General features: G+C 39.6%; 8 protein-coding genes across 16 annotated transcripts; 5 read left to right on the plus strand and 3 right to left on the minus strand.

Annotated features, from left to right (window-relative positions):
- Positions 1-2079: 2079 nt before the first annotated feature.
- Positions 2080-21241, plus strand: slc4a1a (solute carrier family 4 member 1a (Diego blood group)). Of its 3 annotated transcripts, none has more exons than XM_053614313.1 (21): positions 2085-2279; positions 5601-5693; positions 5796-5851; positions 6897-7000; positions 8144-8190; positions 8302-8467; positions 8851-8986; positions 9169-9235; positions 9634-9676; positions 9786-9970; positions 10276-10480; positions 10691-10885; positions 10974-11122; positions 11584-11778; positions 12561-12773; positions 13018-13107; positions 14686-14852; positions 15985-16226; positions 18950-19119; positions 19501-19674; positions 20467-21241. In XM_053614313.1, the coding sequence occupies exons 2-21, from the start codon at positions 5667-5669 to the stop codon at positions 20542-20544; spliced, it is 2709 nt and encodes a 902-aa protein (XP_053470288.1). In that variant the 5' UTR covers positions 2085-2279; positions 5601-5666; the 3' UTR covers positions 20545-21241. The 3 variants fall into 3 exon arrangements, with proteins under 3 accessions (XP_053470296.1, XP_053470288.1, XP_053470278.1); XM_053614303.1 differs by having other exon boundaries at positions 2088-2279; positions 10688-10885; XM_053614321.1 differs by lacking the exon at positions 12561-12773 and having other exon boundaries at positions 2080-2279; positions 10688-10885.
- Positions 21242-22433: 1192 nt separating this feature from the next.
- Positions 22434-37070, plus strand: ubtf (upstream binding transcription factor). Of its 4 annotated transcripts, none has more exons than XM_053614332.1 (21): positions 22436-23027; positions 26290-26341; positions 26465-26643; positions 27885-27968; positions 28260-28415; positions 28558-28622; positions 28836-28962; positions 29062-29172; positions 29440-29573; positions 29810-29951; positions 30058-30099; positions 30197-30307; positions 31614-31769; positions 32034-32180; positions 32293-32403; positions 32691-32779; positions 32945-33134; positions 33972-34019; positions 34139-34204; positions 34303-34413; positions 34879-37070. In XM_053614332.1, the coding sequence occupies exons 2-21, from the start codon at positions 26305-26307 to the stop codon at positions 34987-34989; spliced, it is 2217 nt and encodes a 738-aa protein (XP_053470307.1). In that variant the 5' UTR covers positions 22436-23027; positions 26290-26304; the 3' UTR covers positions 34990-37070. The 4 variants fall into 4 exon arrangements, with proteins under 4 accessions (XP_053470332.1, XP_053470307.1, XP_053470316.1 ...); XM_053614341.1 differs by lacking the exon at positions 22436-23027 and adding an exon at positions 23361-23549; XM_053614348.1 differs by lacking the exon at positions 22436-23027 and adding an exon at positions 23726-23963.
- Positions 37071-37193: 123 nt separating this feature from the next.
- On the plus strand, positions 37194-51702 carry atxn7l3a (ataxin 7 like 3a). Of its 2 annotated transcripts, XM_053614370.1 has the most exons (13): positions 37194-37407; positions 38485-38599; positions 38704-38836; positions 40033-40204; positions 40984-41081; positions 41195-41217; positions 41447-41492; positions 45332-45369; positions 45474-45542; positions 45849-45892; positions 47554-47625; positions 49023-49159; positions 50505-51702. In XM_053614370.1, the coding sequence occupies exons 2-13, from the start codon at positions 38549-38551 to the stop codon at positions 50798-50800; spliced, it is 1179 nt and encodes a 392-aa protein (XP_053470345.1). In that variant the 5' UTR covers positions 37194-37407; positions 38485-38548; the 3' UTR covers positions 50801-51702. The 2 variants fall into 2 exon arrangements, with proteins under 2 accessions (XP_053470345.1, XP_053470355.1); XM_053614380.1 differs by lacking the exon at positions 47554-47625.
- Positions 51703-51948: 246 nt separating this feature from the next.
- tmub2 (transmembrane and ubiquitin-like domain containing 2) lies at positions 51949-58078 on the minus strand. Its single transcript, XM_053614392.1, has 3 exons — positions 57925-58078; positions 54390-54881; positions 51949-53689 (listed from the first exon to the last, which is right to left on the minus strand). Exons 2-3 carry the CDS (start codon positions 54869-54871, stop codon positions 53296-53298), a joined length of 876 nt encoding a protein of 291 aa, XP_053470367.1. The 5' UTR covers positions 54872-54881; positions 57925-58078; the 3' UTR covers positions 51949-53295.
- Positions 58079-58796: 718 nt separating this feature from the next.
- Positions 58797-71086, minus strand: asb16 (ankyrin repeat and SOCS box containing 16). Of its 3 annotated transcripts, none has more exons than XM_053614447.1 (7): positions 69386-71086; positions 66326-66717; positions 64338-64605; positions 62803-63211; positions 60757-60840; positions 60384-60497; positions 58797-60302 (listed from the first exon to the last, which is right to left on the minus strand). In XM_053614447.1, exons 2-7 carry the CDS (start codon positions 66660-66662, stop codon positions 60117-60119), a joined length of 1398 nt encoding a protein of 465 aa, XP_053470422.1. In that variant the 5' UTR covers positions 66663-66717; positions 69386-71086; the 3' UTR covers positions 58797-60116. The 3 variants fall into 3 exon arrangements, with proteins under 3 accessions (XP_053470422.1, XP_053470406.1, XP_053470415.1); XM_053614431.1 differs by having other exon boundaries at positions 66326-66720; XM_053614440.1 differs by lacking the exon at positions 69386-71086 and adding an exon at positions 67176-68229 and having other exon boundaries at positions 66326-66720.
- On the plus strand, positions 70912-77407 carry si:busm1-163l24.3 (uncharacterized). The gene is made up of 6 exons (XM_053614404.1): positions 70912-70987; positions 71511-71702; positions 73726-73832; positions 73948-76770; positions 76853-77067; positions 77307-77407. The coding sequence occupies exons 2-6, from the start codon at positions 71522-71524 to the stop codon at positions 77386-77388; spliced, it is 3408 nt and encodes a 1135-aa protein (XP_053470379.1). The 5' UTR covers positions 70912-70987; positions 71511-71521; the 3' UTR covers positions 77389-77407.
- Positions 77408-78416: 1009 nt separating this feature from the next.
- On the plus strand, positions 78417-80621 carry si:busm1-163l24.4 (uncharacterized protein LOC368754 homolog). The gene has a single exon (XM_053614459.1). The coding sequence runs from the start codon at positions 78444-78446 to the stop codon at positions 79320-79322; it is 879 nt and encodes a 292-aa protein (XP_053470434.1). The 5' UTR covers positions 78417-78443; the 3' UTR covers positions 79323-80621.
- Positions 80622-80724: 103 nt separating this feature from the next.
- On the minus strand, positions 80725-116125 carry vat1 (vesicle amine transport 1). Its single transcript, XM_053614419.1, has 6 exons — positions 115467-116125; positions 104537-104744; positions 93387-93557; positions 91052-91141; positions 87873-88108; positions 80725-85359 (listed from the first exon to the last, which is right to left on the minus strand). The coding sequence occupies exons 1-6, from the start codon at positions 115908-115910 to the stop codon at positions 85072-85074; spliced, it is 1437 nt and encodes a 478-aa protein (XP_053470394.1). The 5' UTR covers positions 115911-116125; the 3' UTR covers positions 80725-85071.
- Between the last annotated feature and the right edge of the window lie 8571 nt (positions 116126-124696).

Here is a 124696-nt window from a genome sequence, read left to right on the forward strand (position 1 = left end):
AAGTGTTGTCCAAATTTGTACAAGTAAACCTAAGATCAACTGTTAATAACATGCTCAAAGGGTGGCATGGTGGCACAGTGGGTAGAGTTGCCGACTCACAACTCCAGGGTCTCTAGTTTGAGCCTGAGCTCAGGTTACTGTCTATGTAGATGTTTCTGTGTATGTTCTACTTGTACTGTATCTGTGTGGTGTTCCTCCCACATTCTAAAAGCATGTGAGCATGTCAGCAGGTGGAATGGCTATGCTGAATTTCCCCTAGGTGTGACTAGCATTCCATTCAGGTTGTGTCCCCACATCATGACCAATGTTTCTGTTATAAGCTCAGGATCCATTGTGACCAGGATAAAGCAGTAACTGAAGATGAATGAATGAATAAAAGCAGCTGTGGCTCAGGGGGTAGAGCGGGTTGTCCACTAACCGTATAGGGTTGGCGGTTCGATTCCTGGTCCACATGATGCCACATACCAAAGTGTCCTTGGGCAAGACACTGAACCCCAAGTTGCTCTAGATGGAAAGTTAGTGCCTTGCGTGGCAGCTCTGCTACCATTGGCGTGTGTGAACAAGTGAATGAGAGCGCTTTGGATAAAAGCGCTATATAAGTGTAGACCATTTACCATGCAGACTATATGAATAAATTAATCAACATGGAAAAATTCATCATATAATGCGGTATAAATGTCTAACTGTGTGCACTTTGTTAAAACTAAAGGCACTTGTAAACGCAGAATAGCCCAGTCAAAGATTCAATGAAATCCTATTGAGAATATGTGACAAGACAAGACATTTCTGTTCACCAAACAGTTTCCATCTAAGCTGACAGAGGTTAAGCAATTTTGAACAAAAATCACAGTATCTAAATCACAAATCTGAACAAAAATCACAGTATCCAGATGTGTGAAGCTGGTAGAGAATTACTTCAAAAGCCGTACTTGCAGCCGAAGGTGGCTCTACCAAGTATGAATACATGAATAATCAAGATTTTTCAGTATCCATCCACTTTCCACAAAGCTTATCCCAGGGAACTCCGGGCACAAGACTTGGGACACCCTGGATAGGGTGCCAACCCATTGCAGGGTGCAAACAGACACCCTTTCACACACTACAGACAATTTGGAAATGCGAAATTCAGCCTACAGAACATGTCTTTGGACTGGGGGAGGAAACTGGAGTACTCAGTGGAAACCTCAAAGCACAGGGAGAACATGCAAGTTCCACACACAGGTCAAAGGTGGGATTTGAACCCCCAGCCCCAGAGGTGTGAGGCAAATGTGCTAACCATTGAGCCCCCCGACTTTTCAGTATTTTATTTGTAAATACATTTTAAAACATTATGAGCTATTTTGTGTAGATCAGTGACCTAAAATTCTAAGTAAAGCTTCTTCAAATCCAGGTTGTAACTTGTGAAAAATGTGCAAAATGTGAAAAAGACCAACAGGGTTAATAATGTTGCAGGGCATTGGATTTCTTTGGATTGTAAACTGGCCTTGGCCTTCAAAATGTACAATTTACAATGCAACATTTTGTACAACAGAATCATTTTGCTACCTCATACCCATCATGTTTACTTACAGATATCTTTTAGTCACTAATGTCATGATGCCCTGCAAGAAACATGAACCCAAGCAGCTCTTTGGCAGCATCATTACAAATATGAATGACTCAGTGGAAAAAAAAAACTATATATCAAACTGATCAGAGAAGGACCACGAAGGGGAAACCCTCTGAAAAGGGAATCCCCAACCAGTAAACAAGTTGACGTTAAAATACCAGATGCTTTCATGCTGATTACAAGACTCTACTATTATCATTAGTCAGTCTTCACACCTCTCAAACACCAGGGTCTCCTGTTTTACTGCCTCTACCTCTCTATATCTCTACCAAACTTGAATACTTTGACTTGACCACTGTCGATGACAGCTGGGGAGCAATATTATGCTAGCAAGTTTGGGGTATCCCTGCTGTAAACTGGCCTTTATCAATAACACACTCCGTGCAGTGGGTGCTTATCACCCTTCTGCCACACTGGGTGCTCAGCAAGGGGTGGGGGGTGAGGGGGGTGGCAAGACGTCAGTTTGTGCTTCATCCCACTTTACGTGACTCTGCTATGGTGTCAGAATGGGTGTTTCCCTTTGTACCATCACTCTACTTTTTTGATCTGTCTATCTTTCGTACACCCCCTGTGTGCTTACTCCCGTCGTGGAAGACAACGGGTTTCACAGCACAGCTGCGGATCTCCACACTTCAAGGCTTAAAGAACCTCCAGAAACACCTGGATCCAGGTAAGGGTGTGTCCCTCTATATACGACATGTTAACTTCATCTATTGCTATGAATGTGAAATTTGTGTACATTAATGTCTTGAAAATGTCATGCATTAAAAATTTACAGGTCAGCATCCAACACAGTAAGAATTTGCACAAGCCATGTAAAACAATAACTTTGTTTATTTATTAACAAATGCATTTTATTTCTATAAAAACCCATATAGAATTCATACAAATTTTGCATTGGATCAGGCCATGAGATTTAAAAAAAAAAAAAAAAAAAGGGACAGAAATAATGTTAAAATTATTGCAGTCTTACAATAAAAAATTCTTTCTACCACATTAAAGGGTTCTTCCATTTGGAGAAACCCTTAAAGGTCCTATGTAGAACAGGGCTTCATTTCAGAGTAGAACCAATTTAGGAAGCTAAGAACCCTTCGCTATTCAAATAACCCCTGAGGAGCTTGTTTCTTGTTTAAGAGTGCATCATAAACACATGCATTTAACATGAATTTTATTCGCCATGGCCAGACAAGTCATTTGTGCTAGATTTGATTATTTGAGCTAAATATCAGTTTAAGCCTGAACATTTGTACTCAACCCAAAAATGCCAGCAAACCTCAACTTAAAAGAAAATAAATAGAAAAAAAAATCTATTTTAAAGTGCATTAGTATTTCTTTATTAAATAATTAACTAGGTGTATTAATTCAACATTAAACTGATGCAGAATCTCTTTCACATTAAAGGACGTTAACATTTGCACTGGATGCCAGTTTTAACATTTTGGGTGTGCATGGGTGTGCAACATTCTGGCATGTGTATGATAATTCCCATATCTGTGAAGGTTTGTCCTACAGACAAGGCTGACACAGGCCATTCTGATGCTTTAAGTGAAACACAATCGTGCCTCCCGCTCTAAACTTGCAGCATCACAACTAATATGCAACAAGACCCAAATTTTCTTTTTGCTGTGCTATTCTGCGCACAATTTCAACCCTCATTATATAAAGTATGCAAAGTAGCTACTAAATGTACAAAAAAAGAAAACAGGGTTATGATATATTAAATTACATTATACCACAGTGCTGTTGAGTTCTGGTTGGTCAGAAAGTGTTCGTCTTTCTGTAACAGCAGCTCAGATGTAGTGTCAGCTGCACTACAAATCACAGGGTTATATTAATGCACTCATTCTGATATGTCTGATCATTTCGATAATAATAAGACAGATATAAGAACTTGCATGGCAGACATTCTAAATAGGATGAGACTAATAATAATAATAATAATAATAATAATAATAATAATAATAATATGATATGCTCCAAATAATATGAATTATGAATTTAAAAATGTGTTCTTGTTTAACAAAGAAAAACGTTTCATCTTTGATACGGTGAAGTTGTTTGTAAGGATACGTTTACTTAACATTTATGGGAGGAGTCTTCAGTGTTAGCGCTGTGTAACAGTCAGTAAGTTTTCCAACATAGCAGAGTCTTCAGGACAGAGGACTTTCCGGTTTCACATAATAAGCTGATTTTTTTTTTACCATGAAAAGAGAGAAGCTGGCGAGCAGTTGACCGCTTGTAGCTTCTGCTATGTAATGTAAACTATAATGAAATATGCTCAATCATAGTACAGTAAAAATATGTGCAATATTTGTCAAACAAATGAATCAATTAGCAATAGACAATTTTGTTCTAAACTGTCCCATTATGCACCACAGAAAGGGAGGGACTTATAAGATATAATGGATGGAACCAACATGGCTACTAAGGAACTGTAAATTAAAACGAGGGGAAATAAAAGACATGTAACACAGCAAGAGCTGTGATTACTATGATACTATGATAACTATTTCAACGTAATAAACATACTGTGTACTAATCACTCTAGATGATTTTAACTGTACAATTTAACTGTAAGCTACCATAGGCTTATGAAGTGAGGAGTGTGGGCAACGTAATGGTGGTCTGAGCAATGACTGACACATTTGTGAGCCACAGAACACACCCTCAGACAACTCAATAAAATGCCATACTTTGTGATTGAGTTCTAGTAGAATCATTTTTTTTCTTTTTCTGAAGTTTTGCTCAAATGATCTCTTATGAAAAAGGATCACAAGGGTGGTACACTCATTTAAAGTATATAATTAGACCTTACGGAAACGTTGTATATTAAATGTGTCTAATGTACAATACAAATATATAATACTGGTACAGTGTAACTTTGAGAGTACCAATGCAATAAAAAGATGTAGTGCAGTTTAGCATAGAGGTGTCAAATACACAGCCCACAGGCCAGGACCGGCCAGTACAGAGCCAGTCAAGACCAGCTAGAATTAATCTGAATTTAGCATCAACTAAATTTAGAAATCATAATTGACATAAAAAAAAAGAGCTAGTCTCTGCCACTAGGGCACAACATATAGCAATAAACACTAATCATTAGCAAGAAAATGTATGTAATAAGAACTTGTAATATAATGTAATATAATAAAAAATACGGTTTTACAATTCATTCTAAAATATTCTTTAGATTTAAATTGTATTCTAGTCTATTGTGTACAATTGTAATAAAATTGTATTGTATTGAATTTGTTTTAAATGCCTATAAATGAGAGGAATAGTTTTTTTGGACTAAGTGTAATGTGGCCCATTACGTTCTGCTACAGTGAGTAGATTTTTAGGCAAATTGTGTGCACATTGATGACTGGTGACTACTGATAGCAGGGCTTATCAGACAAGAGCACATTCCCTGTAAGATCCCATCTCAGCAGAAACACTTGTCTAACACAGGACTTCTCAGCTCCGGTCCTGATGATTCATTGCTTTTTCTACAGGGTCAAGTTTTAGCATTCTAACACACCTGACACTCCACATTATCAAGCCCTTTCTAGTCTAGTTCAGATGTGTTAGCGGCAGGGCAGGGCAGGGCAGTGGATCCTGTGTAACTGAGGAAACATGGTCTAACAAATAACCCACTTGTATGAGAGTGCATGCAGGAGAGCCTGCACAAGCAGGCGTGACAGAGAGACAGAGACAAAGGCGGGGACATTTTACAGAAAACTGATAAGAATATGTGCTTCGCCTATATAGAACTGACAAGCCTGTGAAACAATATTCTTAAACTTGTTCCATAATATGTCAAATAACACACAAATGGCATATCTTATAGTGTAGTGTTTTATTTATCTGATGTGGAGATGCAGTGCAAAAGAATAAATTGGGCTAGATTGATATTACATAGACCATGCCAGTATGTTATTGAAACAGCATTTGTTTGGGAACTGGATATTACTATTGCTCATATTTTGTGTGTTTATGTCTATATGAATAGGTTCTGTGTAACGTTTTCTGAGTTTGGGGGGAAAAATATACAGAAGGCAGAGCACAGACCCTACTGATGGAAGCTGTTCTAAATTTTGCAGGGGTGAGCAAAGCATCAATACCTAATGCACTACTATATACAATAATAAATGGTTGGTTCTAGCTGTCATAACACATACACCCTGTCTCTCTTCTGTCCTCTCAGGACAATGACATGTCCTTTGAAGACGCTGATTCACCTCCAGCCTCACCACTCAGCATGTGAGTATCACACACATGTACACCCATGGACACACATCGCACAGACACACACACACACACACACACACACACACACACACACACACACACACAGACCTCCCTCTAGAATTTGTGTGTGTTTGTGTGTGTTTGTGTGTGTGTGTGTGTGTGTGTGTGTGTGAAAATAAATAAAACAAATATTGCAGTAAATGTTGCGATTTATTTCAAAATGAATTATACAGTATATGTTTGTTTGCTTAATCATGCATTCACTTATTTTGGTTAAGAAACATCGGCTAAATAAAAGTACTGGAAGTCATATTGGGATATTATTTATCATGAGACTTTTCCCAACAAAGGAACAGGCTGTAACCATGACAAAACTATGATGAATAATCTTATGCAAGCAAAAACATTGATATTCCTATTGCTATTTCTCTTATTATATCTATAACTATTATTGTGTTGTTGTTGTTTTTTAATATCACACAACGTCCGTTTTCAAATATCAAACCCGTGAAGCTGTTTCTTGGAAATGTCCAACTCCACAAATTGAATTAATGTAATTTCATTAAACGAAGACATCTTTAAATCCCATCCCATTAGTAATAATAATATTTGATTTATCACGATGTTCCATTAATCATTAACTGCATACAACACATGCTCGTGCGGCAGAAATGTTCAATAAACCTGCGCCCTCTGCTGGTGAGAAATAGACCTGCCTTCTGATAAAAGAGGCCTCAGTACCTTGAGTGGCTCGTTCATCTTATCTCCTAGAACCAAATTGCATGTGCCCTGCTATCCATTGATGTGTGGTTGCACCAGGATGTGTAAAGTACTCTAAAACTACTCTAAAACTCTGGTCTAGCATGGCCCTAAACTCCCTGATTATAGAGTAAGCATTACTGTTCATGTTTTAGGATGATAAAAAGAGGACAGAGCGCAGCCTGGCCTATCATACGTAAGCTCTGGTGAGACCAAAGAGTGAATCTCGAAGTGTTGTGCAGTGGGACTCAGTCCTGAGTGTCATTTTTCAGTCTGGGCTCTCTGTCGCCCCCTGTAGGACTCTTCCTGAACATACAGGGAGTTATGACTTGGAGCAGAAGAGACAGGAGCAGCAGGAGGGGCAACCTCCTGAGAGCTACATCATCAGCACACACCCAGATGGTAACTACAACTCACATAAACTTCACACACACACACACACACACACACACACACACACACACACACACACAAGTTCTGTGCTTACTACAAGTATCCAGTGGCTTGCATAATTACACACCCTCCTTAAACCTTTCAATATTGTGTAGTGTGTATTTTTGTCTGAAACCTGAAACTGAAACGGACTTGTTTGGGATTATAGGCCATGAATCCACAGAAAACAGACCATAATATTGATGTGGGGTGGCTGGGGGGGATTAATACATTTTGCAAAATTATTTACAAATAAAAAATATGTTAAAAAAAAAAAAAAAAGTTGAGACTGTATAAATATTCACCTCTATTGCTGTGAAACCCCTAAATCTGTCCTGGTGCAGTTACTAATAGAAGTCGTTTAACTGAATTGAATGGAGTCAAGTTGTGTGCAGATACAGCAGAGTGTCACATTATCTCAAAACAAATACACCTTTTCTTGAAGGCCTGAGAGATTGTTAGAGATCATACCTAAACAATAACTTTATGAAGACCAAGGAGCTATCAAAAGAAGTTCTGGGATGATGTTCTATCAATCAGCGTTTGCACCAGAATTAATTTGGGGATTTCACAACAACAGCAGGGGTGAATATCTATGCAATCACAATATTTACAATATGTACAATATTTTTTATTAGTAAATATTTTTGCAAACTGTATTGATTTATTTATTTATTTATTTATTTATTTTTTACCTCACTTCAGTATTAGGGGTTATTATATGTACAGTCTCATATAATCCTAGTTAAGTCCATTTCATTTCTAGTTCATTTCATAACACTTCAAAGTTCAAGTAAGAGTGAATACTTATGCAATGCACTTATGTTGGCTATCTACAGTGTAGAGGAAGGAATATTACAGCATATTATGCAGCTCACAACATAGTAGATTTTGGCTTATATTTAAGCATAGATGTAACCTTGTAGGTAACCAAAGTATATTCTTGAATATATTTAAAATCATTTCATTCTAATACATGAAATTTCCACCACACAATAAAGCCATTCAAATTACTGACAAAGTCTTAATCATTATCTCGCAATAACATCACCTCATCATGTGTCTTAACATTATGTCACGATCACGTCTTATCTCATGTGTCTTGTGATACAGTGGCCTGGAACACCAACACCAACGCCACAACCAGAGGTGATGCTCAGGTAAGCACATTCTCAGTACACATCAACTCATTCCACTCAAACCCCACAACATCACATGCTCCACACCATTGACTGAGGTCCATCATGTGACTCAGTGTCTGTGTGTATCAGTCATATGTGGAGGTGAACGAGCTGTTGGATGGAAAATGGCAGGAGACTGGTCGCTGGGTGGGGTATGAGGAAACGTTCAATCCAACCACTGGGACATGGGGGTCCTCACACATTTCCTGCCTCACCTTCAGAAGCCTTATTCAGCTCCGTAGGGTCATGAGCAAAGGTGAGATTCGAGGATATTTAAGAGGAAATTTGTATGATAAATAGAATGTCACAGGAAATGCTACTATTCATATTTTCCTACTTTGTGTGTGGGTTTTGCCTAAAGCCATGATGTTTTGAAATATCCAAAAAAGAACTCATTGGCAACTACCAAGAACATATGAGTTTTACAAATGTTACTATTTGGTTTCTGGAACATTTGAGAAGCTTGTAAAACATTTTTTAAGAGTGTAAAACTGTCTCCATCAGACCAAATTAGTAATATCCACTGTTAGATCTTTTTGTAGAACCTGTTCTCTCGCAGAATTTAAAATAAACCCACAGTTATATAATTGTTCCCATTGAGAATTTAAATAACACCTTGTTTGGCTTGGATGTCTGCAGCGGCAGTACTATTGGACCTGGAGGAAAATGACTTCACAGTCATTGCTGAGAAGATAGTAGATGAACTTCTTGAAAAGAATGAGATTCAGGCCTCAGATCGGGAGACTTTGCTGAAGGCACTGTTAGAGAAGCGCAGGTAAAACACATATATATGTGCATGAACCAACAAGATGTTAGTGTTGTTAGTCCAGTGTCTAATGAGAGCTTGTCTGGACCATAGGCCAAAGACTTCTTAACATTAGTTTAACTCACTTCCATTGGGGAGGTGGTCACTACCCATGAGAACTAACTTACTTTTACTTTGTTGGTGGTTCACAGTCAGACAGATGCCATACAGGTTACCTCAGCAGGCATTGAGATGCAGACTTTCTCTGTCACCAAACAGGTATTTTCTAACCAATTGTCTATCTGTTATTAGACGTATCCCATGCATACATACACCTAAATACTGGACTTATTGATTTTTTTTAAACAAAAGATCAAAAAGATAAATAATAAAGACAATTTTTCACAGCTTACTTTGCTCATATTTACCAGGAATTTACCAAGAATGCCAATATTAGTGGAGGGCACTATCTATCTATCTATCTATCTATCTATCTGTCTGTCTGTCTAACTATCTATCTATCTCTCTCTCTCTCTCTCTCTCTCTCTCTCTCTCTCTCTATATATATATATATATATATATATATATATATATATATATATATATGTAGACAACATTTTCTTGTAATAACTTATCAGTCTCTTTCACTGATTCTGCTCTCAATTCTTCTCAATCAGAGAGACACATCTGATAATATAGAGGCATCCATTGTGCTATCAGGTGAGGATGAAGGATAATTTACTACACATTTTTAATAAACACAAACACTGGACAACTATCCAAAACATCTTTGCATGTAGAATATCTCTTACTTTATGACTGTGTATAGGTGCGGTGGACTTTCTGCAGAAGCCGGTCGCGGCATTTGTGCGACTGCAAGATTCCGTGGTGATGGACGGGATTATAGAGGCTTCTGTGCCTGTGCGTTTTATATTTGCCCTGGTAGGCCCAACCGAGAGTGGCATAGATTTCCACGAGAGCGGACGAGCCATGGGTACACTCCTGGCTGACTGGGTAAGAGAGGAAGTGGTTAAGAAACATTATTAAACACTAAGTAATGTAAGCGTGAAGCAAACACACTACTAGGAAGTTCTCCCTGGCCTGGTCAAAACATAGGTTTCATCTCAGGTTAGTTATTATGCATTGTAAGTACTGAATAAAACAAAGAACAAAAGAGTTTTGAAGGTTGGGGGCAAAATATAGAATTGAGCAACAATTAGGAAAATCTACGGCTATGATCAAGTTCCCATCTCTTCATATATGAGAATAAGTTTTACTTGGTCTTTACTCTCATCTCCATATCTGTCTCTCATCAAAAGGTCTTCAGCTTGGAGGCCTATCTTGCCGATAATGAAAAAGAGCTGACCAGTGCCATTGCTGACTTCATGGACTGCAGCATTCTGATCCCGCCCACTGAGATCCAGAGCGAGACCATGCTCCAGCCAATCATCCGCTTCCAAAAGAAGATGTTACGTGAACGACTCCGCCCTGCTGACACCCGAATCCAATTTTCAAAACCTAAAGGTTAGGTCTTAGGAACTTTGGTAGATGCTTATCTATTGGGCTGATCTGAGATCAATTTTGCAGTTTCTTTTAGAGTGATTTGTTGGAAGCTATAGAAAAATGGAGCTGATTCAATGTCAACATAAAAAAAAGCATTTTCTTATGGAAGTTTAGCATTATGTTTGTTTATCACTTTAATTAAAAAAAGTCATCCTTTATGTACATTAGCAGAACCTGAGCAGCCACATGATGATCCATTGGCTCGAACTGGATATCCATTTGGTGGAATGGTCAAGGACATCAAGCGCCGTTACCGACATTACCTGAGTGACTTCACCGATAGTTTAAATCTTCAGGTGTTTTCTGCCATAATTTTTATCTATTTTGCTGCCCTTTCTCCTGCTATCACCTTTGGAGGACTTTTGTGTGAGTATCCTATCCTCGTAAACCTTGTTTATTCTGGATATGTACCTTAATTCACGACTGCTTCTCACTTTCTCTCTGCTGTTCTTAGCGGATAAGACAAATAAATGGATGGGAGTGTCAGAGCTGATGATCTCCACTAGTATACAGGGAATCATTTTCTGCCTACTCGCCGCCCAACCTGTGCTGGTCATCGGCTTCAGTGGGCCACTGCTAGTGTTTGAAGAGGCGTTCTTTGAAGTAGGCCTGAGTGAGATATAAAACTTACTTATTGTGTCGTTTATTGTGGAATACGATCTATATATATATATATATATATATATATATATATATATATATATATATATATATATATATATATATATCTTCACTTGCAAAAGACAAATGAAGACTTTTACAGTTAAATGTATTACTTTGTATACATGTATCACATGTCTGTGATAGCACATAGAGTATGTAAGTTGACAATATATTTAGTGATATTCATAGGAAAATGTTTCAATACAGAACTGTAAATCTTTCCAATGTTTTTCCATCTGGGGGAACCCTTAAAAGTGTACAGCAAGTGGTCTATTTATTTTCATGATGTGAAAGGGTGACATTTTTTATAGGTCTGCCTAGATAATCTCTGGATGTGATTCCTAAACCAGATGAAATGAAGTCATTAAATGTTGTCCTGTTTGTGTCTGTCCATCTGTCAGTTCTCGCGTTCGTATAACTTCGACTACATTGTGGGTCGTGTATGGGTTGGAATGTGGCTGATCATCATTGTGTTGATTGTGGTAGCAGCAGAGGCTAGTTTCCTCGTCCGCTTCATCTCTCGTTTTACCCAAGAGATCTTCTCCATCCTCATCTCCATCATTTTCATCTATGAAACTTTTTACAAGCTTTACAAGGTAAACACAAAGATTAAAAGGTATTCTGTGATTTTTAATTCAGAACACTTTTTTAAAAGTATTTTTGCTTTGATAAAAGACCTGCAATGTCTGCATGGTGCATCAAGTTCTGTAAATAGGAGAAAAACATGTGGACCACCAACATCCAACCAATAAGGACATAGAGGAGTCAATATATTGTTAGAAAAAAGGACTAAATCTAGAAACTTTAAGTATTCTTTTATCTTTAAATATTCTATGTATAACCCTATGAGTGGTTCTAGTCATGACCTATTTAGGCAGCCAAACCCTTTAAGAACCTTTATTCAACCGTATTCAGAAATCTTGAAAAAATTAGGTGTGTGCATGCCTTCACTGCAAAAAATGGCATATTAACCTCTTTGTAACTTAAACTCATCCTTCATGTACACACTGAATACTATTTATTTGTGTTGTTGGCATGAGCACTAGCACATTAAAGGGAGGGGCTATAATTGCTTGAACTTGTGGTTTGCAAAAGTTTAAAAGCTTCAACTAACTTCTGCCATCTGCTGATATCTTTATATAATCAACAGATGTTTTAATAGAACTTTAATAGACTTTAATATACTTTAATAGAAATGCTTCAACACCTTTCAAACCTTACATATTTTAAACTAATTTACAATACTAATAGTGAATGGTAGCTCACAGCCAACAATTAGCATGTCATATCCATTTTCATTCTGTTTAGATTGAACATTTCTTTCACTGACTATCAGTTGTCAGCTCTACTCTTTAGTCTTTCCTATTCCTCGGTGTAGATTTTCTGTGAACACCCTCTGAGGATGAGCAACAACACGAATGCCACGGTTGCCAACAACACGAATGCCACTACGGATGCCAAAGACACAAATTGCCATAGTGTCAATGGACACCCCAACACTGCCCTGCTCTCTATGTGCTTGATGTTGGGCTGCTTCTTCATTGCCTACTTCTTCCGTCATTTCAAGAACAGCATCTTCCTCCCAGGCCCTGTACGTGGTGTCATATATAAAATCATTACAGTGATCATTACAGTGAAAAAAACTATGTTTGATGTCCAAATTTTCCAAAGGTTTTTACTCAATTTACACTCATTTTAAGTTAATGTAGTGAGTACACATACCTTCATCCTGTTTAACTTCAAGACAGACCTTCTACAGATGTTGTGTTTGTGTTAGTCAGAGAATGCTAATAAATTTATCATTCCTGTTTCACTGAATCACTGCCTTTCCCCAGATTCGCCGCATGATTGGAGATTTTGGTGTGCCCATTGCCCTCCTACTCATGGTTACGGTAGACATCAGTATTAAGGATGTTTACACACAGGTAAGGAAAACCATAGTTCTTAGAGACATTAATGTAAAATCAGGAAATGTATGTTTATATACTGTACAGTATATTCTAAATATTCCCACTGCGATAGTGGATAGTTTCAGGAATAAACATGTCATGTTCAGACTAATTAATGGAAAATAAGGTTTTTTGAGCCAGACATACAGGACTGTGCAAAAATCCCATTCATTTTAATTCAAAACTTTTGTCTTGAATGTTGATTTTATATCTTATATTTAAACATATTATATATATATATATATATATATATATATATATATATATATATATATATATATATATCTACAGTATCTCACAAAAGTGAGTACACCCCTCACATTTTTGTAAATATTTGATTATATCTTTTCATGTGACAACACTGAAGTAATGACACTTTGCTACAATGTAAAGTAGTGAGTGTATACACACACACACACACACACACACACACACACACAAGCGCATCTCAAAAAAATTTTATATCGTGGAAAAGTTTTTTTTTTCCATAATTTTATTCAAAAAGTGTAACTTTTATATATTCTAGATTCATTACGCACAAAGTGAAATAGTTCAAGCCTTTTTTGTTTTAATCTTGATGATTATGGCTTACAGCTCATGGAAATCAAACATCCAATATCTCAAAATATTAGAATAAATAATTCATAATACAGTTGAAAAGTATGTTAATTCATGCACTCAGTACTTGGTCAGTGCTCCTTTTGCACAAATTACTGCATCAATGCGGTGTGGCATGGAGGCAATCAGCCTGTGGCACTGCTGAGGTGTTCTGGAAGCCCAGGTTGCTTTGACAGATAGATGCTTTGATAGATAGCCCAGATTGCTTTGAGCTCTTCTCAGGTCGACATTGTTGTATTATAAATTCGTTATTCTAATATTTTTGAGATACTGGATTTTTCCAGTATCTCATTTCCAGGAGCTGTAAGCCACAATCATCAAGGCTTGAAATATTTCACTTTATTTGTATTAAATGTAGACTATATGAATTATATTATATATAATTCACTTTTTGAATTAAATTACGGGGAAAAACGAACTTTTCCCATGATATTATAATTTTTTGAGATGCACCTGTATATATAGATTTATTTGGAATATTTTAAAATAAATTGCATTGTATTGCAGTGCATTAGGTATTCGGGTTTGTCTGTGTGTCCATCTATCATGCGTCTGTCAGTGAAATTATATTATCATCGTAACCAGCAGAGGAACTGATTACATTTTGGAATTGATCCAAACAGGGTCAGGGTCACCACAAGGTGTCTGAAATGTCGGAAAGGACTAGACTTGCTGGTGGCAGAGGTATCCCTGTTGATGCCTTTGGTATTGAGTTTCAATTGTCTTTACATGCCCCTAAGACTTTTGCACAGTTCAGAATCTCAGTATTGCATATGACTTTTTTGCAAGTACAATAAATAATCATTACACATCTACATTATTGAACTATAAGGAATTTTCATTTATTTATTTTAATCAAAATAAAATGATAAACAATTGCATCAGTGTGGTTATATCTGTTGTAATATTTGTTTATTTTCTTTCAACCACCTTAAGAAATTGAAGGTCCCGGATGGTCTGGATGTGACCAACCCAGCTGCCAGAGGCTGGTTTATCACACCGATGGGATTACAGAACAGATTCCCCATTTGGCTAATATTTGCCAGTGCCATTCCTGCTTTACTGGTTTTCATTCTCATCTTCCTCGAGTCCCAGATCACGACGTGAGTAGCTTCTTGTATAAAAAATAGTTAGTAGCTCTCGAGTGGCAGAAAAACATTCAACACAGCTATCTGTGGCTAAAAGTTCAACTATAACATAATCAGCCCTCTTCTCTGGATGGGAAGCATGACATTACTCTCTCTCTCTCTCTTTCCACTCTTGATTACCGCTGGAGTAACGCCCAGTATCAGTGAATCAATCTGGAGCGCCCCCCACCCTGCACATATTGGTGTTTTTTTTTTATCCATTTCCAATTCATTTAGTCTTGTTAATTAGATGATTAGTTGAATCAAGTGACAGAGGGCAGAGTTGGAATCATGTACATGATAAATGGAACTTACCTCTTACCTCCAAGTGCTGAATATGTCTCAAAATATGCATTGGCCCTTTGTTCCCTGATTGATGGTGATGCAATAGAATAGAACTAGCTAGTGTGTGGGAAATGTTCGATGGCAGTTGAAACATTTTTTTTTTTTTTTAAAGAAAACATTTAAGGTAGCAGGAAAAAAAATCTCTCTCTCTCTATATATATATATACAGTATCTCACAAAAGTGAGTACACCCCTCACATTTTTGTAAATATTTGATTATATCTTTTCATGTGACAACACTGAAGAAATGATACTTTGCTACAATGTAAAGTAGTGAGTGTACAGCTTGTGTAACAGTGTAAATTTGCTGTCCCCTCAAAATAACTCAACACACAGCCATTAATGTCTACACCGCTGGCAACAAAAGTGAGTACACCCCTAAGTGAAAATGTCCAAATTGGGCCCAATTAGCCATTTTCCCTCCCCGGTGTCATGTGACTTGTTAGTGTTACTGTGTAGGAAATATTTTATATATATATATATATATATATATATATATATATATATATATATATATATAATATGCTTCTCTCTTCCAACTCAATGCTAATTGGCAACAAGATCAACTCGTGGGATAAAACATTGCATGGACCTTAATCATGAACATCAAGTGAACAAAAAGTGTGATTTTATGTACAGTGGTGTTTGTGCACTACAGTTCACATGGATAATAGCATCAAAGTCTATCTTCACCATGTTTTACTTGATAAGTTGCTCTACAACATATTATACTGGAACTGAATGTATCTTCCCAACCTTGCAGGCTGATTGTAAGTAAACCAGAGAGGAAGATGGTGAAGGGCTCTGGTTTCCATTTTGATTTGCTCCTCATTGTGGTGATGGGTGGAATTGCTTCCCTTTTTGGTTTACCCTGGCTTAGTGCTGCAACGGTGCGATCTGTCACCCATGCCAATGCCCTCACCGTCATGTCCAAAGGCCCTAAACCAGAGATCAGTAAGGTGCTGGAGCAGAGGATTAGTGGAATTATCGTGGCTGTTTTAGTAGGTGAGTATTGGATTGATGCTGCACTGTGTGTGTTTTTATTATTATTCTTTCCTAAATACATTATACATTTTTCTTCTACATAAAATCTGTGGGCTAAGGTTAATACTATTGGTGCTAATATCATGCTCATTTACTCATACTCACAAAATGTTTTGATATCAACATCTAATCCATTTGGATTCGATACATCCATATGATATTACGTGAAGTAAGCCTAGTGTATGTTGTCACACTAATGAACAGACAACATTAAATGACAGCAATCTGGACAACGATATATCACTGTTAATGATAGCAATCAAAGCAAAGCAGACTGCAAACTGTGCTCTGTAGAAATACCAAGAAGATATACTACAGCATCTTCTTACAGTATCTAATAAAATGATCTGATATAACATCTTATGTCATTTAAACTGTATCTTTAATACAGAGTGCAAGAGCAATGAATCCGAGTGCACACAGCATTATCAGCAAACGTGGTCATTAATAACAAGTGCAAAGTGTGCTGGGTATTGCGAGCACACAACTGTACTTGCATGAAATAAGCAGTGAAGTGAGCATGCAGAGAAAAAAAATGTACATACGATGATTGATATGGGCAAGCACTTCAGTTCTGCGAGCACTGAGCATTGACACAGAGAAGCTTCCTTTCCCTTTGCTCACCAGTGTCTATACTTTGCTTGAGAGTCATGGTGCAGTAATGTCATCATACTTTAATTTTTAATGTAAAGTTCTTGCAACACTGTTTAAACATCCTTAAAAAAATTCAGTAGGAGGAGTTCATTGCTGGGGGGCATGGTGGCTTAGTGGTTAGCATGTTTGCCTCGCACCTCCAGGGTTGAGGGTTCACTTTCCAGCTCTGCCCTGTGTGCGCATAGTGTGCATGTTCTCCTTGTGCTTTGGGGGTTTCCTCTGGGTACTCCGGTTTCCTCCCCCAGTCCAAAGACAAACACTGTAGGCTGATTGGCATTTCCAAATTGTCCGTCGTGTGTGAATGGGTGTGAATGTGTGCACGATTGTGCCCTGCGATGGGTTGGCACACTGTCCAGGGTGTCCCCTGCCTTGTGCCCTAAGTCCCCTGGGATAGGTTCCAGGCTCCCTGTGTAGGAAAAGCAATACAGAAAATGGATGAATGGATGGATGGATGGATGGAGTTCATTGCTAGCAGCACAACATAAACAGAGTTAAATAAAATGTTCCAGATTTCCAATTGCTTAAAACTATGAAGAGTTCCATGAAAAGGTATTTGCCCCATCCTGATTTCTTCTGTTTTTGTATAACTCAAACTAAATACTTTTAGATCTTCAAATGAAATACAACATAAAACAAAGGCAACCTGAGTAAACATACAATACAATTTTTTTTTCATTGAACCAAAAAAAAGTTATCCAACACCTATCACCCATGTGAAAAACTAATTGCCCCCTTAAACTTAAAATCTAATTGTGCCACCTTTAGCAGCAATAACTGCAACCAAACGCTTCTGATAACTGGAGATCAGTCTTTCAGAGGGTAGTGATGGAATTTTGGCCCACTCTTCTTTACAGAACTGCTTTAGTTCAGCCACATTGGAGGGTTTTCAAGCATGAACTGCCATTTAAGGTGACTGCAACAGCATCTTAATTGGTTCAAGTCAGGACTTTGATGATGCCACTCTAAAACTTTTATTTTGCTTTTTTTGAGCCATTCAGAGGTGGACTTACTCTTATGCTTTGGGTCATTCTCTTGCTGCATAATTCAGTTGCATTTGAGTTTCTTAAGACTGAAGACTTTACAGACTTTGAAACAGTTCCACTTTTGATTCATAAATCTACAGAACATTTTCCTAAAAGGTTTTAGGATCATCAAGGTGTGTTTTGGCAAAATTCAGACTAGCCTTAATGTTCTTCTGGGTTAGCAGTGGTTTTCACCTCTCCACACTTCCATGGAAGCCATTTTTGCCCAGTGTCTTTCTGATAGTGGAGTCATGAACAGTGACCTTTACTGATGCAAGTTAGGCCTGTAGGTCCTTTGATGTTATCCTTGGCTCTTTTGTGACTTCCTGGATGAGTAGTTGCTGTGCTCTTGGAGGAATTTTGGAAGGTTGGCCACTTCTGGGAAGGTTCGGTACTGTACAGAGTTTTTCCATTTGAAGATAATGGCTCTCACTGTGGTTCTTTGGAGTCCCAGAGCCTTTGAAATAGCTTTGTAAACCTTCCCAGACTGATGTATTGCAATCAACTTCTTCCTCATCATTTCTGGAATTTTATTCAACTTTGGCATAGTGTGTCACTTGTATGACATTTTAACCAACTTTATGCTTTGAAAAAGTTCTATTTAAGTGTTGATTTGCTTTACCAGGGTTTGCAGTAATCAGGCCTGATTGTGTCTAGTCCAGCTGAACCCTATTATGCATGCAGTTTCCTAGATTTGGGGGAGCTAGTAACTACAGGGGCAAATACATTTTCACACAGGCCCAGTTGGTATTGGATAATTATTTTTGGTTTCAATAAATAACATTAGCATTTAAAAACATTGCCTTTGTTTTATCTTAGATTTTGTTTTAATTCCTGAAACAATTTAGTATGAGTTGTACACAGAAGAAATCAGGATGGGTGCAAATTCTTTTTCACAGCACTGTTGGTTACTCATTTCATTTTCACTTTTGGTACTGACAAGTACAGAAAAACCATGTGCTCATACTTGTACTGAAAAAATGGTCTGTGTCTGTCTGTTTCTGCCAGGTGTATCAATCTTCATGAAGGAAATCCTGGAGTTGATTCCCATGCCAGCTCTGTTCGGCATCTTTCTCTATATGGGAGTTACCTCTCTAAGTGGTGTTCAGATGTGGGATCGTATACAGCTGTTTTTCGTGCCCAAAAAGTACCACCCGTCTAATCCCTATGCCACTCAAGTATGATAACATCTTTATGCTTTTATTTTGTATTATTTGTGCCTGAAAATAATTGTAAATAATATTACAATGTTATGTTATGCTGAATACTTGACAATAGTGCAAAAGTATTACATCCTCTTATCAACTCATTTGCCACGAGGTATCTATGTTTACTGTCCCAGACAACATGTTCAAGTTTTATTGAAGATGTTGTGTCATTTTCTGGTCAAAGATTAACTCTAGGCTTAGACTAGAAAGGAATTTTCTGTGGAAACCAAATGCTCATTGTTATTATAATGCATTCCACTGTTTGGCACATTATTTCAAGATAGTACAACAAGCCTTTCACTTATTTCATAGTTTTCTAAATCATTTCTCTCCTTGTTGTTTACTGTTCAGGTAAAAACCTGGCGAATGCACCTGTTCACCCTTATCCAGCTGGTGAGTTTGGGTATCCTGTGGGCAGTGAAATCCAGCAGGGCTTCGCTGGCCCTGCCGTTTATCCTCATTCTCACCGTCCCTCTGCGCATTCTCATATCTGGACGCCTCTTTACTACCAAAGAGATGAAATGCGTAAGTGGCTTACTGTCATGTGCAAGTTATAAGGACTGACAGAGACGTTAACATCTACACTTTACATACTTTTAAGTGCAAAGTTTGTATTCCCCAATGGAACATTGAGCAGAGAAAATGTTACTCTGCTGTATATTACAATTCATGTCGAATGTGGAAGAGATTGTAGACTGTTATCAATCCCTCCAGGATTTCATGATTGTGCAGTAGCAGAAATTAACACAAATTCAAACAAACTACGCAATATTCAGAGAAGCTTGCTTGGTTTTTTAAATTTTTTTAAATGAACGCAGATTTTCCGCAGATTTGAGCCAAGATGTGTCATATGACGTCATCACAACATGCATTCAGCCAAAGTCCTCTTCGATTAACTTGTGTTGAACAGAAGTACAGCTAAAATTTACCAACAAGCATCACTGCGAAAGAGCGTGCAAAACAATTTCAATCATTCAAGCATTTTTGTCCGCAACAATCACACAAAAAAACAATCGCACAAAAAAAGATAATAACTCGGCGAAATCCTATATGGAGGAAAGGCATAGTTCTAGACAAGTTATTAGTGTATATTTATCATATTCAAAAAGTAAGATACAGGAAGCCAGATCCATTTGAATGAATGTAATTTAGTTTTTCTATTTTAGTTTTCTATTTCTACTTGATTTATAATTTCCTTCATTTTGTTCTAAGTGTACTGTATTTATAAGAGTCATAGTATTGTCTACATATACAGCTCTCTGTCTCCTGTGCTTATCTGTTTTGTGACTGCAAACATGGTGTTTTATCCTTTCCTAGTTGGATTCAGACGACGCCAAGGTGACATTTGAGGAGGAGCAGGGGGTGGATGTGTATGACGAGTGTCCCTTCTCATAAATGACTTCTTGCATTTCATTGAATCTGTGAGCTTAGGCATCATGCCTTAAACTCTGTCCAGTACCTTAATTAAACCATCACAGGAATTATAGCATGGAACCACAGGAACACGAACCATAGTGTTAAAACCATTACATAGTCAAGCTTTATCAATCTTTTTCTGGTTTGCATTCACATTTTAATCATTTCCCACTATTGAGTAGTTACCAAGTTTTTTTTTTTCTAAGACTGTTTTGCTTTACTTTTTGGATTGTTTGAGGTTATATTGTTTTATTATATATGAAAACTATTAGCTAATAGTGTTTAATAACTTCTTTTTTAAAGCTCTATGCAAAGCTTTGTTCTACGCAGCCAGTGTTTGAGATTAAATACAGTATTATGCCTATAATGTGTTTCTACATTGATAGTAGCTACAATAACTCTCTCTCTCTCTCTCTCTCTCTCTCTCTCTCTCTTTGATTGATATTATTTCAAATATCAAATCTGTAAATTTCTTGTTGCAGTCTAGGAGTTGCTGAATGATTGTTGTCATAGTTTATAAGATCAGGGATATTTTAGAATTTTGAGTGGGTTTGAATAGTGATGAATGTACATTCAGTTTTATTGTGATACTTTATATATATATACACACACACACACACATATTTAATCCTGTGTTGCAATTCATGTAACTATTAAAATTATATTACTACAATAATCTTTTTGACAATTTTGTATTTTATATATACAGACCCGGAGAAAGTATTTAATTTGCAGATATTATCTTTCATTAGCCAAGATATTACAGCAAAATTAGTTATTATGGTAATTTTTAGACAAATATTTGGGGGGGGGGGGGGGAGGGGGTAACTAAAGCACAAATGTGAATTTAGTAAAGAACTAAGTGAGTTAAAAGTAATAATCTGTCATTAAAACAAGCTAAAATAGTACAATTCATGTGATGTTTATTAAAATGAATTAATATTAGATCTAAGTATGAGCATGTTATCTAAAACAAGCTGATAGATCATAGATCATAGATCTCTAGATTCAAGGCTGGGTATTTTTACTAAATCTACTACTGAGCCTACTACTAACATTTAATTATCTGTTGATTATATTATTTATATATGTGCATATAATTAAAACTAAATAACTCCATGAAAAACAAAATAAAGTGGATTTGATATAGAAATATAAAGATTTTATGTCAAGGTGAATACAATTACAACTGACCATAGATGGAGATAAGTGTAAAAGTTTGTACCCTCATGTTTTTATATATACATATATATATGGATGAGGAAGCTGTTCAGAAGATATGAAAGAGCTATTAGAGACAGTTATAAGGTCAAATGATGGATATACAAGCTACTAGAGAATAAGAAAGAGATGCAAACATTGAAATAATATTATTTTGACTATTTGACCGTTTTTGTCATGTTAATAAAGGGACATTTGTGAAACCTACACTAAATGTCTGGTTGGTCTTTTTCATTTGCATGCACACTTTTGCTCTCCATTGTGGAAATTAAATTTAATGTTAAGTCATACAGGAATTAGGATTGTATAACAAGAGAGATGTGGTGCTGCAGCAATGCTTGTGTGTTTTTAACACCGATGTTGTAATGAAGCTGTGTGCTGATTGGCAAATCATTTGTTTTCACCAAATCTGAGAGCACTGATTGGTCAGCGTGCGTGACGCCCACAGACACGCAAGGTGGAGATGAATGATATTTTACAGGCTGAGAGAAAGATGTAGCTGTCAAACAGTCTGTTAAAAAGAAGGCAAGACATGAACTATATATAAAAGTGCACTACTGTTGAAGGCTTTTTGGTGTAGGAACATCCCCTCCTTTTCATAAGGATCACACAGAAACCTCATAAAAATCGACTGTGTTTATTTATTTATTAATGAGGTTATTATAAATGCATTCCAAGTTGATGAAGAAATCAGTTTTTAAAACCATGCACGAGTTGCGGACATTTCGTTTTTATTTGCTTTATTACTCTCCGTTTCGAATCGAAGGCGCGATCATCAGTCGTCTCGTGCAACCGGAGAAGCGAAAATGGTCTCGGCGCTCGAGCTTGCGTGAAAGGAAGGGAAGGAAGGAGCAGACCTCGAAAATGCGGGATGTCTCTCTCTCTCTCTCTTGGAAAAGAGAAATGGTCGGAACGAACGAGAGATCCGGAGCGCGCGCGCTGACTGGAAAAGGGGGAGATATATGGAAGAGAGAGAGAGCGCGCGCGAGAGCGAGAGAGATGGAGGCGGGGGGGGAAAAAAAGTCTCGCGGCTCTGCGGGGACTGGAGGAGCCTCGTGCCCTGGACCGGCGGCGCGCGGCTGGCCAACGTTCAACCCTCCCCTCGTTCCACACAAGCAGTTTCCAACCACGCGCGCGCTGCGACAGGTCGAACTCGCCGCCGCCGCCGCCTGTTTCTTCTTCTTCTTCTTCTTCTTCTCCTGCTCAACAACAACCGCTCGGTTAAAAACTGATCACCTGAGGTAAACTACAGCACCGTTTATATTTAAAATGTTTGTTTGCTTTTTCATTTGTATAGTAGACTAAACATTTCATTTGTTTGATTTTTTGATTTTTTAAACACATTGTTTTGCCTGGTGCAGGGTGGACATTCCGAGGTCGCCTTACCCGAATTTCCCCTCCGCGAGACTTCAACAGCAAAAAATATATACACACACTCAGTTCACTTCATCAGTTTTACAGAAATAGTGTTTTTATTTGTACGATCTGATAATAAAACGATTAACAAGATAGTGATAAATGCGATTGAACTCGACGCGTCCGTTGTTTATCTTCACGCTGAGTGAGGACTCCATGAGGCTTGTCTGTATGCGAGCAGAACCGGCCGCCTCCGGTTAGCCATCAGGGAGCTTCGGTTAAATACCTCACCGCACGGGCTCGTCCTCTCTCGCTCGCTCGCGCGACTTCTCACAACCGAGAAATCCGAGCTCGTGATCATTTGCCTACTCCGTCTACCGACTGCTGGTGTTTCAGTAATAAACCGGGTAAGTTCCTAAACCACGGCTTAACGTTTTCAACGCGTTTTCTCCCCCTCGCCAGAGCGGCTGATTGAGAGCACCGCGAGGTGGAAGAAGCATGGCGGCTCTAGAACAGTCGTCACGCCAGCGAGCTGCTCTCTGTCTCGGCTGTTCGTCTATTTTTTCCTTTCATGTTGCGCGTAAAACGTGTGCGTCGAGCTCTTTAAATAACGCGTTTAGTACGGGGTTTTAAACCACACACTGCTGAAACTCAGACATCGCGCTTCGAGCATAATGAAATTTATTTTTTCCCTTTATTCTTGTCCTGCAAGCCATTAAAAGGACCAGCTCCCAATCTCCGCCATACGGCGACCAACACCTCGCGTTCACCCCAGTAAGCTCGACGGCAACTCAATGTCCCGGTAACGGACGAGTTTTACGGTAAGGTTGTTTCATAAAAAGGGATTCCTGGAATATTAACAGTACGTTTGCTCAACACGGTGGTGTATTTTCGTTGTGTTTTGACGAATTACGGCTCCGCTCTCATTTCGGTAGCGGGGACCCGAAGCTAGCTAGCTAGTCCTAGCCGCCTAGCTCATGTAGGTCAGTGATAGGTCGCTTAGCACTCGACGAATGCTAGCTTGTTTGTCAATTGATACGTTATTAAATATAGAATTTATATCTTATAAAACAAACAGTTACAACTTATTTAAATTCGATTAGGTTAATATTAACGCAATGTATTTGGCTGTAGGTAATTTGTTCATATTTATTTTTAATTTTTTTTCCCCACTTCATCTGTTTCGAGTGGAGCTTAAATTTAGTGTCAAAAGAAGCGTTGATGCTAGTTAATAAAACACGTTTAAACATGTGAAATTAATGCGAATTTCCTATTTCCGACAACAAAAATCTGTAGGTTTAGCAAGATATTTGCTTGATTTAGATCATATTTTGGTTGATTTAGGCTTTGCTTCGTGTCTGTTCAGAGCTCGGGTCGGTTCAGGCGTCGCCATTACCGCTACAGCTTCAGTAATGGCCGCGCCTCGCCCTGGAAAACTGTCGAGTCATTTTGTGACTAAATCAACCTTTCCACAAACAAAACCCACAGCGTGGTGTTTTTCAAACATCGACTCATGGTTCAGAAAATGACAAGTCGTTAATTTCATCGCACATATACTAATTACTTAATATATTTATATATATTTCCCCCCTCTCAGTCAAACAAAAACAGGTCGTGTAAGAGTAGCGCGCGACTCAGAAACCCCCTCCATGGCGGAAGCGGAGCTCCGCGCGCCCCGTTAGCACTGAGGCGGACTCGAGTCTGTGCATGTTATAGTCATGTCTCCTAACTGGCCTCCGTTCCCGCCTCGACCGAGAGCGAAAGAAAGCGGATCCATTCCGTGATCAGCTGGTCGCCTCCAGCTGCCCGTCCTTCCTCCTTCCGCCGTAACGTTACCTCCCAGCATCCGCTCCGAAAAGCGCCATTCCGCGGCGAGAGATCGACCGGTAGGCGAAGCGGTCGACGCAAAATGTCCGCGGACTCGCAGTCTTCCAAAAGTCTTAGCGAGGGGACACAAAATGGAAGATTAGACGGATTTGGCCGTCTGTGTTTCGTATCGAGTGCAGAGTTATTTGAGATTTGAAGCCGTCACAGGCAATGGGCTCTGTCTCCCGATGCAGCGCAAACGGTTAGGGGCGGCGTAATGAACAACTATTATGTGTTGGGCTGGGTTTTAATTCCTCTCCATAGAGTAAGCACTCATTCCTTTAGGGTTTTTATCATGGATTCCGCAACTGCGTCATCTGCATAAAAAAACATTATTATACAAATATATTATTAGAAAGTCCAAGTATAATTAAATGAATTTTTTAAAAATTATTATTCCTTGCACCATGGCAGTTAATTTTTGTAATTTTTTTTTTTTTAGCTATATATATAATTTTAAAGATCTTCTGAACTATATCTCCAACAATTACCAAAATACATTTTATATACAATAATAATAAAAAAAATTATTGAGAATATAAAGGGTCTTTCTGAAGGGTCCAATTTAAACTAGCAATCTAATGATTACTGGTACCACTTGTGCTTTCTACATATGTAGTTTTTAAGTTAGTTTTAAGACTCAAACCCTGGTGCTCCCCCAAACACAACTCCCACCCCCACTGTGGTTCATTCTGGCAGGTGAGGACACTGCTGATATGGACCAAAACAGCTGAACGGCTGAGTGGTCTCGACCCGGTTCCGGGTTCAAGAGACCTTTAGTGCCTTTCACTGACGAAGGGATGTAACCCTGATTCGAACCAGTTGCATGAAGGAAACCAAACACGGTGTATTTTGGGTAGCAGGCAACGTTTTTGGTAGATGTGAGCCGCTAAACTGAGTCAAGCCCAACAAATGTAGCCAAAAGACAGAATTGTAGTGCTGCAGAAAAGGTTATGGAGGTTTATTGTAATAATAATTTTTAAAAAACCATCAAATGAATGGAATATGCGATACACAAAGTTTTAAGCTGATTATTTACATAATTATCTGATCATTTAGTTCTCTGTGTTTGGGTGATTTCTATGATATCTACGTGCCCTTTATAAAGGTTTGTTTCCCAAATTTCCAACCAATGCATGAAAGTGTTTTTATGCATTGTGTTATTCATGCCTTTTACAGTAGATAAAATGTGTTTATGAAATTTTTTTTTTTTTTTTTTAAATTACAAAACTTGTGTAAAGTGCACATTATTTTTCATCATTCACGTTTTTGTGTCTCTAGAAGTGATATTCGAGAATGAATGGAGCCATGGATTCCACCAGTAAAGAGCCAGGTAGGATGTTGTTTCCAGTTTACTGGTTTTTAGTTTGTATGCACATAAAATGTGCAGTCATTTTACGAGTTTACATCTGCAAATAGTAAATTCCCACGTAATTCCAACCTTAAATCTCCACAGTTATAGTTTGGGCCCAGGATGATTTGCTGAAGCTCCTGGACGCCATGAAAGTGAATCTGCCAGAGAAAGACCTGACCAAGTACAAGACGACTGAAGCTCATCTAGACTGGGGGAAGGTTGCTTTTAACACGTACTCGGCTGAGATGTGCAAACAGAAATGGCTTGAGGTCTCAAGAGAGGTGAGGGTCATGACAAAATGACTTTCACTGGTTAACATGGTGTAAAAATCTACATTCTGTTGCAATCAAAATGATTCAACCCCCATTGCAAATCAGGTTTATTGTCAAAATTTACAGACTTTCAGCTGTCTGCATAGAACAAATCAAGCAAACGAAATAGTTCAACACAATGAATGCTTCAGGTGGTTCCCTAAAATCAACTGAAAATGCATTGACCTGATTTGCAATGGGGGTTGAATCATTTTGATTGCAACTGTAATAAAGTCATTTCTGAAAGATATGTAGCTACGTTTTAGGTTACATCTTCTTGTAACTTGTTCAAGTTGTGTATGCATAAGAAGTTATAATGCTAGTCCTAAACTCCTAATGGTTTTTATTAGAGATGCACCGATGTATCAGCTGATAAAGAAATTTTTCCAGTTGGCCGATAGTTTAAAAGCATCTGATGATCGGGGCCGATTATATCCTGTCAATCAAAAGAGGGCGGGTAAACACATGGATTTCGTGCTGTGTGTAAAGATGTCTCTTGTGTGGAATGATGACAAAACTGCAGTTTGTAATCTCTGCACTGCTTAAATTTTATACTGGACACTGCAGTGAAGCAGGAGTTTCGGCGTCGAGTTTAATAAAAAAAAAATTACAAATTGCTCGCGCTGACTTAAAAGGCCAGTACACTGTTGAAAGATTTAAATGAAGATGGATTGACAAAGTATATATTGGACAGAAAAGTATATTGGTAGAGTAGTGTATTTCATATCCAGTTAATGTTAATATATTGAAAAGTTGATAATATATATTACCAGTTTGATGTTCAGTGATGAAGTGGAAATGCTTTTGTTTGTGGAGAGTGAATGTGAGACTAACAGGAGGTTTTTTTAGAATTCAATGTTAATATAAATTAATAACATTCAATAAGTTAAGAAATCTTACTTTATTCTTCAGAATTTAGTTCATGTGTTAATGTTAATTTGAGTAATGTGCTTTCTGTTTGAGACCAGTTACTGTGAAACAACTTGTTGAAATGGAGAGAATAATGTTTTTATTTGCATTTCTTTCAGAATTGTGGAATTAATTATTATTAATTTAAAAGAAGGCATAAAAGGCAGAACTATCGGTATCGGCTGAGAAATTTAGTATCGTGCATCTCTAGTTTTTATTGACTTGCTAATGTTGCAAGCACTTAAGTATAGAGTTGTATTTTGGACTGAAGTTACAACTTTGAGTCGATGCTCCTCTTTCAGATCCGTAAATTTCGCACACTGACAGAGTTAATTGTCGATGCCCAAGAATACATCAAGAATCCTTACAAAGGCAAAAAACTGAAGGTAATTAGATGTTTCCTTTCTTCTACATAATTCGCGAAGGTTTGAGCAACATTATACTATGCTTCAACAGAATATATCGATATTTTTAATTCCGTATGTATTTGTTTGAATGTTTATGTACTTTTAACATCTCCATTTTCCTTCAGTTTTATACACTGGACACTTAGTTGTTAGAAAACATCTCCTTTTTACGGTGCTAACTTTACACGGCACGTTTTTAACCACTTTTAGTACGTGTTAGTTTTTCACAAGACCTATTTAAAATGACTTTTCCTTGTTTTGTCCTTTCAGAAACACCCAGACTTCCCCAAGAAGCCATTGACACCATACTTCCGCTTTTTCATGGAAAAGAGAGCAAAGTATGCTAAACTTCACCCAGAGATGAGCAATCTGGACCTGACAAAGATCCTTTCCAAAAAGTACAAGGAGCTGCCTGAACGTAAAAAGGTAGAAGGACATGATGACATGCATTGATGCCTGATGCAGATTTATTAGGCATCCATTTCTAGAATACAGTTTTAATATGAATAGTTTGTGAGAGACACTGATCGAATTGCCAAGTTGAATTTTGCTTCTTTTCTCTCTGCAGGAGAAATATGTGCATGATTTTATCAAAGAAAAGGAAACTTTTGAGCTTAACATGTTAAAGTTCAAGTAAGTGCAAGTGTCTCATCAGTAAAAATAAACAAAAAAAAAAAAAAAAATATATATATATATATATATATATATATATATATATATATATATATATATATATATATATAAATTAGCAATGTGCATGACATTTTGATTTCCTTATGCTGTCGTCCTGTGTCTGGGTCGTGTTCTTCAGTTTTTAACGTTTTAAGGGGTTTTGTATGGATTTAGGGAGGACCATCCAGACCTGATCGAGAACACAAGCAAAAAAGCGTCCAATGTACCAGAGAAACCTTTGACACCACAGCAGCTGTGGTACAACCATGAGAAAAAAGCTCACCTCAAAATTCACCCTGGGGTAATTCCCGTTGACCCACCCTCTACACCATATTAACAGTTCTGCTAATTAACCCAAACAGCCACCATTCGTTGCATTAATGCGTTTTTTAATGTCCAGGCCACCACCAAAGACATTAAAGAAAGTCTGGGGAAGAAGTGGACACAGCTTCCAGATAAAAAGAGACTGAAGTGGATCACCAAATCTCTAGAGCAGCATAAGCAGTATGAGGTGCGAGCAGCTTGAGTATCTCCTTACTATTTGAATTAATTCAGTTGGGCAGGTGCTTTCTGTCCTGGATACTTTAAATATTGATGATATTTTACCAGCAACGTGTACTGTCTTGTTTATTCTATGTATAAAGATTTGTAATGACTTTTTTTTGTTTGTTTGTTTTAAACTTGCGCTAAATGACATAGAACATCAATAATGAACAGAAGTGACACTTCAGCTAAGTTTGTGACGGATTCTAACCCGTGAACCCTGACATTTGTATAGGAGACAATGCGGGAGTTCATTCAACAACACCCGCAGTTGAACCTGACTGAGAGCAATATTGTGAAGACCACTTTGACTAAAGCAGAAAGACAGCTGAAGGACAAGTTTGACGGGCGACCAGGCAAACCACCATCGTAAGTAAACCAAATGCCATTGAGAATGAGTGATCGTTGTTGTCACTCATGGGCTGCTGCAGATCTTTTTCGATTGTTTTGTCATTTAGCTTGGGAGATTGCAACCTTGCAGTATTATTGTGGGGTGTGTTGATCGCTTTTAAAGGTTACGTTTGTTATCTTTGTCGAAGGTAGGCCCTGTTTCTTCTGTCATATGTTTTGGGAATTTGCCATGGTCTCTCATGCTGTGTCTCTAGGAACGGTTACTCGATGTTCTGTGCTGAGCTTATGTCTGGCATGAAAGATGTTCCAAGCACTGAGCGCATGGTCATGTGCAGCCAGCGCTGGAAACTGCTCAAACAGAGCGAGAAAGATGCCTATCAGAAACGCTGCGAGCAGGTCAGAGAACAACTCACAGACTATAGTACACACATAGTAAGAATGCGTGTACACAAGAGCAAAGTGTGAGTTTCATCTTTCCTGACCTTTTCCTTTTTTATTTCAGAAAAAGAAAGAATATGAAGTTGAGATGAACCGATTCCTGTGTGTAAGTGGATGTGTATTAAAGCAGCCACAGGGTTGTTTTTTTGTTTTTTTACAATTTTGGTAAATTTGTGTGTTTTAATGTTCACTCTGTTCTGCAGAGCATTTCAGAGGAAGAACAGCAGAGAATCCTGGCAGAGCAAAAGATGGTGGGATTTAAAAAGTTCCCAGGCGCTGCCAGCCCCAGTCCCAAAAAGAACTCTAAAGCAAAGGTCAGTGTACTTGCCATTATTGTCCATCCATCCATATTTCCACATCAGTCTCTCTTTGTCCAGCCTTCCATATCCAATTCCATCTTTTTTTTTTTATTTATTATTTTTTTTATTCTTTGTGGTTTTGTTTAGAGCTGCAACAACTAATCGATTATGAAAATCATTGTCAATGAACCTCATTATCAATTAGTTGGTCTGCGTGCAGCGCAGAGTGCGTTTTTCTGCGTTACTTCTATTTCCAAAATCGGAGCGTAAAGACCAAAGTTGTGTCCCAAATAATGTACTATGGACTTACACTATGCATTGTGTACTTTAACATCTAGTGTATGAATTTTTGAAGGGAAAAATCGTCTCAAATGGAACACTAGCGTTTTGTTTTTACTAACCGGATGTATAAGCTGCCTCGCACGTAATGCGATGCCGCTAGCTTTCGCCTAATACCCAGAGTCAACGAAAATGAATTTCTTCAGTTTACTGTTTACTTTTATTCCCAACATGACCTGTCACAGTTAGATGGAGGCGTAATCGTCAAGTCACAGCGGGTAAAAAGTATGCGACCTCCAAGTCCTATAAGGCATGGGAGCATTTTATATTAAACGCCTCAAAGAACATTGTAACCTGCAAACTTGCGTAGCACGGAAACACGACAGACAAGCACGAACTTATGTTTATATCCTAAATGCTCCACTGTGTGCAAGAGCTTGGGGAAACTGGTATGAGTTGCTTAAGCGGTTTAGTTTAATTCAAGTTTGTCATATATGCTGTGTTTGTCCACCTGCAGTGTAAAATCTGCCGTTTATTATAACGGGAGCGATCTATTAGTAACGAGGTCGCGTCGCTCCTCACTCAATGTAGACCAGTAAAGCAATAAATAGTGGGAGTATGAGTCAGCATTTGTGATGCCAATTTAAAACGGTACAAATTAAAGTTAACACAAGTGAAACAATATGCCTAAAGAGAGTGAGTAGGGTGTGGTGCAGTGAAACCGTGAGGTGCAGTGAAAGTGAGATTTTTTAAAATATATTTAATTTAAACAATTAAACTGTAGTTTATTTGTCAGGGTTTTTGGTTTTTTTTTTTTTTTTGTTCATTCATAAAAAATAATGCATAAATACTTATGTATATTAATGTAACGTTCTAGTCTGAAGTTTATATTTGTAACTCAGTTTAATCACCCCCACCCCACCCCGAATAATCGAACAAATATAACTAAATAAATACTCGGCAGGTTAACCAGTTATGGAAAATAATCGTTAGTTGCCCTAGTTTTGTCTTAGTCTTCTTGCATTTTCCCTTACATATACAGAGTAGTCCTGTTAAGCCAAAGCGACCGATCTCTGCCATGTTCATTTTTGCTGAGGAAAAGAGGCAGAAGCTTCAGAAGGAGAGGCCTGACTTGTCTGATAGTGAACTCACCAGACTTCTGGCCCGCATGTGGAATGACCTCTCAGACAAGAAGAAGGTAAAGAAGACCAGCAGTCTTGCTTGCTGGTACCTGCAGCAGTGAATTTTAATGAATGGTGCCTGTGGGCAAAAGCTTGTGCAGCCATGCTGTTAGTCTTGAGGATGCTTGATTAACAAAAATTTAACTATAGATATAGAAATGTGCTTGTGCAATTTGTGCACTTAGTCATCAACCTTTAAATCGAGTATACTCAGAGTATATGAAACAGCATGGCAGTAGAGGCTTTCACCCATGGCCATTGAAAATGCCACCATCTTACAGGAAAAATACAAGAACTTGGAGGCAGTGCTGAAAGCAGAGTCAGAGAAGCGAGGGAAAGATGAGCAAAGCAAGCTGCCAGACCCACCCAAGACCGCGCAGGAAATTTGGCAGCACAGCGTCATCGGTGATTACTTGGCCAGATTTAAGGTAGGAGAACTATGTAAAAGTTTTGTACAACTAGATGTATAATTAATATGGCTCGGATGCGTCTTAAAAACCTCACTGTCCCTCGATTTTATTTTATTTTTTTTTGTGTCAGAATGACCGGCCAAAGGCACAAAAAGCCATGGAGGCTGCATGGAACACCATGGAGAAGAAGGAGAAAATCATGTGGATCAAAAAGGCTGCAGAGGACCAGAAGAGATATGAGGTGAGCAAGGCTTGGTTAAAGGTTATCATCTGCCTAACATATGTTTTCTCCACTCTACATACAATAAAAGGCTACGATGACTAGCTTTAACACAATCATCCTTTCTGAAATAATATCTCTAGTGAGCAAAACATCTTAAACTAGGAAAAAGGTCTAATAGAAATGTTCCTTATTTCTCATCCTATTGGACAGTTCTTTGGACACAAGTTAGCTACTTGTGTTAACTTCATGACGCACCTTTACCTTTATACGGAATACAATGTAGTTTCCTGTCTTTTTCCGGTCAGAGAGAGCTGAGTGAGATGCGCTCTCCTGCTGGGATGGTTGCCGCAGGGAAGAAGATGAAATTTGAAGGAGAGCCCAAAAAGCCACCATCGTAAGTTTTTATGTGCATCTGTTGAACCGCCTACAGTTCAAAGTGTGTTCTGAGGTTTGTGTACACTCATCATCTCTCGGGGACTGATGGGTGGCAAAGTTGAATATGAGCTGGTTGACTAGACTATCCCCTGCTCTTAATGCTGTCTTTGACTTCTGCTCTCAGAAATGGCTATCAGAAGTTTTCTCAGGAAATGTTGTCTAATGGGGAGCTGAACCACCTGCCCATGAAAGAGCGCATGACTGAAATCGGCAGCCGCTGGCAGAGCCTCCCGCAGAAGGAGAAAGACCGCTACAAGAAAATTGCAGAGGAGAAACAGAAGCAATACAAAGTGCAACTTGAGCAGTGGCTTTCGGTACTTTACTACTCCCGTTAACTGTGTTTTCAGTTTTAATAGTGGGGTTGGTGATTACCAAGAGTATTAAATGCGCATTAACCTTTGGCATACAAAAACTGCTCCTAAGGCCATACAGACTTCATATAAATCCATAATGAACTTTTTCACACTATCTGTTGTTACCCAGATGAGGATGGGTTCCCTTCTGAGTCGGGTTCCTCTCAAGGTTTCTTCCTCTTAAAACATCTTAGGGAGTTTTTCCTTGCCACCGTCGCCACTCAGTGGCTTGCTCAGTTGGGATAAATTCGCACCTTTAATATCTGTATACCATGTTGATATTTCTGTAAAGCTGCTTTGAGACAATGTCTATTGTAAAAAGCGCTATACAAATAAAATAAAATTGAAAATTGAAATTGAAAAATTCCAGGATCTGTAAATAAAATAATCTACTTCTGCCCCTGTTGCGCCTCCTGTAAATGAGAGAGAAAAACAAAGATGTGAACCGTCCACATCTAACAAACCCGGACAAGGAAGCGACTCTGCTTGCCTGGCAATCCTGTTGCCTCTTTGATTATAAATCTCATCTTTCAGGAGCATTCAGGTGTTCTAGCTTAGCATGTGATTTGGACTGGTGGCTTTGCAGGGACAAAGGCAGGGGCTGCATTTACTTCAAGCCACCTTTGCCAAATATTACATACCTAATTTAAATATTAACGTGTGTGCTAGGTGTTGGAATGTGAATGATCAGAACTTTGAGGGGCCGGCTTAAAAGAAATCGATTTAGCAGTCAGACTTATTGGAGATCATTCATTTTTATGTATTTTGCACTGAATGATGAAATAATTTCTTTTACAGAGCTTAACATCTCAAGAGAGAGCTACATATAAGGAATACAATTCCTTGGTAAGTTAGCAATGATCTGCTATTTTGGTGTATTTGTTTTTTCCAGACACATGTATTTAAATGTTACTGGCTTTAACATTGTACTTCATCCTTTTTTTCCTCTCTCTTTTTCCTTTCAGAAAAGGAGAAACCCGAGTAAACCAGGTGGTACCAGTGCTAAACAGAAACCCAAGCCCAAGATCTCGGTGAGTATCAACATGCTCATTTGACAAGTTTTTTGTAGGATGATGAAGTACCCATGATGCATCAGTTGTCATGTTTACTATGTATATTTGTTGTATAGGATGAAGAAGAAGAAGATGATGATGATGAAGAAGAGGAGAAGGAGTCTGAGGAGGGATCATCAAGCGCAGAGGAGAGTGAAGAAGGGGATGATGACGAAGATGATGATGATGTGAGAGAGCTAGGATTATGAATTAGTATTCTGTGACATTTCAAAGTCTAAAAGCTCAGGTTATTTTCTTTGAGATGGCTCGTATGATATATATGATATATTGGTTAATTTTTCTCCACCTGTGAGTGTGAAGTGACATTAGAATCAGATGTTAAGATCTTCATCTAAAGCATTCAGTTTTAAATATTTTAATAGAAGATTATGGAAAAAAATGAGTTTTCTTGCCTGATTCTAATAAATTATACACGATATCACCAGGGACATGAATTAATAAAGTTTAAAAAAAAGGGGGGGGGGGTGTTATAAACCTGCTAATCTGAGCATATTTCAACAATTACATTAGCAACATTAATTTAAATCACATTTAATCAATAATTTGTCACATTTTTAATAGCCACATCTGTGCTTTTATATTGCATCTACTTTAATGTGTAAGTTGTTATTTATTTAATTTTTGTTTTTCAGAATGAGGACGAGGATGAAGAGGACGAAGAGGCAGAGGATAAGGAGAATAAATCTGAGAGCAGCAGCAGTGCGTCCAGCTCAGAGGTTTCCTCTGACTCTGACTCTGAGTGAGGGGTAGCTGGAGCAGTGCAAGCCCACAGACTGCCACAGACCCTGTGAACTGAGCCATGAGGCAGAGCCTTGGGCCTGCAGTGCAATCCTCCAGCCACCAGGGGGAGCGCTTTCCATTGCACCACCACGTCCATTCGCATCTCTCACACACCTTCCTTTGCTTTAGCCTTACACCCCCTCCCCTACCCCCCTCTCCAATCAGCCCTGGCTGAACTTTCCTGATGAGTTTATTGAGGACTGAGAGGATTCCTAAATTCCCCATGGGTAACACACATCTGTAACTGTAGCAGAGGTTAAATGAGTGATTAATGTTTTAAGATCTATGGGGATTTAAAACATTTTTCTTACCATTGCACTTTGTGGCATTGTTTGGAAGGGTTGTTGTGTGAACGAAGGGTTTGGGTTCTTTTCCAGACTTTTTAGGGGAACGAAGGACCCGTGAGCCAAAGAGTCTTGTAGCTCGGTGGGTTTCTTTGAGGAGGTGAAGCAAACCAAATGATTCACCTCTCTCCTCTTCTCTATCCTAATCTACATCACTTTTCCAAAAAAAAATTCCCTTTTCACCTGTCCTGCTATAGTGGTGTAAGTTTGCTCTTTGGTTCATGATGATGTGGTAACTTCAGGAACAATGAAGTTTTTTTGTTTTTTGTTTTTTTGAGTGTCAGTCCTTGTGGATTGCATGTAAATAAGCCACCATCTCCTGTGCTTGTTAGGTGTTGGAGCTTGGAGCTGCTCCATCCATGTTTGCTTTTTTTTTCTTTCTCTCCTTTGTATAATTGGCAGAGATTCCTCATTTTTTGTTGGGTTTTAACAATTTTCAAATGATTGCTTTAAATTTAAAGACATTTTGACATCAGAGTCTTTATAATAAAAATAGCTGAAAGTATATTTTGCCCAGATGTGGTACAGTTTTGAGAGGAATCTACTCCCCAAAATCCTGTGTGTAACAGTTTATTAGTTAGGATTATGATCGGTGTTGGTTTGTTCAGTCCAACTTCAGTTTTCCTTATTAGCTTTTTAAAAAAAATTATTTTAATGTTGCTTTGCAGGGCTACACATGTTTTTTTTGTTGTTCTTGTTGTTCTTGTTGCTTTTTTCTTAAAACAAATGGTTTGTTTTAAATATTGGTTTATTTTAAACGTTTAGTATGTATGAATTTTTTCCTTGCACTTATCCCGATCAGCCTCATCAGCTGACTGTCCTGTGTTCCTGTTATCCCATTCCCTTTAACCCCTCTGTATTTTTATAGTCACTGATGCATTCTGATACGCACCAGCTCAAGGATTGTAAACAAATGTTTTATTTAACAGATGAGAGGTTCTTTGTTATGTATATATGAACAGTTTGGGGTAGCTGTTTTTTTTCCCCTTCTCATCTGTGCCCTGTGTGTTGAAAAAGGAAAAAGGAAAAAAAAAAAACCTCATTGCATAAATTTTGTTTTGTTTTTTAAAGAATTTTGAGCTGTGTGTGCACACCACTTGGATCACTGGTGTCTGTTGCTGTGTTTTATGCCCCTACACGGCATTAGGAGACCCAGAGATGTTATGTCGGTTCGTCTTTGAATGAACAAGACATGATGTAGTGTGTGTCATATATATCTCACTGAATGAACTGCTTATTTATAATGTTTGTTGAGGAGCATAGCAGCTGTGGAATCCACTATAGATTTGGGAATAGGTCTAGAAGTGATGAGATCAGTACAGTTTGTACAGACTGGTTCACTGCTGTTGTATGGTAATTGTAAATATGACCCTTTTTTTTTCCTCTTCAATTTGTATTGCGTGAACATGGTTTAATTTGTATTTTCACTTGGCCAGGCTTCCCTAGGCAGTGCTTGCATCAGCCACTGGTTTGGATTACTTTGTCATTTGCCCTGAGGAGGGAAAATTTTTAAATTTATGTTTTCATTTTTATACCCCGCGGATATTTGTTTATTTGTAGAAATGGCAAAAAAAAAAAAGAAGAAGAAGAAAAAAAAAGACATTTGTACTGCTAATTTGGAACATTTGGATGTTTTCTATAGTCAGAGGTGTTATATTCCTGGAATATACAATTTGAACAAATAAACCTGTCTTTAGCAACTGCTTGACACTTTTTTTTTCTCCTTTCTTTTTTTTTCTTGTGGTTATAAAATATTTTAAAACTGTTATCCGGGTTGTTGTTTTGTTTTTTTTTTTGCGCCCCCCCCCCCAATGTAATCGAGGAATCGGTGTGTTGCTGATCGGTAGGTGATTAGTAATGCCTTGAGTCTGTCAAAAATGGCTGCGCTTTATTATTTTTCCATATTTAAATATTCAACGGCTTTTTCATCCATATATTAGGTACTTTTATAAGTATATTTAGATAGAACTATCATTATAAGAGTAGTCCGCTGAGGTGTATAAACTTGCAGACGGGACTGGGACGCTGGACTTGTTGGTAGGTTTAATATTAGTTAATTTGTTGCATATTCGGAAGTAAAAGAAAGAGCGTTTAGCGCCTCAGTAACTGTTGCTTCTTTGTAGATAAATGTTGTTATTTACTGTAATAGTTACTAATGTAACACTTCTGAGATCTTAGTTTTTAGCTCATAATTGCGCAGTTTGCGTCACTGACTGTGTATACTGAATGTGCTAAATAGCTAACAGCTAGCAGTTCCTGTCTGAATTCACCTGTGTGTGTGATAGATGCGACGCTGCTCGCCAAACAATATCTACATATATATATATAATTTATTTATAAACGTTTGGGGGAAATAATGTTATGAAATGTGATATTTGACATCTGGCGAGCTAAGAATGCCTGCAGTTTCTTATCTGTCGCTGGTTGTGGGTGTATTTCCTGTTGGCAGCTTGATTCATTGCCTAGTGGTTTTTTTTTTTTTTTTTTTTTTTTTTAAATAAAGGAACGGTTAGCAAATATGTTTATATAAATAAATAAAGTCATTTCCAGTTAGCTGAGGGAGCCAGTGAGGACCGCTTCTTTTCCTCCAGGTTTCCACAGTCAAGGAAGTTAATTGAAGTACATGGAGAAAAAAAAAACTTTATAGGTTTTAAGTTTAATATTCTCCGTTTTCAATATTGTGTTCATTTACTCTGCTGAGAAAACATTCAGCTTATTCTGACCAGCTAGGAGCCACTACAACACAGGCCACACAGGTGAAACTGGTAGACTATCTCTGCACCTGGTCATTTATTTTCTAGCTTCCTTATGACTTGTAGCTATAAATTGAGCAATAAGTGATTGTTTTCCAGTTAATAACAAAAATAACTTGTCTACAATGTTTCATTAGTAGCGGTAATTTCTTTACCAGGGCTTAACACCTGGTTAAGATGGTGTACCAGTTAGACCAGTTTGTCCTGTGTTTTGGTAGCTGGTCTAACCAAGCTGAAGTTTTCAGCAGGGTTCTGCAGCTGTATAAATTATTTTACCTGAGAACGCTATCCCGAGAGTCTGTAAAAAATGTCAGTTACCTTTTTTTTTCCCACTTGTTTCCTTTTTTTTTTTTTTCTACAGCGTGGTCGTCCACCTGCTATATAACCCATTGACTATGCCAGCCGCCCTACAATAGCCGTTGCAAATGAAAATGGATGATATGTCGCTGTCAGGCCTGGATAACACCAAGCTAGAGGTAAACATGTCTGTATCAGTCAATTATTATCAAGTAAACCAGGTAAGTGACCACCACAACCTGAACTCCTGTCTCTGTTTTTTTGTTGTTGTTGTCTTTTTTAGGCCTTGGCTCATGACATCTACTCAGACTTGGTGGAAGATGCATGTTTGGGGCTATGCTTCGAAGTGCACCGAGCCGTCAAGCAAGGCTACTTTTTCCTGGATGAGACGGACCAAGAAAGCATGAAGGATTTTGGTGAGTGGTAAAGTGGTCATCCTACGCATTAGAGGTGTTCCACCATTTCTGTGCCCTGTGCAGGGATTCCCAAACTCTTTGCAGCCCTTTAACTGTGAATAAATTCAGCTGAACCCTTCAGTAGCATGTTTGCCTCACACTTCTGGGGTTGGGGGTTTGATTCCCACCTCCAGCCTGTGTGCACAGTGTTTGCATGTTCTCCTTGTGCTTCGGGGTTTCCTCTGGGTACCCCGGTTTTCTCCCCAGCCCAAACATGATCGGCATTTCCAATTTGTCTGTAGTATGTGAATGTGTGTGTGGTTGTGTACTGCGATGGGTTGGCACCCCGTCCAGGGTGTCCCCTGCCTTGTGCCCCGAGTCCCCTGAGACAGGCTCCAGGCTCCCCTGTGACCCTGTATAGGATAAGTAGTACAGAAAATGGATGGGTGGAATCAAACTATCCAAATATTAGACACATTATTAAAATAAGCTAGTTCTGTATCTTGAAAACGTATAAATTTTAATCCACGCCTTGAGGGCACCTTCCGTCTTGGGGCCCTGGGCAGTCAGTTACACCATTACATTTATAGCAGTTGGCAGACACCTTTATCCAGAGCAACTTACATTTATCTCATTTATACAACTGAGCAGTTGCGGGCCTTGCCCAAGGGCCCAGTGGTGGCAGCTTGGTGGTGCTGGGATTTGACCTCACGACCTCACGAGTCTGATGTCTTGACCACTGAGCTACCACCAGCAGATGTGACACCTTTGCTACCCAGCCATTAATTGTCCACTGCCTAAACAATATAATTAGATATTCACTAATTCATGTTTATATTCATCTTGAATTTGTGTATAGGGAAAAATGAATGGAAACACTATACATATTGAAATACCTAAATATTATGTGATGGAGTTAGCATTTAAAATGTATACATTTCTATTTATTCAATTGGCAGAGACTTTTATCTAAAGCTGCATATAAATAACACAAAATCCATTTGAGGGTTAAGTGTCCTAGGAGCAGTTCTATGGCATTTCTGAAATTTAAACACGCACATCTTCTAGTCATTAGGACAGAACTTTAATCGCTGATCCTGCACTGATCAGAAAGAACTGACCACTTCAACATGTTTGCCTCTGCACTTCAGGCCAGTCCATACATGTTTAATGACGAGTCTTTATTTAAAGACGGATTTCACTTTTCTGTCCTGTAGAAATTGTGGACCAGCCAGGGTTGGACATATTCGGACAGGTGTACAACCAGTGGAAGAATAAGGAGTGTGTGTGTCCCAACTGCAACAGGAGCATAGCAGCCTCGCGATTCGCCCCTCACCTGGAGAAATGTTTGGGAATGGGGCGCAACAGCAGCCGCATCGCCAGCCGCAGGTCAGCTCATTTTACATCCGCTTCCATTCAGGCCAAATCGTATTCCTCCCAAAAGAGAAATCTGGTTTACAGTCAATATCAAGAACAAGGTCTGCAGCAGATGAAAGAGTGAATAGAAACCCGTTCTCACGTCGACATTCAGAATGCAGACATCAGTTCAGAAATTTTGCATGGCCGAGCAACACCTTCACACATGTACTGGTAATTAAATTAGTTCAAGGCTTTTACGTTATGAGTATACCATTTCAGATTAAGATCATACCAAGCAATAACCTCTTCTTTTTTTAAAATTCCTTTAAAAAATTTTTTTTTATTCCTACTACCTTAGGAGACCTAGTCACAGACATATAAAACTGAATTTTATGTTAGCAAAGCAATTTGGTGATGAATCAAAATGACGCATCTTTTCATTAACATGAAACGTACAATGCTGTGAAAAAATATTTGCTCCTATCCTGCTTTCTTCTGTTTTTGTGTATATCTTTGTGTAAATTAAGTATGTTGTTTGCAGGTATATTACAGTTCAGAGTTGCACAATTGCTGCTTCATCAAATCCTTCTTGACTATTTTTTATTTGTGGAAAATTACATACATTTTTCACCTAATTATTCCAATAAAATAATAAGCATTAGTGAAAGTAGCAACTGTTTAATTATTCATCATTGCCCAATCACAGCCCATCTCCATAGCCTTGCTTAGACATAAAAGTCAGCACATTTTGCCTTTAAAGCACAAATTAGATCCTTTTTGCACTTTGTATGCACCCTGTGTGTCTTTAGGATAGCCAGCAGCAACAACACAAGCAAGTCAGAAAGTGACCAAGAGGACAACGATGACATCAATGACAACGACTGGTCATATGGTTCAGAAAAGAAACGTGAGCGCTGTCTTGTTTGGTCGCTTATTTCGACAATGTCTTCATTATAACTCTAACCCAATCAAATGACTTGTTCAGGTTTTAACGCACATCTTTGCTTTTCCTCCTCGCAGCCAAGAAGAGAAAGTCAGACAAGGTATTAAAACAATCTGAAATGTTCTATTGAGTTTTGTCAGATTTTATAGATTAGCCTCTAATGCAAACTCCATTTTCTAGGAGGTTCATTATAGATAGGTGCGTAATTGTACTGTATTGATTTCCGAGGGGAAATTTGTGACTCTACACACATTTGGATGGGGTTGTTTGTGCTTTAGTACAAATTATTCTTACTTTGTATCTTTTAACTCTTACATCTGACTCCACAGAATCCAAATTCCCCAAGAAGGTCCAAGTCTCTGAAGCATAAAAATGGTGAGTTGAAATATTTCATGTTATATGCTTTATAAATTGTTATACCATTGTGCTGTTCCTGATTCTGATTGGTCAAAAGGTGTTGATGAATTTGTTTCTAACAGCAGCTCTGACAGTAGTACCAGCTGTAATTCAAATCACAGGTTTATATTAAGAGAAGTCTCCAGTGTCAGCACTTTGTAACCATGAGTAATTTTTCTGCCATGGGAGAGTCCTCCGGAGTTTACACTTTCCTGTTCTTCAGGAACGTGACGAGCTGTCCTCCACCCAGTTATTTATTTATTTATTTTCTTTTATATCTGATATAACAAGTGATAACAGGAAGTAACTATTACTGAAGTACACATTTACTTTAACAGTAGGGCCCACACAATTGTTTAATTACTTTTTATTTTTACTTTGAATAACAAACATTGTAACAAGAAATCATAAATATGTGCATACAATGCACACAAGGTAAGCATAAACTGCACGATGCACATTACCGTAAAAAAGAAAAAAACACTGTAAATGTGCAAAAGTGAAATTCATTATCAACTTAAAACATGTTTAAGAAATAAAACCATTTTCAAAATTCAAAACATGAAAGATGGCAAGATCTTCAGGATGAGAGGCAAAGTAGAGATAATATTCACATCCTCTCAAGTTAAGCACGCGCATTAAGAATCGATTCGTTAAATGGAAGATCGATTGAAATTGGAGAATCGATGAGCTTTACCCAGCCCTGTTAAAGAATGACACACTGTATATTTAACGTTGTGGAACTTCGGCATGACAAGCTAAGTATGAGGGTTTCAGTTAACAGCATTTACGTTAAAACATGGATTCCATGTCTGCAAAACTAACATTTTAAATGAAATATTGATAACTAATCGATATTGAATCGAAATCAAATGGAATTGAAACCATATAAATAAGAATCAAATTGCCAAATTGGTCACAATACCCAGCCCTAGTAATCAGATTACTAATTACTTTACTTTCAAAACCTATCAAACCTACAAAAATACACTACAAAAAAAGTCGGGTGTTGTCACTGTTTGTAGGACTACCAGACCGATAAAATATAAAACATTTCTAACTAGGCTAGTTTGGTGTCACTAGCCAAGGGGAGGCGCAACTAAGTTATGGGTTTAGCTGCTACAGTGCCTTGCAAAGTACAGTATTCAGTATCTCACAAAAGTGAGTACACCCCTCACATTTTTGTAAATATTTGATTATAGCTTTTAAAGTGACAACACTGAAGAAATGACACTTTGCTACAATGTAAAGTAGTGAGTGTACAGCTTGTATAACAGTGTACATTTGCTGTCCCCTCAAAATAACTCAACACACAGCCATTAAGGTCTAAACCGCTGGCAACAAAAGTGAGTACACCCCTCAGTGAAAATGTCCAAGTTGGGCCCAATTAGCCATTTTCCCCTCCCTGGTGTCATGTGACTTGTTAGTGTTACAAGGTCTCAGGTGTGAATGGGGAGTGGGTATGTTATGTCATCGCTCTCACACTCCCTCATACTGGTCACTGGAAGTTCAACATGGCACCTCATGGCAAAGAACACTCTGATGATCTGAAAAAAAAAACTGTTGCTCTACATAAAGATGGCCTAGGCTATAAGAAGATTGCCAAGAGCCTGACACTGAACTGCAGCACGGTGGCCAAGACCATACAGCGGTTTAACAGGACAGGCTCCACTCAGAACAGGCCTCGCCATGGTCGACCAAAGAAGTTGAGTGCACGTGCTCAGCGTCATATCCAGAGGTTGTCTTTGGGGAAAAAGACGTATGAGTGCTGCCAGCATTGCTGCAGAGGTTGAAGGGGTGGGGGGTCAGCCTGTCAGTGTTCAGACTATACACCGCACACTGCATCAAATTGGTCTGCATGGCTGTCATCCCAGAAGGAAGCCTCTTCTAAAGATGATGCACTAGAAAGCCCGCAAACAGTTTACTGAAGACACGCAGACTAAGGACATGGATTACTGGAACCATGTCCTGTGGTCTGATGAGACCAAGATAAACTTATTTGGTTCAGATGGTGTCAAGCGTGTGTGGTGGCAACCAGGTGAGGAGTACAAAAACAAGTGTGTCTTGCCTACAGTCAAGCATGGTGGTGGGAGTGTCATGGTCTGGGGCTGCATGAGTGCTGCCGGTACTGGGGAGCTACAGTTCATTGAGGGAACCATGAATGCCAACATGTACTGTGACATACTGAAGCAGAGACTGGGCCGCAGGGCAGTATTCCAGCATGATAACGACCCCAAACACACCTCCAAGACGACCACTGCCTTGCTAAAGAAGCTGAAGGTGAAGCTGATGGACTGGCCAAGCATGTCTTCAGACCTAAACCCTATTGAGCATCTGTGGGGCATCCTCAAATGGAAGGTGGAGGAGCACAAGGTCTCTAACATCCACCAGCTCCATGATGTCATCATGGAGGAGTGGAAGAGAACTCCAGTGGCAACCTGTGAAGCTCTGGTGAACTCCATGCCCAAGAGAGTTAAGGCAGTGCTGGAGAATAATGGTGGCCACACAAAATATTGACACTTTGGACCCAATTTGGACATTTTCACTTAGGGGTGTACTCACTTTTGTTGCCAGCGGTTTAGACATTAATGGCTGTGTGTTGAGTTATTTTGAGGGGACCGCAAATTTACACTCTTTCACAAGCTGTACACTCACTACTTTACATTGTAGCAAAGTGTCATTTCTTCAGTGTTGTCACATGAAAAGATATAATCAAATATTTACAAAAATCTGAGAGGTGTACTCACTTTTGTGAGATACTGTATTTCCTTATGCTCTGATCATATCATGTTCACATATCTTTTTAACTCATACAAACATTTGCACACCTTGTTTTCCTGCTCAGCATCAGAGGATGTTACTTTTTCAGTTTTAACCCCTTTACTTGTTTAAAAAGAAAATTGGCGTATATCCATTTTTCCTCACACTGACTGTGTGCTAGCGTTTGGCAGAATTGAGAGACTGTCAGCCAATAAGACACGAGTGTTTCCACATTTTCCTGTAAACCCTGTCTGATCAGTCTCTCCTCTCTTCACTGCAGATATAAAATGTAAAAAAATTTTAAACAACACCGCTGTCTTCTTTTACTGACATTCAGTTACGTAGTGACAAACCGCTGGAGAATTATTCAGTGCTAGAGCCCCGAATGCCCAGGCCATGTTATGCCCCTGGCATCCGCAGAAAACACGATTTATTTTTAATATGCACTTTACTTAATATTGTTTTCTTAACACTAAATTTATAATGCAAGTTACGTAATTTTATTGCCATCAGTAAATAATCAAATTTCATACATTTAAAATGTAATGCGTTACATTTCTGTTATCAGGAAAAACATTATGTTGACACTTCTGAAATTTTATCGATAATTCGCATTTCCATTAGCTATGTCGGTGAACATTTCAATGCACGGTGGCTTAGTGGTTAGCACCTTCGCCTCACACCTCCAGGGTCCGGGGTTCGCGTCCCGCCGGGGCCATGTGAGTGCGGAATTTGCATGTTCTCCCCGTGCTGCGGGGGTTTCCTTCCCCAGTCCAGAGACATGCCTGGTAGGCTGATTGGCATGTCTAAAGTGTCCGTAGTGTATGAATGAGCGTGTATGTGATTGTGCCCTGCGATGGACTGGCACCCTGTCCAGGGTGTACCCTGCCTTGTGCCCGATGCTCCCTGGGATAGGCTCCAGGTTTCCCCGTGACCCTGAAAAGGAGTAAGCGGTAGAAGATGGATGGATGGCACATCCTGTCATGTGTTATTCCTTACTTACTATTGTAACATTTAACTTGTGGGGAAAAATTACTTCTGGATCATTTTCTCCACAGGAGAACTCAGCAGTAGCGTAAATCCGGACCTTTACAAGGTATTTGAAGGATAAAAGATATTTGTTTGCGTTGTTCTTACCTCATTTTTATTGAAGCATTGTGGGTTTGACTGCTGTGATCTTTTCTGCCCTCTTCTCTATAGTACAACTACAGTTCTGGGATCAGTTATGAGACTCTGGGGCCAGAAGAGCTCAGATTTCTCCTGACTACGGTAATGTTTTCCCATCTATCAGTTTGTTCTGTCTGTTCATCTATCAGAAAAAAATGTGTGCCTTAATCGGGTTGTTTATTTCTCAACCTAAGATGTTAAATATGAAGTGCTCATGGTTTTGTAATGTAAAGTTCCATCAATTTTGTTTTCCTCCTTTGTGCTGTTATGGACGTATGCCTAATTTCAGCAGCTCTGCCAATGTGCTACATACTGAGAGATGTTCTGCAGAGCTTGTTTGAGTTTTCTGAGTTGAATAAAGGCTCTTGCTAATAGGCCTGTTGCTAACAGGAGCTTTTCTCTTCTCAGCAATGTGGGGTCGTATCAGAGCACACTAAAAAGATGTGCACGCGGTAAGAGAGACACTCCTCACACACAACTTTCATTAAGTAAAAGAGCCATGTGCTGAGATTACTCACACACACACACACACACACACACACACACACACGCGCGCGCAAACAAATTGGACAAAAATGCCAAAGAAAGCACTCTGTCCTAACACAACTGTCCTAAAAAACATATCTGTCATAAAAAGTCCTAATGATTTAGACTTCATTTATCAGTCAGAGAAAAGGATTTGATGGCTATTCAGTGTAAGTTTGAATAAAACAAGTCACTAGTTCTAATTTTTTTTAAGTCATATTTTAAGTCTAGATGTAATAAGACTTATTATAGGGAGTAAGACACTAGAAATGCCTCTTTCCCAGAGATACTCAAAACACTTATTAATGAGTAAATGAATTTAAGTGATAATCAGCAGTTTTGTGTATGAGGAAGGCTTCATAGACTGTGTATACAATCAGTAACATGACCCTTTAGCTGTAACATGGATATTACCCATTACGTTTTGAAACTTAAATAAATAAAACCTGATTTGTTGACATGTTCGGTTCATGATGGGGGGGGATCAATTCGATTCCACCATCAAAATGCTTTAGGCAGCTACTCACATATAAACAGTAAAAAGATGTAAAAATATCAAACACTATGGCTCTAAATTCTGAGTCTTAAATTCACTTCTGTGAGCTCATATCTATACAGAAGGGTAAATCGTGCTTTCCTGCTAGTGTGTTGTGGTGTCCTGTGACTCAGCGTGAACAGCAGTTCTAATGGTTGGTGACGTTGGAGAGAGTTAGCTAGTGGGTGGGAATCAGCAAAAACAAAATTGGGGAAAAGTCTTTAGACATTTTGCGGCATAATGTATATTACATTTGATACTCTAATTTCACATTCAAATTAACTGCTAAGCTTACACTTTTGCCACCGACATGTATGTAATTTAGGATCATTTTCCTCAATAAATAAGTGACAAAGGAAAAATATTTTTGTCTCGTTTATTTAATTAGGTTCTCTTTATATAATTTTAGGACTTGTGTGAAAATCTGCCGATGTTTTAGGTTATATTTATGCATATATATATATATATATATATATATTATATTTGTTTTGTTTTTTTCCAAAATATTTTTCATGAGGAAAGGGTGGGGACCTTAGATACATATGAGGTAGTATTGTGTAGAGTATGTGTGTGTGTATACATGTGTTTACTAAGATCTAGGGTTGTATGTGATTTTGCATGTGTCATGTAATGACACGATCTTTTTCATTTGTGTAAATGGAAATGATCGTGTCCATGTTGGGACACTGATATTATGGAACACGTGGCAACTCAATATGAGTTTTAATAAATTTTTTAAATGTGAAGGTTCCTGAGGCCAATTTAATCTGTTCTATTATTCATTTGGCTTATCTTTTCTTTTTGACCAAACCGATGCATTTCCATTCTGATTGGAGGATCATTCGTTTTCAATTGGACAGGTCAAGGTTGTTTTAAAGCACTGCCTGTTGTTCATACTGTGGGACTCCTTAGACATCTGCCAGCACCCAAGGCTGGTCCTAACCGCTATCTAACCTGAGATCTCCCTGTCGCATCCTGTTGGTTGCTGGCAAAGTCTATGTCCCTAGGCAGTGTGTGTGATGCGGTGCATAATGCCACGTTGTGTCCTGGCAGGTCCCAGCGCTGTCCCCAGCACACGGACGAGCAGAGGAGGGCAGTCAGAGTTTTCCTCCTGGGGCCGTCCGCGTGAGTTTCACCCTCCCTCCCTGACTAAATGGCCTTCAGGCTGAAAAAGTCCCAATTACAATTTGGAAACCATCTCACTTCCTCTTACTATTTTCAAACATTTCAATGCACGTTTCAAACCGCATTCAAACGGTTTTTTTCTTTCTTTTTTTTTTTTTTTTTACATTAAATATAATGAGTATAAATATCAGGTCAGTCATGTGGTGCTTTGATTAAGCCTAAGATATTTCAAATGAACTCTGTCATGAAATTCCCTAAAGAACAAGTGGAAGTGATGACCTAGTTTCTGAATTGAGATCAGTCCCTGTCTTACCTCTATATCCCCTTTGCCTTTGCTCCTCTTCTTCCCCATTTACTTTTCCCACTGATCTCCTTGATGAGATACAGTATGTCAAGGACTTACATGCATAGCTCGGTGTTTTTAGCAGTTCCATCCCATTTTCCTCTCAGTGTAAGCTGAACTGATCTGTTACACTCTAATCTGTTTATGTAGCTTGGAATCTGCTTAGCATGAACATTGGAGGCCTGCACGAAGAGCTCACATTTAAACATAGAGTATTAGTGCTTCTATTACCAGTAGCTGAATATTTGCTCATTTGCTAGTGTTTTGCATTTATACGGTATAGTGTAAGCTAGGCAGCATGCACAATGTAAAGAATAAAACATGACTGGGAGCGCTGTTAAAGAAAAATAATCAACGACAACGATTATTTTACAATAGCAACACATCCCGAAGTGTTTTATTTCTCTTCTACCTCAGCAGTTCATATACTTTTTAGTTTATTTAAAAAAACAAAAAAAACCTGCTTCCTGCTTTTGAAGTGTTTATAGTTACATTTAAAGTTGTAGAACATCCACAAAACAAGTTCCTGTTATCTCTTATCTTATAGCAGCTATAAAAAGCTCTTTCCAGCCTCTCATATTTCTCTCTCCTATATCTTGTATTTATAAGAAACAACAATGGAGCTTGTCATGTTAGACCCCGGAAAGTTCAAACTGTTGCAAAGTGCTGACACTAGAGACTCCTTCCATGACTATTTAATAAACAACATCTTACAGAAATCTTCACCATATCAATAATTGTTTTTCTTTGTTAAAGAACACATTTTCTTATTGTGTTTATTTTTAGCATATGAGAGTATGTAAAGCATCAGTCATACAAGTCCCTCTGAATTAGTTGTTACTATATAAACAATAACATGTTAGAACAAGCACATGAATATTGGTGTGTTATTTATGAACATGCAAGTCTAGATGTAACAGTAAGCTTAAAAGTATAACAGTCATCTTTTTTTTTCTTCATGGTAACGCTTCCCCCCCCCCCCCCCCCTCTAGTTTTCGTCACTTTACGTTTATATACTTTGAGTCCGTAGTGATCTTGGCTTGTTGATTGACAGGTCGACACTGCCGGACCCTGAGTCAGTGCTGGAAAATGACGGTTACGACACCCCTGATGGACAGCTCATCATGTCCCGCCTCCAGTGGGATGGCTCATCTGACATTTCACCTTCAGACTCCGCCTCCTCCAAAGCCAGTGCGTAATTTATATCCACAATACACAATAAAATGAATATAAGGTTTGAACATTTGTGTGTTCAAGTAAAGAACTCTACATTTGAATGGTTAAAATCTCGTGTTCGTCTTACATATTTCTATGGGCATGTTTCCTGAATTTTTTGGCTAAATGACCTGTCACTTAACATACTGGAATGGGTCTAAAGAAATGATGTAGCATACTTTTTATATATTTTTGTACACTTTTTGTACATGGAGAATGGCAGGGCTGGTTCAAACTGACAGAAAGGCTACAGTAACTCAGGTAACCACTCTGTACAATAGTGGTGAGCAGAAAAGTATCTCAGAATGCACAACACGTCGGACCTTGAGGAGGGTGGGCTACAACGGTAGATGATGTCGGGTTGCATTTCTGTCAGCCAAGAACAGAAAGCTAAGGCTGCCGTGGGCACTGGCTCACCAAAACTGTGACAGTTGACTTGATAAACATAGCCTGGTCTGATGAAGCCCAATTTCTGCTGAGGCAGACAGATGGTAGGGTCAGAATTTGCCACTAAAAAGCATGAATCCATGGACCCAACCTGCCTTGTGTCAACAGTCCAGGCTGGTGGAGGTGGTGTAATGGTGTGGGGAATGTTTTCTTGTCACACTTTGGACCTGATCATTCCAATCAATCATCACTTGAATGCCACAGACTACTTGAGTATTGTTGCTGACCATGTGCACCCTTTCATGACCACAAGTTACTCATCTTCTAATGGCTACTACCAGCATGATAATGCACCATGTCGCAAAGCAAAAGTCGTCTCAAACTGGTTTCATGAACATGATAATGAGCTCAGTGGCCTTCCCAGTCACCGAATCCGAATATCCAAAAATCAGTAGAACCCCTTTGGGATGTTCGCAGAATGAAAGTGCACCTGAAAAATCTGCATGATGCAATGATGTCAATATGGACCAGAATCTCAAAGTAATGTTTCCAACATCTTGTGGAATCCATGCCACAAACAATTTAAGCTATCCCTATCCAGTAATAAAAACAGATTCCTGCATAAAGATGAGTTGGAGATGGCCAATGGGAAATGTAAAATTCCAATAGTTTGTAATATGAACATACAGTGTAGTGCTACTGCTAATGATGGCTTTGTGTGGTGGCAGTAAAAAATGAGAGGCTCATTAATATTGAAATGCAGTTAAAAATCCAATTCAATTAAACAAATCTAACAGCCCTAACACACTCTCTCTCACACCCAACACCCTGAATTACCCCAACACTGTATTAATGTGATACTTACCCATGTATCCATCAGCACCTATCTTCTAATAAATCTTCATTCTTTTTTTTTTTGTTCTCTTTCTCTCAGGTACCAATAATTCAGACTCTAAGAGACCTAAGAAAAAGAAGAAGCCTAGCTCTCTACTTGTGAGTAGTACTGGAGTGTGTGAGAGGGAAAAAGGAGGAGAGCGAGGAGAACGAGAGAGAGGAGGAGGAGGAGGAGGAGGAGGAGGAGGAGGGAGCAGCAGCAGTGTGAGTGGACTGGGTGCTGCAGGCACTAGCAGTAGCAGCAACTCCCAGAGTGCACTTGCCCTGTCAAATCGTAAGAAGAGGCCCAGACCTCCACCTCCACCAGCCCCTAATATTTATGATGACCTGAACTAAAAGAATAACACACACACAAACTCCACCATGATCAGTACACTGAATTATGTTTTTTTTTCCTTTGCTCTTTCAAAGCAGGATATGTGTTTGCATATGTGTGTCATGTGTAGTTGAATAGTGGGCTTTAAGTTGACTTGTCATTGGTGTAAATGTACTATAGCATGTCCAGACTAAAGTGAGGTGATGTATGCGCATACTGGTTCTGTTTGAATAATTCTATTAACGGATTGGCTTCAAAAACCACACAATAATGTTGCTGCCTCTTAATTGATGATGCTATTTCTTCAGAACAGTCCTACTGCATCCTGCTAAATAATGTTCCTTTGATAATCATTGTTGTAGCTTCAGGCCAAATTATGCTCTTTCAATCAACGCACTTATTTTCCACCACTTCCTGGTAAATATTTTTCAGTATTTTGCACTATTTATTTACAGTGTATAATTTAGTGTCTTGGTGGCCCTTGTGTGGTCTAGAAATGTGCACACTGTCTTTTTTTAATCTTGAGAGCACTTATTACATCATGTTTTATTTAACACTGAGCTGCTTTTTTTTTTTTTTTTAAATAATAATAATAATTAAAAAAAAAAAAAAGCACTTATACTTTGGTAATGAAAGATGCAGTTCATTTTGGGGTAAATACAGAAGCCTTATTGCTTTGTAAAGTGGATTTTTTTTTCTTCTTTTTTTTCTTATTTGAATTTTAAATTGTGGATTCAGATTTAAAGTGTGTATAAAATATTTCTGTGGTGGCGGGAGAAAAGAGTACACTGTTGCATATCTGTACATAGGAAGTTGTGTTGTAGGGATGGATATGTTGTAATTTTTCAATGCTGGCGTTGGTTCTCTCACTCCTTACTGAACATCCTGTGGTATTGTGAATAAAGCCTGGTGTGTCTCAGGACCACTTCTCACCTGGAATGTGTCTTTCATGTCATATTTAGACCCAGTTTAATTCTGGACAACCAGCATCAACAGCCAGTAGTTCTCTGAAGCAAAATAAAAGGGATTTCTTGAATGGAACTCTGAACATATCAATTTACATCTTCTTAATAGTTTAAGCGTTATCCCAGAAGCTAGGAATATTCATCAGTCCCCCCAGAATTTGTGATTGCAGAAAGCACAAAAAAGTCACAAAAAAAGCTGCAAGTGTTGTACAGCAAAATGATAAGACGATCGTCGATGTCAAACATTTTGAGTTTTAATTTTCACCTTTTTTTTATACAGAATACACTTTATTTACAGAACTTAGTTATCAATCAATCATTTGTTATCCCTGTATTTCTTTTTAATAATAACTTGATTCTCGTGCGTGCAGAACGCAACGTATATTGCTAGAGAACAAATATTTCCAAGTATTGAAACTAAGATAATGTTGTTTTTCCCCTCAGAGGTAATACTGTAGAACAAAAATGAAATGTGAGCTGAAGCAAAGGACCGTTAGCTGGTATGCTACGCTCATTCGTTAATTATACAAAACTTCACCCGAAAATAAATATGCTGAACGATTAGCATAACACAAAACTGTGCGTCGTTATTATAAAATGAAGATTATTCGTTAAAGTTTCGGCTACGAATATGACCCTTGGGTTGTGCATCATGTGGTCAGTTAACTGTACAGCTGAAGTGATGCATGTAACCAAACAAAACATTCATTAACGGAATACTCCAGCGCTTTCCAAACTAACGTCCATCTATCACAGCTTGTGTTTACTCAAGTCTATTATAAAGGGCAGTGTCTGAATTATATCAATAAACATTTCCATTTACATGTAACAGTTTTGTGGAATGCTCTCTTGAATTACAAAAAAAGAATAAACCTAACACTGCTTTAGTAAGGCTTCCTCTCATATCTGTGTCATTCTAAAACCTATTTGTATTTGATTTTAGATTATACGGTTGCATATTTGAAGCATTCATTGACAGAATTTTATCTTAGCCTTAGGGTCCAAGTGAGTTTTATTAATAAAACAGGTTTTCAGCTCTTTTCTCAGGGCAGAAAAACAGGTTGTAGTTCTTGTATGCTACAGGTACGATAGATAGAGATTAGGTAAAACTGGCATAGATTTTAATCCACGATATCCACAATAACTGCGGACAAACTAAGCCTTGTGTTGAGATTAAATTACTATAAAGATTACATGAATCTAAAGCATAATTACAGCATCACTTCTCTCGACTCACCCACAAGTAAATCCTTAAACACACGCACACACACTCGTACACTCTTTCCTTCTCTTTCTCTCTCTCACACACACACAGAGACACAGAGACACACCAGGCATCTAAATGGCACCAGAAGCCATAAGGCTCCCTGAGTACTTTGTCTGTTACCATTCCTTCTCCTCATCACGCACCCGCTGCGCTTCACTTCATATTCCTTCCATTAAATGCATTTCAACAGACAGAGTGAATATGCCATGTTTTACACCAATTTCTTTTCACCTCTCTCCCAACAACCCACCTCCCTTCGTCTTTCCTTCTTCTGTCTGTATCCTCAGCGGCTGTGCATGCCAAAGATGAGGAAGCTGAAGAAGACGGTGACGCCCACCAGAGAGACGGTGGCCGGCGCAGTGAACAGCTGTCGGTAGTTGAAACGGAAATACCAGACCACGGCTAGCAGCACTACAAACACCGGGACCACCAGGCTGCCTGTGCTGAACGTGAGAGCAGCCGAGCGCAGGCCCCCGCTGATACCCGCTCCGGCTTGAGCACGCTGCCCGTCATCCGGCTCGGCCTGGGGCAAGGCTGGACTCGGTGCCTGGCAGATGTGGCAGTGCAGCACGCTGTTGTGGGTGATGTTGAGTGAGAGCAGAGTGCGTCGTGGGTCCTGCAGCAGCTGACCCTGATAGATCAGCTTAATCTCACGTTCGCGCCCAGAGAAGTACTTACTGAGGGACAGAGATGGATTTGATGTCTTGAAGAAATACATACAAGCTCTGGACACGTGTATAGGACTGAACTGACCTGACGTTTCCACCCACAAATTCCCCGAAAGTTAAAGTACTGTACACAGGAAGCTACAGAAAAGATCACCGGAACACATATGTTACACTATAATTGCATACACACAATTTTAGTCTGAGAGTATATCATATAGTACAGTGGTTCTCAAAATTACTCCATTTCATTACAGTAGAGGAAATGAAATCTTAAATTGCAACCCAACATTAATACAACTTACATTTCAAATACCTGAAAAACCTCAAAAACAAATAAGCTCATAAATAATGTATACTTTATACCGAATGTGTTCTGTTGGTTGAACATTCAGGAATGAAATTCCAATAATTATCCAAAAATACTGTACACATTTAAATAAAAAGCCTGATATCTTAAAGAATACAATCTGTGCTGAGGGGGTCCTTGGAATTAATCTCCAAGTTAAAGGGGTCACCCAAAAAAAGGTTTGAGAATCCCCTGCTCTAGTACCATGTTGACTGGAATGACATCACATTTCTGCTAAGCCTAAATAGTGACTGACCAATCACAATTTCTTAGCCTCCATGCATGTGCTTATGCAAATACTCCATCTTGGTGAAATAAATAAATAAATCAATCAATCAATGTCAGTGATGTGTTTCTTCTCACCTTTTCAGCACTCCAACTGTATCCTGAGGCTTCAGCACAGCCAGCTCCTCTGTATCATTCAGAAACTTCAGCCGCACCGTGATGCTCGCGCCCTCATCCTCTTCGTCCTCCGTGCCCTCGTTCTCCCCCTCACGCTCTCGGCTCATTTTCTTCCGGCCTCCTTGGATATCCAGCAGCTCCTCTCCTCCTTCTCCCTCCTCCTCTTCATCCTCCTGTTTGTCCTCGTCTGTTGTCTCGTCGCTCTGCTGCTCACCTGACTCCGAGCTGGACGGAGCGACCGCGTAGCCGTCATGGCCTCCTAAGCCAATGAGCGAGGCGTGGGCACCCACGGTGAGGATGGTACCCAGGATGTGATCACCACGATCAGCCACGTGGGTGGAGAGCCAGGCCAGGACCAGCGCCAGGAGCAGGATGAGCACACCTCCCAGCGCTGTGGCCTCATCGCCCAGGCCATCCAACATGGACAGAGCACACACTGCCATCTCACTGCCTCTGTTGAGAAACACGTTTAAAGTTGGCAAGTTTCAGAGACATTATATTATTTAGTACACTATTTACAAATGACATGGTGCAGTGTTTCAACCTATAACTGGCAATTCTATGAAAATTACAAAAGGACACTCTTAAATTGCCTCTTGCCATTTAACACCCATGCTAAAGGGATATTACTTGTTAGTTACAGTTACATTTATATAGCGCTTTTCTAGACACTTAAAGCGCTTTTACATTGTATGGGGGAAATCTCCTCAGCCACCGCTATTGTGTAGCATCCACCTGGAGGATAGGCTGGCAGCCATAGTGCGCCAGAACGCCCACCTGACACCAGCTATTAGTGGAGAGGAGAGAGTGATGTAGCCAATTAAGGGATAGGGATTATTAGGGGGCCGTGATAGATTAGGGTCAATGGGGGAATTTCGCCAGGACACCGGGGTATACTCCTACTCTTTTACAATAAGTCCTGGGATTTTTAATGACAGGACCTCGGTTTAACGTCTCACCCGAAAGACGATGCTGTTTTTACAGTGCAGTGTCCCCGTCACTATACTGGGGCATTAGGCCCCACACAGACCAGAGAGTGAGCGCCCCCTGCTGGCCTCACTAATACCACTTCCAGCAGCAACCTTAGTTTTCCCCAGGAGGTCCAAGTACTGGCCAGTCTCAACCTTGCTTAGCTTCAGTGCTCTGGCACACTTGTGATACTATATGAGATAGTCCGAATACATTCTTGGTAGAATTCTCTAACAGACCATGTGTCAGATTACACAATGGAGATTCTCTAACGGTTGACCTGCCCTTAAAGAACAATGTTCACGTCATCAGAGTGATTCGAGTTTGTGTAGAAAACAGGCTTGCATAAACAGTAACATTCTGCAAACTGAGTTTGAGGTAATAAAGATGTTTTTCTGTCCACTGGCATGTTTTGTTTAGGCTTCAACATTGCCACTACCGTATTTTAAACTGAGTTTCAGGTAATTTGAGCATCATTGCAGCGGTCAGTTTTAATGAAAACATTTCAGACACTGGCAGAACATTGTCACCTGCTGTCGTTGGTCACAACGGCACTAAACTGGCCACAGCTGAGGACGGAAATTGTTGCATCCGACTGGCAACCTACCATTATTAAAGCTGATATACGGACAAAAGTTTGTGGACACCTGACCATCACACCCATATGTGGGTCTTCCCTAAACTGCTGCCACAAAGCTGGAAGCAAAAAAAATTGTATAGAACATCTTTATATGCTGTAGAATTACACCTTCTCTTCACTGGAACTAAGAGGCCCAAACCTCTACCAGCATAATGGTGCCTCTGTGCACAAAGTGTGGTCCATGAAAGCATGGTTTGCCAAGTCTGTAGTGGAGAAAATCGAGTGGGCATGCACAGAGCCCTGACCTCAAACCCACTGAAATGTTTTGGGATGACCTGAAACACCGACTGCACCCCAGGCCTCCTCACCCAAAATCAGTGCCTGATCTCACTGATGCTCTTGTGGCTGAATGAGCATAAATCCCTAAAACAGCACTCCAAAATCTAGTGGAAAGCCTGCGTGTGATGGTCCGGGTCCACAAACCTTTCGCAATATTGTGTATTTATTATTCAGCTATTAGCCTGTTTGACTGGTCACTTAAACTGAATGAGTTTAATCCGAACCTCAAAAACAAGTACAGGATGACCTAGTGTATTCTGTGAATGGAAAGTCCAGGAATCAAAAAATAAAAACAATAATAAATCATTGTACACGTTTAACTAAAAAGTCTAATACCCATATAAACTATTTTGCAGACTGCTAAATGTTTGAGAGACTACCCTACTCTAATGTGTTCTGCTAGTGGTGTGGTTTATGAGACTACAGGTTCATCTGTTAATTAAGGTTTCCTCAAAGAAGTATGAAACCACTTACTGTTCCTAAAAGTTTAGGAGCAGTGGCATGTCCAGTTTCTTTTAAAAATGGGATGTTCAAGTGAACACTAAGGCGTGGCACTGCCTGATTATGTACGGGGCAAAGTAATATCTGATGCTTGTTTCTTGTTAAAATTATGAACAAAATATATGGACGATTATAATGCTCATATAACGTGTTGTTTATGAATATTGGTCTGCACTAGGGCTGGGCGATATATCGATATAATATCGATATTGTGATAAACGATTACACGATACACTTTTCTGAGGTATCGTTGGTATGACGATTTTTTAATACGTTTTTAATCATTACAAATTAAATGGTACCGAATGGATGTCATTGATTTTCTGTATTTTTATTTTATTTTATCTTTTAAAGAGGAGCATTAAAGAAAAGTCAAACTCGGTTTAAGACTTTTTTTGTTTATTTTCATACTGTTTTGCAGAGTTTGTTAGCCAAATTATATATCGTGATACACATCGTGTATCGTAGAAATGTCCACAAGTATCGTGATATGATATTACGGTCATATCCCCGAGTCCTAGTCTGTACATGAGCACCGTTTCCCTGATGCCATTTCATCTCATATAAAGAAACTGTACTTACCATAATGTTTATTTTGTCCCAAGGCTCGTCTGCCATTACACGGGCTGTTAGTTACACGGCTGCCTCACTCGGGCTTACTTTAGGAAATGTTTAGCTTCAGGTTTATTAAAACATTAACATGACAGTGAAGCCAGCTTTCTCAAACCGCTAGAGTTGTAACATCCCGATATTTTAGCGTTTGTCAAACTCTCCGTGTGTTAAACTATTTCATTCTTCCGGCGCTAACTTCTAGCTAATATTAGCTAATTAGCATTGTGGCTAGTTCCATATGCCCTGGTAATGTAGGGCAGGAAATAAACTGCCGAATATATCGTTAAAATGTAGACAAAATATTAGACATGTTAGAGCACTTAGCTAAGCTACATAGCTAACTACTATTGCTAACTAGCTACAGAGAGGAATGGACGACCTTCGGACATTGCTACAGCACTGGTCTTATTTTTTAACCGTGTTCCGTGTTCGTACAATGTACACTCTGTTTGAGGCGTTTACATGGGTGTTAGGAAAGGAAATATAGAAATTTACCGTCATTAAATCATTCTTGAAAGTTTGTTAATGATGCTGTTTTCACTCCAAAGCCGCCACAACACCTCCCGTGTAATAAACAAACACGGACAGCTGACGCTGCGTCACCACCGAGCGCCAGGCTCGGGGTTGCCAGATCCCACGACAGAAAATTCAAAGGAGCGTGAATAGAGGAAGTTGCCAGATAAGTCCCGCAACACGCACGTAGGGAGATTAACAAAAATAATACAAATAAATAAACAAATAAGTATCATTTAATTTATTAAATGTTTATTAAATAATAATTTATTTATTTAATTTATTAGTTATTATTATTTTTTATTATGGTTGTTGTTATCATCATCATCATCATCATCATCATCATTATTATTATTATTATTATTATTATTATTATTATGTAAGGTTAATTATGAATGAATTACAATCGGTATAAATTGAGGTGCTTTTTCCCAAACACACATGGAAGTTCATTAGTACAGCTGGACTGAGCTGTTTGAGAAAACTCCACGTTCTTCCTAGAAAGGGAAGATACATCAAGACTCAAAACCATAATCAGTGAGTCACTGATTTGCTAATGCAAATACTATGGGTTGGGGGCACAGTGGTTTAATGGTTAGTACGTTTGCCTGGCACCTCTGGGGTTGGGAGTTCAAGTCCTACCTCCAATTCAGGGGTTTCCTCTGGGTGCTCCGAGTTTCGTCCTGTTGATTGTCATTTCCAAATTGTGTGCGATTGTGCCCTGCAATGGGTTGGCACCCTGTCCATAAGGAGGAAATGTTCCAAACCTTGAGCCCTGGGTTCTGTGGGATAGGCAACCTGCAAACCTGTGCCATGAGCTCCCTGGGATAGGCAACCTACAAACCTGTGCCATGAGCTCCCTGGGATAGGCAACCTGCAACCCTGTGCCATGAGCTCCCTGGGATTGGCAACCTACAACCCTGTGCCATGAGCTCCCTGGGATAGGCAACCTACAACCCTGTGCCATGAGCTCCCTGGGATAGGCAACCTACAAATCTGTGCCATGAGCTCCCTGGGATAGGCAACATGCAACCCTGTGCCATGAGCTCCCTGGGATAGGCAACCTACAACCCTGTGCCATGAGCTCCCTGGGATAGGTAACCTGCAACCCTGTACCATGAGCTCCCTGGGATAGGTAACCTGCAACCCTGTACCATGAGCTCCCTTGCATAGGCAACCTGCAACCCTGCTTATGGATTCTTGGTGAGCTAAACGAACGGTGGTTCTGTTTTTTGTTTTTTGTTTTTTTCCTTGCACACAATGCAATAAATTCTCAACACTGGTCCAAAAATGCCTGCTGTCTTCAACATTTTAATTTTTCCCCCTGCTCTAACACCCATTTCAACTCAGAGCTGTTTATTAGTTAAATCAGGTATGTTGGCAGCAGGAAACTCTCTAATACGTGCAGGACAGGGGGTACTCAATTACCAGGGTTAGGAACCTGTAATGTAAGACTTAGTTTAATGTGCTTATGGAATACTGAAAATCAGTCAGAAAATTGCAATGCTTGCTCAAGATTGAACTATGCTTTTAATGCTAATAAAACTGTGCTTATGTGCTTGTCTATAGAAACCATGCTGATGATATAATTTAAATAACTATAGATCAATCTCAGTTCCAAACAGTTCAATATTTAAAGACACACACACACAAATTTGTAAAACAAATTCTACAAAAAATGTGTCGTTATTTGATGAAGAAAAACATAACATTCTTGGTGAAGTTTTCTATAAAGCCGTTATTTAACCCTTTTTGGAGTTTCCAGTTTCAGCAATTTGGAATCTTCAGTAACATGACAAGCTAAAAAAAATGTTTTTTTAAACTTCTAAAATTGTCAAGAGACGATAAGAGGGATAATCTTGTCCTGCAGATGTTCCACATTCAATGCTTGTTATTCTCTAAAATAATAGCAAAATTAAGTGCTGCATCCATGAATAAGTGGTCTTAGAATAAAACAACCGTATTATTGGCAAATAAAAAATAACTCATGCAAAAATGACAAAAGATATGAATGAAATTGTGCTGTTTTCCATTTGAACTGCTTATGGTCATTTGTCACCATATAGTCATCGAACAGCTTTAACACAACCCAGTTCATGGCTATATGGTTCCGTAACATTTATTATTTGCATGCTAGTTCGTGGTTTTGTCTGTGTTTTCCTGTCCACTTAGTATCATTGGATCTCTCCTTTAATCGGCAGCAGCAGGTACTCTTTTAGTGCACATGGGATGTTTAGCTTATTGATGTCAGAGTGGCATTGTGCACCCATACTTAGTCTCAGGGAACATCGGCAGAGGTGCTGGAGTGTGCTGGGCTGCCCGCTCATCCGACGAACCGAGTCGAAGAAACACTTGTGCTCCTGAGCATAAGGAGGAAATGCATATTTAGATCAAATCAGAAATGCAATAATGAAGTATTATATAAATTTGAGTAAAAATACCTTCAGTAGTTCATCTGGAACTTCTTGTAGCCAATCCTCACAGTCTGGAACCACTGGGTAGCAGTTTAGCATCACTTCCAGAGTGGCAGGGGAGAGGAGGCACGACTTCAGCATCTAACAGCACACAAATACACACATTTTACAGCATAGCATACAAAGTAGTACAAAAACGTATATCTACCCTTAAACTGGTAGCTGCTGCAGTTTAAGGCTACCATTCACTACTAAATAATATTTCAAATTTGTACGTTGCTGTACATAGGTTTATATAGGATCACTAATTCAGAGTACCTAAGTGAAGACCTAATCAAAATGTAATTAGAATCATGATCATGTTGAAATTATGTGTTGTGTATTCAGAGTGTCAACTTACTCTGGTGGAAGGAGGCTTTGCTCCGTGATTGAGAAGCGAACGAGCGATTAGTTCAGGGTGCTGGTCTGGATAATCCTCTACCACCTTTAAAAAGAAAAAAAAAGAGCTATAAATCAGTTTGTGTCAACTAATGGTGTTGATCTAATGAAAGTTTAAATGCCTTAATTAAATGTACAGGTGCATCTGAAAAAAATAGAATATGGTGGAAAAGTTATTTTTTTTCCATAATTTAATTAAAAAAAGTGGAACTTTCGTATATTCTAGATTCATTACACATAACGTGAAATATTTCAAGCCTTTGTTTTAATCTCGATATTTACGGCTTACAGCTCATGGAAATCAAAAATCCAGTATCTCAAAATATTAGAATAAAGTATTTATAATACAGAAATGTCGACTTTCTGAAAATATGTAAATTGATGCACTCGATATTTGGTCAGGGATTCTTTTGGACGAATTACTGCATCAATGCGGCGTGGCATGAAGGCAGTCAGCCTGTGGCACTGCTGAGGTGTTATGGAAGCCCAGGTTGCTTTGATTGCGGCATTCAGCTCGTCTGCATTGTTGGGCCTGATGTCTCTCAGAGATTCTCTATGGGGTTCAGGTCAGGCGAGTTGGCTGGCCAATCAAGCACAGTAATACCATGGTCAGCAAACCAGTTACTAGTAGTTTTGGCACTGTGGGCAGGTGCCGAGTCCTGCTGGAAAAGGAAATCAGTATCTCCATAAAGCTCGTCAGCAGATGGAAACATTAAGCGCTTTAAAATCTCCTGGTAGATGCTGCATCGACTCTCGACTTGAGAAAAACAGTGGACCAACACCAGCAGATGGCATGGCCCCCCAAATCATCACTGACTGTGGAAACTTCCCACCAGACTTCAAGCAGCTTGGAATTTGTGCCTCTCCACTCTTCCTCCAGACTCTGGGACCTTGATTTCCAAATGAAATGCAAAATTTACTTTCATCTGAAAAGAGGACTTTGGACCACTGAGCAACGGTCCAGTTCTTTTCTAAGATGCTTCTGACATTGTCTCTGGTTCAGGAGTGGCTTGACACTAGGAATCGATACTGCGCCATTTCTGTTTTACAAATTCTTTATTTTAATATTTTGAGATACTGGATTTTTTAATTCCATGAGCTGTAATCCCATCAAGATTAAAACAAAAAAGGCTGTGTAATGAATCTAGAATATATGAAAGTTCCACTTTCTGAATTAAATTATGGGGGGGGAAACCCCTAACTTTTCCATGATATTCTAATTTTTTGAGATGCACCTGTATAAGAAGCAACCTAGACACTGCATATTGGGAATTAAATTTAACTTGAAATACACTCACTAGCCGGTTTAATGGGAACACCGGTACCCCTGCTCAGTCATGCATTATCCAATCATCCAATTATATGACAGCGCAATACATAAAATAATGCAGATACAAGTCAATTGCTTCAGTTACTGTTCACCTCAGACATCTGAATGGGGAAAAATGTGATCTCAGTTACTTTGATAATAGCCAGGCCATTGTTATGTTGGTGCCAGGCATGCTTGTTTGAGTATTTTATGCAAAATAGTCTCTAGAGTTTACACAGAAAAAACGCCAAGTGAGTGGCAGTTCTGCAGTCAGTAATAACCTAGTTAATGAGAAAGATTAGAAGAGAATAGCCAGACCTGTCAAGCTGAAAGGAAGTCTATAGTAACTAAAATAACCACTGTTTACCATTGTGGTCTGCAGAAAAGCATTTCAGAGTGTACAACATGTAAAACCTTGTGGCAGATGCTCTACAACAGCAGAAGACCACATCGGGTTTTTAACACAGGCTGGACTGTAGCCCATGACAATGTTGACAGACAGCACAAGTGATGGACTTTTTGTTCCAAAAATGTGTTTCTTTATTGCCCTGCAATTTTTCTTACTCTCTCTGGATTTGAATCTGATTATATAAAATCCCATCTTCTTGTGAAACAGGGTCAAGGAAACAGCACCTCTAGTATAAAGTACTATAGTACTATATACCTGTTTTTTTCTGTTCTTTCTTTCTTCTGCCTCACCTGCAGCAGGCAGTCCATGGGTGTGTATCCTGCACAGTTGGCTGCATCTGCCCGAGCTCCATGCTGCAGAAGCATATCAGCAATTTGATAGCTGCAGTTACTACAGGCATTGTGTAGCGCAGTGTGCTGCTTCCTGCCCGCTGTATGTGCATGTGCTCCAGCTTGTAGCAGTCTCTGCACCACACCCAGGTATCGCGCAGCCTCAGCTGGCCTCTCAGCTCCGGCGCATGCAGCATTCAGAGGCGTCTCACCCTCACGGTTCTGCACAGTCACGTCGGCTCCATAGCGCAGCAGCAGTTCCACATGTTCCTCCAGACCCCTCCGACATGCCAAGTGCAGTGGAGTGAGACACGAGTCATGCTGGACCACGTTCACATCGGCACCCATGCTGACAAGCAGCTCTGTACAGCTGAGAGAGTTCAAAGAATATGAAAATACAGGGTTGTGAATCAATCAGAAATCAGGACATTGGGTTTAATTGACAATAAACCTTAAGCAGGGGTGAAAAACTAAAGTGCTGGAAGCCAAAGCAGTTCCAAAGTCAGAATTGCTTATTAGTTTACTTTGCCCTAAATGAACCCTAAATGTTCAGTAGCATCACTGCAGATTATTTTACAAAGTTTCAGTACTATTGCTATTTATTTTCTGATATATTGTCATGGATATGCAGAAACAGGCATTTGGACTGCGTTTCCCATCATCCACTGAACCTCACATGACAACATCACCTGTTTCACATTTTTGGTTAATTAGCACTACTTTATAAGTCACAGTTTGCACTGTGTTCTTTGTCTTGGTTTGTCTTCTGTTGCTGTGTTATGTTCATTGCTTTGTTTGTTTGTTTTTTTCTCTTAGTCTTCATGGTTTTTCCAAGAGAACTATAGATCTTGTTTTGTTTTGAACTTTATTAAACGTTATCTGCATTTGCATCCACCTCAACCTGCATTTCCTCATATATAGAATTTATTTTACCCTCTTTCTTTCATTGTTTATATTTATTTTTTTGTCAACACTCATCTTGCTTGAAAGAATGTCAAGAAAGATACACAAATGTTCCACCTTTGACTACTGTACTCACTTAGCCAAGAACTACGTTAAATTTTTTCATTGACTTACAAGCCTAACATAAACAAATAATGGAAATGTATTAACTTATTTACTACTACGGCCATCAATTAGCATCACATGAACTGCATGCTTAAATAACCATACTTTTGCCTGACACGAGAACATGCTGCTATCTATAAAATAAATTGAAGTGGGTGGCAGCCATTAATGAAATGGCCAGGATATATCTAAAATGCTATTTCAACATTTCATGGAACGGTTTGTGTACAATTCGTGTAATTTAAGGCAGATGTGTGGTGGTATTGCCATACAATCTGCACAATGCAAAATTTGTGTTTATATTTCTACAACATAGCCCCATTTGATGTATTTGGAACATTTACATTAATCACTAAACCAGGGGTTCTCAAATTTTAGGCAGCAAAGGACATGCACTTTTTCCCATTATATCAGCCGTTCTCACTCACGCGTAGGACCCAGCAGTGTTGGACAGGTGAAGGGGCGCATCACCGTTGGCTGTCAGCAGATCGGGGTCAGCTCCATGCTCCAGCAACAGCTTTACACAGGAGTGGTGACCCCCGGAACAGGCATCGTGGAGGGCCGTTCGACCCCCAGGGTCAGCATCCACCTCTGCTCCCCGGAATAACAGCTCCTCCACACATCCATAGTGCCCCGTGCTGGCAGCCAGGTGCAGGGCAGATGTCTGCTTCACTTTGGAGGACAGAGTCCACATGCCTGGGGTTTAGAACAGAAAGAATTATAATAGGATTAGGCTACTACTATTCTTATGTAATTATTGCACCAATTATTAGTAGATACAGGCATGTGAAAAAATAAGTACACCCCATGGAATTATTTTTTTTTTTTTTTACATATTTGGACAAGCAAACATTTGATCTTCTTTGAAACAGTGACTGTTAATAAAGGTGATACACTATCAAATGATACATAAAACTGACATTTTGTTGTAATTTTCACAATTTAAATTAACTAAAAAACAGATCATGGAAAAAGTAAGTACACCCCTACATTTATCACACCTTCAAATCCTTAAAATTAGAATCACGTGTTCAAGATTGGGTGCCAGTGATTAGAACTTATTTAAAGTTCTCATATCTAGTGTCTGGTGTTCTCTTTGCTCTTGAGGTGTGTGGTCGGTGTCATCATGCCAAGATCTAAAGAGTTCTGTAAGGCCTTCAGAAAAAGGTTGTGGATGCCTATGAGTCTGGCAAGAGATTTAAAAAGATCTCCAAATTATTTGAAATACATTCCACTGTAAGGAAAATCATCTACAAATGGTGCAGATTTCAAACGATTGTCTATTTGTGCAGGACTGGCCGTCCCGGCAAACTCAGCCCAAGAGCAAAACATCTGATACAAAAAGAAGTCTGCAAGGCTACAGTTTGACAATGAGCATACAGGTAAAGGCCAGGCCTTTTGGAATAATGTGCTCTGGACAGAGGAATCAAAGATAGAGTTGTTTGGTCACAGTAACAGCAGACATGTTTGGCGCTGACCAAAAACAGCTTTTCAGGAGAAGCACCTCATACCAACTGTGAAGCACGGTGGTGGAAATGTTATGGTTTGGGATTGCTTCACTACCTCAGGGACTGGACAACTTCCATTCATTGATTCAACTATGAATTCTGCATCATATCAAAGAGTGCTTGAAGATAATGTGAGGCCATCTGTCTGAAAGTTGAAGTTGAACTGAAAGTGGACCTAATATAATATTGCATGTATATTGCATGTAAGAGTGGTCAACAACTCCAGCAAGCCTGGTGGACAATTATGCAAAGTGCCTACAAAAAGTTATTTCTGTTAAAGGGGCGATACTAGCTTCTGAGGTCAAGGGTGTACTGACTTTTTCCACAGATGAATATCACATCTACTGATATTTCTGTTGAATAAATGATTGAAAAGGCTCATTTTCCTTTTGGCTGGTGGTTTGTTGGTGGTTTTGTTCATGTATATCAACTGCATTAATAGGCACTGTTTCAAAGATGATCAAATGTTTGCTTGTCCAAATATGTATTAAACCAAATCCATGGGGTGTTCTTATTTCCACATGATGTATATATTTATTTTTATTATTTATTATTTATTTTTTATATAAATAATTGTATTCATAGTTTGTTACATATCAGCCACCTCTGTTTTGCCTGCGCTGGCAAACAAATATTGTGATACTACATCATGTATTCCCCTGATCTCTATCTTCTGTCTCTTTCTGTGTCCATATTGTGCAATACTCTAATTTTTGCCTTTGTTGTGCATTCTACTGGTTTTGTTTGGTCTTTGTATATAGCGCTGTCTGTTTGTGCACTGACGCCTAAAGTGGGAAATCGTTATGAAATTTGGAAAATCTATATTAATACACTTGTGTTTACATCCCACCCACCACAGGTTCCCACTTTCTTACAATTTGTGTGTATTTAAGTGTGAGTGTTTCTACCCATTTCTGGAGTCCACACCATCTCCTCATGGACGATCTCCATTAGGGCATTCACCATACCAGGTTCTTTGAGTACAGCGTACACACTCCTCATGTCTCCATACATGAATGTGTTGTGGACAGCCGGGTCTCTGCAGTGGATTTGAGGTGGAGGGGCTCGTACTGTCTGGATCCTCTCTGTCCCGTGTCTGAGCCGGGGTGCGGCTGGCAGTGGCCGCCTACTCATTACCCTCCTGTGCGCCAGTGCCCTTCGTGTTTCCTCCCAATCCTGAAGCTCCTGTTCCAGCCGCAGAGAGCGCAGTGTGGCCGACGTGAAGGCAAACGTCTTCTGAGACATGGGACTGAGTGATAAATCTGCCTTCCACAATATATAATGGCTTTACAGGGGAAAACTGCTATAAAACAGAAGATATTTTTCAGCAAAATTTCAAAAATCTACTGGTTGAGACCTGCACGTTGTGTCAAACACAGTTTAATACAATATCAAAAAGTCTTCATTCACTAAGGTCTTCACACATGGTCCGTTTTAACGTTCCAATAAATGACTCAGCACGTTTGTGCATATGTGAACGCAAAAAATGAACTCTAAAACAGCCCAGAAAGAAACTGTACTCAGGCCCAAAACTCTAGACCTGGTCTGAGAGCTCATCAGTGGTAAAATAAAGAGAACTGAGCTCCCTTGTGTTCCACATATACTGTCAGCACTGAAAACAGAGCTTATTTGCAGCTAGTTTACTTCTGGGTCCATTTTAATGGGTCTGACAATGATTCATTTAAAACACTTAAGAGTATAGTTTATTATAGTAAAAATAACTATATGTATATATACAAAAAAAAAAACCCTACTCACCCTCAAAGCCTGAAAAAAGTTCTTCTATTACCTTTTGTCCAAAGAAAGTGGCTTATATTTTTTTATATTTAAAATCAACCACTATTCAGTCCAGTTTTTATTTACTTTGTAACTTTCTATACATAAAAAACCCGATAAAACCATTTAACAAGCTAATGTCCTTTCTGAGAGATTGCACAGCCAGTCACAAGATATTGTCGACCCCAGTTAAAGCTGGCAGTATTAATAGAAAAAAATGTCAGCCGATATATTACCACTGCACTATCAGCAAACTGCCGGTGGAGGGCACATTAAATGTCAATGTCACAGCCTTACCCAATTTTCATGGTCAAAATTGGCAGAATTTCCAATTAGGTTTTTATCTTACTCAACAACTTAACCTGTGGGCCTGGAGACAGTTGAATTTAAAAGTTTGCATCCTCATGGTTTCTGGGTGTTAAAAAATTAAATTTAGGAAATATACTATATGTAATCCAAAACCTTTTTTTAGGCTAAATGGCCTACATACATGGAATTTTAGCATCAGTCACAAATTTGTTTTTTGTTTTATAAATGTGACATGGTTATTCTTAATAAGGCGTGGCCTCGAATGAACATACTTAGGCCACGAGTCAAGCTTCTCATGGTCACAAAGTAATATATTAAGGCTATTAAATTATGGTTCTCGATACCTCTTTTGTGGTCATGAAATACTTAAGTGGAAACTATTGTATTTTAAAGTGAGTGAGACTCAGAGAAATCAATTGAATCAACTGACCATTGTGGCAACTAGAAGCATGGAGATGAGTGATAATATAATACTTCACTTCAATCCTGCAATGCTTTAATAATTTAAGTGGGGCCACTGGATGCTATGTATTAAGTATTGCGTTCCTACAATGATTGTGGGCTCAATTCTTTTTTTGTTGTTGTTTTGGGATAACAAGACATTCTGGGAACATTCTTTTTTGCTTAACAAAATCAGTGCTGTTCCTGAATTTGATTGTGAATTTACTATTATATTTTTGGCAAAGTGTTATTTTCATAAACATAAATGTTCAGAAACTAAACCATGTTTATTGTTTAGTTAAAAAAACAAACAGTAAAACATATTTAAAAAGGTCTACCAGGTCATTCTGCCATTGCACTCAGTACAGTTTTAAAAGTAAGCTACTGCCCATAAGACCATGTAACATACACTATATGGCCAAAAGTATGTGGACACCTGACCATAAGCCCCATGTGTGCTTTTTGAACATCCCACTCCAGATTTAGTCCTCAGTTTGTTGTCATAATAATCTCCAATCTTCTGGGAAAGCTTTCTACTTGATTTTAAAGCTTTCTGTATTTATAATTTGCCCATTCATCCACAAGAGCATTAGTGAGGTCAGATACTGCTGTAGGCCAGGAGGGCTTGGGTGAAGTCAGTGTTCCAGTTCATCCCAAAGATGTTTAGTGGGTTTGAGGTCAGCGCTCTGTGCAAGCCACTCGATTTTTTCCACTCCAACCTTGGCAAACCATGTCTTTATGCACCTTGCTTTGTGCATAGGAGCATTGTTATGCTGGAACAGGTTTGGCCTCTTAATTCCAGTGAAGGGAAAATGTAATGCTGCAGTACTGTATACAGAAACATTCTACAGGCTACAAGTGTGTGCTTCCAACTTTGTGGGAACAGTTTGGGGAAGAACCACATATGGTAGGATAGTCAGGTGTCCACAAACTTTTGGCCTTCATTTTCTCTCAGTTATGGATGAATTTCCAATCCCTGCATGTTGAAATGTCTAAAGCTTGGGGTCAAAAATGAACTAAACTGTTGAGAATTTGTACTGAATAGCTTCAGTGTCCTCTATCAGTATGTGACTTGAGGAAAGATTTGCATTGTAATATTGTGAATGGCTTCTTTCGAAGTGTGTGAAGAAAAAAAAAATATATATATATATATATATATATATATATATATATATATATATATATATTAAAACTCTAATATAGAATGTATTTATATATAATAATACATTTATTTAATCTTATATATAAATATAAACAACAGAGTTACTTGACAGGTCTTGATTAGTAAAGCCAGTATTTTATATATTTCCCACAATAATAACAAAATGAAGTATCTTTATATTTTATTATCCAGTATTATGTACGGTATTTGCTCATTCCGGAAATAAACAATAAGTGAAATCTGACTAAATAGGTTTTCTAAAGTGTCCACTTTAGCTTACATTACGCTTGAATCCACGGCTGCATCCGAAATCGCGTACTGTGACAGCTGAAATAGTGTGTACAGTACTGGTTTGTACACTGGTTTGTACACTGGTTTGTACAGTCCCGTACAAATCACATCCGCCATATTGTTATTGTCATTGTCATGTGACCTTTGACGTCACCGTAAACACAGAAATCTTAAAGGGACCACCGGATTAAAGCAACGCCCTAACAGGCCATGCAGTAGTAATTTTTTCCCTGTTGTTTTCTCGTGATCTGGACATAAAAAAAAAAAATTTTCTTGTGATCTCGACATAACAATTTTTTTTCTCGTGATCTCTTCACCACCACTAAGCTTCCAACAACTCTTTATTTAAAAAACAATACAATTGGAAAATACTATAAATTGTTAAATCTACAAGTTGGAAAGTTTGAGTTACAAGAGCACGAGTATAAACACAACGAGGCTGTAGTAGATGAGATTTCCTGTTCGGCGTGATGACGTTTAACGTCCCCGACAACCTCTGTAGTAACATTTAGCCACTTGTTAGCAACCGCCTTTTTCAAGAAACGTAAAAGCTGATGTATATGTATTACTGATGTCTTTTATGTCGTAGTATAGAACATGAACATATCTTGAGCTTGTGTTAACCACAGACCTTATTTCAGGCATTTAACCAAAAAAACCCATTCAAAAACCCCACTGACTTCAGGACGATAGATGTCGAGTACACAAAAAAATTAAGTCGAGATCACGAGAAAACAATTTTTTGTTATGTCGAGATCACGAGAAAACAACTTTTTGTTATGTCGAGATCACGAGAAAACAACAAAGACAAAAATTTATAATGCATGGCTGCTTAGATGGGGCACAGTGGTTAGCACGTTCGCCTCACACCTCCAGGGTCGGGGGTTTGATTCCCACCGTGGCCCTGTGTGTGCAGAGTTTGCATGTTCTCCCCGTGCTGCGGGGGTTTCCTCCGGGTACTCCAGTTTCCTCCCCCAGTCCAAAGACATGCATGGTAGCCTGATTGGCATGTCTGTAGTGTATGAATGGGTGTGTGAGTGTGTATGTGATTGTGCCCTGCGATGGACTGGCACCCTGTCCAGGGTGTACCCCGCCTTGTGCCTGATGCTCCCTGGGATAGGCTCCAGGTTCCCCGTGACCCTGAAGGAAGAATAAGCGGTATAGAATATGGAAGGATGGATGGATGGCCGCTTAGGGCTTCCTTAGCAAAATGCACATCAGGAAAAATACTGAATTAATAATGTAATGTGGGCGGGGTTAATGTTAACAGGCTGAGGTAACTTCGTTAGCTGGAGATGATGGAGCTCACAATAAAGGTTTCAAACGCTGTGACAACTGTTTCCTTGTTTAAAACTTCATCAAGTTAACAATTTATTCGGGTATTGTTTAATTAAAAAAAAAAAGCCCTGTTTAACCAAGCTTTAAATCTTAAAAAGAGCCGACACTGTCTTCCGCCATTTTCTTTTCTTTTCTTTCTTTTCTTTCTTTTTTTTCTGAACTCGTCCCCAACAGTCCCGTTGCATTTTGGGATTTTTGACTCGCGTAGAGTCCATCGGCTGCAAAATCTCACCGGAAGCAGTACACCATCCGGGTATTTATCGCCCAGTACTGTTGTAGGGACTATTTCTTTAAATCTCCATAATACTGACTCTTTAACAGGTTTCACTTTTCTTTTCATCACCACACACACACACACACATAGAGAGAGAGAGAGAGAGAGAGAGAGAGAGAGAGAGAATGCAATGTTTGAATGGGTTTGGGACAAATAAAATGCAAACAATGCGGCACAGTGGTACGACAAAGAAACCGCGGACATCCGTTCGACCCGTATTTACATCAGGAACCGGTTAATAATCTAATCTAGCTCATCTTGACACGAAGGTATAACTGAATGCCAAACTTCCTGTTGCAACTCTGGCGCATATCTGACTATTTTCTGAAATGTCTTCCTGATGTTTAAGGAAAATATACCGTGTTCTAGTTCAGTTAGCTCAGCCCGTGGTTCAGTAATATCCGTGCTTACAATATTTATTTAAAAAAAATAATAAAATAAACAATGCTATGTAAAAATACAAATAAAAACCACGTTTCCGCCTTTATTTTCCACATCTCAGTTGTCCAGAAGATGGCGGAAATGGGACACACGGTACTTGTTCGCGGGCTTCCTGCCGATATGGAGCACGAGCGACTGGAAGATAAACTTCTGATCCATTTTCTGCGCGAGCGGAACGGAGGAGGAGAGATATCATCACTCACTATTAAAGCACCAGATCCGTGTGCCATCATCACCTTTGAAGATAGCAGAGGTCTCGTCCTCTTTCCTTCTAAAGAGTGGATGCGAGTGATGATAAATGAAAATGATTAGATGATTAAAACCATTTAATGATATAAAGTAACAGACCATAAAATAAATTTGATCACCTCCCAGCACAAGCTACAGATGCTCTTGATATGTAATATAATAATAATAATAATAATAATAATAAATGAAATAATTATCCGCTACATATTTAAAATACTACCCCTGACCCAGACATGTAATCCAGGAGGGTCGTGACAGGCTAGTGTGTTACCACCTTGAAGTATTTTCCAAGAAAAGCATGCCTAGAAGTGTTTTATTCCTCTTATACCACATCAATTGGCTAAAGATTACCAGAATTACTCACTGTACTATTTATCTGTTTAATGTTCAGTCTGTACAGGATATAGTTTTGTTTTTTGTGATTGTTGTGGCCAAAATACATGATTTTGCTGTGGGGTTTTTTTTGTTGTTCTTCAAAATTTGCAGTGCATCTTGCATCTAGCTTTTTTTGCAAAATAGTACTTGTATTGAAAATGCAATTGCACGACATTGTTTTGCATGATCTACCACAGTGATGTTTGTTGGTAAATGCGACGTCATTGCGCTACTCATGTTCAGCATGCGTGAATCGAAGAGCGCTCTGGCTGAACACGTGTTCTGATGAGTCACATGATGCATCTTGGCCCAAATCTGTGGGAAATCTGCGGTAATTTTGAAAAATTGCAAGCTCCTCAGAATGTTGTGGAGATTGCTTGCTTTAGCATTCATTTCTGCTATTGCAAAATCGCAAAATCCTGGAGGGACGGAATGTTGTGGAACCTCTGTGAAAACAAGTTCGCTTCTGTTTTGCGTTATAACAGTTAAGATCCAGCCTCTCTTCCCTTGTTGGAAAAATTAAAGGAACAGTCTTACCTCTCCAGTGTCCAGCTGACTGACATTAGAGACTTCCTCACCACAGAAAACATCACCATATCAACAATTGGTTTTGTTAGGTATCCACCTTACAAGTCCTTGTGCAAGTTACTATAGAAATGAAAAGGTTCAAGTATCTATTGACATGCACAAGTACAATATGCAGTGAAATTCTTATTTTCCCACAGCAACATCACAACAATGGGCACATGCATACATTATGTACAGTACCAGTCAAAAGTTTAGACACACTCATCTCCCCCTGTAAAACACACACACATTTTACAATAATAATGATAAAGTCATCAAAACGCTGGAATAACACAAATAGAATTATGGGAATTATGTCGTGATAAACAACCCAAATAAATCAAAATAATTTAGTATTTTAGCATCTTCAAAGTAGACATCCTTTTTGCCTAGAATTTCCAGAAATGTATTCCTGGAATTTTCTTAACCTTGAGGAATGATTTCAACCTTGATTTCTTGAGGAATCCCCCTGAGATGCTTTTAAAACAGTATTAAAGGAGTTCCCTCCTATGCTGGACACTTATTGGCTGCTTTTCAGAATATTTTACTCCAAAAGAATTTTTTTTTTGTAAATAAAATTGTAGTTTTCTAATGAAAGAAATGAATATGTTGGCATAATTATATTTTTGTCTACAACACCTATTTCAAACATTTAATCCTACAGCGTCAGATCAAAAGGTTTTTAAGATCATGAGAAACATTTCAGTCAAGTGTCTCCAAACCTTTGACATAATTGCACAGTTAAGACAAATTGCACAATTGCTTATTTGAATTGCGAGTGCCTCAGAATCAAGCGCTGAGACAGGATGTATCAAAATACGTAATGTAACAAAAGCAGTGATGATAATTTTTTTTTTAAAGTACAAAGTTTGTGAGGAGTACCATACAATATGATTCAAGAATTCAAAGTTTCAGAACCTCTGATAACATCTTAAAATCAGAATTGAGTCTTAAGGTTTGATTCATCTTTATTCACATTAACTTGATTGGGTGAAACTCTGACTCATGCCTCCATAACTGTCAAAAAAAGAATATATATTGTATATATTTGCTTGATTAATATGTCCTTTTCTGACTTCCTACAGTTGCTCACAGTGTGTGGAGTCATAAACCACATGTTTTAGAGGTGGATGGCAGGATGTATGAACTTTCTCTGAGGTTTCCATGGCAGGAATCACTGCACCTGAACAAGGTACGCAAGGCGGACTAATAAGCATAAATATTCATGCCATAGTTGCTTCTTCTTAAGCCTTGTAATATAAAATGCAGTCCTGTACGTTTCTTTATTCTTACACATCTCTCTCTAGGTAATCCTTGATATGTCTGTGACCATAGACTGCAACCACTTGCTACTGGGTGAAGAAACTATAAGAACCCTCACTGAAAAATTTCCAGGCCTTGGTGTCCATTACAGTAAGCCTCAGAGGCACTGCACCTTAAAGGGACCCTACTCGGAGGTTAATGATGTTGTATCTCACTTGATAGAACTCCTTGAAGACTTTGAACATCCAAGTGAAGAAAGTTTGTTCTTTGCACGTGAAAGTGATAAAGTCCATTCACATGATAAAGGAAAAGACAACCCTCCAGACCAATCAAATGGACTTCACTTTGGTGGAGCTGTTTCTTTACATCAGGAATCCAGGTATCCAAGGCCAAAAGAGAACAGTTTAAAACTATCACAGGCACAAACACGCTCTGATGAGAAGATAAAAGACTGGGTAGATGCAGTAGATGCAGTAGATGTGGAGGCTCTGTCTCTAATCATGGAGGCAGATGTATTTGCATATCTATGCAGCAGAAGTGAGGAGTACCGGAGTATATTGCAAAACCATGGCGTGCATGTGGTTGATGTCACGTCTGCAGGAGTCACCACACTGTACTTGCAATCCAATGCAAAAGTTGAGATTGGGTCAGAAGCAGAAAAACATATGTACTATGCCCGCAAGGAGCTGAGTCAGCTTTACCAGCAGGTAGAGGGTAATTTGAGAAGAGCTCAGATTCCTGTAAGTGCCCTTAACCTGCGTGGAGGACAAACTGAAGCATTTAAGGACTTGGAGTCATTACTGCCCAAAGTGCTGCTCAGCTCTGATCAGACCCATGTTTATATTGTAGGTGAGAGCAGTGAAGTTTCTCAGGCCAAACAGATCCTCCTGTTTGGTTCACCTGATGAGAACTTGAAAGCAAAGCAAGAAATCTCACTTCCATTATCTCAGTCTTACTCTTACTCCCCAATTTCTGAATCAGAGACAATGCAGATAGCTGGAGCAAGTAGTGAATCCAGTACAATGACCCCTAAAATGAGAATCTCTGATGCTGAGAAAAGAGTAAGGACTGGGGAGGAATACAAACTGGCTGCTCGATTTAAGAACTCTGACATGGGCTTACTGGGGTTTGGCCCTGTAGAAAGAGGGAGAACTAGAGAGCGTCAAGATTTAACCAAAGGCATTAACACGTCAACAGTGGCATCAAATTCTGGACCAATCCTATCCACAAATTCCTTTCTTGGTACAGCAGGTACAGTCAATAGTGACCAGGCCACGGCTTCTCAGGTTAGTGCTTTCAAAGCCACTGGTGTAAATAATGTAGAAGAAGATATCTTGTTTCAGAAGATAGAACCACTGTCCTTTACATACACATTGAAAAACAGTGGTCAGGTCTCAAACAAAGTTAGTAGAACAAGTTGTACCTCCAGAGTGACACCTGTGTTCAAAGCTCCACTCAGTACACCTGTGGATGCCCTTACAGAGCTTGACAAACTGAGCAAGACTACAGGATCTACAGAAGAATCTACAACCACCTCTACTTCTTCCTTAAGAAGGACAAATAGTTTTTCAGGCCGGCCATTACAAAAACAGGAGACACAAAAGACTGGGATCAATGAGAAATCATGTCTTGCCACAAATTCCTTTAGAAGAGCAAGATCAGGTAGTCTAAATAGTAGGATGTCTGCAGAAGCACTTCCAAGCAGCACTGTATCAAGGGCAGTCACTGTATCTACATTGATGTGGCGTTATATAAAAGAGGCATATCAAGCCGATCTAAATGTTCTAATCTCTGATCTACAAGTGTCCGAGGATCACGTAGACAAGTATAAGACCATGGTTATTTTACAGGGATCAGCTTCATCCAAGGTTGAAGAATGTCAGCATGAGCTTCAGAAGCTAGTTGACGTGATCAGTTCAGACTTTTGTGTTCAGAACCTTCAACTGGCAGATCTTGGTGTGACTGAAGGCAATGATATGTTCGAGGAATGCTGCTCGAACATATGCTCACACTTCAGCAAAATTGTACTGCAGCATGTAAAGGATGCCGTTTTCCTGTTGGGGCCCAAATCATTGTGTTCTCAAGCCAATGAAATGTTAAAAGAACTGTTTCCTAATGGATTTTCTAATTCTGAATCTTTGGGTAATACCTTCACCCATCAGGGACGTATAGATCAAAGTCATGCCAATGCATCAGCTAAACAGATGCCAATTAAAAGCAATAATCAGACTAGACCAAATCAGAACAAAGCTAATAGTGAGAGTCCTGCAAAAGGCAGACTTAAAGGATACAGTAAAGGAGAGTCCAGGAATGCATCTTATATGCAATCACCAAAGCCAGTTGCCAAAGAGATGCTTAAAAAGGCATCAGATTTGGAAATAAGCAAGACTGGCCCATTACCCAGCAAATCTTCTGAGGCAAGTAGAGTGTTGTTGGGACCGAGGGATGAATGGCAGAAGCCTTCGTCACTCACAACACAGAAAAGCCAAAAAGCAACTACACTGACTTTGAAACAGACCAACTTCCCAATCAGTAAACAGTTGGAATCCTGTGTGTGTGGAGAGAATGGTACAGAAACAAGCTGTGGTATTTTTCTATGCTCCAACTGTAGACCACTCCATACTCAGTGTATGGTATGCTCTAAAGTGAATGCAGCCAATAAGCCATCAAAGGAAATGCAAGTTCATCCACTCAAAGATGAGCAGAATACAAAAGAGCTCAAAGGAATAGAAGCTGGCACAAGACAAAAACAGGAACAAGGCATTCAGGGCACCATGAGGTGTACGGAGTTGTCAGTGAGCCTGCCAGGCTACGAGCAATTCAGAACAGCCAAGATTACCTACTCCATACCTGATGGCATCCAAGGAGTGAGTGCTTCCTTCCTATATTATTTTATTATATTTGAAATGTCTTTTTATTATACTCATATCTGCTTTTTGCCTCGCATAGGAAGAACACCCTAACCCTGGGTTACCATTCCAAGGAGGTCTATTTGAGGCCTATTTACCACTCAGTTTAAAGGGGCAAGGCTTAGTGCAATGCCTGGAGAAAGCATTTAAGCAAGGTTTTACCTTTACTGTCTGCCCAAGTAACAATACTGTAAGAGCACAAATAACCTGGAGCAAAATCCCGCATAAGACCAAGATCACAGGAGGGAAGAGTGGGTGAGTTTCATTACACAAATTAACACAAAAATAACAAACAACGAATAATTAAAAAGGTATGAAAAAATGGGAAATGTGGTAGTAATCTTGTTTGTAAAGATTGCATTCAGGTTTATTGACGCAAGGAAAACCAAACAGGTACATCAGATTGAGCTGGGGAAAATGACAATATAATAGATATATAAATTGTAATTTATTAAATTGTTTAAGTAAAAGAGTTTGTTTGTGTGTATCTACAGGAATGGATTTCCAGACTCCACATATCTTAAAGACTTGTCTGAGGCATTGAGGACTTGTGGGATTGAGGGTGTTGATGTGTAAGTGAAGTGATATTTGGATATTTTGACTTCAAAATATTGAAGTTTCAGAATGTATAGTCAAATCAATCACTAATACATAGTGTTGTATGAAGAGAAAATACTTAATTGTGTAGCACCTGTGACATTTAAATTCTTGAAGATTTTGCTTGTAATATTTGGTTCATTATTTCTCATAGCCGTAAGTGTTTACTGATCAAAGTATTTTGTAGTATTATTTACAGCATTGCATATAGCAGTGTATAAATTAAAGCAAAATGTATAAATATTCAAATCCTTTGTATAACTGAATTTTTCTTTAAAGAACTTTTTTCCCTGCTACACACATAAGAACAGAGAACTGTAGTTATCCTGCTTATTTTAATAGTGGTCCAATCATATTCTGCAGTAAACCAGGTTTTTTGACATACAGAAAGATAGTTTTGAATCTCAACACCATAATCACACTATTGTCAATAAATTTTGCTTTGTAAAAAAAAAAAAAAAAAAAGAAAGAAAAAAAGGAAATCATTTAGTGATTTACAAACACTCACACAACTTTTAAAAAGCATAGCATTTTCTCATTCTTCTGACTTATTTCCCCAGTCAGGCTGTTTTGGTCATCAATTTATTTTATATCCACAGTGCTTCAAGTGTCTTTCTTCTTTTTCTCATCATAGCACAGATATGAAGTTTATTTCCTTCTGTTAAAGCACTCATCTTTTTTGGGCGTAGCTTAAAGCATTGCTGGAACATAACAGTGTCGGAAAGGTATTTCCATTTTAGTGTCAGCTTTCACGTCACCCAATTCCACAGTAAAACTCTTATGTGGTTACCTTTTTTTTGTGCTTTGCATTTATGTACCTTCCTGATGTTTCAAAAGACCTGTAAAACAGGTAGCACCACCTGTTCTATATACCACACCTCCTTATTTGTTTTCTGCATACCTAGCCACATACTCTCCAACCAATCCCATCACACAAAATATAACCAGAAGGCTTCCTTATTTTGCTCTTCGACAGAGACTTGTACTGACATATATAGAACATTAAGAGCACATTTAATGATAATAAACGTGAAATGGCAGAGGTAGCTCTCAAGGACCAGGACCCTTTCAGCTGTCCTATCTGTTTGGACCCACTTGAGAATCCAGTAACAATTCCGTGTGGACATAACTACTGCATGGCTTGCATTGAGGATTACTGGAATGAAGACAAGCACTCTGAGTCCTTCGGCTGTCCTGAGTGCAGAGAGACGTTCACACCGAGGCCTGCTCTTAACAAGAACACCATGTTTGCTGAAGTGGTAGAGCAATTTAAAAATGCAAGACTGCAGGACACCTCACCTCACAACCCTGGACCTGCAAACACGGAATGTAACATCTGCACTGGACGAAAAAGTCAAGCTGTCAAATTCTGCCCGGCGTATGTCCAATCATACTGCGAGGGGCATACAGTTCGGCAGGACAAAGCAAACATTGGAGAGAAATACATTGTAGTTGTCATTAACAGAGAGCCTCGAATGGATATCTGTCTCCGTCACAACATCCCACTGGAGATCTATTGTCGAACCGACCGGCAGTTGATCTGTTCTCTCTGCTTTGCTGAAAGCCATAGAGATCATGATGCGGTTTCAGTCGCGCCAACAAGTACAGATAGACAGGAGCATAAACGTTCTCACATGGATATACAGCATGGGAACAGGCACACATCGCATAGGCATGGAAGGAGGAAACACAAAAGAAGCAGGCATGGTAGTGGACATGGGAGTAGACACAGAAGCAGCTCCAGAAAGACCTTGCATGTGCAAAGCGGTCATGAAGTGAGTAATCATGAAAGTCATGGGAGTAATATGATCAAGCATGGGCAAGTTGTAGGAGGTGGGCATATGAAGAGCAAACATAAGAGTAGACATGGAAGCTGGCATATGAGCAGCAGGCATGAGAGAAGTCATAACTAATATTTAAAAAGCATTAATATGTGGAGAATGCTGTGGAATATGGCATGATTATAGAAGGCCATAAAGTCAGATATGAGGAATGGGGAAAGTAGACAATATTGTGGTTCCTCAGATCCTGAACTGCAGATACTTAAACACTTTTATGCAAGTGAAAATGTTTTTTGTTTTTTTACTTAATACATTTCCACTGAAATACATTGACCATGTCTATTAAATGTTACAAATATTATTTGCAATTATTGACGATTTCCAATTGTGCATCATGGCAAGTATTTATTAACAAAAAAATATATATTTCTATCTCATTTCACATCATGAGATCTTTTGTATGATCTAATTTTATTTTTATTTTACATTTTTTATATTGTTTTTGTATCTTTATGTTTTTTAAATAGCTTCTAATGACTTTCAAATCATAATGAGTGCTAAATTTTGTACTTATAAACTAAGAAATTTGTATATCTTTCAGACTTTATCCACTAAATCTGTTTAGGCAGTTAGGTCTGATTACCTAAATGTTAATGTAAAGAAAAGCTAATAGTGCTTTGTATATAATTATATGAAACTATTAGTTATGAACAAAGAGGAATCAAATAATGGTTTAAGACAATGTAGAATACAGTGTGTAAATACAGAGTCGAGTGCAAAAGGTTCCATACCTATACATCAAGTACAAAACCCAAAAACTATCAAGTAACAAAATGTAAGGTAAACGTAAAGTATTTTATATTAACAGCGAAGGAATCAAAATATTTGTGAACTTTTATTCCACTTGCCTTCCTGCAAGCCTCCTTCTGTACCGATGGTTCTTCCAAGTATTTCACAGTTGTAATGGTGTCCCTAAACACTTATACCCTTGTCTATCGCTATGAAAAGGTCATTATTTCTGTTTCAAGGCTTGTGATTACTGTTTTTCTGATTCCATTGATACTTGACTACTTGAACGTTTGGACTCTGTATTAGACATGTATTAACTGTTTCAAGTTATTAGACACATTAATGAGGTGCATTCAAATAAATGACTTAGACCCATCGTTCTCAAAGTGAGGTCCTTGGGACCACCAGGGTTCCATACTGTACATCTATGAGGTGCGTGTGTCGCTTCTTTAAAAAATATTTTTTTAAATAAATAAAAAATTACATGACTCTGATGACTAGTATCCAGTTTGTTACAGGTCAAATATAATCATAAGTATAAGCTTATTTCACTTGAAATCATCTTGAATTTAAAACTCAATAAGTAATGCAAATAATCTTGCCTTTAACAGCAATTTTCATAAAACCAGAAAGTAATTTAACCATCTCCACAGCTGGACAATTGGGGGGGGTTTCAAGGTTTTGCATTCAACCGCATTAATACAATGTGTTTCTATACGTAAATAAGGAATAACCACACAACCTCTTCTTTTTTGTTATGCTCTTTTATTAGTCCTGGAAAACATGTAAGGCATAATGGTAACATCACACACACACACAAGCGTTAAACGAGCTCTACGGTCCTCTTGACCACTTTTGTGTGAGTCACACATGATTCAACCCAGAGTCAAGCACAGAAGCAGCGGCCCTTCACAGGGTCTCAAATACATTGGAGAGCACACTGATGGAGGGAGTTGGAGAAAAACAAAGAAAACAGCCTGTCGCATCTCTGACGTGTGTGGAAGAAAGGGTGAATACAAATACAGCTCGAGAAGAGAGCGATTGTTTGAAGCTATTTAGCAACTGCATTGTCGAGTCATGTCATGGCAATCATTGGGGTCCTGATATACAAAACGCATCGATATAGAAATCTTGGTTCTTAAAAATAAGTCGCTGTAATAATAGGCACCACAACTAAGGTGGTGAAAAGAGTCGGACGCTTTAGAAGACCAAATTCTACATTTATCATTTGGCAAGTACCCTGTCAACCAGCACGTCTAAGTCATATCTAAAAATGCTAATTATTCACTTATCGAAGTGTCAATTTGTTGTTTAAATAGGAAAAATGGAAGGTAAAAAGTATAAGCTCAAGCAGCTTAGGTCACACAATACTGCTCTGAAAAGCTGAAAGCAGTCCTGAAGGGAGTTTCCTGTTCTGAGAAAGTTACAGCGGCTGTGGAATGAAAAAGGAAGCAGTGTGGCTCTGACGGAACCTCAACTGCTCTGGACAACATCCACACAGCTAGCTCCATATCCACCAGAGACATGCATAGCTGCAGCTAAACTCATCTTGGGCCTCCGAACTGAAAAAAGGGACGTGGACTAAAATGCAAAATGCGTGCTAATGTACAAACCTCATGCCAGGGAATGCATGCAGTCACAAAGCAGATGTTAATACTATTGGGACTGAGCTAAGAGGAGTGCAGAATAACTGATTTTTTTTTTGCTGTACAGCCAGACAAAACCACGACGGAGGAAATGGTGAAATCTACAGCTCTGATGTCACCCAGCTGGAGGTTTTGAGAACCAGAACAACCCTGCTTAGAGAATGTGATGGAAGATCCAGGGTGGAAACTGGGTTCTACAACTAGAATCCAGTCCAAACAGTGCAGTTGTATGTATGGGAGGGAAAAGAAAATACACTGACAACTTAGTTAAATTTCTGCTGTATCTTAACACCACGTTAAATCTGATCTCCAGTTCTGCACTGTCTGATCTTTCTTTTGAGTTGTAAACACCGATTTAGCATTAACTGATTGACAGATCAGCCCTTCCGAGAAGAGCTGGTGTGCCAGAGAGGGCGTGCCAGAGAGGGCAGCGTGCGTGTGTGTATTTGTATTTTTTCGTGGAGGTATTCCAGTGTTTGTTAACGGTCGGCACAGTGAGACCTAAACAGCGTTTGCATGGATTAGCGAAAAAGCCAGGAGTTCTTAAGCACCAGTAAATTTCAGCGATGCGATCAACCACACACGACAGGTACGACATCAGTTTGAGATTTTTTTTGTTTGTTTTTTTTTTTTTTTTTTTTAACTGCCAGTCGGTTTAAAAGCGACCAGCAATTATTCTTGCCGTTCCGTCTCTTTTTTTTTGTCGTTCAGTGTAGTAAGGATAGCTGGAGTGAAGGCAAGAGCCTCAAGCACAGTTTGGCACACTTAATCAGGATCAACAGAACATCATTCCTCACATTTGAACGGAAGTGCAGCGAAGCCCCTTCAACTTAGAACCACTCAAACCGAATAGTAGGACTACACAGCGACAACAACAAAAACAAAACAATGCAATATAACAAAAGGTAAGAGAATGAGGACGGACACCCTTCGCTGGAGTGTTAGTCGGGGTCACGTGGTACTTCAGAACTGAAGCACTTTTCACAAGAACACAGGGAGAGAACCAGAGATACACACACAAAAAAATAATAAATCGAATATGAACTAGAATGTTCCCGAAACTGAACTCGCATCAGAATCCAGTTGCCGGTCTCCAGTCAGAACACTGTCACTCTTTAGGCAAGGATGGCAGTGCCACGCCCTTCCCGGTGCTTTCTGGATAACCTCCTCCACGGATCTATGGACAAGCTTTCAGTAATGAACAAACTGGTTGAGATGAAGTTCTGTTTCTTCTAACAATTTGTGACTATCATGTGTGTATGGAACAAAATAAGTACATGTATATGTGGTTGTGTATGCAAGAGAGCACAGAGTGTATGCCAAGTTATATGCTAACATCAAAAAAGCACTGGAGAGGACTCCTGAGGAACAGTGGGGCTGAGAGTGGGACTGCCATCCCTGTAAGTGCATTAAGATCCACAATCAGAGTGCAAATAATACCAAACCAAATACAAGCCATTCACCACACAGAGAGAGACAGAGTGAGAGAGAGACAGAGTGAGAGAGAGAGAGATATTACAAGTTATGTTTGTTAGAGATAAAACCGCAAGGAGGTGGGGCGAGGAAGCTAGCTCATACGTGCTAGTTCATAGTATAAGGGAGGTAGAGACAGAAAAACAGACACATTTCATCTAAATCTGACAACTGACCTGAGGACAGAGACATACATCCATGCAACCTCTCAACCACATCCGTACACAACACACACACTCAGTTCACACACAGACAAAAACCAGACCCACTGACGGAGGAACGGAAATAAAGTCGCTGCAGTGCATCTACATCATCATGGGAGGCAGTAGAGCACTACAGCTGCATAAAGTTACGCCGGGAGGAGTCAGTGGGCTTGATTGACGGGTTTCAGAGTTGGAAGGGTGCCAGGATACGCCCTTCTGACACAGTAGCCTGAATGGATGTCAAATCAGCATATAAAGAGATTTTGAACAATATTTAATTGAATAAAAAATGTGGGGTGGGGGTAGGAGAGGTGAGTAAACAAGTGTGGGTGTGATTGTAATTGGTGGGGGGGGGGAAACCATGTCATCACTTGCTGGCCAAATGCCTGTTGCTATGCCAACTACTGACGGTAAAAACGCACGCGAGAGAGAGAAAGGAGAGGCAGAGAATCAGAAAAACAATGATTACTCTGGAAACAGGCCAGCGGTCATAAGGATCGGAGCGGAATGCTCCAGATAATGTGGAATCCTGGAGGAGGCTCAGGAATAAAACACTTTTCAGGGTTTATCTCAAACTCAATGTTTTAGCGTGTCCGCTTTAACACAATAACTCGAGAATGTGTGTCTGCATGCCTGTTTGTGGAGGGAGACGATTCACTAGTGCGGCTCTGCAGCAAAGTTTATTAAGATCCTAGGCAACATGTTCCATGACAGATGAATCATTTAATTTGTGTACACTGTGATGGATATTGTGACTATACACATGAGCAGGCCACTACAGCGAAGACCATAGTGTGTCAGGATATAAATCATGATATCCTATAAGGTCATGTTCTTACATTTCTTTTGCCTTTTTTTTATTTTATTTAAATTATGCCTTAAAATAGCATTTTTGTAGCACAGCCTCATAATTAGATCATTTCGTCAAGCTTTAATAGGTGTACGTGAAATTTTGAGCAAATCAGAAACCACACTGACTCCTCCTTATTGCCTTGGGAAATGATGTGGGTGGGGCTCAGTGATTGACTTCTCCGTCAAAGAGTCTGGTCCAATAAGGAGAAAAGGATCACTAAGGGGAGAACAGATGTAATTGAGGAGACGAGTAGGGGTTTGGGATCAGGCGACAGGACACACATGGAACACTAGTCACGGCAACAGGACTCTTGCTCAACCCTGGCATTTACCCATAACCCTTTGTGGGTAGGCAGCTATGACACAAAAAGCATCGGGTCAAACGCACTTAAGCCAAAAAAAAATGTTAAATGGTAAAAGGATGAATGCTCGAGATATTAGTAGTATGTCGGAGTGGAGAGAATGGGGAACGGAAAAGTGATCGAGTAGTGGATTTGGCAGTGTAATACTGATCCAGCATACCTCAAAAGGCACGCAGTTAAAGATTAGTAAGAGCACAGAGTACAGGAGTGCATGAACACAGGAAAAGTAACAAGAGAAAAATAGTGACAAAGTGGTATATCCCTGTTACACTCTGTGTGTGTGTGTGTGTGTGTGTGCGCATTGCGTGCGTGTGTGTGTTAGTGAGCAGCTTTTGAGTTCTCAACTTATAGAAGGCTGGATAAACAATTACAGATTTCAGTAAAAGATGATGATTTAAGGCTAGAGTAATTGCCTGGGGTTGAGCCGAGAGCTGAACTACGCTGTACTTCCCAACACCACACACACACACACACTCAACACAGACTCAAATGATCCCATACTCCCAAGACAAACAATTCACAGCCACCAATTTCCTGCCTAGCTTCTGCCCAACTCTCAATTCTCCTCTTTCTTGGCCTCTTCCTTCTTCTCCTCCACCTTCTTCTCCTCAGGTTTCTTCTCCTCCTTCTTGGGCTCCTCTTTCTTCTTGTCTTCCTTCTTCTCCTCCTTCTTGGCCTCATCCTTCTTCTTGTCTTCCTTCTTCTTGTCTTCCTTCTTCTTGTCCTCCTTCTTCTCATCTTTCTTGGCCTCCTCCTTCTTGGGCTCCTCCTTCATTGGCTCAGTGGTGAGGATGATTTTGCCGATGTTGCCCCGCTCCTGCATCCTACGCATGGCATCGCCAACCTGCTCAGTGAGAGAGGGAGAGAGAGAGAGATGGAGAAAAAGAAAAGAACAGCTTGTAGATCCATCTGCTGGGTTAAGAACATTGAGCAAGCAGTCAGGCTGATCTAATACTCAACGACACACTCGCACCATTACAAAATCAAGGTAAGATGAAAATGAAAGAGAAAAGACAGAAGAACAGAACGAGTGACCTCCTCTTAAGATTGAAGGTAAGTTGCAACAGAAAGCTGAACGAATGCACAATGAAACAACCAATCAATACCATGCTCCACACATCCTCCCTTCCTCACCACTCCGGTCTCCACCTCTTTCCTCTGTTCTTCTCCAGCCATTCACCTCTCCCACACCACACCGCCCAGCAACTGACGCCATGGCAACAGAGAGGCATCTCCTAGCAACTGAAAAAGCCTGACCCTGATGACTAACTACTACTACATGTTGGTGAGAGAGAGGGGGAGGCATTATAAAGCATTATTTAAAAAAAAAAAAATGTTTTATAAAATGTTTAGCAGAATGTCTTTCTATTACTAAACACTTTATACAACAGGGAGATAAAATGATCTAAATTTTCTGAAAACAAGACCTTGAATGCTGCTCATGTAAAAAATTTACATACAAAATAAGATTAAACAACATATTTACTGATTAACTATTCACTCTAGCAATTTTATCAGGTAAACCTATCCTGTAAATGCACTAGATGTACAAATACTGACTATCCAAATATAAATACTGCCCCATTTGTTGCTATGCACAACTCATCAGCCCCCTCTCACTATCCATGAGTGAAAATGGACCACCATAGAGCAAGACCAACACAAGCCAGAGTTGCTTAGTGAGATTTTTAAACTACAATATCATGGCAAGGCTGAGAAACTATCCACCAACCCATAAATACCCCACTAACATCATGTGGTCAGGACTCATAACTGATAAAGGGCCAGAGGATAATCTGTGCATAGGAAAAACTGAACTGTAGTCCTACACGGTGCACAGAGTGTCTAATAAATTAACAGTGTTTAAACCTGATACTCTTGTACCAGCACCACAGATTCACTATCTAAATAATATCCGATCAGTGATGGTCACATGATGGAACTTTCCACTAATGGATGCAAAGGGAAGGAAGCTGACAAAACTGTGCATAGACTTTACATTTCTAATACTCTAACACTACTGCAAACTTTTTGGTGGAAAATAAAGATGCTTTAAAAGAAGGGGTCATGAATCGAGTTCATTCCTGTCTAACTCTCAGAACACGCAATCTGGTCCAGACCTACATTCCTCACTTCTATGCGAGGTAACTACACACCCTTCCTATTAGTTTCGCTAGTTACTGAATAACTCCCTAGTTAGTGGATAGCATTCAAGTTAACTGAATAAATAATAGGTTAATTAGCAAGTTTGGTATGTGTGTAGGTGCATTACTGTACTCGTGCCCTCATATACTGCACCTGATGACTCCTGGTTTCAAACCAGAGCAGATTATCGCAAACAAGCCTGTCCTATCCGAACATCTCTGCAGATCATTTAGCTTTACAGCAACCAAACTCGTGTCACTCTGACCATCTCCTTACCAAACAAGAGCAAGGTCTCCATAGCAACAGGAGAAAGGAGTGTAGACTGAATAAGCAGAGGATGAGAGCGTGATAGATGGAGTATGAGAGGTAAGATGAGAGAGATTCGTTTCGTCTTCAAATGAAAGGTGACAAACGTTGATGTAACTCTGATGAACAAAAGAATGTTACTGATTACATGCAACACACACACACTCTTAAGGTGCTGTACTTAACCTAAGCCTTCCCCCCCCCCACACACACAATGGTGTTACTGTTAACACCCCAAAGTTGATTATTTTCTAATAACAGCATCTCTCAAAGTGTTTTTTTCCTCGCTTACCACAACAATTTGAAAATGACTGCAATTACTATTATTTAACAACTCTTACCTTTTATCCATTTATAGTTACATTTAGTGCTGTGCAAAGCCTATGAAACAAGTTAATTCCTGTTATCACTTACGTTACAGCAGCTATATAAACACCAGCCTCGGCAGTTAATTAGACAAAACACAGCTTGTCATGTTACAGAAAAACCACAAATTTCTCGGTCCCAAAGACGTGGAAAACTTGCTGACCGTTTCAAAGTGCAAATGCCACAGATGCCGAGAATGAATGTCTCCTTAGAGAAAGCTTCACCACATCAACAATTCTACATTTTGCCTTTGGTAAATAACACTCAACACTAAAATTACATCATAAAATTACTATAATAAAATGAATAGTCTTAAATTATGTCCATCATCCAACATACAAGTCTTCTAAGGAGTCAAGGAGCTGCTGTTACAGAAAATTAATCAACACCTTTTGACCAATCAAAATTGAGAATTCAATAGGTATGATCCGCCGTAACCGACCCAATGCAATCATTATATATAGCAAGTACATTTTTAATATAAACAAATGCTATGTAATGTGATATTACACACACACACACACACACACACACACACACCTGCTCGAAGTGGTAGGTGGAGTCAATGCGGGGTTTGATCTTGCCCTGCTGGTACAGCTCCAGCAAGCTGTTCATGACGTCTACGACGAGCTCAGAGTCCAGGTAGCCCAGGTGAAAGCCACAGATCGCGCGGTTGTTCTGGCACAGACTCAGGGTGTGAACGGTGAACTGCTGGTACCAGGTTTTAGCCACAGCGAACAGGTTCTTTTTCTGACCAGACAGCATGTTGGCGGCACCTGTGCAAAGCAGGACATCGGGAGGCTTGACAATCAGTCACAACAAAAAAAAAAAGGCATAATCTACATCTACAGTGGTGTATGGTTACATCAAACTGCATTGTTTTGTGACATTCTGTAATGACCCGAGAGCGATTAAAGCAAGCACATCTCCTTTTCCAAATACAGGAGGGGAAAAAAAATGTTTCAGCCCAGTTTGCCTTGACCACTATGTGTCTATTTATACTCTTTAACAATGAAACAATGCAAATGCAAACCTGAGCATATATCATATGACAGCTACCTACAGTAAACACAGCACTGTGTTAATGTTAGCTAGCTAAATTGTTAGCCAAGGTAGTGTTACCTCTCCATGAAAATCCATCATCAGAAATGTAAGACTCCGGTTCTTAAACGATTATAAACTGTCTCGGAAAAGCAGGGTGGAACGTTTAGGACATTATAGGTTAGGAAAAATGCTTTAACTAGTGAATCTTGTCCCTGTATTCACCACAATTCTTTAAATGTTGGAATTACCGCTCTACCAGTACTAATTAGCATTGTCACGAAGCTAGCCAATGTTGGACTATCACACTGGTTTAATAAAAAGCCATGTTGGATATTGAAATTACAGTACTGCTCCAAAACAATGACTATAATTAACTGAATATTCGATAAATAATCAGCTAGCTAATGTTGGACTGAATGTTATCTTGTAAAATCTGGTTTGCGAGCAGGCTAGTAGAAATACAGTACATTTTACTAAGCATCTAGCTCACATTAGGCTATCATATCATGCAATTAAAACCAGTAGCCAAATTGTTAGCAAGCTAGCCAACATTACCGGTTTAAGTTGCACAATATAGTGGAATGTTTAGGAAAGCAGCAACTAATTTAGGTGCAAATAATATACATTTTAAATCTACCTGCCCACAAAACAGACATCTGAAGTATGAAGAATAATTCTATTTGGAAATATTTAGCATGACTTGTTAAATTAAGTTAAGCATGCAGGGCACATTTTAATTGAGTGTGAAGAAGCCTGAAGACAGAGCTTTCAGGAAAACAGAAAAACAAAGTGATATACAGCTTTTATAATTGTGTTGCTTTTACGCTTAATTTGGAAAGTGGATTATTAGGATGAATGGGGCCTCTGTGCCCTGTGTGTGTGTGTGTGTGCGCGCGCGCACTCCGTGGGCGAGTGTATTACTGAAAGAATTTTTGGGGTCTGAATTCTAAGCATGTTCTCGAAGTATGGTGAATAAGAGCTTGTGTGTTGGGTTTCTGTCCAACTGATGAGCCACTGTTCCATTTATCCACTGCGAGTCCTTTTCATTTACTGACGCATTACATGCCTTCCCCCCCCCGGTGTCTCAGCATTGTCCTTTTGCAGCGTTGTACCCTGTAACCCTGACTTTCTCACCGTCTGCACATCATCTAATAGCTCTGTTCTCGTGTCCGTCAGCACTTTTTCGCTCACCTTCTCGTTCGCATTTCCTCCGCCATCCTTCCTTTTAGCAAGCTTTAAGCGATTGTTTATTTGGGGGAACTCTAAATCTGCCCTCTTACCCACCCGATTTCTGCTTCCTACGCTCAGACACACACACACACACACACACACACACACACACACACACACACACACCAACACACAAAGTGGGCTCTGAGCCGGCCTGAGATTTGGACATGTCCCAGTCTGCTACATTCGGACACAGGCCGGGTTCTGGGGTAGATAGAGGCGCCATTGTTCCACTTGGCTGCCATGATGCTGATAAGCCCAAGCAGGAGGGGGTGGGGAGAGAGAGAGAGAGAGAGAGAGCGAGCGAGACGAGTGCTGTGTTGTTTATTAAACTTGTCATGGCCATCGAGTTTCTAAACATGTTGAGAAAGCGAGGTGCTGACTGCGTGCTGATCATGCATGCTTATCCTACATGATCAGCTGAGGCCTACACTCGCTTTACATTAATGCCCGAGGGCCAGCTTCACTAAACCGTTTCAGTGAAGTGCAGCACTTTGTGGTCTCAGAGACTTCCTAACCGCAAACATGACGTGATAAGTTTCAAGGTGTAGTCAGCAACGCAGATGGAAGTTGGCTGATACTGGGGCTGTACAATGTGGACAAAAACAACAAAGCAATTATCCTACTCCACATTGCGAGTAAATTCTAGGCTCGTCACAACTGCATTATTACATACAGTAAGCCACATTTGCGGAACAACAAATATTTGATCTGATCACGATTAACTGTTAGAATCCACAATCGTGTTTCCATGTAATCAAATATAGTCGGCATCATTTAATGTAATACATTCAAAGTAATTTCATTCAGTTTTGAGTCGTTTCATTTGTTACTCCAGCCACAAAACTACAGATAACATGCAGGATGGTCACGTAGAAGGGTGAAAGTAATAAACATTCTTTGATATAAAAGCAATGGAGATGCATGTAAATTAAAAAACAAATTACAATTTATAGGATGGTTTGATTTTTATTTGCCATTTTATTGAATGGTTTCTGTTAAGTATCATTTGTGTGTTTAGCTGTTTTGTTCATTTACAGTGGGTCATTTGTTACTTTTGTGTTCGGTGCACTGCTCAAATATCATTCATGTTCCAAAACCTTGACTTAGAAAGCTGATAGAGTCAGAGTAACAATAGAGGTGGAAGTAACATACTAAACAATGGATAAGCCCAATCAAAATGCTTGTCTAAATACACACACACGGCTACCCCACCTTAATGCTAGTGAAAGAGGGAGCGTTTTCAAAATTGATTAGTTGGATGTTCATGATTTAGGCGTTTTGTGCGGTCTGGATCTGCCACAGAGAGCAGATTTTATTGACAGCAGACTAAATATTACGGAAAGTGTCATATGTTTTTAAAAACATTGTAAATAAATAACTGCTCGCACCTTTAACTTTTCAAACTGAATTGGACACTGAACTGTGTGTGCCTTCTGACTCACCGTAGCTGATGAGTTTGCCCATTGGCTTCAACAGGTTGTAGCCCTTCTGGGTGTCAGAGCCACCCAGAGGATCCAGGACAATGTCCACCCCTGAAAAAGAGACACCGATTTTGTATTGGTGAATAAAATTCCCATTATTTCATCTACAGTGTTTCTTTATCTTATTTACACTGATAAGAAAACACAGTTCAGAGCTTCTCTGTTTTCCTGATAAAATAAACAGCAGAAATCTTCCTGCAGGTTTAAAAATACACCCGCGTATTCTCACTCGTATTTCTCCTCTCCCACACACATACACAGCTGAACAGCAATGCTACAATTCAAGGTTAAAACAACATACCAGACAAGTTATCAGAATGCAAACAACAAAAGGCACCAAAGCCTGTTTTAACGGACTTCGTGAGGTGGAGACGCGAACGTATTCACAGTGAAAGTCATTATTCATTTCTTAATACATTTACAACAATCATAAATCGCCAGTCACCAGGATGGTCCTTAAGTTACGTGCAGTAAAGTTGAACTGATGGCTTTCTGTGAACTTTCTGAATCGCTGTTTGAATGCTACACTTAGGGCAAGTGTACAGCTCTGTTAATACACCCTAAAGTCTGGGAAAACTAGGTCAATGCAGTGTTTACTTGTCGCTGAATAAGTCTAGCAGTCTAATCTCGACTGTGTGCAGTCTGGTGCAGTTCAGGCAGTGAGATCAAGGCAGGCAAACATGGTTTATTACTCAAATCCTGAAATAACCCTGACTTAGATGCAAATCTGCTTCTGAATATGCTGATTTCAGGTCATGAGGAACAAACATTAATTATTTCTTTATAAATATGCCTAGACAAAGCAGACACTTTATTAAAATATAATCATTAAAGCTGCAGCTTAACATGCAGTTTAAATAAACTAACAAGGAATAATCTGCTTGTGCTACATTTCACTCTCGAGACCAATTAATTTTTACTATCATGTTAGCTTTACACTTTGGGACAATCTAAACCAGTGGATTTGCTTAATCATTTGAGACTGATCCAGGTAGGTAAATTAGCCTCCATATTTAAGACTGTTTTCAATTGCTAGGATAGGCTCAAAGCTAGTATAGGTTAGCTTTCCATTTTGGGACAATATAGACAAGTAGAGTATCCTTCAGCTTTGAGGCTATGCTAAATGTGAGTTTAGCGTTTACCTTTGGGATGATCTAAACTGGTATGTCAGCTAAAACCTTTGGGGCGAGACCAAAGATTGCAGGTTAGTTTTCTACTTCAGCGTAATACAACCTGAAACTATAGCTTTTGTTTTGGAGGCTAATTAATACTGGTATGTGAGCTTTCCCATTCCGGAATTTCATAACGTTCATCTATAGGACTGATCAAAGCTGATAATTTAGCCTTCCTATTTTTGACTGATTTAAACAGCTAATGTTAGGTTTACTCGAAGCAGCTGATCGAAGCAAGTAGGTTGACAGTCAGATCTGGAACGAATCCAAACTAGTATATTAGCTTCTACCTTTACAATGATCCAAACTAGATGGTGTCCCAAAAGTCTCCAAACAAAGGGGACATTAACACTTTTTAGCAAAATGTCTTCCTATTTCTTATGTAGTTTATATTATATATACTCTTTTCAGATAGTCTTTAAGAATGCCTTTGACAAAATAATTCTAATAGCTGGATCAGGAAACTATCGCAAAGTTGTGATGGACTTTATCAGGAAACATGGCAAGCACATCAAAACACTACCAAACTTGTTAACAAACTCAAAGCGACTGGAAGTGTTGCCGACCAACCGAGAAGTGGATGCCTAGGAACATCCACTGACGAAGGCACAACCATGGGCTGGCATACATAGTCCTCGATGTATGGAGACTTTTCGGAGACCCTGTAGTTTGGAGTAACTTTAAGGCTAGACGGTCATCATTCCATAGCTTTTGTAATTCAAGATAACAGTTTAGATATTAGTTGGAGCCACAGAACTTTTTATTCCTAAACTTTCTCCTCACAATTTTTTTCTAAAGTTAAAATAGTAATTAGATTCTAACTTACATTTAAAAAAGGTATACATATTTGAGCTACTGACTTTGGATAAAACCCATTAAATTCAAGTAAACAGTGAAACATAAGTAATTATAAGATTGACATTACAGGGATGATTCAAGTTAGTAGGCTGGGAGTGATGAAAGGTGATCAGTTAATTTTATAAACAAGGTGGTTTCCATTAAAACCAATACCATTCCAATTTATAACCATTACAAAAAGTCAGCCATCTTTAATCTTTAGGCCTCATCTAAGCTAGCATTAAAAATTTTGTAGAGTTGTCTCAAAATACTTTGTTAGTCTTCACCTTTGGGGTTGATCTTGCGAACCTCCTCTACATAGTCCCGTGTGCGGTAGTCGATGGGGTGCGTGACTCCTCCCTCGCTGATGACCTCATGCTTACTGGCGGAGGCAGTTCCAAAAATAGTGACCTCCTTCACCGTCTTAGAGAGCTGAGTGGCAGCGATCCCCACCCCTCCTGCAATAAGACAGGATAAGTAAAATACAGAACATTCAGTTTACTAAAGACCAAGCATACACCCAGAGTAAAAACAGCTGACGACAAGTGTAGCAGAATTGCACTGTAGGAACCCATTTATGCAAACCGAAATAACACGCAGTCCAGATAAGTAAAGGGCAGCTAAGGAGAAGAATGATAAAGTGTGACCTCACAAACTAATGTGTATATACAACATATGGGAACAGTGGAGGCTCAACGGTTATGCCTCTGGACTACTGATTTGAAGGTTGCAAGTCTGAATCCTGGTACCACAAATTTGTCACTGTTGGACCCTCATCTGCTCAGCTCAATTGTAAGCTGCTTTGGATAAAAGCATCTGCCAAATAAGTAAATGTAAACACACAATTTTAGTGCCACAGTCCTTGGTTGGTACATCAAGCTGATGCCGAAGAGCTAGCATTACCATAGACTAACTGATGATTGCCCCCACTGCCTTACTTCTGTGAAAAGCAATGAAGACATACATTTTACACCTGTGTAAAAGGAAGTAACTTTCCATACCAGCAGGTGAAGATAGTCTGTATTTGTGATAAAATAAAGACCCAGAATTGCAGAAAAAAGCCTGTCCCAAATCATAGACTATGTTTAGCATGTCTAGTATGTCACCTACCAGTAGCAGTGTCTATAACGGCATCGTCTTCTTTTGCTATTTGGTATGTAGCCAAACAAACTCTACTAGCTACTACTTTAAAGCCAGTGTCAGTGTCAATCTGTTCAGACTGTCTGTCTGGATTTCAAATACTGGGCTTGGCTATTTAATTGCAAAAAATGTAGTCGCATTCATAGCAAAAAGAATCCATCCAACACCCTTAAAGATTCTTTGGTCTGTTTGTTTTGTGGGAACCTTAAAATTCCATGTAGAACCTCAAAAAGTGTTCCATTTAAGAAAGTTTAAATTTGAACCCGTTTAGAAAGCTAGAACCACTAAACTAAGAAGCCATTCAAAGAACAATCCAAAGACCCCTTTGAGGGTTTTGTTTCCAAGTGTAGTTGTAGAAGATGAGTAGAAGCTGAAAAATGAGATACACGCTTTAAATAAATGGTTCTCTCTTGAAGGGTTCTTTGCCCTGTGCAAGTACAACATCAAACTGAACTTCCCCATCAGAAAAGATTTTAGGAAGTCAAGCCCTTGAAGAACCTCGAACATTGTACTCAGTCATTTGCGTCCTTTGCTCACATCATTTCCTTGTCATTTCCTGTCAGTTTACTAAGCTGATCAACCAAGCACAGAACTCCCTTGCTGTCCTCAAACACCAAGTCAATTGAGCATCAGTTAGAGCTGAAGTGTGCTGACGGGGGCCAACCAGCACTAGTGTTGCGTGACAAACACACTGTGAAAACTAGAGGCACCAGTTGATGGGTGAACTTGGTGCATTTCTTCCCCATCTCTGTATGACATCCAAGACACTAAGCGTGTTAAGTCTGTAGACAAGTGGCAGAGTTGAGTGATTTTGCACTCCCATCTCAACTTGAAGTGCTTGGCAGTCCACAATGCCGTGGACACACAGTAGAAGAGGAATGGACTGGCTCTGGGCCTGGTTCTGGGCCTGTTTAGTAATACTACTGTGTGATAAAGCCTATAAGATCACAATTAACAGACAATGAATGGAAAAATGTAGGGGGAAAAGAAAAGAAAAAAAGAAAATAGAAAGAAAAAAAAAATCAGACTGACAAAAAAAAAAAGTTACAAATTTTGGGTAAGTTTCTAATCAAGGAAATATAACTGATTCCCAATACAAGAGTCCAAATTCTCAAGCCACAGAGCCGTTTCTAACCAAGCTTAGAAGACTACTTTAGAACCGTTTCATTTTTAATGAAATTTTTATTTATAAGATTTAGATTTGGAGTCCAGGTTGAGTCCCGCCACTTGAGTCTCCATATCGGAATCGAAAATAAAATTACTTGCCTCATTAACAACACTAATATTTACATCATTAACCAATTAACCTTGAATGCCGATGACTCTGCACACACTGTACAAATTGAAAGTAAGCACGAATTTGTGATTGAGATAATTAGCCTTAAATACACGTGTAGCACAAAATGATCAGGAAAGGCAGGACGTGAGAATGCATTCATAAAGGTCACTGCAAACAACAAAAGGCCAGTGCTTATTGAATGCCAGAGTGAAAAACACACCCACGCACACCCAGGGTAAGGCTAGGCAACATACCATACAAATGCTGTCAGTGCAGTCTAAGGATGCACGATATCGTGTTATTGCAGTATATATTGTGTGTTACTTGCTTTTGCAAAGTATCCTACAACATGCAAATGATAAACAATAGTACAGGCATGATAAAACCGGTCAAATGAATGCAGGCTGATATTTAACCTTGATTTTTTTCTTTTCACTCGTATTTGAGGTGTAGAAATGGCACCGCAATACATTTGACTTCAAATCATGCAACTCAAATTGCAGTATGAAATTTGAAATCAGACTTTTTTTTTTTTTTTAATAGATTAACAACTCGACTGGGCTCCACTGTCTGCTGACTTGTGTTAACTCCAAAAGAAATTGCTGAAAAGTTCACCGATTCATTTGCATGGTGTGAAAAGTAAACCAGGAAGTAGCCACTGGAGTGAGAATGTTGACTTTTAAAAGCCATAACCCATTTTTTTGCTTGTGTGCAAGCAAACCAAGATGATGGGAGGAAAAAAAAAAAGAAAAGAAAAAAAAGACAAAAAAAAAAGACCTCCCTGTTATTTCCTCCTTTCAGGTTCATGATGCCCGGGGTGAATTTGGATTGTGTTGCCATGGAGACCCCAGCCAAGCTGTCCTGTCTGTCCACAATACATTTACACACACACACACACACACTTCTCAGGCTCTCCAGATACTTCTTATTCACCTGCTCCCTCCCTGCTGGTCCTCACACAGTGTGTGTGTGTGTGTGTGTGTGTGTGTGTGTGTGTGTGTGTATACACAGAGGGTCAGTCTACCGCGTGACTTCAGTGCCCTAATCACAAGACCAGCAGCAAAATTGCCAAGACAACCACTTACCCTACAGCCAAATTTCTAAATCGGACACTGGGAACGAGAGGATTTTTTCTTCTACACAGTGTTGCTCCCTCTGACATGGAAAACTATGCACCACTAGCAAGAAAGGGGAACTGAAAAACAGAGTGAGAGGCCACGAGTGAAAGATAGAAAAGTGAAGCAGGACAGGGTATAAAGAGTCTCCAGGGCCATAAACAGATTTCCATGGTTAATTCCATTTGTTCTGCTCAGGATTAAATTCCATTGTTTTTCATGGCTGAATGAAGACTGATGCTCATCCGATAAGGTTCATTATAAACAGTGGTGCATGAGGACACGCACACAAAATGCACACTGGACACAGTGAAGGCTTTATATTTCTCCCTGTGCTTACACATTCACACCCACAAACAGATACGCACAGAGATTTGGCAGCTCTCAGCCACCACAGCATGAGCCGTTGTGTTCAGGAGGAATTTCCCTGAAAATATTGTGGAATTCTACAGACTCCCAGTTGTAGCCCACAAGAAGAGGGCAACTAGAGGACAGAGGAAAAACGAGCTTGAGAGCATGTGTGCACGAGCGAGCGAGCGAGCGAGGTCCACTTTCTAAGGTTAAATCTGTTAACGTTCCAACATATTAAACCCTTAACCAGCTAAAAATTATCCCTCTTACACAGCTCGCAAATCAGTGTACAGATGTACTAAATGGAGGGTAACACACCAGAGCCCTCAAATGTTACAACTTTATAATACTGTATATGACAACCAAAATCCACACTGAAACATTAAGATCACACGTTCTACTTTTAGTTGCCCAATGCAAGTCTTTTGAAATGCGAGTTTTCTAAACTTTATTTTGCTAAGTGACCTGTCACCAGTTGTAAGACAAAGGGCTTTGAATAAATACTTTAAAAAATTTGTTTATTTATTCGGGTATTGATTTCCTAATTCAAATTCAAATTAGAAACCGAACATAGTATGTGTCCCAAGTGAAATTACATGTACATTTATTGGAGGCACTCAGTTTGAATGGTTGAATCTCAGATGATATTCTGCTGGGCGAATCGAGCACTATATAGATTCCTCAACACCACTATGTTACACCCTATTTTGTGAACATATTGTGTTCAACTGGCTTAAAAATATCCCAATACAGGAAGAATTGAAAAGATGTAAAATACAGCTGACTATCAATGATCATACAAGTAATAACGTGTAAATAAATAAACACTTTAGTAAATAAAGATCTTTATGAAAAATACGCATAAATTGTTGTGCTGCTGCTAATGTTTACTCACTGTGTAGCGGTACAACATTAGTGGCTCATTACTATTGAAAGGCATTTGAATACCAATCTTCCAAGTAATTAAAATCTGAAAGCGATTTTCAAGGAATCCCATAATATACAGCAGCTGTTGGCTGTGTCGGTGCAGAAGAGGGGAAAAATTGATAAACATACAGTCAAGTAAAGAAATTCAGCAGGACTGAATATAACTGATGGAGCAAAGAGTGTGATGAGGTGACTGGTCAAAGAGAGTCAGATAATAAAACATTTGAGAATGGATCACTTTAGATTTAATTTATTTACAGAGAATCGTTGGCCCACATGCGAACACACACTCCAGCTCATAACTTCCCAAACTCTCGGTCCAACTGCAACGCCCTGCACAGCACCGGGCCAATGTCCAAATCAGTGGTCGCTTAGTTTAATGTTTACTTTATCCTGGTTTGATAATTAACTAGTGCTGATTTGCTTTTGGCACAAGCACCATGACACTACATGGCCCCCCTCACCCTTCCCCAGCTTCTTCTTGGCCAGAACACATGGAGGGGTGTCAAGCTGAGGGTGTGTTTCAGGAGCTTAAGACGTGAAAGAGGAAACACTTTTCAGTTCCAGGATAAATGGTAAAAAAAAAAAAAAAAAAAAAAAAAAAAAACCTTAACTCCCAAGTGTTTCCTGAAAACATACACTCCCTCTGTAAGCACTCAGAAAAACACATGCACACAAACACACTTTTGGGGGATGAGACTAAACACCGTTCTCTTTCTGTCTCATAAACAATAGACCAACATGTATCAACGTTATTTCAATATACAATTGATATACATAGGTATATATACACACACACACACACACACACACACACACACACACACACACACACACACACTCACCAGCCACTTAAATAGGAACACTTGTGCACCTACACATTCATGCAATTATCCAGTCAGTCAATCATGTGGCAGCAGCACAATGCATACACTCATGCAGATACAGGTCAAGAGCTTCAGTTAATGCTGACTTCACATTTCTGAATTTGGGGTTGGGGGGTGGGGTGATCTCAGTGACCTTGATGTGACATGGCATGGAAGATGGGCTGGTTTGAGTATTTCAGAAAGCACTGATCGCTTAGGATTTTCAATATGTTAACGCTTAACTACTCTTTCTAACCATGGTGAGCAGAAAAGCATCTCAGAACAAACAAAGCATCAAAACCTTTAGGTGGATGGGCTACAACAGAAGACCACATCAGGTTCTATTCCTGTCAGCCAAGAGCAATTGAGGCTACAGTGGGCACAGGCTCTCCGAAACTGGACACTGAAAATTGGAAAATGCCCAGACGATGTTCTTCCAATTTTCAACTGTCCAGTTTTATGGAACTGAAGTTTTTGCATGACTTGTACTGCTGCTGCATGCTTAGGAAATTACATGCATATACATACACATACACACACAGTTTTTTATTTATATATAGAAATACAATAGAAAAAACATAAGCTATGGTATTCATTCCTTTTTCCAAGGAATCTTGTTCTTAAAATTTGAACCATATTATAATACATTTTAGTTGCATCAGTGTAACAGTATTTTTTTTTAAATTCCATCCTCTTTCCCCTCTCTCTCTCTCTCTCTCTCTGTGTAACCCCCCCGTTATGGGTGTGGTGGTCTGAGAGATCACAGAGGTTCTGCCTTCTGTGACACTCCAGATGGATCACTGTATTTCCTCCTGACATGAGCCAAAGAATCACTCACATACATGCACCTCGCCAAGAGGACTTCACTTTCCCATCCAGCACTGCTGTGTGTGTGTGTGTGTGTGTGTGTGTGTGTGTGTTCATATCTAATCCCACATACTGAATTCAGGCAGAGGATGCAGATGTGTAAGCCCAAAGAGAGCAAGAGTGCGAGGGTGGGAAGGATGTGTGTCGAACAATATCCTATTGAGCAGGGGCAGCGTTTCAGCCTAAACCGACCACCACCCACCTTTTACATTTCTCTCTCCCGCTCTCCACAATCTGCATTTCTCTCGCCTTCAGTCATTCACTGCATGTATAATCTCAATCTCCTACACTCTTACAGTAGATCACATCTTTCCGGTAAGCACTCTAGCCTACAGTAACCCATTAGCATAGTTTAATAATCAGTTAGAGAAGCCATTCTGTCTTACTGTGAACACTGGGAGACCATATGGAAGGGGTCAGCATTCAGGTTTCATGGAGATTCAGACACGGTTTAAAACACTCATGCTATTTTACAACACTGATACCAACAGCACAAACAAATTCAGCACGGTTTAAATTATAGCCCAGTATTCTTCTTCGCTATAATACACTGTGTGCAAAAACTAAAGCAACTCCATCCCAACTAACCCAGATATCATGCACTCCAAGAAATGTGGGTGGGGGGAATTCATGGCTTGAAACGCTGCTCCACCTCTGGAGCCAAACATCCAAATGTCATTATGCTTTGTGCATAATGATAAAGAAAATTAGTATTAAAGATAAAGAAATGTGTTTTCTTTACAATTAAATAAATAAATAAAAGTCTAATTAATTGTAAGCAGTTGGCATCTGATAACTATCAGAAAGAACATTAACATCATAGCTGAATCCACAAGAATAAAAAACAAAAAACATTTAAGTAAAAGGTGATCGAAATAAGGAATAAAACTTGACAGGGTATGGCGATATAGGAAAATAAATCAACGACGGGATGTTAAAACCCTAAATTTGGTTCTTTTCATGAAAAAGTACATCCCAAAGTGTTTCTCACCTTATACCACTTAAATTTGCTAATGATTACCATTTTTGTTTATTAAAGAAAAACACATACTGTGCTGGAACATCTGTGAGACAAGTTAGTTGCTGCAATCACTTGCAATATAGCAGCTATAATCAGTCATTCCCTCCTTTTCTCTTCAAGTTAATAATCTGGCCAGCACTACAGAGCACTCAGCACCAGAACATCCAGATACAAGAGCAGCGCCCCCCCCCGTAACTGCCTCCAAAGACCGTCCTAACACAACTGTTTTCCATAGACTCTTATATGCAACTGTAAATTCACTCCTATTTATTCCATTACCTGTATATATCCCTACCTTCTTTCCACTGCATTACCCCATGCATAGCTGTACAAAGCATCTGCACCATGTCTATTCTGCCTTAAGCTCATCTTGTCTTCTTTATTTTATTGTTTCTTCTTCTTATCATCATGATTATGTCTTGCTCTCATCTTTGTGGACTTTCACCAACGAAGTCAAAGTCCATGTGTGTGACCACACACTTTGCACCACAAAAAAAAACAAAACAAAACAAAACAAAAAAAAAAAAACCACCCCACAGCTTTCTCTCTTAAAATGTTACAAAGCACCAACACGGGAGACAGATAAAGAAAGATATATAAAAATCAACAAAATATTACAAGAACATTAATATAAATCTATATACACAAATCTATGGTATAAATCTAATATAATAAATTAATAGTAAAGTTATTTTAGAGGAAATACTTCATAAAAGTTTTTTCAGGTTACCACAATATTTTTAAAGTTATAATCTTAAGTAAGGAATATAAAATGTACAATATGAGTGACAAAGAGCCCGAAAGCTTATACAAACCTTATAATGGGAAAAAAAAAAGAAAAGAAATTGAATTATCCCTTCACTTTCTCCCTCACAAACACAAGCCTCACAATTTATAAAATGTTACTTTGATTTTAATTAACATTACAATGACAGTGCAGTGGAGCAGCTGGGTTCCCATTTCATACATCGGTGTTAATATTGATTCATGTGGCATGGTATCATTTTTGACCAAACTAATGGTGCATTAATCAGAAGGAGGAAAGCACAAGTAATTCCCAACAACAAGAACAGCTGAGGCGGGTCACGTGCTAAACTGTGCGTGATTTATTAGAGTGCTGTGAATTATGATTAATTAAGCATAATCTGGTCTGAATAGACCAGTTTTACTACACAATAGAAAGCGGTGAATTCAATAGTGATCCGTGGTGAATAAAAACTTTGCTGCAACTTTGTTTATGCTGGTTAGTACTGCTGTGATGCTCATACTGCTTGTCTCGTGACATGTTGGTTCAGCGGATGCTTTTGCTAAGCAGGTATTGCCATGACATTGATAGTGAATGTAAAATCCATTCAAATACTCTAATATATTCTCAAGTGAAGTCTCAGGAAAATAAAGGTATACTCCAGGCTTTTGATTTAACAATCATTAACAACACCTGATAAGATCAAATCCAAGAGAGAACAAGGGAGGAAACCCCCAGCGCATTACAACTAACAGTTTTTTTTGTTTGTTTGTTTTTTTTTTATTAAATTATCTGACTCGCATGGTGCTGGTGAAAGCTAAAGGCCTTCCCTTTAAACTTCATTATGCAAACAAGGTTATGTAGTTCCAATCCCCAAGTAAAGTACGTGTTGCGTATGTGTGATTAGCACAGATGATCATTTTGACACGTTTACCAGCACTGAGGAAGGAACAGAAAAGCTGCTTAATCAAAATACATATAACAGAAATCTAAGGAAAGATGTTTAATTCAGTCATCCATCCATTTTCCATAATGCTTATACTATACAGGGTCACAGGGGAGCCTGGAGCTTATCCCAGAGAACTTGGGGCAACCCTGGACGGGGTGCTAACCCATCGCAGGTCACAATCACTCACAAACACACACACTACGGACAGTGTGGAAGTGCCAATCAGCCGACAACACATGTCTTTAAACTGGGGAGGAAACCGGAGTACCTTAATTCAGTCAATAAAATGTTAAAATCTAGCTATGTAAATGTGAAAAATCAAAACTATAACAGTTATGCTTCTATGTCTTAGTATGACACAAGCATGAGAGAAAGTCTTACTAAAGCAGTTCTTATAGAGTCAGACAAAAACTTCCATGTTTACTTTGAGCTGCAGTGTTAACACAAGCACATATCCCACCTACACGTCCATATTCATCCTTCCCGTCCTGCTTCTGAAAAGGATGAGTTGTACACATCTTCAGGTTCACTTACAACAGCCTGGCTGAATAATTCACGAACATTTCAAAAACGGTTCACTTAAACGTTTAAAGTTCAACAACTGCCCGTAGATGTCCACGAGTCTCAACATCATGTATTTTCAGTTCTTTTCTGAGTGCAAGGAAGTGTGCTGAACTTAACTGTGGAAAATACACAATCAGATTAGATTAGATAGTGAGCAATTAGATTGAAAAACGTTGGTTTATTCCTTTAACACCATCTCCACTGGAGATTACAGGGCTACAGGCAGAAAAATATCTAATGGATCAGAACTGGATTAGAATAATATATGCCATCAATTTAGCAAATCTGTGTAATGGACTGCCTTCAATAAAGCCTGATCAGACCAAATTCAAACATGATATGCTTGCCTGATGATTAAAAAAAATATAAACGAGATGGCACGATGCCACTTTTTTGGCATAACATCAGTGAGTTATGGCAATTTACATTATTGGTATCTAATAATGATACAGGAACTTTGAGTATCAGCCTATATATATATATATATATATATATATATATATATATATATATATATATATATATATATATATATATATATATATATATAAAATATCTCTCCATCTGATATTTTTTTTCTTTAAACCGTACCAAGCTTTAAAATATATATATTTTAAAATAAAATACATGGCTAAAAACATGACTTACACAAAACTTTAGCTTTTATATTTAGTTAAATCTTTTCACTTGCATGACAAATAATAAATAATTAAGTATAAATTTTAAATATAATAAAATCAATCCTAACCAAAAAAAATTACTAACTCGAACCCTCTTTATATATACACACACATCTACAAACATCCCCAAATCCTCTTCCAATATTTTCCATTTGATAGAGGATCAGATTAAATTCATTAATTTTTTCCTCCCATAACTAATTCACAAGTGTTTAAGGCTTGCAGCCTACATAATTTATTTATTTATTTTTTTAAAGCGATTCTAGATCTGACTCTATAAGAAACAAATCCATTAATAATTCTTCACATTAATTTCACATGGATAAAAAAAAAGCAATCTTTACTCCTCAAGTTTAAATAAGAAACACATGCATTATTAACGACGAAAGGCAGACAGATATCGATGCACTGTTAATGTGTGCAATATCTCCACTTATTTTATTACAACGGCAAATGGAAATATAATGCATTAACGTTATTTCTGCTATACACAAACAGGACGAGGCCACTCTAGCGCTACACGCTTTATTCTCCAGAGACGCCAATACACAACAGCACAAACACACACCTGCTCCCAGAAAGTCCCAGAAGACGCTTGCTTAGACAGCCTAAAATTCATTGGCAAGGATGTTCTTATCCGCCCAAAGATACACACACAGACATTCTTTTTTGCTTGGTTGCTCATGTATGCACATGAGCTAATCTAAAACACTATATTCTCATTGACACAAACGTTCAGTCAAACAGCTGTAACAAATTATAACAAGCACACACAAAATGTGTATACAGGACACAAAATATGAAAAATTATTGCAGATATGCAACAAAGTCATCAGGTCACCATCAACAGCTGCAGAAAATCATCTCTAGACAATACGCCCTACCCGGTATCTCACACAGCCAACACAGAGAGCAAGACACACACACACACACCTGCAGCCATGTGGATCAGCACACTCTGGTTGGGACGCAGGTGGCCAAAGTCAAACAGCATCATGTAAGCGGTGACGTAGTTGACTGGTAGAGCGGCCGCCTCCTCGAAGCTCATCCCCTCGGGCATGGGGAAGGTGTGCAAGGTGGGGACCACAACCACTTCCTGCCACAGACCACTGCGGTTCAGAACCAGCACCTTATCACCAACCTGTGGAAACACACACAAACAAACATGCACTTCAGGGGAACCATCTTTACATTATATGTTACATTGTTGAACACAATACACTGCGGGTGTGTGCTTCAAAACTGTCAAGAATTCAACCACAATCTAAACAACTTCCAGTCCAAGTTAAACCAACACAGTTACAGAGAAGACATTTCTGTTTGGAAATATTCAAGTTTGGATACATTTGTTCTTAACATTCAATTAAGTGCTACAAATGCTTGGGAACAGAAGGAGATAAATGTTGCAGAACTGCTTATTACTGATTGGTTAGTTTAGGCCTAGCCTTGAGATCCAGCCATGAGAACGATTTCATTACGTTCCTCTCTTATCAAAGGCATTCGTAAAGGTTACCTGAATATAAAAATATATATAATACATGCTCATACTAAGGATCCTTTTGAAACAGTTAGTACTGCTCGACTTTAGAATACAGTTGTGGAAGAGTAATGACTCATAATCGCACTGTCTGGTGTTAGCAAGTATAGGATGGGTTCCCTTTTGAGTCTGGTTCCTCTCAAGCTGTGTCTTCCTTATGCAGTCTCATTAGGAACCTTAATCTAATTCTGGATTTTTGTAAGGCTGCTTTGTGACAAATGTCCATAGTTAAGAGAGCTAAATAAATAAAATTTAACTGAACTACACGTACCCCATCACACAACATGCTATTTCCATACATACAGGCTAATACCAGTTTTTAAAAAAATATATAACTAAAAGGAATATTCTGGTTCACTTCTCAACCGCTTGAAAAGCGTACCAGCACAAGCAAGTTACAAATTAAACAAGGCAGCCCAATTTGGTTTGTTATACCACACTGCTGTTGATTTCAGGTGGTATTAATGTAGAAATATTGATATGGCGAGGTTTTCTTTAAGATGAGTTTTATGCAACATTTATAGAAGGAGTCTCCACTATCAGTGCCTGGTAACCATCAAAAGAAAAGTGTTCCTTTATGGTTCCTTTAAGTCTTCAAGGTAGTAAGAGCAGCACACCAATCCATCAAATACACAGTGGTTATCTGAACAATGGATCAGACAAAGAAACAATCACTTCTAGGTTAAACTTAAAAACAGCACTGCATGACAAAGCAATTTTCACTGGTATAACGGTCATCATTTCAGTCGTCTCTCAAGTTGATTAGAAATGAACTGGAACTTCAAGTTCTTCTGGGTCCTGTTTAACCGAGTATACCTAGTAAACATACACACACACTCTGGTTTTAGTCTTCTAAAGCAGTTCTTCTCGTTTGAAAGGGGAAACCCTGTGTTGTAGGAATTTATGTAAAACATTGAATGGACAACCCATAACACACTATGGTGTTCTACTTTGACAGAGAAATCATGTTGTGGTTCTCTATTGAGTCTTTGAAAGCTTGTTCAATTTCAGAAGCTCTTGCTTTTAAGAAAACATAAAACCACTGGAATTTACCAAGCTTTTGGCAGGAAATTTCTCACCCATCAGTCTGGTCAGATTCAGAGTGAAATTACATTTTGTTTCATCATCTCTTGATTTCATTTCAAGCCACATTTAAGCTGAGTAGCATTTGTGTGTGGGGAAAGGGGTGGGGCTCGAAACCAATTCGCAAAAGTCACTTCCTGCAACTTGATCAAATTTGGGTTGAAATGTGTTCTCACTAATCAAACAAACAGCACTAAGAGTCACTCACAAGCAGCTGGTGACCGGTGAACACATCAGTGCCCAAATCCAACTAATTTAATACTTAAAACACGTGGAAGCACCAAAAGTCGCACTTTTTGTTAGCGATGTAAAAGCATGATATACCATTCAGGATTTACTTCAGAGAATGTGTTCCACGTGTTGCTGCTCTGTGCAGAAAATAAATCGACAAACAATAAGTAAAACTATAACCCTTTTTTGTGCCTGTGGCAGAATGGCTTATTATTCCTTGGAGGAAAACCCAGAAATATCTTGTGCACAACAGAAGTTAGGTCATTTCTCCTCTGGAAGTGGATTTTCTGATTTTTCATGGGATTTTTCCATCCCATGTGTTCAAGAGAACAAAATCGCCACTTTTGGAAAAACTGGCGCGTGCCATTTTTACTTTTCCGAGACAATGATCCAATCACATGATTTGTTATGGCAAAGGCACATGCCTTTTTTTGAGGCGCATCGAGGAATTTATTCGGTAAATGTGTTTCCATCGTACTTTATGGCATGTCTTCTTATCGAATAAAAGAATTATCCATCTCAATTGAGCGCTTATGTTTTTAATGTGCATTTTGCTGATTTTTTATTTGTATCTGGTGTTTCTATCCAGTGTTTTTTAATAAAATATCCCGAAATGTGCAAAATAAATAAATAAATAAATACATGGATGGATATGTAGCAAGCTACTCTGTTAACCACATCAGCAAGTCTGTGTGATAATACTGAAGAACTGGAGGCAGTCTGAGGCAGATATTTTCAAGAAATAGATTTTGAGCGAGTAAAACTTTTCTGACATGATCCTTGTAGCTCCTGGGCAAAACTAACAAAGCACTCAGACTCCAAACATATCTTGGCTGTTTGACTTTGGGGTAAGTGGAAAATTATGTCAATTACATTTCTGCAGTAGTGATCTAAGCTCAGCTACCACAGCACACCCTGATCTTAGACAATATTCCACTAAAATGCTACTCTGAAGAGTAGGAATTTTTTTTTTTTTAAATATGCAAAACTAAAAAATAAATGTTTAAAATTTGTACTAACTTTGTTTTACATTTCAGCTGAACTGCAAGGAAAGACCATCTGACAGCAATGAAGAAATAAATATTAAAAGAAAAACAAAGAGACACACATATATACAGAACTACAGGAAACCTCCTCCTGCACAACTTCCACAACTTCCTCTGGAATCAGGAGACACAGGAAACACTATGTGCGTGCACACGCATCCACATTGCACTTTTGAACTACGATAATAACTGTGTAGGAGTTCTGCCTGGGCTACAACACTACATTTATATAGTCCAAACCAATGTTGAAAATGTGAGCGGCCCCAGATATAGAGATTGATTTCACAGGGGGGTTTTTGGTCATCGGTGCCCACAAGTCCCCCCAATACTATACTCTGAGTATAAGACTGATAAGATGTTTTATATCAAAAAATAAAAAACATCACACACTTTCAGATTATGCCCAATGATTCCCACTCTTAGAACCTGCAAGCAGCCTCCTTGAATATCTGCTGAACAAACATAAAACATGGTTTCAGCTGCCATTGATCATCAGTCTTTACACTACAGTACTGCTGAATTCTCAAGGGTCAGAAGTTTTTAAATTTTCTAAGAGCAGCTCTGATGGTACTTCCTGGTGTAAGACAAGTCAAAAGGTTTACATTAATGCACCTTTCTAATACGTCATCATTTAGTATCAGTCACTCCAGGATTTTGCGATCGCAGAAATTCCGTAATATTCAGAGCAGCTTGCTATTATTCAGAATTACCGCAGATTTGAGCCGAGACGCGTCATATGACGTCATCACAATGCACACTCAGCCAAAGCCCTCTTCGATTCCCATGCATCGAACATGAGAACAGCTAAAAGGTCTCATTAACCAACAAACATTACTGTGAAAGATCATGCAAAACATTTTCGTACAATCGCAATTTCGCCAAATTCAAGTAGTTTTCTGAAAGAAAAAAAAAAAAAAAAAAAAAAGAAAAACCCCACTCAACTCTGCAACTTGCGTCGCAAATTTTGAAAAAAGCTGCAAAGTCAAGCATTTTTGGACACAATCACAAAAAACTCTGACATCCCATACAGACTGTTTATACAGTAACAGCTTACACAGGAATGTTCCCCCATAACATTCGTGGAAGGAATCTCCAGTTTCAGCGCTTTATAAAAGTCTGAGGTAAAGCTTTAAACAAGTCTTCCAACACAAAAAAAAAAGTCTCCAGGACAAAGGTAACATGACGAGCTGCATTTTTTTGGTCTTCCACCGCACTATAGAATGTCGAGTTGTAAATATTGACCAAGAGTAGAAGAATAGATCAGTAAATATTAGGATTTTAAGATCATCCTGAAGTCTGGATACCTTTTGTGAACATCAGGATGGGCTCAAAATGGCCTGATTATCCTCCAATGTGGCCCAAATTTAGACATCCAGTAACGGTGCGATCATTATACAGCATATTAATCATATAAACATGAACAAAACAGATTCCTAACTTCCTGTCTTTCATTCTGCTTTATTACTGACTCCAGCCCCCCTTCCCTCTTTCTCCCGCTCTGTCTCTAATAGGATGAGTTGCTCTCATCAGGGAAGCAGCCAGATTCTTCAGCCTCAATAACCACGAGACAAGATGACAAGCAAGCACACGCATGAAAAGAAAAGTACACGGTTATGCACATACATACACATTCGCTTTCACTTGGGCAAACACACAAGATAGAGTGCTCGTGTGCACTCCCATCACTCTCTCACACACGTTCTTATACATACCCAAGTAATAGTATCTTAGGTGACCACGCCTAGGTGAGTTACTGACTAACAAACACCCTTGCACGCACACACGCCCCTGACAGTTATAAAAATGTCCATACATTGAAACGTGCACACGCACACACAGACCAGCAGACCCAAGGGAGACATGAACATAGCTGTCTATTGTGTCCAATTAAAGAGCGATTCCTCTTTCAATCGCTGTCATTTCACTGTTCCCAGTACACTCTGGCCCAATTCTTCTCTCCTCATCATTTCCCTTACTCGCTCACCCTCCATCTACATCTCTCTCTCCCCCTCCCCCCCTCCTCCCACTCTTTCACCCACTCGCTCCCCCATTTCTCGCTTGTCACCACCACCTCCTCTCCTCTTTTACAGCGCCGTTCCTCTTTCCTTCATCTAATTGGACAGCACTGGTCAATAGACGTGGGCGCCTCGACTGAACCACCATCATGACTCAGTCTCACACACTTTCAGCTCTAAAGGCATATGCTGGGTTGAAATGATCTTCACATCATACACTCACTACCCTGTGTACACAAACGTGCACACAGATCTACAGATTTTCCTCCTATCAGATCATTTTATATATTAAACATATATCCAACAGGGTCATTAATATTGCACTATTTTCTAAAGGTCTTGCTAAATGATGATCTATATTTGATATTGCGATACATGACATCACTAGATGATTATACAAGATATTACAGGTGCTTTTCTCATACTAACTACTACTGATTAATGCAATAATTTAATCCTTTTAAATAATTATGTTATATACCTCTGTACATTTATTCCACTTTCATGGCACATAACTATACAACATTCTATACTTCCATTTGCACATAACTGCAAATCTGTAAATAGCATACCTGTACACATCTGTTATATATATATATATATAAATATAAGTGTGATATTCCATTCTTTTTCCCCTCTGCACTGCAAGCTCCTGTCACCAAGACAAATTACATGTGTGGAAATGTACTTGGCAATAAAGCGCATTCATTCATTTTAAGACCTACTTGTTATTATGAATATCGTACCAGTTAATTTTTCCTTATGGTTCTTGTGAGGGAATTTTTGTAGACAACAGTATTGTTGAGACTAACATTTTTCAGTCATTCACTATCTCACACTCAAGAACACCCCCCCCCCCTCACACACACACACACACACACACACACACACACCCCCCCTCACACACCTCCCCCACCTTCCTAACAAGGCTATACTTTCGATCCAAGTACACCTCTGGACAGAGAATCTCTCAGTCACAGCACATTTTTTCTGGATGTTTCGCCTAAAGCAGTAGTATATGGATGCCGGATGAGATGGAAAATACCAAAAATAATGTAAAAGACCGTACCAGACCTTCCGACCATTTTACGTAGGAACACCACATTTTTTGAGGTTCACTGAATTATGAGGGAAGCTGCTCAAAAACACACCATCTTTTTTTCATAATAAACAAAAGAGAAGCCAATTGACATTTGCACCGATGTTCTGGACCCTTTGATATTAACCGACACACTCTCTGGAAGCCCCATTCACACTAGCAATATTTTGGCCGGTGTTCATGGTGCCAAAACACTTCGCAGTAGGTCTAACACTTTACAAGTAATGTTAACGGGAATGATAATTGGACAGGGATTAAAATGCTGTCTGTTCTGCTCTCCTGTATCGGTCAAAGCTCAGATGTGTTCCAACAGTTTGAGCAGCAGATCAATAATGAGAGACTAGACATTATTCTTCGATGGTGTTGTCAGGTCTGCTGTTCTATAAGACTCTTTCACATGCTTCCATTTTATTTTATTAGACAGTTAATAGTCGGCAGTAAAACATGCAAGTTCTGAAAATAAAACTGGGAAGTAGGCCTCATGGACAGAAAGTACAGATAGTGCTGAAAAATGGTTCCTCCAAGAAGATACCCTGCTTTCTAAGTGGTTTCTTCTTGGAATCCTCTGAAAGGTCAACGCAAATTTTAAGCGAGAGCAATACAGGAGGTCCAAGCCGCATAACTCCTTAGGGTGTCAGATATAAGAATGTAGAGTATTGACTGACCATGGTGATATTTCAGTTTTGCAGCTTCAGCTACATAGCTTGGACTGTTCTGACATTTTATCTCCAACATGCAACAAGAGTTTTACACTAGTGTGACACCACTGTACGGTTGTGACATTGCACTTGTGCAACCATGCAGCTTCGCTTTATAGATCACCAGTACTTTTAGAGTCACTCGGTTGGGGGTTAATCCTGTACAATCCCCGAGCGTGACAGATGAAACATAATAAAACAAGTATACCGCTACTAGCTATTATAACTCATAGGAAATGTTCAAGTGTTCAACAGGTGTCTCAAAGAAACCATCTGTGATTTGATGACTTGATTATTGAATTATGAGAATACATCGCAGAACTTGTTGAAACACCCGGAGCATGCGAGGCTGGCCAGGAGTGTCCCAGGAGTACATTTATTGATTTGTTTGAGGCCTCATTTGCATATTGCAGCCTTCTGCATAAACACCACTGCAAATGCCAATACTGCATTAAAAATTAAACAGGAGTTCTCTAGATATCCATTGGCCCTGGTTCTGATACAGAGCCTGAATTCAATTACAGTTTCATCTGACGATCATGTTTGTAATACAGGAAAAATATTACAATCATTTCATAATGTGTTTCCTAACAAAGTGACAGCAGTGGTACATTTAAAGGAAACTGGGTGGGGAAAGGGTTATTCCTAAGAGAGTCTTGCGCTGAACCCTTTCTATTTGCAAAACACTAAGATGTAGGGTTTCACATAAAACGCAAAGGGTTCCCAAAGAGAGACAACCCAAGATCCCACAACAGTGCGCTTGCAATATTTAAAAAAATATATCATGTAATTAATTATAATATTAAAATCATACAGTCCTAGCAATCGTTCTTTGTTAGGTTAACGATCCAGAAGGGCAAGCCAAAGAACCATTTAAAAGGTGCTAGAGCCCATCCCTAATTAATAAGATATGCTGTATGAACAGATTTACAGTACTGTCTGGTTACTGAGTATTACAGATACAAAAAGATACTATTTAAAAAAATGAATATCTTGTTTCAGTTGTCATCTTGTTCCCTTCTTCAAGCCGGATTTATTTTTGACATGGACGGTGCTGTGGCTGTCCATGCCTTGATGGTTTTAACGAGCATTTAAAGAAACGTCCATGTCTATAAAAATAAACAAAAAGAAAACGAGCAGGAGGGAGAGTGACAGAAGTAGAACAAGGGAGACAAAGACAGACAGAGAAAAACAGATGGACAGATAGACTGAAAAGAGGAGGAAATTCCAGCCTGACAGGGTGAGCTAGGAAAATATAATTGAGAACAGATGTGACTGATTCCTGCTGCAGGGTTCTGATAAATGTGTGTGTGGATCATGCATGACTTATAAACTACTTGATGTTTAGGACAGTTTAGGAATTAGTCCTTCCTTGTTTAGTCATGTAATGTGATTAACCCGAAGAATGTGTATGTGTGTTTCTCTTCCTCTCTTATAAAACTGCAATTTTATGCTACGCTTAGCATCAGCAAATTCCAACATGCACATGTTCAGCACTGATTCAACACCAGCAGGGTGTGAAGAGTGTGTGTGAGTGTGACTGCGACATGGTGTGTCTGCACGAGTCTTTATGTTTATGAGCAGGGAGAGGCCGTGTGTGACTTGTTTGTCCCTGAGCAATAACCTGGTTGGGTGTGTGATTGGCAGAAATGGATTAAGATGGGCTTTTAATCTGATTTCAGCAATGAAAAAGAGACTGAAGATAGACAGTGATGGACAAAAGGAAACTGGACTGTCTGATATCCATCTGCTCAGCTGGGTGAGACAGCATCTTCTCCCCCTCCTCCCTCTCACACACACCCAACGCTTTCCCTTTGTGATACAAACTTACACAATGCTTCATCATGTCTCAGGTGTCTCCATCTTTCTTCTCACCATGATGATGTTTTCTAATCTAGCAGACGTTTTCATCTAGCTGTCAGGCCATGAGGCGTCACCATGGATACTAAACCCGGTTGCCAGATTGAGTGTATTCCAGCTTGTGTAGCCTATAGTTTGCATTATACACTCTATAACAGGGGTCTTCAATCACATCGGCAAAGGGCTGGTGTGGATGCAGGCTTTCATTCCAGCCAAATAGGAGGAACACTTGATAGTTGATTGAAGACGAAGATGAACTGATTAAATAAGTAGAATCGGGTGTGACTCCTGCTTTGTTGGAATGAAAGCCTGCAGCAACACCGGCCATTTGTGGATCCGATTTAAGTCCCCTGCTCTATATACACTGAACGTGTACACTGTTATATGTATTAATAATCTATATGTCAAATACATTGACAGTGTGCTTTATTAGCTATTCTGTTTTGCGTATTACAAGGTTTTGTAAACATTTTTAAAAGACGCAAATGAGGCAGTCGATCATTAATTAAATGTGCTAGTTTACATATCACAATTTGCACATTAAATTCATTATTTTGTGTTGTACTGGCAGGACACACCCAATTGTTAGACTTTCACATAACACACACAAACATTAATAGATAGATAGATAGATAGCTCAATAAGCAAATGGTAAATAACTGAAAATAAAATCAGGTTAAAATTTTAATTAACAAATGCAGTCATTTATCTCCCACATTAATCGTGATTTAAATAGTTTATTATTTAACCATTTAAGCAATATTTATTGTAGTGGATCCAATCTGGCAACCCGTCGCAACGCGCATCACGCATGACTCATCGATTTGTTCCTACGGAGTGAACTGATTGAACGCCTCAGAATAAATTGCATATTAACTGCATGTGTATAAAATCTTTATTACTGTCATTTCTTCATAAGAGAAAGTCTTTTAAATGAATGATCGTGTTTGAAGAATAAAAAATGCAAACAGCACGCGCTCTTTGGCGGGCAGCCTACACAGATAAACGTGGTTGTTTAAAGAACAGAAAATCTGTTTCGGGTTATGAAAGGGAAAATGGCCAAAAAAAAAAAAAAAAAGGACGTCTGAGAGCATCCCTTGGCTCCAGGCGCGCGAGGCAGATGACAAAAGGCGCGTGCGGATATTTGCATAATATCCCCTCTCTCCCTCTGCTCGCGCGCCTCGCCCTTTTCTTCCACTTTGGGGGAAGGGGGGAGCATAAGTTATTTCACACTATACAGCGTGCACTTATTGCCTTCATGGAGTAGAAAGTCATTTGGGATTGAACCAGTATGTCCCCCACCCCCTTTTACCCCTAACCCCCCCCACTCCAAAACCGGGCCAAGCCCGTGACACTCACCACGCGTCACTGTGTCAGAGTAACTGCTTATCGGTTTTTGCTTCAAGTTTTTTTTTTTTTGGACGGAAACGAATATTTAATCGCTTATTAGAGTCAGTGTCCCAGGATTCCGCGCGCCCGCACAGGCTGTCAATCACTCGCGCGACGGGTGTGAGCGCGCGGGGCGGCGGCTCCGTCTCATTCACCGAGTAACCAACAGTCTGAAACTGCCAAATCTTAAACTGAAACCCGGTAGCTGTTTAAATGCAATATGTAACAGAGTTAAAACAAATGAAACTCTACTCTAAAGAATGTTTCGCACTAGGCATAGCAGCGCGCGCCAGGTGATGCAGACGACAGGCTATAAAGGTCCCCTCAGGGGTGTGGTCACATGGTGTTGCACAAGGTGGCCATTCTTGAAATAAGCTTTTCACCATATATTCTAGCCTCGAATAACATTTCTGAGATGTACACCACTCTTACACAATTCACAATGATACTGAAATAACCATAGAAGAAGGGTTATGTTGGTTGGAAGCAACACAGTAATGTCATTGTGATCAATCGCTTTGCACCAAGGACCGAATACATCTGCAAATGCACCCTTGTTTTACACTTGATTAGGCGGCGCCAGTCTTGCATGTGCTAGTTGCCTCCCTATATGTAGAAAATCTGGACACGCCACTAATCTATTGTCTCCTAAACAACAGCGACACATTGGCTGCGTCTTAAACCGTATTGGCCTTCTACAGCACTAAGAACGGTGTCAGCCTACGCCAACGTGCGTTACCATGGCTACCAGAGGTGGAGTACTACTTAGGCACACCGTTTAGGAGCGTAGTGTGCAATTTAGGATAACAAAAGCTTTTTAAGACAATGTCGATGCCCAAATGTGACCTAAAGTTTGGACTTGGAATGGTGTTAAGATGAAATGAGAGAAAGCCTAAAGATATTACTTTTCTGTCTGTCACGTCTTCACCGACGGCCTCGATGATCCCCGAGCACTCCATTCCCGGTGTGACTGGCGGAGACGGGAGACGGTCGTAGAGCCCCTGGCGTGCCATGAGGTCGGCAAAGTTGAGGCCGCACGCCTTGACGCGCACCATCACTTCTCCGCTCTTGAGCGCCGGCTTTCCTTTCTTCACCTGCAGCTTCACTTTGTCGTAGCCACCGTAGCCTGTGAGCACGAGCGCGCGGTAGCTGAACGTGTCCTCCTCGGCGGGTTTGTCCGCGGGCGCCGCAGCCGCCTCGCCTGAAGCTGCAGCAGCGACAGGTTCAGCGGGCGTTGCCTCCGGTTTGTTCTCGGTTTGGGGAGACTCGTTCTTGGGCTCGCCATCCTGCTGCTGCGGTTTCTGCTCCTCGGCGTTCTGCTGCTGTGCGGGTGCGTCTTCGCCTGACATGTTGAGAAGCGATGGGTCTGTCGCGGTGGGCGCGAAGTGGAGGAGTGAGGGGAAAAGCCTCAGAGAGCGGCTGTTTCACGCTTGTACGGGGGGAAAAAAAGAGTCGCCGGTGAGCACGCAAACGGGACCTGCAGACCTCTCTACGCGTTCAGTGCAGCTGTGAGCTAAACGCCTAAGGGCGTGGAGGAAAAATCAAGAGAGGAAGCGAAGGGAGTGCTGGGAGATGCGCGCGACGACTACAATGACCCGCGCCTGACAGTCTTTTTACAAAAGGGCGTGTGAGACACGGAGGGAGGCGGGGATAGGAGGAAAAACCGGAGAAGCACAATCAGGGAACCGAGCAGTATGATGAGATGGGCAGGTTTTTTTTTTTTTGAACAAGGGCTGGCAAACCGTGGCACCACCTAAATAAATAGGCCTATAGGTGAAAGTTGATAATTACTATAATTTATTGCTTGGTGCTATATGAATTGCCACATAATAAAATTACTGTACTGGCTTCATAATCGTTTTATTGTTCCTCATATTGTATATCTTAAGGTATTTGGTGAAAATACCTACAACGCACAAATGGTTTAAATCAACATGACCAATATATACCTGAATTCCACAGGAATAATAAAGCTGCCAGAGATGTAACTGAAATGTGATTCTCAGGACACAGACATTACTTCCAAGAGCCCAAAGAGAGCATGTTTAATTTAAACGCATTTGTTTATTTATTTATTTATGTTTAAAGCTGTGCCCTGCGATGGATTGGCACCCTGTCCAGGGTGTACCCCGCCTTGTGCCCGATGCTCCCTGGGATAGGCTCCAGGTTCCCCGTGACCCTGAAAAGGATTAAGCGGTAGGAGATGGATGGATGGATGGATGTTTAAAGCTACCAAAAGTGACATTCTTATGTGTTGTTGAGAACAAATCATTACAGCCAACATCCAACTTGATTAGATGTCCATGATGAGTCAATCAAAGGAACTTGAGCTTAAACGAAAATATTTCATTTATTCACACAAATGAAAGTGTTTCAGTAAATAAACACTTATTCTGATGTTAGAGATGGCATGGCAAATCTATTTTCATCTCATATGACCAAACCCCTGATTCAAGAATTCTTTTAGCTGGAATGGCTCATTTAATAACCAAATCAATTAATCATTTTAGAGATTGAAGGATATTTTAAACTAGTGGCTATATTTAAACAAACTTTACCCTTATAACCCACTAGAAAGGCTTATTTCTCATTTGAATGATGAGTTTCCAGTAATTTTTGGATTTACTTTGGATCTCAGTTAATTTGTTTGCATTAATTCATTTGTAATTTAATTTCACAAGTTATTTAATGGGTAGATACAAAATGAAATAAGCTTAAAAACAAAGTGAATCAATCCAGTATAAAGCTGAGTGGTCGAGGTTCAGGGACCTTAAGGGCCTATCAGTGGCTCTGGCAGACCTGGTATAACTCATGACTTTTGGTCAACAGTACAGTCCCTTAAAGTAATAGTTGCACAATCCTTTGCATACAAATGTAGTCAATTAGCTAAGGCAGGTTTTTGTGGTCTGAAAGAAGTTTGCTTATGTAGCTATGCAGTTGGGCTAATATTGAAGCAAAAACTATATCACACTCAACATTATTTGACAGAATAATTCCATATTTAACATCACAAATAAAATTATTCCTGGTTTAAATTACCAACACACCCTTTGTTCATTTTATAGAATAAAAATGAGATTACTTAACAGCTCGGCGTGGTTAGAGGCATGTGATAATTTGGTCATGCAGTTTGCATGATGCTAATTGGTGGCAGGTTAACCTCGTAGCTCCAGTGCAAGACAATTGGTACACAAACATGTTTTGGCTGGTTGACTCCATATGAGGTAAAAAATTTGTAAATTAAATTTTCCTCGAGCCATCCGTTTAATGTAATTAGGGTAAGGCACACGCCTATGTGGTTGAAAAACAAATTGAAAGTTATGGGGAGGAATGTGTATTATTAGTATGGGGTGAGGAGAAATCAGCTTGTCAAGGAAATCACACATAAATGGTGGAAATAGGATTTGCCAGAAAGGAGAAGTGTGTGTGTGTCTGTGTGTGAGAGAGAGAGCAGAAGGAAATGTCTGTTTATTCCCCCCAGTTCTCTAGGACGTATTGGGAAATCTCAGAGAGCCTTCAAACCATTGTTCCTACTGTCAACATGCACAGCCTGGTATTCCCAAAGCATCTCAGAGTACAAATCCTGATCTACAATGCTATACTGATCTTACTCTTTTTGTTTAGTGATCTATGGAAGATAATAGTATACACTACACTGTTAGTAAACTCACATAAAATGTAAAAGGTAAACTGTAAGCCCCGGCACTGCCAAGTTGCCACTGTTGGGCCCTTAAGCAAGGCCCTTAACCCTCTCAGCTCCTGGGGCACTGACCCTGTGCTCTGACCCCAACCTCCTGGCATGCTGGGGTATGCGAAGAAAAGAATTTCACTGGACTGTAATGTGTACATGCCCAATAAACACTCATTATCATTATACCATTCCTTGTCACTGATTGTACCTTTTGTTTGTATATTTTACCTAGAAAGGTGCATATAGTGTACCTTGAAATCTTAATTGTCCAATCATGCACCTTAAAACCTTTTTTAAAGGTACAGTATATCCAAATTTCCAGATGAAAAATACCTATTAAAGGTTAAAAGGGGGAGGGGGGTACCACCTCAGCCCCAAGGAAAAGTACAATTTAGTAGGCTACATTTGTAACATCTGAGAATGTATAGGAATATATGAAATATATGAATAATTGATCTGTGCACATTCAGAAACACGGACTCTGCCTGTGCCATAATGTGAAAAGAAAATGCAGGCTGGTAAACACCGCACATTTTCTTATTCAAGACAAAACGGAAACATAAACAGCTGCTGAATGATAACTGCACGAGCTTAGTCATGCACGAACGCACACGCACTCACACGCACTCACAACAAGCGCAAAGGCCAGGCAAAGTGTGCAGAGTTGGAGCACAGGAAGTGAAGAGAAACAGGAAGTAGTGAGTGGGCGTCGGAGCCACTACATCATGATTACTTATTATTGGACAATTTCTCAGAAGCCTGGAAACATGATCACATGAGCAGTAGAAGTTTCTTAATAGAGAATACACTATGAAATGTCATTAAATATACCATGTCTGTGTTGAATCCGTTCAATTAGTAAAGACTGAAACTGATACAGTGCTTAGTTAATTGTGATTAACTGATACTCCTACGTCGGCACGCGCAATTATATCTCAGTCGAATAGACAACGACACAACGTAATTTTTTGTTTTAATGGGTTAACACGAGGCAGTGTTGTGAAACAGCACCACCTGCTGGTGATCCAATAAATCAACACAATCTTGCCCAGATTCAATTGGCAGCCCATCCATCCACCCATCTTCTATACCGCTTATCCTCTTCAGGGTCAAGGGGAAACCTGGATCCTATCCCAGGGAGCATCGGGCACAAGGCGGGGTACACCCTGGACAGGGTGCCAATCCATAGCAGGGCACACTTACATACACATTCACACACCCATTCATACACTACGGACACTTTGGACATGACAATCAGTCTACCATGCATGTCTTTGGACTGGGGGAGGAAACTGGAGTACCCGGAGGAAACCCCCGCAGCATGGGGAGAACATGCAAACTCTGCACACACAGGGCCACGGTGTCAAACCCCCGACCCTGGAGATGTGAGGCGAACGTGCTAACCACTAACTCACTGTGCGCCCCAATTGACAGCCCTGCTGAACTCTGACTGTTGTCTGTGCATATACACCGAACACCAGTTCAGAGTACTCTGCCTTCTTGGAGACCCTGCACGGAGTCCTGCATGGGGCACCAGTTGGGGACTCCATAGTTCTGCTGGGAGACTTCAACGCGCACATGGGAAATGATGGAGATACCTGGAGAGGCATGATTGGGAGGAACGGCCTCCCTGATCTAAACCCAAGTGGGCATTTGTTGTTGTACTTCTGTGCTAGTCATGGATTGTCTATAACGAATACCATGTTCGAACATAAGGAGGCTCATAAGTGTACGTGGTACCAGAGCACCCTAGGCCGAAGGTCGATGATCGATTTTGTAACCGTATCATCTGATCTGAGGCCGCATGTTCTGGACACTCGGGTGAAGAGAGGGGCAGAGCTGTCAACTGGTCACCATCTGGTGGTGAGTTGGGTCAAGGGGTGGGGGAAGATCCTGGACATACCTGGAAAGCCCAAACGGGTAGTGCCAGCGAACTGGGAACGTCTGGAGGAGGCCCCTGTCCGCGAGATCTTCAACTCACACCTCCGGCGGAGTTTTTCTGGCACCCCTGTGGAGGTTTGGGGCATTGAACCTGAGTGGGCAATGTTCAAAGCCTCCATTGCTGAAGCTGTGGTGGAGAGTTGTGGTCTCAAGGTCTTAGGTGCCTCAAGGGGCGGTAATCCTCGAACATCGTGGTGGACACCGGTAGTCAGGGAAGCTGTCCAACTGAAGAAGGAGGCCTTCCGGGATGTGTTATCCTGGAGGACTCCAGAGGCAGTTGCAAGGTACCAACAGGCGAGAAGGACTGCAGCCTCTGCTGTGAAAGAGGCAAAGCAGCGGGTGTGGGAGAAGTTCAGAGAGGACATGGAGAAGGACTTTCGGTCGGCACCAAGGTGTTTCTGGAAAACCATCCACCACCTCAGGAGGGGGAAATGGGGAACCATCCAAGCTGTGTACAGTAAGGATGGGATGCTGTTGACCTCAACTGAGGAAGTAATTGCACGGTGGAAGGAACACTTTGAGGAACTCCTGAATCCAACTAACACGCCCTCTATGGTAGAGGCAGAGGTGGAGGATGATGGGGGATCATCGTCAATTTATCTGGTGGAGGTCATTGAGGTAGTCAAACAACTACACAGTGGCAAAGCCCCAGGGATTGATGAGATCCATCCAGAAATGCTGAAAGCTCTGGGTGTGGAGGGGATGTCTTGGATGACACGCCTCTTTAACATTGCGTGGAAGTCGGGGACAGTGCCCAAGGCATGACAGACTGGGGTGGTGGTTCCCCTGTTCAAAAAGGGAGACCAGAGAGTGTGCGCCAACTATAGGGGTATCACACATCTCAGCCTCCCTGGTAAAGTCTACTCCAGGGTGCTGGAACGGAGGGTTCGGCCAATAGTCGAACCTTAGATTGAAGAGGAACAATGCGGATTCCGTCCTGGTCGTGGAACAACGGCCCAGCTCTTTACTCTCACAAGGATCTTGGAGGGGGCCTGTGAGTATGCCCATCCGGTCTACATGTGTTTTGTGGGTTTGGAAAAGGCATATGACTGGGTCCCTAGGGGTTTACTGTGGGAGGTGTTGAGGGAGTATGGGGTGAGGGGTTCATTTCTTAGGGCTATCCAATCACTGTACTCCCAAAGCGAGAGTTGTGTCTGGATGCTCGGCAAAAAGTCGGACTCGTTCCAGGTGGGGGTTGGTCTCTGCCAGGGCTGCGTTTTGTCACCAATCCTATTTGTGATATTCATGGACAGGATATCGAGGCGTAGTCATGGCAGGGAGGGGTTGCGGTTTGGTGACCTGATGATCTCATCGCTGCTTTTTGCAGATGATGTGGTCCTGATGGCATCATCGGCCCATGACCTCCAGCACTCACTTGTCTGGTTCGCAGCTGAGTGTGAAGCAGCTGGGATGAGGATTAGCACCTCTAAATCTGAGGCCATGGTTCTCAGCAGGAAACCGATGGAGTGCCTACTCCGGGTGGGGAATGAGTACTTAACCCAAGTGAAGGAGTACCTCGGGGTCTTGTTCACGAGTGAGGGGACATGCGAGCGGGAGATTGGCCAGAGAATCGGAGCAGCGGGAGCAGTATTGCAATCGCTTTACCGCACCGTTGTGATGAAAAGAGAGCTGAGCTGGAAGGCAAAGCTCTCGATCTACCGGGCAATCTTCGTTCCTACCCTCACCTATGGTCATGAAGGCTGGGTAGTGACCGAAAGAACTAGATCGCGGGTACAAGCGGCTGAAATGGGTTTTCTCAGGAGGGTGGCTGGCCTCTCCTTTAAAGATAGGGTGAGAAGCTCGGTTATCCGAGAGGAACTCAGAGTAGAGCCGCTGCTCCTTTGCGTTGAAAGGAGCCAGTTGAGGTGGTTCGGGCACTTGGTAAGGATGCCCCCTGGGTGCCTCCCTAGGGAGGTGTTCTAGGCATGTCCATCTGGAAGGAGACCTCGGGGAAGACCCAGGACCAGGTGGAGAGATTATATCTCCACACTGGCCTGGGAACGCCTCGGGATACCCCAGTCAGAGCTGGTTAATGTGGCTCGGGAAAGGGAAGTTTGGGGTCCCCTGCAGGAGCTGCTGCGCCTGCGACCCGTTGACGGATAAGCAGTTGAGGATGGGTGGATGGATAATTGTTGTTTTTGTTATTAATATTATAGGGAATATTAATAATAGTGACTAGTCAGTGTATGCTGACTGAGTTGGATGTTCTTAATCATTAGACCACAACTCTGCTCCTGAAGTACCTCCTGTTATAACACACGTGATTCAACTGATCAGTTAATTAACAACCCTTTCTAAGATGAAGTTGGTGTATTATAGCAAGGAAAACACTAAAATGTGCAGGACCAGGGTTTGGAACCCTACATTAATTAGACTTCTGCTATTCAGTCAAATCTGTAAGACCATAAGATATAGTGCAGTAACCCAGAAAGTGAATTTTTCAGTAGACTGTGAGTCTTGGAGATGGTAAATCTGCCTGCTAAACTGTCACCACTATACTGTGACTCAATTACTGTTAAGATGGCTGTCACATTTAGCTACAAAGCTGGACTGGTTGTGATTAGCTACGTTAAGATGTTGAACATGTGTATTAAAGCTTTTACGCTGGATGGTGTAGCAGAGTTTGACTTGGCAAATTACCCATAATCCTCCACAGTAGCAGACCGTTGATTGATCAGTTGCAGCGATGTCCTGATTAAAGGGAATTGTGAAATCTGCATTTACAGGAATAGTTTATCCCAAGATCTAAGGTACACAATATTTAATTACCCGCAGATGTCGTCAGTCAGCCAAGTCTAGCATCTGAAGTTTTTTGTTTTATTGGAGTAGGAGCTATCATTTTCCTGGAAATTTACCTCACAATACTGCAAGCCTCCAGTTTAGCATTGTACAAACTGCAACCCTAAACCATCAAACACTCGACTTAAATTATGCTGAGTTGTTCAGTATCTCAAACAGATTTAATTATGGGGTTTCTCACACTGTATAACACTGTTAAAAAAAATCCATCTTGGACACTGGAGCTGTGAGGTGGCAACATTACGTGCTGAATCACTGCACCACTTTATTTAATTTGTATATTTGTTTACTTTTTAAATACAGAGTTATATTCTATATTTTAATAAGTGTTTGTTTAAAATTGTATTACTGAGCCAAGTGATATATTTTAGGCATTTTTTTTCACTGATGCTAACATAAGCCTGCTTTACACATTAGCTACATTAGCCTCAGCACTCCAGTGAAAATTTCCAGAAGCTTCTTCATATGAATATGTCTTGATTGATTGAATATCCACTAAAAAATCTTGTTCTGAATCTGTAGTCAATACTGGGAATGGACACCAGTCAATACACTCACATTAGCACACTCATACCAGCATGTTTTTGGAAGGTGAAAGCCGGAAGAAATCCATGTGGACAGTGGGAGAACATGTAAAACTCTACACACACAGTAACCCAAGCTTAGGATCAAAACAGAGACCCTGAAGCTGTGAGGCTACCTGCTGCACCACTCTGACACCCTTAGATTTGCTTTGGAAACTTTCCTGTAAGGAAAACCTTCAGTTGTAGGGTTCTCTGTAGAACTGTCAAGGTTCATCCTGAGGACAAATCACAGAACCCTTTTGGGTACCCATTTTCAATACCACTTATAATACACAAGCTCAGGGTGGAGCCTGGAGCTTAGCCCAGGGAACTTGGGGCACAAGGTGGAGGACACTCTGGATGTGCTGCCAACTCATTGCAGGGCACACACACATTCACACACTATGGACAATTTGGAAATGCCAATGAGCCAATCAACTAATGTCTTTGGAATTGGGGAGGAAACCAGAGTACCTGTACATACAAACTCGACACACGCAGGGCAGCAGCAGGAATCAAAACCCCAACACCAAAGGTGCGAGACCACTAACCTGCTAACCACTAAGGGGTAAGGGGAAATTGCATGAATGTAATTTTTTTCTCTGCACTGTTACTTTAAGAAGCCCATTCTCTTATACAGAGTAGGATATTGATCACAGGCCCTCCTGTACAGTACATTATTATAATTGATTAATTTTACAAAGTGAAATTAGAGAGATAAATCTAAAATGATTTTGGCAGTTGGGGTCGAACACTGGCTAATAAAAGTGCTGAAATGGAAGAAGTGGGAGATAAGAGTGTGGAATGGGACGTGGCTGGGCTGCTTAAAACTGAATAAGTTTAATTAAACTGAGAGAGAGAGAGAGAGAGAGAGAGAGAGAGAGAGAGAGAGAGAGAGAGAGAGACAAACTGCCCTGACACAGTACTGATTTTAACATTGTCTAGTTCAAAAATCCTTGCCAAAAAGATGATGATCATAAACCATGCACATTTTAACATTATAATGAGCTCTACCTGCCTTTGAAGCATATAATCATGTCTATATGACCTAATGTTATTCTTCTGCACTACAAGTATGTTTATATCCAGCTACCTAAGGGCCATTACCATTGTAAATGTATAATGATGACGTTGCCATGAA

The sequence above is a fragment of the Ictalurus furcatus genome, chromosome 2 (assembly GCF_023375685.1).
Source record: "Ictalurus furcatus strain D&B chromosome 2, Billie_1.0, whole genome shotgun sequence".
In the NCBI taxonomy this organism is placed as follows: domain Eukaryota; kingdom Metazoa; phylum Chordata; class Actinopteri; order Siluriformes; family Ictaluridae; genus Ictalurus; species Ictalurus furcatus.

Bases quoted from the DNA above. Each gene is read 5' to 3' on its own strand.
- slc4a1a (XM_053614303.1), top strand. From the start codon at position 5,667: ATGGAAGCTGTTCTAAATTTTGCAGGG. The intron at 5,852-6,896 runs GTGAGTATCACA...CGCCCCCTGTAG, and splicing joins CCAGCCTCACCACTCAGCAT to GACTCTTCCTGAACATACAG. The intron at 16,227-18,949 runs GTGAGTATTGGA...TGTTTCTGCCAG, and splicing joins TATCGTGGCTGTTTTAGTAG to GTGTATCAATCTTCATGAAG.
- si:busm1-163l24.3 (XM_053614404.1), top strand. From the start codon at position 71,522: ATGGCGGAAATGGGACACACGGTACTTGTTCGCGGGCTTCCTGCCGAT. The intron at 71,703-73,725 runs GTCTCGTCCTCT...GACTTCCTACAG, and splicing joins CACCTTTGAAGATAGCAGAG to TTGCTCACAGTGTGTGGAGT. The intron at 73,833-73,947 runs GTACGCAAGGCG...ATCTCTCTCTAG, and splicing joins AATCACTGCACCTGAACAAG to GTAATCCTTGATATGTCTGT.
- asb16 (XM_053614447.1), bottom strand. From the start codon at position 66,662: ATGTCTCAGAAGACGTTTGCCTTCACGTCGGCCACACTGCGCTCTCTG. The intron at 64,606-66,325 runs GTAGAAACACTC...TCTAAACCCCAG, and splicing joins GGTGTGGACTCCAGAAATGG to GCATGTGGACTCTGTCCTCC. The intron at 63,212-64,337 runs GTGAGTGAGAAC...GAACTCTCTCAG, and splicing joins AACACTGCTGGGTCCTACGC to CTGTACAGAGCTGCTTGTCA.
- atxn7l3a (XM_053614370.1), top strand. From the start codon at position 38,549: ATGAAAATGGATGATATGTCGCTGTCAGGCCTGGATAACACCAAGCTA. The intron at 38,600-38,703 runs GTAAACATGTCT...TGTCTTTTTTAG, and splicing joins TGGATAACACCAAGCTAGAG to GCCTTGGCTCATGACATCTA. The intron at 41,082-41,194 runs GTGAGCGCTGTC...TCCTCCTCGCAG, and splicing joins ATATGGTTCAGAAAAGAAAC to CCAAGAAGAGAAAGTCAGAC.
- tmub2 (XM_053614392.1), bottom strand. From the start codon at position 54,871: ATGGCAGTGTGTGCTCTGTCCATGTTGGATGGCCTGGGCGATGAGGCC. The intron at 53,690-54,389 runs GTGAGAAGAAAC...TCTGTCCCTCAG, and splicing joins ACAGTTGGAGTGCTGAAAAG to TAAGTACTTCTCTGGGCGCG.
- si:busm1-163l24.4 (XM_053614459.1), top strand. From the start codon at position 78,444: ATGGCAGAGGTAGCTCTCAAGGACCAGGACCCTTTCAGCTGTCCTATC.
- ubtf (XM_053614332.1), top strand. From the start codon at position 26,305: ATGAATGGAGCCATGGATTCCACCAGTAAAGAGCCAG. The intron at 29,574-29,809 runs GTAAGTAAACCA...CTGTGTCTCTAG, and splicing joins CGACCAGGCAAACCACCATC to GAACGGTTACTCGATGTTCT. The intron at 30,100-30,196 runs GTAAGTGGATGT...TCTGTTCTGCAG, and splicing joins AGATGAACCGATTCCTGTGT to AGCATTTCAGAGGAAGAACA.
- vat1 (XM_053614419.1), bottom strand. From the start codon at position 115,910: ATGTCAGGCGAAGACGCACCCGCACAGCAGCAGAACGCCGAGGAGCAG. The intron at 104,745-115,466 runs GTAATATCTTTA...GTGTTTCCACAG, and splicing joins AAGACGTGACAGACAGAAAA to GTTGGTGATAAGGTGCTGGT. The intron at 85,360-87,872 runs GTGTGTGTGTGT...CTCACTGAGCAG, and splicing joins CCACCTACCACTTCGAGCAG to GTTGGCGATGCCATGCGTAG.